Source organism: Plectropomus leopardus, chromosome 10, assembly GCF_026936395.1.
Source record: "Plectropomus leopardus strain MGB_pleo_1.0 chromosome 10, ASM2693639v1, whole genome shotgun sequence".
Classification (NCBI taxonomy): Eukaryota; Metazoa; Chordata; class Actinopteri; order Perciformes; family Serranidae; genus Plectropomus; species Plectropomus leopardus.
The window spans coordinates 24,177,858-24,294,523 of record NC_142185.1 but is presented as its reverse complement, the minus strand read 5'-3'; the positions used below and the strand labels follow the sequence as shown (position 1 = coordinate 24,294,523).

At 38.6% G+C, this 116,666-nt stretch overlaps 9 protein-coding genes and 3 long non-coding RNA genes across 15 annotated transcripts; 5 read left to right on the top strand and 7 right to left on the bottom strand.

Annotated features, from left to right (window-relative positions):
- Window positions 1–420: 420 nt before the first annotated feature.
- xk (X-linked Kx blood group antigen, Kell and VPS13A binding protein) lies at window positions 421–16,017 on the bottom strand. The gene is made up of 3 exons (XM_042495355.2): window positions 15,526–16,017; window positions 6,132–6,394; window positions 421–2,495 (listed from the first exon to the last, which is right to left on the bottom strand). The coding sequence occupies exons 1-3, from the start codon at window positions 15,768–15,770 to the stop codon at window positions 1,570–1,572; spliced, it is 1,434 nt and encodes a 477-aa protein (XP_042351289.1). The 5' UTR covers window positions 15,771–16,017; the 3' UTR covers window positions 421–1,569.
- A 3,534-nt stretch (window positions 16,018–19,551) lies between these two features.
- On the top strand, window positions 19,552–20,240 carry LOC148188526 (uncharacterized). Its single transcript, XR_015777653.1, has 2 exons — window positions 19,552–19,765; window positions 20,204–20,240. It is a non-coding gene; the product is annotated as an uncharacterized LOC148188526 (long non-coding RNA).
- Window positions 20,241–20,548: 308 nt separating this feature from the next.
- Window positions 20,549–27,083, bottom strand: LOC121949282 (lanC-like protein 3). Its single transcript, XM_042494928.2, has 7 exons — window positions 27,066–27,083; window positions 26,670–26,785; window positions 25,516–26,255; window positions 24,244–24,367; window positions 22,352–22,549; window positions 22,045–22,252; window positions 20,549–21,167 (listed from the first exon to the last, which is right to left on the bottom strand). The coding sequence occupies exons 3-7, from the start codon at window positions 26,047–26,049 to the stop codon at window positions 21,008–21,010; spliced, it is 1,224 nt and encodes a 407-aa protein (XP_042350862.1). The 5' UTR covers window positions 26,050–26,255; window positions 26,670–26,785; window positions 27,066–27,083; the 3' UTR covers window positions 20,549–21,007.
- A 406-nt stretch (window positions 27,084–27,489) lies between these two features.
- LOC148188525 (uncharacterized) lies at window positions 27,490–41,609 on the bottom strand. Its single transcript, XR_015777652.1, has 3 exons — window positions 41,317–41,609; window positions 35,301–35,512; window positions 27,490–27,791 (listed from the first exon to the last, which is right to left on the bottom strand). It is a non-coding gene; the product is annotated as an uncharacterized LOC148188525 (long non-coding RNA).
- On the top strand, window positions 35,307–39,772 carry LOC121949597 (gastrin-releasing peptide receptor-like). The gene is made up of 3 exons (XM_042495328.2): window positions 35,307–35,763; window positions 37,105–37,456; window positions 38,000–39,772. The coding sequence occupies exons 1-3, from the start codon at window positions 35,366–35,368 to the stop codon at window positions 38,312–38,314; spliced, it is 1,065 nt and encodes a 354-aa protein (XP_042351262.1). The 5' UTR covers window positions 35,307–35,365; the 3' UTR covers window positions 38,315–39,772.
- A 116-nt stretch (window positions 41,610–41,725) lies between the features above and the next one.
- asb11 (ankyrin repeat and SOCS box containing 11) lies at window positions 41,726–47,282 on the bottom strand. Its single transcript, XM_042495078.2, has 7 exons — window positions 46,735–47,282; window positions 46,244–46,323; window positions 46,049–46,156; window positions 44,869–45,019; window positions 44,478–44,612; window positions 43,585–43,773; window positions 41,726–43,501 (listed from the first exon to the last, which is right to left on the bottom strand). Exons 1-7 carry the CDS (start codon window positions 46,997–46,999, stop codon window positions 43,377–43,379), a joined length of 1,053 nt encoding a protein of 350 aa, XP_042351012.2. The 5' UTR covers window positions 47,000–47,282; the 3' UTR covers window positions 41,726–43,376.
- Window positions 47,283–48,577: 1,295 nt separating this feature from the next.
- piga (phosphatidylinositol glycan anchor biosynthesis, class A) lies at window positions 48,578–57,774 on the bottom strand. The gene is made up of 7 exons (XM_042495332.2): window positions 57,615–57,774; window positions 55,740–56,210; window positions 55,381–55,651; window positions 54,413–54,545; window positions 53,844–53,976; window positions 50,955–51,161; window positions 48,578–50,172 (listed from the first exon to the last, which is right to left on the bottom strand). The coding sequence occupies exons 2-7, from the start codon at window positions 56,172–56,174 to the stop codon at window positions 49,885–49,887; spliced, it is 1,467 nt and encodes a 488-aa protein (XP_042351266.2). The 5' UTR covers window positions 56,175–56,210; window positions 57,615–57,774; the 3' UTR covers window positions 48,578–49,884.
- On the top strand, window positions 57,143–65,448 carry LOC148188524 (uncharacterized). Its single transcript, XR_015777651.1, has 4 exons — window positions 57,143–57,359; window positions 59,835–59,981; window positions 63,557–63,671; window positions 64,311–65,448. It is a non-coding gene; the product is annotated as an uncharacterized LOC148188524 (long non-coding RNA).
- On the bottom strand, window positions 60,080–67,507 carry LOC121949602 (CD276 antigen homolog). The gene is made up of 5 exons (XM_042495336.2): window positions 67,144–67,507; window positions 62,863–63,177; window positions 62,460–62,744; window positions 61,431–61,545; window positions 60,080–61,244 (listed from the first exon to the last, which is right to left on the bottom strand). The coding sequence occupies exons 1-5, from the start codon at window positions 67,184–67,186 to the stop codon at window positions 61,205–61,207; spliced, it is 798 nt and encodes a 265-aa protein (XP_042351270.2). The 5' UTR covers window positions 67,187–67,507; the 3' UTR covers window positions 60,080–61,204.
- A 1,171-nt stretch (window positions 67,508–68,678) lies between these two features.
- Window positions 68,679–84,047, top strand: appb (amyloid beta precursor protein b). Of its 2 annotated transcripts, XM_042495330.2 has the most exons (18): window positions 68,679–68,909; window positions 72,342–72,509; window positions 72,762–72,891; window positions 73,003–73,115; window positions 73,727–73,917; window positions 74,068–74,300; window positions 74,439–74,606; window positions 76,325–76,458; window positions 76,589–76,663; window positions 76,998–77,156; window positions 77,471–77,599; window positions 77,768–77,867; window positions 79,042–79,109; window positions 79,358–79,496; window positions 79,669–79,722; window positions 80,523–80,614; window positions 80,704–80,850; window positions 80,936–84,047. In XM_042495330.2, the coding sequence occupies exons 1-18, from the start codon at window positions 68,850–68,852 to the stop codon at window positions 81,035–81,037; spliced, it is 2,262 nt and encodes a 753-aa protein (XP_042351264.1). In that variant the 5' UTR covers window positions 68,679–68,849; the 3' UTR covers window positions 81,038–84,047. The 2 variants fall into 2 exon arrangements, with proteins under 2 accessions (XP_042351264.1, XP_042351265.1); XM_042495331.2 differs by lacking the exon at window positions 74,439–74,606 and having other exon boundaries at window positions 68,680–68,909.
- Window positions 84,048–85,638: 1,591 nt separating this feature from the next.
- Window positions 85,639–92,901, bottom strand: gabpa (GA binding protein transcription factor subunit alpha). Of its 3 annotated transcripts, none has more exons than XM_042495333.2 (10): window positions 92,423–92,901; window positions 90,137–90,236; window positions 89,898–90,042; window positions 89,689–89,773; window positions 89,343–89,567; window positions 89,056–89,250; window positions 88,202–88,258; window positions 87,243–87,368; window positions 86,923–87,115; window positions 85,639–86,410 (listed from the first exon to the last, which is right to left on the bottom strand). In XM_042495333.2, exons 2-10 carry the CDS (start codon window positions 90,211–90,213, stop codon window positions 86,188–86,190), a joined length of 1,326 nt encoding a protein of 441 aa, XP_042351267.1. In that variant the 5' UTR covers window positions 90,214–90,236; window positions 92,423–92,901; the 3' UTR covers window positions 85,639–86,187. The 3 variants fall into 3 exon arrangements, with proteins under 3 accessions (XP_042351267.1, XP_042351268.1, XP_087939465.1); XM_042495334.2 differs by having other exon boundaries at window positions 92,758–92,901; XM_088083339.1 differs by lacking the exon at window positions 92,423–92,901 and adding an exon at window positions 91,948–92,154.
- A 2,666-nt stretch (window positions 92,902–95,567) lies between these two features.
- On the top strand, window positions 95,568–101,991 carry u2af1 (U2 small nuclear RNA auxiliary factor 1). The gene is made up of 8 exons (XM_042495337.2): window positions 95,568–95,722; window positions 97,170–97,257; window positions 97,814–97,880; window positions 98,324–98,373; window positions 98,975–99,073; window positions 99,194–99,327; window positions 100,904–100,996; window positions 101,090–101,991. Exons 1-8 carry the CDS (start codon window positions 95,679–95,681, stop codon window positions 101,211–101,213), a joined length of 699 nt encoding a protein of 232 aa, XP_042351271.1. The 5' UTR covers window positions 95,568–95,678; the 3' UTR covers window positions 101,214–101,991.
- The last annotated feature ends 14,675 nt before the right edge of the window (window positions 101,992–116,666 follow it).

Sequence of the window (116,666 nt, the reverse complement as noted above, 5' to 3'; positions counted from 1 at the left end):
TCTTAGTCAAATTAATAATAATTTGATAATTTATTTTGTTTTTTTCTGCCTCTGTGAATATACACCTGTTAATACCTGTTCTGACTTTCTTAAATCTTGCCCCTGGTAAAAATGTCCACATATAATACAAAAAATAAAAAACACTGACACTAATAAAAATTAAAACAAAGGTAAACACTTTTAAGAATAAAAGCTATACTGAAACAAGCAACAAGAATTCCTGAAATGTACTGAAACTAAACAACGAAATCAAAATAAGAATAAAAACGCAAAAAAAAAAAAAAGATTTTAACTCTGTGATAGCATACTGTCACCAAGGAGATAGATGTGATTTTGCAGTTTGGTTGTTTGTCCACTAGAGTTCAGCACAGGACCGTGTGTAGTAACTGTCTCTGAGCTAATAATAAAACAGCTCTGACAATTTCCACATATAAATATAAATTTATTTAGATTTTTAAGTAGGATTTTATCTTTTAAATGCCTTCATCTTGCTCTGTGTGAGAATGTTCAATGCGTACAATAGATTTTCCATATTTTTTGGCTTATCTTATTTGTACAAACATTAGGAGCATTCATTTGATACCCGAGGTTTTCATCCCTCTGCAGATACAATGCAAAAAGGAGCAGGTGCAAAAACAAACACTGACATTCTCTCTCTCTCTCTCTCTCTCTCTCTCTCACACACACACACACACACACGCACAGTTACACATTAAAGGTTGAAAATAAGCAAAATCACTTGTTACAATTCCACACATTTTTTTTTCAATTACATATTTTAGTGTGCACTCAGTTTAAATGTTCTAACTAATGAGACGCACAGACACACAGCAGACAGACGTAACAAGCGTGAGAAAAAAAAAACGCAAATACATCCAAAGCGTTTCACATCATTGCAGCTGGTTGCAGCTCAGCAGCTGAACCAAAGCCACTGAAATCCTTGTTGTAAACGTGCAAAAACATCGGAGTGCTTTACAGTTAACGTGTTTGGTGATCGAACGGGCTCTTTATTAAACAACATGTGAGATTCACATCTCGTCGTCAAGCACAAATACATCACAGAAGCAGCGCGCATCAATGATAAAGCTCTTATCAAGGAGTAAAAAAGCTGATTGCTTGCAGCCATAAAACTAGAAGGGGGGGAGGGTTCAGAAAAAAACCCTGTACAAAACAGACTCCCCACCCCCCTGCAGAAGTTCATCTGAGGCTCCACACATGCACACCTCCATGCCAAACAGATACTAAATACAATCAATTCAAATGCATGGCGCCTTGTGATCAATAATGCAGCATATAAGTGGACGCAGTCTCCAGAACTGGGAGTGATGTCTGTTTTTATCTGTATTCAAGGCTGCAGGATGAAGGATGTTTGCGGATGACTCAGGTGAGCACAACCTCTGCTTCTGCAGCCAGAATACATCTCCAGTTAAGGACACTATGTAGGAGGAACAGACAGTGGTAGAAAACAGAGATGGATATGAAAGTGTAAACTCATGTGGCACTTAAAAGGTTGCAGAGGGTGTGATAACAGTCGCTCCTCTGGATGGCACGTCAAACAGTTGTGATGCTTTAAGCGTTGCAGGGTACACTGTGGTTAACGTCTCCGTTGATTCCATCGCTTATATTATTGCCCATTTCATTAGAAGTGTCATAGATTGTATCATTGAGCATGTCGTACGTTGTTTCGTTAGGCATGTCCTCTGTGGTGTCGCTGGCCGAGTCGTGGGCTTCGTCGTCAGCCGGCTCTTTGTGCGTGGAGGGGCTGAGCGACCTCCTCATCGGCCTGTTCTGTGGCGAAGCGGAGCTGCACATGAGACAGAGCAGAGAGGAGCAGTTCCAGAGGTTGTGGGTCATGCTGGAGGAGAAGAGCCTCCGACACGGATGACAGAATTGGTAGAAGACCAGCATGAAGAAGATGGCGATGGCGTAGGCGACCAGCAGCTGCAGCACAAGCAGCGGGGCGCAGATGAACTTGTAGAAGTCAGTTTTATTGATGTACCACAGCAGGAGCAGCGAGGCGTTCTCCACAAAACGCAGCATGTAGTACACGGCCATGCGATACCAGTTCTGGGACTTATTGATGAGGTCCGGGTCGTTGAGTTTCACCTGCACGGCGGACCAGCAGAACATGTTGATGCCGGCGTACAGGAAGGTGAGCAGGCAGAGCACGATGGTGGTTCCCACCCTGGTCAGAGTTTTTTCTATATTCTCAGGGAACGGAGAGTGGCTCTGCCAGAACAGGATCCACGGGTACAAGAAGAAAACCAGGAAATTAAGCAGAACTACCGGCAGCACCCAGAGCTGCAGCACAGAGCTGAACAGAACCAGAACCACCACACGAGTCGCAATCTCAAAGCTCCTCCACAGGAAGATGCACAGATAAGCCATGGGCCGCACGTCCACTTCATAGTCATCGTATTTGATCTTAATGGCCAGGATGTTGCAGCGCAGCGCTCCGTACACGATGGACAGGAGGGAGATCACCATCAGTGTGCCTGACAGTGAAGGAGACAGAAATATGAGGACATCTTCAAGTCTATCTGGTCCATTTTGATTTTGGTTCATTTTGGTCAACTTTCTATGCATCACTTTTTGTCATTATTTATTTTTTTTTTTTATATAGTAACTTTTAAACTGCCCTTTCCACACATGCACATCAACACAAACTATGTTAAAACGTCTCATTTTTTAAATTTATTAAAGTTTAAAGTCAGTGTTGACAGATTATCGGTCTGGCTGATCCGTGGCCGATTCATCTCGCTGATTATCTGGATCAGAGTCTTATTTTTAATGATAAAATGAATAAGGCTACTTAAAAAATGCAAAGAGAGTATCAGCATGGGAGGAACTTTTTACTTTCTAAAACCCCAGGGACCTATTTTGATTTAGTATTTTTTTAGTTAAATTTTTACTTTGAAAAACCTTGCAGGGAACTTGCTATATATGCTGTTGCATGTTTCAGTTTTGATTAAATGTTAATGTTAAATTCCAAATTCTAAATATTGACAGAAAGATTTAAATTTTTATTGTGAATGCATATCGGTTCCAAGTATAAATTATTGGTCTCAATAACTACGAATAATCGGTTATCGGTATCGGCCCTGAGAAACCAATATCGGTCGACCCCTAATTTAAAGGGATAGTTGGAATTATTTGATGTGGGGTTGTATGATGGACTTATCCATAGTCAATGAATTATCTACAGTAGAGATTAACTTTGTCGTTATATGAACAAGCAGTGAAAGAAATTGCAAACTGTGTTCATGGTCTCTTCATGGCCATCAAGGGGTTGTGTACATTTCTCTCCGATGATTTTGTGTTGATTGTCGTAGTGTGTCGGTTGAATTGTTGATTTTTGTTTTGTCTTTTCATTTCCTTAAAGTCTTTGTTTTGTTTCTTGTTATTTATTTTTGTTAGTCTGTATGACAGGACCCTCCTGAAAACGAGATGGTTCATCTCAAGGGGTTTATGCTTTCCTCCCCGTGGCGTACAATATGAATAAATAAATAAAAATAAAAATTAGTCACTAAGTAAAAACAAGCACTAGAATATTAAAATAGGCACAATCATAAGTAATTCAATATGAATGGTCGCAGTGTGGTAGGGTAATGTGGCTCTGAATCAATCACATATGACAGATATTGTGTTTTTTTTTTTTTAGATGGGGCTTTTGATGTGGCTTAAACACATTTAATCGCTGCCTCGTCCACAGCAGTACATTCTGCTCCTGTGGCGGCACTCCTGTCTGCTTATCCAAACTGGAGGTGCATTTTACACAACCCCTCTCAAAAGATCCAAACTATCCCATTAAAGCAGCCAGCAGCCTAAAATACATTAATGAAAAGGGTGCATATAAAGAATTAAATTAAGAATAATTTAGTGATAATCACGCAAAATATCACAATAGAAAAGATCATTTATGTAAACGCACAAATTCAGGAGAAAATGAATGAAAAACAGTCTATTTACATGTAAAGTGATTTTTATCCTAACTTGTTTTCGTGCCCTTTATCACTGAAAGTCTATAGACGCCTGCAAATCACTAAAAATATCAATAATTCAGTTTTGTAAAGTAGTTCAAAAACATGTTTACAGTCTATAGACATAAATGAAATATTGTGTGAAAGCCCACATCACTTCCAGCTGGTTTTCTCAGCTGGTCTCTACATGATATATAAATACAGTTACTATCAATAAAACATGCTCTGTGTATTCACTAGTGAACAAACAAACTCCAGAGGGTTGAAACAACATTCAGGTGCTCGTGTGAAGATTCAGACAGGTTTCGTTTGCTGTAATTTTTCCTTCTGTTTCATATTAAATTGGAAGATTTCTCCTAACTTGCTTGAGTGATTGGGGATAAAATCTGTTCTAAATATATTCCAAAGATCATCTGAAGTCATTTTGGGGCATCAGTGTGAATTAATCAAACCAACCAATCTGTTTGGTATGAAATTACCTTGTTATGTTTCCCTGTGTTGAGCGGGAGCGGAGGGATCATAACAACAAGAATTTGGTACTAAAAAGACTAAAAACACTTAATCTGTCATATTAGCTTCAGGTAATGTTGGACTTCGGTCAAGAACGAGAGGATTTTTTTCTTCCAACACCTACACTGACAACTCATCAGGAAGAGATCTTTTAAAGGGACAGTTCACCTCAAAATAAAACGCATACCTTTTTTGTCTCACTTGTAGTGTTATTTATCAGTTTGAATTGTTTTGTTTTGAGTTGCCAAGTGTTGGAGATATCGCTGATTCTCTCCATTATAACTGAACCAGATGGCACTCAGCTTGTGGTGCTAAAAGCGCCAAAAACACATTTGCAAAACTCAGTCCCTCCAGGATTTTGCAGGCTGGATTTGAAATTGTTGTGGCTTGCAATGGCTGATATGACGGCAGCTTCTCTGAAATGTACTTTTCAAAGGCGTTTTTTGTAGGGACAAGTGAAAATGGCAAAAATAGTTGGGATACTGTCTCGGATTCAGATTGTATTGCCGTATTCTGAACATTCAGTGTTTCCCACAGAATCAGCATCTATTTGTGATGGTAGGGGCGTTGGGTTCAGCAGCAGCCGATTGCCACAGATCAGCTGTAAGGACCACCCTTGCGAGAGGCCATCCTCCTGCTCTCTCGAACTAACAACGCACGACATGATCTCATCACCCTTCATTGAATGTCACAGATTGAGAGGAAGCCCTGATGCAGCGGTTAACATCCGTTTCATGTATAAACTATTTTCTTTTTACTGAACTACATTTGCTAACTGTGCACAAGGAATGATTCAACTACTGCTAGTTCACCAAGCACCACTGAGCGAGTCGACGATAAAGCAACATGAAACTGCTTAATACACGTTTATCTTTAGTAACCACGTCATGATTTCTGGAAAGGGACTGTTGAGTTTCGCAATTTTTTAATTCTTTTTTTTTTGTTTTAAATATTTGAGCGGCAAGCAAGCCACAAGCTCAGTGCCATGTAGTTCCACCATAATGAAGAGAAGGCAGACATCTCGACGGACGATTTCTATAACACCCGGCAACTCACACCAAAACAATCTGGTTTGATAAATTACCCCACAGGTAAGAGGAAAAATGTGTATTTTTGATTTCGGGGTGACTGTCCCTTACAATGCCATAATCAACAGGAGGAACAATTAAAAACAGTTTAAATATATATGTGGGTGTTTGTGAATCTCTCCTTTAAAGGCCTTGAAGCTTTCATTCACCACATTCAGGCTGTTAAATCGGTAAGCGTGAAATAGAAGTGTCAGACTGCTGGGAGCAGAGGAAGTAAGATTTATGTATTTATAACGTCTTTTATTTTGTCCTAACTAGAAGAGCAGATGTCCTGGTTTGACTTTGTATGAACCTTTACTAAATCTATCTCAGGAACAGAAATACTGGCTCCCACAAAGAGTCGGACGGCCAGATCTCCAGATCACCGTTTTCCATCCTCGATATCAGAGAGGCGGTTACATAACACCACTTTGACTCATGAAAACACCATCCTCTTATTTCCAATACGGCACTTAGCTGATCAGCCCACGTTACGGTGGAGCTGCGGACTGGTGACCAGGATTGAGAGTACACGTGAGCGTAAATCAAAGTAAGTGTACCCCCTCCTCCTCACCTCTACCGATGGAGACCCCCTGCTGCAGGACGCAGATGTAGAGCTGCAGGGTGAGCTGGGGGGCAGATCCCAGGAAGGCCTGAATGACAGAGGTGCGGGCGAAGGCTGCTCGGTGAGTAAACAGTTTTCCCTCCGCCTGCCCCACCTGCCGCTCCACCTCCTCAGACTGACCCCCGCGAGGCATCTGCTTCTTCCTGGTGATGCTGACATACGGCTCCTCCACGCGGCCCACGCTGCCATAGATACAGAACGCTTCCAAACACCTGCAGGAACAAAACACAGCGGGGAAACATTAGGAGCTGCAGATTCAGTGAACAGTGGCAGAAAAGTTTTAAATGTTGATTTATTTGCATTTTTTTTCCATTTTCAATTCATTTAATAGATTCCCCATTACAACTCAGAACAGTCATAACAACTGTCACATCATACGTCACATCCATTTACATTTCATTAAGGGCCGAATTTACACATATTTAAGAGAGGGGCTGCCTTGAATGACAGGCTGTCTGAGGCGTCACCAAAGTCTGAGTTAGATCGACCCCTCGCTCCTCCACAGCTCCAACCTCTCCTCCAAATATGGTCACTTCTGGCTCCAAAACCCAAGATAGTGACTGCCAAAATGCCAAACTCAAGCCTTCACAAAACCAATGGGTAGGGATCGACAGGTTATTGGCCTGGCCAATTATTGGGGACGTTATTTAGCATTTTGCTGATTATCTGTATCGGTATTTTATTTTAATAACTGCCAATGAAATAAATTAAAACCTGCAAAGAAAGTGTCAGCACAGGAGGAACTTTTACTTTGTAAAACCTCAGGGAGCTACTTTTATTTATTCATTTTTTATTTAAATTTTCACTTGACTTGATTAAAAAAAGTTGCAGGTAACTTGCTGTATATGATGTTGAAAGTTTCAGTGTTGATTAAATATTTGATAAAGGCATTTAAAGAAATTTTTGTGTCAGAGTTTTTTTATATTCCAAATTCTGAATATTGAACAAAACGTCTTTGCAACAGAAATAGACGACAGTGTCCCAGGGTTCCTTCAGCTTAAGGAAAGTTAGATGTCAGACTTTTTAAAGACTTTTTATTGCTTTTCGGAATTGAATTTGAGACCAATTCTCAATTTTGCCCTAATGTTTATTATAAGGTAAAACATGACATTTTTTCCAGTGAAAAAGTTAGATTATGTTCTTCGAATGTTGTTGAATAGTTTTCTTTGTGTGTTTTTGGTGTATTTGTTTGTTTTTTTTACTCTGCATGTGAGATTCATTGCCTGGATTCTCATTATGACACCTTTAAGAAGAGGAATTTGGTAAACTACTCAACAAAAAAACAGATGTTGCCATTTTTGAGATTCATAAAATCCTTCTTCCAATGTTTTGACATTTTTTAAATCCCTTGAAGGACAAATTTAAGTTGTTTTAATAAAAATTAAGGCCTTATTTTTAGATTAATGAATTCACTGCCTTTTAAGACTTTTTAAGGATCCTTGGAAACCCTGGCTCGGTTACCAACTCAAGATCCTGGCAGGAATTCAGCTGAAAGTACATCATATATTTTGTGACTCAGAAATTAAAATTTATACAGCGGGGTTTCTTGGGGACAGGACGAAGGTCAATCGATGGCACCACTTTCATATATTTTAGAGCTGCCCTCTAATCCGCTCATACTGGCAAGAGATATTGCCAAAGAAATAAGGAACATTTTGTAAAAGAAATTGAATGGGCCTTACGTACACACCTGAGCACAAACACACTGCCTGGGATGAATATCTTTAAAAAGTCCTTTTGGCTGCGAGCAAGAGAGCCACCATCGAAGCACGACTGGATTGCAATTTTCAAGGAAATACACTGTCTGGACAAATATTACTATTTGAGTAATATATCAAATACTAGAAAAAGTGGACTACATTCTGATATAACCAACTGTAATTGGCTGCAATTATAATGATAATTGCATCCAATCAAAAAGCTGCTGAGACCTTTATTCTTGTTGTGTTTTAAGTGACTAAACGTATTAATGAAATATAAAAACAGGTGATAATCAATCACTTATTCAAAAAGTAAACTTCACAGCTTTTTTCAACATTTTAGCAAAGTGTGATGAATCTAATGTTGCTGAAGGCAATCTGAATGCGCAGATTAGCCCTTTTTTTTCCCAAAGATGGTCACCAACTGATCCCATGCTGATAATTTTTATCACATCAGAAACACTGAAACCACATTTGCAACGGCTAAGTGTTGCAAACTGCAAACTGCACAGTTGATTACAGCCCAATAACAGCAAAGAAAACTCTTTGACTTAAGCTCTTGAAAACATCTGAAAAACCTTCAGTGCATTTTCAGCCTCATGATTTGTCGTGTACCCTCCAGCATGAAAGACTCAGGTTTGCTCTGAAGGATAAATTTATATTTTGAACACTTAGTTCACTTTAATGTCTTCTTCGGAGGATGTCTAGACAACTTCTAAAAATGACAACCCTTTAGGAAAATAGGTTGTAAAATTAGATTTTCCGGGCTTTTATTTATTTATTTATGTATTTATTTCTCATCTTACTTTTGATTATGTATTCGTTTTCCAATCTCGCATATGAACAATGTGTTCTTGTGAATGATCTTGTTTTGTATTTTCTTCTACTGGCTCTTCTTAACAGAATTATTTACCTATTTAGGGCGGCAACTTAGTTATCTTCATCCTTAATTGATAAAAGTTTTATGTATATAAAATGTTTCCCAGAGTCCATAACACAACTATGTTTACAATGATACATTTTTCTTAAAATAGAAGAAAATACTTAAATTTGAGAAGCTGTAACCTAAGAAAAAATGCTATTTTTGCTTAATAAATTAATAAAATTATTATCTAATAAGTAAAACAGTTGTTTATTAATTTTTCAATCTATTAATCATTTTAGCTTTCAGTGCCTTTGAGCTGTTCACGCTTTTAACACTAACAGGGCTTGAATAAAAGGTCGATGCCTAATTGATTGTTTCAGCACTCAATGTGGCCAGAGAGGATTTTTAACATTTAACACTCATCATCAATATCTTTTGTACGTGTAAAGAGATGTTCGTCCCAGTTAATCGTCTGCCAGGAGATGAGTGTGGGTCGAGGTGAGGTCGAGGCAGCGCTGATACACGGTGCCAAACGGCGAGGCAGGAGGATTTAAGCCACAGGGGTGCTGAGGGACAGACTGTTTATCAGCTGGAGTGGCACGCACAGCGTACACATCACTGACTTGATTAAAAGATATAAATAAATAAAAGTGTCAAAGATTGAGTCTGTCAGCAGCTTTTCAGATGGTAACCCATTTGTGTCCACGACTGAATATTTTAAATTTTCTTTGGTGGAAGAACACACACAAAAGTGCTCACAAAAGCACAAATCTGAAGAAATGTTCAAAATCAGTAAGAATAAAAGTGATTCTTTTATTCTTTTTATATTCAGTCTTAGTCATAGAGGACTGCTGTTATATATATATATATATATATATATATATATATATATATTCATTATATTTAAAGGGAAAAACCAGTAGTCCCATGTGCTTTACAGCATTAAAAGGAAATGGCTCTATCTCAGAAGAAGCCCAATCAAGAATTTACTATCAGTTAAGTTGAATATTTTTTTTAAAAAAATCATATGAAAGACAATTAGCACAATGTTTGCATATTTCACATTATAAAAGTGTAATTCTTTATGCATCTTAAACATTTAAAGTTGTACTATTTTGCTCAAAGTATGTCCGTGTGACTGTAGACCAATCAGAACAAATATTCTGTTTTTTTCGTACTAAATCTAGTTTTTGAGCACAATCACAAAAAATACAAAAACCTGAAGAAGCTAAAGGCTTAACGCGTTGCTCGCTCTGAATAAAGTCACAGTAAAGTTCTTCAGTGTGCAGTTTTGTTTTTTTTACAAAAAATCCCACTGACTGATGAAGAGATAAAGATTAGTCACACGCTGTCTCTGCTGAGCGCACCATGTTGTACAGTCAAAATGTGATTGTATGTCCTTAAATGAAGGAGTAAGCAGAATTTGCAGACAACAAACAGATAATCGTAAACTACAGCCACAATAATCAATATTGATTTGCATGTGAAGGTTTCCCTCACAGTGGATTATATCCTGATTCTGCAGTTCCCCTCACCTCTACAAATCTTTAAAGAGTCTTTCAGCTCTTTGTTTGGTTTCTGGTGAGACACTTTACTGGTTTTAATTCACTGTCACAGCTCACTTAATGTTTTCAGCTGCAGCAGACAGCTCTTTTCAGCAAAGAGGCTCTATAAACTCACTGCACACTGCCTGATGCACCAAACAGCACACAAACACAGTTACAGACTTGCAGGAGAACATAACGGAGCATTTAGCAGTTAAAGTGCCAGACATTTCCTCCAGGAGGGATTGGAGACCAATAACAGTGTGAAATTAATCAGATGAGCAGATACATGACTCAAAATAAACGATGATGTTGCTGGTTTAAAGATGTTTAAAGACATAAACATGTACTCTACGTTTAAAAATATAATGTATCTTACTTGTTTTCCACTAAGAAAGTTAAATTACTTTGTTACAAAAAAGTCCTGAAATTACAACTACTCCTTCCAAATAATGTATTAGTGTACAAATATTGTTACATCTTTAAAAGGTTTAAATGGATAGGGCTATTGTAGCTACACCGGTTCAAAGCTACTGACCTATGACCTCATCACGTGACACACATTTCCCACAATGCCGTCAACTACATCAGGGTGGTGTTACTCTCTGGATTCAGTTAAGACCTTACATTAAAGGCAAGAAATTTTTTACCAACATTTCTAAAGTACTTTTGAGACACATTTTATCATACTTCTGACTATTTTAAACGCCTTATTTATCACATTTGAATGACTTTTTAATGAATTTATGAAGTTATATGGTAAAGAATTTCTAAGTGATTCATCGTCTCTGGGACAGCTACAGTTATATTTAGAATATTTTCATATTTAGATAACATGTATGACCTTTTTAGGATGCAAAAGTCACACAATAATGCAAACAAACTGATCGAAGCAGCAGTAGACGAGGTGTTCCTGCGTTCAGTGATGTTAAATTACTATTTTTATCAATGAAGTCTGGCTCTGAAGAGAGCGAAATAACGGCTCTAGTTCCTTGTTAGAAATCGCTGCTTGATGGCAAGGTGAAGCAGTGAAAACATTTTACATATAGTGTACCATTTAAGCTTTTTTTTAGGCAGCTAAAATATGTTTTCCTGCTGACAGTGTCCACAGCAGTATATAACTTGGCGTCCATGTCAGGACTCTAGCTTGCGTCTCCAAACGAGGGGCGTGCCGACGGACTTCTACTGTTTGTAACACACTGACTATTAATAGGTCCCCCACACAACCCCACTTCTAAAGATCCAAACTATCCCTTTAACTGCTGAACACAAGAAGTCTCCTTTTTCACTGAAAAGTCTGTTATCAGTGCTCATGACCTGGAGGTTCACATTTCCACATCACATGTGAGTAAGCTGCATATTGAACCACTATTGGCTTTTTAAACTACTTGTAATGTCACAAAATCAGCTCGTACACGTCTTAAGCTCAGACTTAACGTGAGCTCAGAGAAACTTCCCTCCTCCTGCAGATTTAGAAACAAGCTTCTAGTGTCAAATTCAGCTCACACGTCAATCTATGTTACTTCTGACAAGAAGGAACTATGAGTGAAATTTATTTTTGAGTTGAGGGGGAGTGCAAATTTAGAAAAGTTGCTGAAAAAAATAACGTGGACCTTGAGTTACTTTGTTAAAGGCCAACAATTTACTTTCAGGCAGACAAATTAAACTCCACCTCTGTTTAGAGGAGTGAAAGAAGAAATGAGCACTAATGCCAAAAGTACACAGAGGAGGAATTTACAATAAGACTTCTAATTAGGGGCTCAGTGGATAGAGCGGCGCCCAAGGTACAGAGGTTGTGTCCTCACCGCAGAAGCCGCGGGTTCGAATCCAGCCTCGGCCCTTTGCTGCATGCCCCCCCCCCATCTCTCTCTCCCTCTTTCACGCTCACACTGTCCTGTCAATTAAAGGCAATAAAAGCCAAAGATAATCTCTTAAAATAATCTCTTAAAGACTGCTAATTAGATAAGAGGCTGGAATGAAGAAAATAAAACTCTTAAGATGAGTGTTTTCAGCACAACAACCAGAGGTGTCACTGCTGATATGACTCTAAATGATAAGGACTTTATTATTTGAAAAGTGTTGTTCTGAGGAGGAAGAAGGAAGTGCCGCCGTGCTGTCGGCACCGGAGACAGACGCTCTTCTCTCTGGTTGTGTTTTTCAGAGATAAGGAGCCGACAGCGACGTGTGCTATTCTTAGATCCGCTCTACACTGAGGAAAGATGCAGATGTCTGAACAGTAATCATCTGAACACACTCGAGGGGAAACAGGACAGGCAGGGTCAGATCCAAAGAGGCCACCGCTGGGGAGGCAACAGGCAGAAAGTAAAACTGAAATATGGATGTCACTGGGTTGTTATAAATATAAAAAGCTGGAAAGTAGCTTAGTTTATACAAAACACTGAAGGCTTACTGAATACTGACTGTTGACACAAAATTATCTCAGAGAGACTCAAAATAATCAAAAAAGACATAAAGTTACTTCAAAGACACACAACATTATCCAAGAGGCAACAACCAAAAAGATACTTCCTCAAGACATAAACTGACCTAAACAAGACATGAAATGACCTGGAAGAGACACAAATCATCTCAAACAGACTCAAAACAACCAAAAAAAACATAAAATCACCCCAAAGAGACACAAAAAGACCACAAGAAGATGTAAAATAACCATAAAAAATTACCACAACACACTCAATGACTGAAAAAGACATCAAATTACCCCAGAGACACAAAACTATTTCAGACTCAAGACATTAAAAAAGACCTTAAATTACCTCAGAGACACAAAATGACCACAGAGACAAAATGAACTATCTCTGAAACACAAAATTTAACAGACTCAAAACACAAAACAAGCATTTAATTAGCTCAAAGAGACATAAAATAATCTCAGAGGCACAAAATGAAAACAAAATCCCAATAAAATTAAGCCTACCTCAAAGACACACAAAATGACCAAAAAATTCACAAAATTACTTCAGGGGCCCAGTCTCACAATCCGCCTCTGCTAACTGCTAAAAACTCAGTTTACTTTAATGAAAGACAAAGAAAAGCAGCAAATTCTCACATATGAGAAGCTGAATTGAGCATATGTTCTTTACTTCACTAAAATTCTTTATCAGTCACAAAAACAGCTGCAGATTAATTTTCTGTCCATATACAAATCGACTCAGCTCCAGTTTCTGTATCACAGGAAATAAATGGGGTTTTCTCTCCAGTCGTTTCTCCTGCCGGTTGTCTGTTTGATACCATGATGGTGCTGCATGTCGGACAGCGGGGAGGTTCTCTACAGGCAGGATTAGGCTCCTATAGCTGAGGCAGATGGTCTCTGTGGGTCAGATCAGGCTGGGGCTTACACAGAGAAAGACCCTGCCTATTATAGTTTAAAGGTTCCTCCATCAGTGTGTCACAGCTGCATGTATGTCAGGTTCTCCTTTCAGAGCAGTCATGCATAAATAAATCACACAGCTGAAGACGATCAAACTGTGAGGAGGAGGAGGGTCTTTTAAGGTGCACAGACAGTGGTGGCTGCCAGCTGTGTGACGATGTGGAACATATCGATTATCATATTGATCATGTCTTTATATCTAACTCTATGGCCCACACATGTATTCATTGCAGCAGCATATATGCAGCCAGCCAGAGACAAAAGGCCGGAGAAATGAAAGCAACAGCGTGTGTGCAGTGCGTTCGTTTTTCAGGAAAAGAAGTAAACACGTTTGATTATTTCAGCTTCTCAAATGTGAGAATTTGATTAAACTGAGTGTTTGGTTTGTTTTTTTTTTTAGCTGTTAGCAGAGGCGGATTATGACAATGGGCCCCTGGGAACAGATTTACAAATGGCCCCACCACTTTACAGGAGCAAAACACAGAGATCTGTGATTGTTTTACATCCCTTTGTTGTCTTTATTATGTCTTCTTTTTGTCGTTTTGAGTCTGAGATATCTTTGTGTCTCTTTGAGGTGATTTTGTGTCTTTTTGGGGGTCATTTTGTGTCTCTGAGATCATTTTGTGCCTATGAGGTAATTTTATGTCTTTTTTTGGTTGTTTTGAGTTTGAAATAGTTCTGTGTCTCTGGGGTAATTTTGTCTTTTTTGGCCTTTTTGTGTGTCTTTGAGGTAATTTTATGTCTTTTTTGTCGTTTTGTGTCTCTGAGATAATTTTATGTCTCTTTTAGTTTATTGTATGTCTTTTGTTTAGGTCGTTTTGAATTTGTCTTTCTTGAGATCATTTTCTGTCTTTGAGGTAATTGTATGCCTTTTTGGATCATTTTGTGTCTCTTTGAGGTAATTTAATGTATTTTTGGTCATTATGTGTCTCTGAGAGAATCGTATGTCTCTTTGAGTTAATTTTCTGTCCTTTTTCGGTTATTTTGAATTTAAATCAAATCTTGAGATAATTTTGTGTGTCTTTAAGGTAATCTTATGTCTTTTTTGGGTCATCTTTGATGTAATTCAATGTCTTTGTGATTATTTTGTGTCTCTTCGAGATAGTTTGTGTCCCCTTGAAGTAATGTTATGTTTTTTTGGTTGTTTCGTGTCTGTGGTTGTTTGCCTATTTTTGTAGTTATTACGGGTCTCTTTGCAGTTCCTTTGCATCTCTTTGTGGTCTTTTTGTGGTCATTTGAGTATTTTCCTGGTTAGTACCTGTTCATTTCAGTTAAATTTTGCAGGTGAAGGCCATGCTGGGGCTTACACAGAGAAAGACCAAGCCTACTATAGATTAAAATGCAGATTTTTAAAGGTTCCTCCATCAGTGTGGCACAGCTGCATGTAGGCCTATGTCAGGTTCTCCTTCCAGAGCAGTCATGCATAAATAAATCAGACAGCTGAAGACGATCAAACTGTGAGGAGGAGGAGGGGGGTCTTTTAAAGTGCACAGACAGGGTGGCTGCCAGCTGTGTGGCTACATGGCTGTATGGAACATATCGATAATCATATTGATGAGGTTTTTATGCCCTAACTCTATGGCACACATATATATCCACTGCAGCAACATGTATGCAGTCAGCCAGAGACAAAGGCCGGAGAAAATGAAAACAACAGCATGTGCGCAGTGCATTCATTAAAAACCATAAGCTGCTTATGTGCCAACAGGCCGGACGTGTTTTTAACGACAAAAACACGCGTGGACACGACACCTGTGGGTCATAATAGATCGCGTGACACGGCGATTGGGACCGCGATGGCATCCAGGGTTTGTGTGGTGGGAGATAAACAAGCAGCACTGACCTGACGATGGGTCCGAGCTGCAGGATGTGCAGCAGCAGGATGAGCGGTCTGTCTCTGCTCAGGTCCCGGTGGATGAAGGTGAGGGTCAGCTGCACGAGCACGGACGGTATGAGCGTGAAAAGGAGCGTGAGCCCTTGCCAGATTTGGTCACCAGCTGAGCGGTACGTGGAGCTGAGGTAGAGAGCTGCCGTGGTCTCGGCCGTGAACAGAGACACCGACACAAAGATGGAACTGGGGAGTCGCATCCTCACTCACTCCGCCATTTGGGGAAAGCGGCTTCGCTCAGGGTCCGCGCGGCCATACCGTTAGGCACCGGACAGTCGGTCGGTCACCCACCGGAGGGGACGGCGTCGCTTCAAGTTCCTGCCGCCGCCGCAGCTCATCTGAGGTTTAGAGGCAGGCTGGATGTTTTCACAGCCAGGTGTTGTCCCAGAGAGAGACTGTGGGGGGCGCACGAGGCGCTGCGCTGTCCAGAGCGCGCGGTGCGCTCGCGAGAGGCGCCTGCCAGTGAGAGGAGCAGAGACGCCCTGCAGACTGGCACAGTGTCGTGTAGGCTAGTTGTTTTTATTCAAACACTAGAACATTATTTCACTGATCAAAAAAAGGCTTATTAAATTAATTCATATTTACATGCTTTATTCTGTTTTTAGAAAATAATTCAGAAAGCACCCTTTAACACCAGCATCGATTAAAGGACCAGAAAAACTATTTGGTTAAATGATTTGGTAAATGTCATCCGAAGCAATTTGATCATTAATTATTGAATTAAAAAAAAAAACTAAATGAGTCTGGTAATTAAGAACTCTGTACATACAATAATTTGCCTTAGCATTTATGAAAAGGTGATAATTTTGGCCTTTGACCTTTGCATTTGTATTCATTGTCTACTGTCTTTGTTTCCATTTTTAAGTACTTTAAATTTATTCTAATCTTGTAATTGAATTGCGTATTCACGGTTATGTCTGTAAAGCAATGTATTATTATTATTATCATTATTATCATTATCATCATCATTCCTTTAATTAAAAAAAAATCACATTTGTGGGTTTTTTGTCTAATATTTAATGTAATTTAATAAAGTGAGGGTGTGTGTGTGTGTGTGTGTGTGTGTGTGTGTGTGTGTGTGTGTGTGTGTGTGTGTGTGTGTGTGCAGCCTAGTTTTTTTTATACTTAGACTGTTCTATTATCATAGTTGCTTCATATGTGTAATGTTCTTTTGCTGCTTTAAAGGGACAGTTCATCCCAAAAACACATTTTCCTCTTACTTGTGGTGTTACTTATCAATCTAAATTGTGTTTGTGTGTGTTGCCAAGTGCAAAAAAAACCCCAATACATTTGCAAAAACTCAACAGCAATGTCTCTTTGCAGAAATCGTGACCCAGTTACACAAGATAATCCACAGACCTTGTGAGCAGTTTCATGTAGGAACTATTCTGTCAGCTGAACTGAGCCCGGCAGCTGTATCACTGCACAGATGGAGGAAGCGTGCATCTAATAGGTGAGCAAGCGGTAAATGTATGCCTCCTTCTGCAGGTGTATTTTTGTAAAAAGAAAATAGTTCCAACATTAACCTGCTCACAACAAGGTCTGTGGATTATCTTGAGTAACAGGATCATGATTCCTGGAGAGAGACATTGCAAGAGAAGGCAGACATCTCTACAGTCGACATCTCCAACACAATCAAGATTGATAAATAGCACTACAAGTAAAAGGAAAGTAGCTTTGATTTGGGGTGAATTGTCCCTTTAATGTTTGGTCATCTTAATTCATTTATTATAATAGTAGGGATGTCTTGGTTCTGTTGATCATGTTCTATATATAATATGTGATAATAAAATGACGCTTTCCCTTCATTATCAGCCTTCTCCCTCCTGTCTTAGACCCAGTAATTCTGCTAGATATACTGCACATTTGTTCTTTCTTCACCAAAGACAACATGTGCTTTAAATCTGAGTTGATTGCACTGGTGGGATATTTTTGTATTTTTGCAGTGTCAACTTGGAAATTAAATACTTCTCTAGAAAAGCAATAAAACACTAAAACCACAATAGAATACAGTGATGTGAGAGCTCTGTTGGAGAAGCACTGATTTATGTTCTAAGCTGTTTTCATATAAATCTTTCTGTCATCATTTGTCATTACGTCGGGCTGTGAGGGCAGTTAAAGATGATATAACATTTTAAGAAAACAATAAGCCCTTAAATTGTTTTCATCTGGACACTTTATTACTGACAATAATCCTTTACTTTGTTGTGGACAGCTCGGATCGCAAATGCAAAAACAGCGCACACACACACACACACTCACACACACACACACACACACAGTGTATAAATGTTCACCACATGCTCAGTTAGCTTCAGGAAACTACTTTGGTTTGCTATTATTCACAGCCACTTTCACCAGCAGGAGCCATGATGATGTCGAAAAACGCTTCCCAAAGCATTTTTTTTTTCAGTTTCCAGCATTTTCAACTTTTTACTCTGAGAAATGTGAACATATCCAAATGCTAGAAATTTATTTTTAAGGCCTCATCATCACATTTATGTAAAGAAATCCTCCGTCTGCTCTAATCTACACAACTGAGGAGCATCTTGAACAGATTGCATTGGAAATAAAATTAAATCCTCACAGCAACAACTTTACAGTATCACAAAGCTGCAGTCTAACAAACTAAAAATCCCAACATACTGAACATTAGAAAGATCCCCATAACTAACACAGTTTATTGCAAGTAACTGCACAGCTCAAACAAAGTGAGACGAAAAGGACATTAATCTACAGTTGTTTCCATCATCATCGGTTGGTTGTCCCCCACTACCCAACTGATGACTTTCTAAGATCAGTATCAAAATCCCCTTCTTATATTTAGCATTAAAGGTCGTGAAAACAATAATTTGAGAATTTGCGCAGGCCTATCTTAAAGACATTAAGGTCTGTGATATGTGATGCTGAGCTGGTGATGTGATAGAAAAATGTTTAAAGGCATTATGTGACACCAGCTTTTCTCATATTATTTTTTTGGTTGTGATTTGATTTATTTTTACTGTCATGGTTGTAACTACCCCTCCAACCATAATGCCTACATAGGTCATTTGTGCCAACCCTCTAATACAACCTACAGGAGTGTTTCCTATATTAGTTCCCCTAACCGAGGGTAGGAAATCAAAACAAAAATCCTGTTGTGTCAGATGCTACCATCCCGTTTAGAGCTGGCATCAACATGCATCTCAGGTGATCTGATCACAACTGGATAGTGCTAAATTTGGGTCTAAACGGCCAACAAGATAGTTTTCCACATCACAACTTGCTGAGGTGGTCTGGGGCGCAAATAAATTAAGATTTACTGTTACATGCACTTACATTTTTCAAGGAAATCGGTTTCCAAGATTATTGTAAGATTGTACAGTGTGACACAACTGCTAACATCAGTAGCAAGCATGCTACAGAGCAGCTAGCAAATGTGTGGACGGGATAACCGTTAGTCACAAAATCTGAACATAAGTGGAGGCTGGAGACACATGATAAGCATAAATGTCTTGGCTGTCCACTTGCATTCAGATCACCAAAACACATCCTTATACCAGGTCTTCACAGGGTCTTAAGGGTGTGTTGTAGGTCTGTTTTGGATGCCGAGGGCCACTGCCCAAACAGCAGTTTTTGGTGCCCTGGGAAAGAGACCATGTAGTTTAAAAAAAATGCTTGCCTTTGCTTTATTTTTGTGACGTTTTGCAGACTTGCTTCACCTCCATTATCTATTTCAATTATGAAATACTGATGCTGAAGTCCTTGATCTTTCCATTTTCCCTCCAGTCTGCAGTCATTGTTGATGAAGACTCATTTATGAGGCTGAGAAGCTGCACATCTTACGTGATCAATTACATCCTTTTCTTTAAGGATATATCTTTAAGGAGAAACAACAAATGTAAATACTATAAGTGAGGTTCAGGAACAAGACCACGCCTCTCTTTCCCACTGACTGAAATCATCTGCACCTTGTTAGGTTAACCACCTGTGCCTCATCAATTCAATCACCTGCTGTGACGTGTGGGTCTAATGCTGCGCTCCATTCAAAGTCATTTAAGAGTCAATCTAGAAAAAGTACAATAGAACGCCACTCAAAAGTCGGACTTCCTACTTGTGAACTCGGGGCAAATCCATGTACCCCGACTTCAGCAGTCCACTTGTCACACAACAACAGCAGCATCCATGGAGGCCACCGAGGTGCACACTGTAAATGGTAAGACATCAACTAAAAGGCAAAGTAAAGTATATTTGCATTTATTTAATTACAAAAAATACATCTGCTATCAAATATTAAAACCTGAAGAGTAAAGTATTTAGTATAATTATACTAGTATTTATTAGTATGTTTTTATGTTGTATTAATGTTAGTAATGAATATTAATATATTATGAGAATATAAGGAGGCAACCCCAATTACGGTGCAATTGTCCATGGACTAGACACGGAAACACCAGTTTGTCGCCGTCTGTCATGTTTTTTCTTTACGTTTGGAGTTGTGCACCTGAACGCTTGTCGGAGGTCAAAAATTTCAACTTGGAAATTCCGATTTCTGACTCTGAATGGAACGTAGCATAACCCCTTCTCCATGTTAGTCTCAGATCTCATGACCCCTCCCCCCAAAAGCCTGTTCCTCTCCTCTTTTTTTTCTCAGTAGGGCTGCAGGTGGACCGGCCACCAACCCTGTTGCCTCACATCAGATGTTCCTGGCTGTGAACCCTGGGGGGACTACGCAGCACAGAGCTGATTGAGACGTGTCACACACTCTGAGTCTTGACCCCCAGGTTCATACATGCTCCAGCCTCTCCACGTCTCCATACGAAACATCCATCATCACAAACCCAATCCCATCCCCATCATCCCATCATTCAAGACGCTGATAATCTTCAGGTCTAATTAATTCCCTTCTCATCCTTACCCTCAACCCCCGTCATGCCATCGAACTCGACCCTGTCCCCATCATCCCTGATCCTCCATTTATCCAATTAAACAATTGTCCTACCAAACATCGAGCGTGTTCTTGTTGGTGAACAGTGCAAAAGAAAATCTCACCCTGTACTGGCGCTGCAACTTGCAACAATTTTGTGCTCCATAAACCAGAGTTTTCTCACTCCCTGTATGTTTAACGCAGTATCTTAGCTCCACAGTTTCAAAACTCCTGCTTTAGTCATAGCCTACAATGTTGAAAAGAGTAATGTTACAGTAGGTGGTGTTAATCTGTTAAAGCCTGGAAGCTGATCATCCACTTTTAGCACAGACACAAAACAAGACCATTTTTCAGCTGTTACTCAAACGTGATTTTCTAAATCCCAAACAAATACCATCCGTCCCTCCACTCCCACTCTGATCACAGTTTAAATCTAGCTTCTTAATGCTTCTGCCAACCCAGCCCTTGAGGGATCAGAGGGAAGGAGTGGTGTCTGTTCAGGTAGGTGAATAGCGGTGAGGCACGGTCCCTTCACACAAAGACACTAAACAGAGGGAACTCCGACTGGTCCGGCTGCAGGAGGTCGACCAGGAAACAAACAGTCCCCGACAGGCCTTCAAACAGACTGCAGACACTCGTCACTGAGTGAGAGCCTGACTTAAACTCCTCAGTGAAGAGGAACTCTGCAAACCTTTGGGGAGAAGGAACAGTGAAGAGACATTAATGAACAGCACAAATATTATTAGTTTTGCATCATAAAACTAAGTACTGGACGTCAAAATATGGGATAAATAAAAAATTGACCTGACGATTGCGATATTCCAACTCAACTGCAAGAAAAAATGTTGGCTTTAAACGTTTCTTTGAACCACTTTTATGTTTTATATGGGCAGGAAAAGCTGTGATGTCTTGGTAAAAACAACTGCTTTTCAAGGCACTATCTCCACCAATGGGTTGCTACAAAACACCCACTACTGGAGCCCAAATAGCCAATGGAAACAGAGCATTAACTCACTACAACACCACCAGCCATACTGTTTGTCAGTCTAAAACAGTAGTCTGCAGCTTGGCAGCTTTCTCGCCAAGGTGACATGCCATCCTTTTCCCATCCCCCTCCAAAATTGCAAATGTAACATATTCATGGTTTGAAGGAACGTGTAAAGCCAACATGTCTGTGAACTGCATATTATAAACCAGAAGCGTCAAGCTGCTGGTGGCGCAGGAGGAAAGTCAAAGGTTCACAAAAGACAAACAGATTCATCCATGAATATTTGTACAAACTTTCATGGGAATCCATCCAACAAAAGTTGAGATATTACAGTCTGGACCAAAGTGGTTGATCTGGCATGTTAAATGTTATTTATCATTTAAAAGATTACAAAAAAATCGGCCTTGTCCCTTGTAGACTGAAAGTCCCTGCTGCAATCCCTTGAGCCACGAAGCTAAAACCTAAATGTGGGTGTTACACATTTAAACTTGAGTTTCACTGTTGGAGCTTGAACTCATGACCTCAGTGCTCTAAAGTCCAGACTACAGCCCTGTGGGACACAGAAGGAGAGATTTCTTGCCTCTGAGCGCGGTACATGTACTTCGAGTTGCCCGTCAGCCGATACAGCAGGAGGAAGACGTAAGCGCTGCCTGCAACTCCATGACAAATCCCAGGCCCCTTCTTCAGCAGACCCTTCTGCCACACAAGCTCTGCGCTGCGGATACACGTGTCCAGATACTGAGGCTTCTTATGGATCAGGTACGCTTTAGCAAAAAGATACGCCACACCTGCGTGAGAGGATGGAGACATGAATTTAACAGTAGAAACAACAACTAAGAAGCCATGTATGGACACCTGTGCAGTCATGTGTGCAGCACTGAGTGTACCTGGGGCTCCATGGCACCAGTGCACCAGCTCGTTCTCTCTCTGGATGATGGCGCCCAGCTCGGCAGGCCAGTTACAGTTCTGCTCCTGGTTCATGAGGAAATCGACGCTCTGCCACACCAGGTCCCTCTCTGCCGCGCTGAGCACGTCCTGGTAGCTCAGCAGCATCTGCAGCACTGACGAGAGGCCGTGGGCTGCGCCTGACAGGATGGACGAGGGACACACATGCACCCACGCATGCAGGGAGGCACCATGCCAGGCACACAGACAGACACAAAGGACTACTGGAGAATGTGTTTTTGGTGCTTTTTGCTTCTCATCATCTGATCTAAAGCCCACTGTACATACTTGACAGTTGTGTTTGACAGGAAATGGTTTTTTTGCAGCATTAAAGAGGTCAAAATCCTAATGATTCCCAGAAGAATTGAGCTCCTGTCAAGTACATAAGCAGCTGCACAATTGCTGTCCCATTTAAGAACCCTTTAAGACCAGAGATCTCTGTCTGCTCGACCAGAAGATACATGCTGAACCAGGAGTATATGCTGTATATTAAATGGTTGAAATAAGACTCAAACTATTAGGAAATGTAGAGTAATTAAGCTTCACGGTTTTTAGAAATAGTTCAATTTAAAAAAAAAAACATGCTTTGGTGCAGTAATCTGGAGGTTTCAAAGACTACTTATGGATCTAATCCCAGAGAGTGATCAAGTCACGTACACGAGTAAAGTCAAGAAAATAAAGTCAATCTTTTAGTCTTGCAATCCTCCGAACAAAAAAGTCGATATTAGACAATTCTGCAAACCCACAAATTTTGTTCAAGATGAATATTTATTACGTCCAATCCCAATGTTTTTAAGATTCTTGTTATCTAAAGTTTCATCACACAGCATGCTAGGCTGACGATGGTGATAACTGTATACTCACTGTACACAGCCAACTAGCACCAACGTTCTGCCTCTGTGAGAGGAAATAACTCTCCATACCAGCAGGTATCATTCAAAATGAGGGTCGACCGTTATTGGTTTTCCAAGTCCGATCAGACTGAAGAAGGGTTATGAATTGGAGTAAAGGGGGCAACATTTAACAATGGCAAAACTATATTAAAACATCCGCTTACAAACTCTTTCACAATTTCTGTATTATACTGCAAGTCTGGCTTTTCTGCATGACAGTTAAATGTGCCAGACCCATCCACCACCCCAACACCAACACCTTCACAATCCTCCTCACTACAGGAACACTTCTTCCTGCACTGAACGCTGGGATTGGACGTAAACCGTGAGGTGCAGAATCCTCAAATATGGACAAAAATCACTTGGATGCTTCTCCGTGTCTTCCTAAAAATGCTGCACACATGCAGGCAAAACACATCTCTGTTAATTCTCTTTTTTATCTGCAGCAAATCAAAAAAGGAACCCCTCTCTGAGTAAATCTTTCAGAACAAGCAACACATGCAGCACCTTTAACAGGTGCGTTCACGACACATCCAGATACTTGTAGTTTAAAATTGTTATTTATTTTCTCCTCCTCATCACCCTCAAAGTTCTGGTTGTATCCATGCAGAAGTGGCCAGCGAGGCTATGCTTACTATGAACTCTGTGTTGATGTGAAAGTTACTGAGGATCTCCGACCCTGATGGCCGTCTTCATCCGATGCAGTCAAGAAAAGGAAAGTTAGCTGGACACACATTAACACATCTAAAGCCTGTGCCTGCATATCGGCACTGTGTAACAGACAGAAAGTCATCCTTCAGTCAGACGACAGCAGACTAAAATCTGAATTTCTAAAAGGTAATTCACACTTACAAAAGAAGATAAAGAAGATTTTAAAAAGGGCAGACACTGAAAACATTTGTATAGGTGAATTAACTTTAACTCAAAGCTGTTTTTCTTACCAAGATACTCTGTTCCATAGTACGAGTACATGAGGGGGAACGGCTTTCTCTTCCTCCTGGCATATTGTTTTCCTGACTCAATGATGGCCTGACAGATCGATTTGATTTGATCCTTGCTGAGAATCTGCAAAATAAAAGAGAATTGTTCGTCAAGTTCTTCATGACTGGAAATACAGACATAAGACATAAACAAAAAGACTCACTCATCCATTTATAGTTATGAAAATGACTGAAAAATTACAAGTAAACCCATTATATCATCATGTTTGTTTGTTTTACAACTCATCTCAGAGGTACAGTCCTGATTATGAAGACACAAATTGTTCATCAACAATATGATAAGCAATTAACTGTTCAAGTTATTTATCAAGAATAAACATTAAATATTGGCTGGGAATGAGTTTCACTGTTTTATATAATTAAAAGTTCAATACCTTTGAGTTTTTCAATCATTGCCTGACTAGTATTGGATTTTTTGTACTGATATTTGACCGTTAAAAAACATTGGACAACATGTAATTTATCAGTTGACATATACCGACCCATTTGCCAGAAAAAAAATTTGGCAAATTGGCATTTTCCAATCATTATGTAGCAGCCATACTGAAACTTTACATTTCTATATATATACTGTATATATATCACTGAATAGAATAATAATAGTTGTTACATTAAAAAATTACATGAAAATATGTATGCATTAAAAAAAACAACAAAAAAAGCAAAACAATTAATAAAAAAAACCCATACAAAATAAATCCATATTCCCACATGGATATGTACCCAAATCTATGACTCAGATTAACTTTCTGTCCTTAATATATTTCCCTTGATGCTTTTTGATTTTGTTCATTCATGATGAGTCTGGCTCTATTTTGGACTGCTGGGCTCAGGGGAACAGTGATTTCATTGGAAAAACAATGAAGTGATTAGAGAAAACAGTCAGAAAATAGAAATTATTGCACCTTTACACATTTTGTTTTTCCTTCTATCATCTTGTGACTATTAGCAGTTAACAACAGAGGATGTGATGACCCAGTGACATCATTTTCTGACAATCACAATGAATAATGTAGGCTATAAAATAATCAAAGCATTATAGATTGAAAAGCATAATCAGGAGTTGCAGCCCTTTTACATCAGTGTTTTACAAACATTAGGACTCTCTACATCACCAATAGACATTAATAAGAGCTGCTTGTTGTCTCGTGTTTGTATGACAGGTTACAGTCCTGTGCCCTGAAGGTGAAACAGCCCTCTTGTGTCTCTCACCTCTATTCCCAGCTTCTGTTTGAGGACCAGGGCGGCGCACAGGTACCCAGCCCTCCCCACGAACAGCTCATCCGAGCCGCACTCCAGAAAATTGATGGGCGCGCACACCTCCCACAGGTTACGAAATTTGGTCAGCGGCTTAACGAAATCAGCCAAACCCAGGGATTTATAGATCATTGCGGCCACCGCGTAGATGCCCGCCCCGCCGAGCAGGAAGGCGGCGCGCATGTTTGTGTCCGGCTCCGCATCCACATATCTGACCGACACGTCGATGATCTGCTTGGCCGTCTTCAGGTAGCCGTCCCGCTGCTCGGAGAACAGCGGACACTCGCTCACATGATACAGCATGTACGCCACACCGGCCGGCCCGTCGTACAGCCCTCCATCGCAGTCGCTGATGTCGATGGGAACCTTTTTTAGGATTTTGTCCACGGTGGCGATGACGGCTGGCACCACGGCCTGCGCGCTCTGGCCCGGCAGCAGCGCGCCGCTGTAGTCGGAGAAGCGGTTTGCAAAGCAACGGAAGTTTTCCATCACCGGCTCACGGGAACAGCTGCAGGCCCGCAGTGATAACGCAGATCTGGGTTAGCTTCAGGTATCCAGGGGTGCGAGAGGAAAAACACTGTTCATCCAATCCCATCAGCCCGCCGCTGATTGGATGTCAACAGTGATGGTTCAGCCTCATGTTGGCGGATGGCGCATGCAGCCTGTCACTGTAATGATACCTGACAGGAGCAGAACTGGACAAATGTCCACATCCTTTTAAAGTAGCAATACCACAATATTAAAGTGCTCCATACAAGTGAAAGTACTTCATCCAAATGTTAAAGTACAAAAAACAGCAGTATAAACAGCTGGGAGATCATCACTTGATTTGCCTTAATGCAGGATTTGATGTCTTGAGTAGCAAGACATCAAGGGGTTTGTAGTCCTTAGGAAAGTGACGGATACACTAAACTAACTTAACTGCACAATGACCATCCCATCTCCCAACAACATTTTGGTCACAGACTGACATTGTAATAGTATCCCTAAACATTTAAAACTGGTACAGACATGGACCTGTTCTCAGTTTGGAACTATCAGAGAAGGTACATGATAGTACTTTATGGTTGAACTATGACCTTTTGACGGTACATCAACAGCAGTTGTACCTTAAAGAACATGTATGTGTAGCGGTCCTTGTACTCCTCTTGCGTTGTGTATTTAGTGACAAGGCAGACTTTTTCACCGTTGGCACGCTCGCCGTTTATTTCTCATCTGGACTGACCTGGCATGGAGATTTAACACACAGTCAGTCCAGTTCGCCGTTTATACACACACATACACGGCTGCAAGAAGTAAAATGAAAAAAAAGTGCAAGTTAGCTAACATGTGTAACTTTAGCCATTTGTAAACAGAAATAAAAGACAAATATCGTCAACTTTTTTAAAAAAAGGCTCGACCGTACGGGAGCTTTATGATTCAAAATACAACTTAAACCACTCCTTAATATTAAAATGAAAGAAACTAATATAAAACAAAGACAGAGCTCATACTCATGCACCTACCCCGGAGGCAGCGAGGTCCGACTGCTGCTACCCCCCGGGGTGCACGACCCGAAACCACAGGGGTGCTGCCTTTACTTACAATAGGAGACCCCAGTTCCCGTGTTTTGTAGTGTGTTTTATATGGCAAGTGGGATCACATTATCTCTTAACTCCGTTACATATGCACCCAAACCGTACCCTTTTTTCTGACAGTGTACAAAATGAACAGTGTAATTAGAGACAGTCAAACACCAAGCACAACATATTTACAAAATTCACCATATTTACAATTGAACAAATGACAATAGAAATAGATGCTATGCTGAAGGCTCTCTAAAACTTTTTAGAAAACAAACAAAGAAAACATTTAAATTACCTTCAGAAAATGTTTAGGGAACCTTTTCTGACAGTTATTTGGGAACATGCTCTGATGGGTTTTGAAAAACTTAAACTAAGCCCAAGAAGACTTTGAGGAAAGTTCACTGGTTAAAAAACACTTTAATTTACATTCAGAAAACATTTAGGCATCACGCTTTGGACGTTATAAAGGATCGTTCTCCAAAGTGATTTTTGTTTTATTTTTCCTTTTTGGTGCTGTTTGTCTGTTTACCTCTGGCTGAAGGCTTACTGTGTCACCACAAGCATGACTCGTCTCTTTTGGGAATCAAAGCGTCCCCTTCAGTTCAGCATGTTCAGCAGCAGGTGGTGACAGAAGGCTGTGGGCTCAGCCGGCTGCTGTCCGTGGTGCTGAAGGACAAGCCAAAACATTGTCATTATGTTCATATTTGTTAACAAATACACACAGCAATATCTTTTAACTATTGAGAATTAATTAATTGGAACCCTATAACTTATCAGCGTTCTAGTACATTTGCTGAAGTACTCTTAATATAAATGTGTGGTATAGTTGTACTTAACCCTTTTAAAACTGAGCAAACTTGTTTGATTTCTTTCAAAAACATGGGGAGGCAAAAAGCAACATACCTGGACATGATCCAAAAATTTGCAAAAAGAAATTATAAAAGAGTTACAATAAAATAAGAACAAAAAATAAGCTTAAATATAATAAAATGATAATAATAAATAATAATACATTTCTCCTTTTTTATATGTTATAATATTTTTTCTGTAAATAGTTTTAAACATAAATTATTGACATTATAAATATAGCTTTTGGAATTATTTTGGGATAATTTTCCAATGATCCTCCCCTCTTTTTAAAAACTATTTTTAGTTTTTTTTTTCTAAAGAAATTACAACAATCTGCTCAGGTTTTAGAGGTTTAAATGCTTGTAAAAGGCATCTGAATGCAGCACAAGAAAAGTGACATCGATCCAGATTTCAAAGGGTTAAAGGGTTAGTATTTCCTTTCTCTGCCACTTTATACTCTTAATTTCAGATGGAAATATTATGCTTTTGACTCCACTTCATTTATATGCCAGCTGTAGTTACTTTGCAGCTTAAGATTTTAAATTCAAAAACTCACATGATACAATTTTGAAATACAACACATAGTTAATGAATAGAAATAAATTTCTGCTCTGAACTTCTCACATGGTTTCAGTAAAGAAACTGCTCAAGGCCCAAGAAGCTCAAATGATCCAATATTTATTCTTAAAGCAAATATTGGTGTAATTCATGGTACAGAACCTATTTTTTCATCACTACAAGCAGTCTAAAAATGTCATTAATGACAATAAATTAGGCACAGGGGAAACTTTTCTGCAGAACAAGCACTTTTATTTTGATACTTCACACTTATTTATGTGATAATACTTTTGTATCTATCCACTAGGCCTGACTGTTTTTCTCTCTGAGAGTCTACTTCTGGGGAAGATTTTAGATTTTTACAACCAAAACACACAATAATCTCATATATAAAACACAATACATTGCTCTGTTTTGAAAGCACCAAACACATGAAATATTCAGATGTATCACAGGCTACAATCAGCTGTGTGAACTGCAGCTTTATTAACCCTGGGTGTCATTTTTAAGTGTTTTCTGAATCAAGGTTGTGTCAGAGAAGCTTTGAATCTCATTTTAATTAATTCATTCATTTTACCCAATTCATGAAGAAACAGCTTTTTGACAAAGACCGTGAATGCCATCAACACATGAATATGGAGCAAATGCCATCTTCTGAGAAACTAATTTAAATCCTGACCACAAAAGAAGCTAAACAAATGCAAATTACTTGCAAACGGGAAGACACCGAGGGCGGAGGGAGAGATGGTGAGGATGTCGCCTGACATCAAGGGAGAACAGAAGTGGATGCAATCAGAGAGCTGAAAAACATAATTTGGATCAACAGAGGCGTGACCATCAGCCTTTAGAGTGTATCTGTGTCTGTTTGTGAGTTCAGATAAAAGCCTGGTTTAAATCTAAGAAGCCATTTTACTTTGATGGCAGTTTCACTCTCAAATTATAAACATTTAGGGTAGAAAATACTTTTGAGAATAACCAACACTGCAACCATTTTATTCTTTGAAAACATATTTGGCAACAGAAGAGTCTTGAAAATTAAAATGAGTCATGCTCAGAGAGAAACTCATTTTCATGAGTGTTTTCCACTGCCTCAATACAGGGAAAATCAATTTGCGTTTATATTAGGAAACGATTTTGAGCCCAGTTGGCACCATCTGATATACCATAAAAGTAATGCTGCTATATGTGTCCAGTATATGATGCAGAAACAAGAAGTTACATGCAGGTCTGAAAAGTGAAGCTGAGGTGCCTTAAACCTGCATTCTTTATAATGGCCATCAGGACAACTTCACTGTTTGCAAAAAGAAGTCTGATTGTATGGAGCTGATTGTATGAGAAAATGAATATTTTCCCGATGAGTTTACTGTCTCAATTGTTAGCTTCAGGTCTTCAGTGCAGCATGATGTTTATTTTGTAAGTTATGGTCCCATTTTGAGTAAAAAGATGATAAAGCAGGGTATACTTTGGGGTGTTGCTACCTTGAGAATGACAAGTCGATATCACAGTGGTGTCCTTGGGTACTCAGCTATGCTGTGGTTCATACTAAGCCTGAAGCTGATAATTGCGTGTTGGTTTTTCCAACTTCTGATCTAAATGTGTTCCAGTGCATCTGCTTGGGAAAACATCGATGCCTGCAGGAAACTCGTGGTTGTTTGGCTAGCCTCTGAACATCAGAAGCATGCACTGAGGACCTGCGTGAGCTACCACAGCACCAGACGCCCAACCTCCCATAGAAAACTTTTTGGCGATTGTTAGTAGGCTACATGCAGATTCATTGATGTAGGTAACTAACAGAGAAGGGAGGAGCAGGCCAAACTATGATGTTGTTTTCAAAACCTAACCACATGCTTTTGTCGCATAAATCCAATGAAGGAAACCTAGAAACAAAGGTTTTAATCTACGTGGGTGATGTCACAGTGTTTACACCCACTTCTTAATGCAACGTCAGGAGAGGCAAACCAATGAAATCTTTGGGTCCCCAGAGAAACATTTGGTAAAAAGGGGCCCTTGATGTTCCCTCATATTTACAATTTTTGCAGTGACAATTACAGTGACAACCCTTAAACCTCCTTAAAGGCACTACATAGTGCTCTGCCGCTGCCCCAAAGGCCCCCCTAAGTGGAGCCCCTTTCATCTACCTTATGACAGCTGGATACAGTTAGTAAGGACAGACAGCTATCTAACTGTAACTGACACATATTATGTTAAGAGAAACCATCAGGGCCTCGATAAGCCCTTTGCCTGACTGTTATATGGTTTTAGTTAGCACTTTTATTTCTTAGAGTGTACACAGCATTTGTGTTTTCACTCTGGACAAAACAGAATAAAGCTATGGTCCACTGGGTCCCAAACTGGGGGCCCTAACCAAGGGTTACCAAAGCTTCATGGGCAGCTGCGGGGCCTTTTTGATTTTAAGGGGCGAAAGAAAACTTAATGAATAAATAAACATACAGCAGGGATAAATCTCAGTAATTCAAATATTTCTGTAGAGTATATTAAAGTAATTGTTAAAGGCTGGATTATTATTCAAGAAATGAATTTAAAAAATAAAATAAAAAAAACATTGAAAGATAAAGGTAAAGTAAAGACCTGAATACAACACAGAGCCTTCATGCTCTGCTAAACAGCCTCATCCTGCAGAAAAGTACACAGATTAAACAACCAAAGAGCAAATAGATCAATGGCCAGGCAGGCGTCAGGGAGAAGAAAACACTGACATTGTTGGAAAAAAAAGAAACCTATTAATATACACTGTAAATAATTTTCCTGTAAAATAACAGTAAAGAGCTGGCAGCAGAGACGCCAGCTCTTTACTGTTATTTTTACGGTATTCATCCGTAAATTGATTTTACAGTAGTAGACCGTAAAACAAAAAAACGGTATATTTCTGTATTTCTATGATTTACAGTAAAGAGCTGGCAGCAGAGATGCCAGCAATATACCGTTATTTTTACAGTATTCATCCATGAATTGACTTTACAGTAGTAGTCTGTAAACCAGATATGCAGTGTATTTCTGTATTCACACTGTTAAATGATTTTACAGTCTAATACACCAAAAATAAATGCAACATATTTCTTAGTTTCTTATTTAGAAATTACAATAATATTGTGTTTAAGTTTACTTTAGACAGGCATAGTAGATAATACAACAATTTAGCTTAGCAGTTTCCTAAAATATCAATCTTGAATGCATGCAATCAATATTAGAACTTCAATATTCTACAGACAGTTGCTTAAGCATTATTGTGAATATTGTGCAAAATAAGCAATAAAAACTTAGAGAGATTCAAAATGATTTATTTCAAAAGGAAATATAATACTGAATACTGCTAGTTTCAACAAATTGAGGGGGAAAAAAAGAGAAAATAAACTCGAGTAGCAGTAGATTTCGAGTAGCAAATAGAGTTTCACACTATGGTGATAAACTTAAATTTTTAAATTGCTTGTCAGAGCATAACCTGCTTGTCAGGACATAACCTATAGCTGACTTTTTGAGTCAATGCCAATATTATTCAACATTGTCTTTAACACATAAGTTTGAACATTTGTTCAATAACACACTGGGTCTAAGAAAAAGACCAACGCAACAAATACAGAGGAAATAAGTGTTTAAACATTATTAAGACTATTTTCAAGGTAGGAACATTAAGACCTTTTTGATTATATGAGTAAAAACATTCAGCAAACCAGCATGTGTTTTTCCTCTTAAAATAGTCCTGTGAGATAGATTAAAATTTCCTCTAAACTCCACTTAAAAGATTTACATTATGTACTGTACTCTGCAATGTATTTTATGCTGTCTGTGAAAATGCAGAACTGTATGCAGAACTGACAACATTTGGAAAACAAAGGTAAGAACATTTTGAAAAAGTACCTCAAGGCAATTCCAAAACTTTTACAGTACAGTTTGAACATTTTGACATTATGCATCATTACAGTAATGTGGATAAAGAGAACATTTAGGGAAGAAACTGTAATAGACTCCTCTGCCAGTGCAAGCTTGCGACTTGCAGCTTACTTATTAAAATAGTCCTGTGAGGTAGGTTTGGGTTTTTCCGTCTTACTGTAGTTCCGGGAGTCTGGGTGGGTGTGAACTGCCCTGATTCAAATCCTGAGAGATGAACATCAGTTTGTACTGCACTGTTCCCCTGCAGCATTATTCCGGTGGAGCCACTGTGAAACAATAAAAAACATATATTATACAATCTGGAATGAACAATATAATCTACAAGTTAATGTTTATAAAGCTAATAATACCACTCCTTTGTCTTAATGGCAATGCCAGACTGTCAAAACAACACATGGACAGCAAGATTAAGAACTCACTGAGCTACACGAAGTCCCATTCAAAGTCAAGGAGTTTCTTCAGGAGCATGGAGACGTGTGTGTTGACTGTAGGAGACTTCTTCTGGACAATCACACCTTTCTTCTTGGAGACAACCTTGCCCCTTTTGGCCTTTGTCCCTCTCTCTGGATTTATACCAATGAAGCGCCTAAAATCAAAATAGATCAAAGTGAAGTAAAGTGACATCAAATGCAATTATAATAAAGCCTTAGTCCAATATCCTGTGTGTGTGTGTGTGTGTGTGTGTGTGTGTGAGTGAGTGAGTGAGTGAGTGAGTGAGTGAGTGAGTGAGTGAGTGAGTGAGTGTGTCTGTGTGTGTGTGTGTGTGTGTCTGTGTGTGTGTGTCTGTGTGTGTGTGATGTGGTTTCAAAATACTTTTAATGGTGACAAGGAAATGAAGGGGTTTTTACCTCTGAATGAATTCCAGCGTGCAGGCTGCCTCCTCTTGATACTGAAGGTTCAATATGTAGTAGATTGCAAACACAGCAGCAAGTCCTGTTGCAAATGTTGGTGTGATGCTCTCAGAGATTACACGGCCCTCAAGGGTGATCTTCCATCCTCAAATCACAGTGCTGGGAGAACTTATGTTAGAATATGTAAAGCACACAGTGACAAAGAAATAAAAAAAATGTATAAAGAGTCTAGAGAGTCACTATTTTCACAACAATTTTTTAAATGGAAAATCAACCCTACAAGCCAAGAGGATTCAAGTTTCTTTTTTAAACTGAACTATCTTCCATTAACTCATTGTAAAATACACTTCATTAAGAGTTGACACAAACAAAATAAAATTCACCAAAACTATACCTCTAGGTGATCCTGACTTGGACAAAGTAAATCCTTAACAGGACAACATATAATTATTCCATTGACTTCATGTAATGCTATTTTCCTGCTTGCTCCACCGGCCGATGGGGACCTCTCGTTAAGAAGTGCTGCTCCTAGGATGAAGATTCAGCTTTGTATATTATTGTTAACCAAGATTAAACAACAACAACTACAACAAGACAAAGAAATATCCCATAGTAGAATATTGTTCCGGCTACCCTATTCAAATAGATAGAAAGCACTGATAGCTTACATACAGCTAGACAAACTCCTGAGTGTTATATCAAACTTTCTTGGCAGTAGGCCTATAAATAAGATAGCTCCCCCAGAGGCAAAGAAAAAAGATTTTGACTTACCATTTAATTTTGTAGATGCAAGATCAGAATTGTTGTGATGAAGACAGATGATATGTAGCACATGAATTGCGTTCTGCAGTCCTCTTCGGAAAATTTCCCCAAAATACTGTAGTATACCGTTATTTAAAACAGCAGCATACCGTTTACGGCCTCTGTCCTGTTGCTCCATATTAAGAAGCCCACAATGCATTGCATATTACAGTACTAAACTGTTAAACATCAAAACAGTATTTTACTGTTGAAAATTGGCTGTAAATTTACAGCAATTGCTTACAGTGTAGGCTTATGTATGACTGCTTTGTTAAAACAATAACAAAAACATAGGCTGACACGGACACAATTCTATAAAAAGTTCCTTAAAAATATCAGGAAAACTAATCTCTAATGTAATATTTAGAGTGGAAAGAATCTAGCCGACTTAACTTCATCCAAACTACTAATTTTACATAAACGTCCTTCAGTTCTTGTGTTTACTTTTTGGGTCAGTTGCGCAGTTTATTAATTGTTCTGTATTCACTGTAACAAAATGATGTAAAAATACAGAAAACTTCTCACAGTAATGTACAAGTTCTTGAAAAATACAGTAAAACACTTTAAATCTTGATGCTTTTTGGAGGCAATGTTACAGAGTAAATCTCACATTCTACTGTAGGATACTGTAATAAATGTAATGGTATTGTTAAAGTAATTTACACTGTAAAATGATGGTAAATGACTGGCAACAGCTGTCAGAAGTTTACTATAATTTTAGGGGAGAACCTGTTACAATGAATGGCTATTGCTGTAAAAATACTGCCAAATCCAAACAGTAATGTACAGTTTTCCCAAAATACCAAAAATCTTGAGGCTTTTTGGAGCAAGTATTACACAATAAACCTCAAATCCTACTGTAGTAGAATAATGTAATAAATTTACAGGTAATATACTGTTGAAGTAGACCTACTTTAGGGTAGTAACCCTGTAAAAAAACAACAGGATGCAGCAGTAGTTAACCATAATTTTATGGGAAATTTTGTTAAGGTTTGGGTACTTTTATGTGTTTGAATAATAATATAATATTAACTACATTGAGAAGAGTTAAGCCGTTTGCCTCTCAACAAAGAATAAAGTTAAAACATATCAGCCTATAAGGTCACTGTTGACATTTTTTCACCCCCATCTTGACACATTTGAGCCTGTAGCGCGTGAAATGACGCACGCGGCAGCAGGAGGTCATATAGTTTATAAAGTCACTCACCAAAAGCATCAGGAGACACTGGACTCCCCCGCTGAAGACCTCCGTCCTCTCCTGCACAGACCGCTATGTCTCTGGAGGAGTCAATCGTTATAACCCCAGAGGACAGCAGGGATCCGGTCCTCAATGTGTCCACGTGGGAACAGCTCCAGTTCAACATCTGGCTCCCCGGGATCGGGATCGCAGCCGTGTACGGGGTCATCATCATCGTGGGTCTGGTGGGAAATGTCACGTTAATGAGGACGTGTCTGACAGTGAGGTCCATGAGGACTGTGCCTAACTTGTTCCTGTCTAGTCTGGCTCTGGGGGACGTGCTGCTGCTGGTGACCTGCGCCCCGGTGGACGCGAGCCGCTACCTGGTGGACGAGTGGCTATTCGGCCGCGTGGGATGCAAACTGATCCCGTTCATCCAGCTCAGCTCGGTGGGAGTCTCCGTGTTCACCCTCACTGCTCTCTCCGCTGACCGGTAACTCACACTGTGTGAGCATGCTTTAAAAAGTGTCACTCATCGACTGCTTAAATGTAATGTTTCATTATTTAAAAAATGACATTATGACAACTTAAATGATGGTTCAATAATCCGCTGATGCGTACAATGAGTGAAAATTCATGTTTTTAAAGCATGACTGCATCAAAAACACACATTTTACAGATTTTGAATCATATTTTTTTTTTTGCAAACTTCCCCCCAAAAGAAAGTCTCCTTAAAATGTTTTAATTAGATTTTTTAAAAATGTGTTAAATTATATTTTCTGCACAAAATGTATCAAATCAATGACTGCATAGCCTATACTCAATTGACTAAAGCCTAACCAGATTATATTTTTGTTCTTCCTTTATTTAGTATCAGATTATCAGTAGGTATATCAGAATATTATTAGGAAATATCAGGCCTGTATAATAAAGCTCAGCAATTTTATTCTCCATAAGGTCCAATTGCTTTTTCCAGCAACATAAAATTAAAAAATGTAACAAATCTGCTACAGTACATATGAAACATAAAAAAATCAATATATGAAATGTACAAAGGCAACAAATACATGATTTGCAGAAACGCGCAGCTCAAACATTTATTATGCTCATATGCAACCAGTGATGAGAGGTCACAAGTGTTCCTTCATTTTCAGGAGTCACAAGCCAAAACGGTTGGAAATCCCTGACATAAGATAGAAAGAGATTGAAGTGCCAAGCTAAATTGATTATATGTGTCCTGCATGGTGCTGATAAAACAACCTAAAATAGATTAAATATTAAGTCCATGACAGAGGGTCCAGATTTAGATTTTTATCATCTGAAAATGTGTCAGGAGCTGCCAACAGCTCTTCATTTTTTGTTGATGATTTGTTGTTGTTTTTTTTTTTTTTTGTCTGTTTGTGGGGTTTTTTGGGGGTTTTTTTTGTTTTGCTTTTTTTTGTTTGTTTTAGCAAATTTGACCTTTGGAAGTTTCTCAGCTTCTGGGAGAAAATAAAAAACATTTAACACCAGTTATGAAAAACCTTCCTCCTTGAACTGCACCCTGTGAGCTAATATTAGCCACTGTGGTTCCTGTTTCCTTTCACTCAAAGCCTAATTTAATTTTCTCTGCTGTATAATCTAAGTCAGATCAGCAATCAAGGCTAATATTTCTTTGATTAAAAGGCCAAATTGAATCTTCCTCAGTAGTAGGTGTTATAATCTGATGAGACAATAACACATTTTTCTGCAGATGTTTTTGATTACATGCACATTGAAGAACGTTATGAAAAGTCTGCACAATAAGACAAAAAAAGTTTCAGTCAGGCCCCACGTGTGTCTCGTCTCTGTTCAGGTACAGAGCGATAGTGAGACCTCTGGACAGCCACAGGTCCAGCTCTATGCTCAGTATCTGTCTCCGAGTGGGGGCAATCTGGCTGCTGTCTGTGACTCTGGCCGTTCCTGAGGCCGTCTTCTCGGACCTGCACACCTTCACCACCAGCCACACAAATGAGACGTTTGTGACCTGCGCACCCTACCCCCACGCTGGGGAGCTGCACCCAAAAATCCACTCCACCGCCTCCTTCCTCATCTTCTACATCGTGCCTCTCTTCATCATATCTGTTTACTACTGCTTCATCGCTCGCTGTCTGATCAGGAGCTCTGTGGACATCCCTGCTGAGGGACACCTGCACCTCCAGAAACAGGTCTGAGTGTCCTCTGATTTATCTCATTTACAAAGTGCTCTTCATTAACTACTTTCTAAACTCTCTATTTACATGATTTAAAGAAACAGTGTGAGGCATTTAGTGTCATCTAACGGCCAGGATTGCAGATTGCAACCAGCTGAAAAACCAAACAAAAAAATAGCACTTTCTTGAGTTTTTTTTTTTTTTTAACATTTCTTTCTTTTTCTTTTATCTTGCCTTTTTTCCAAGTGATTTTCTGAGAACATTTTTTTTTTTAACTAATTTCTTGGTCATTTTGGGGCAATTTCTTTTTTATGTTGCTGGTCACCTTCTTCCCAAATATCAAACCACTTTGCTCAAGTTTCAAAGGGTTGCATAAACAGCATTTTGGTCCCCAGACCTTCATGAGGTTAAAGGCAAAATTGGTGATGGTGGTAGAGAAAGTCAGGAAATCTCCAAAAATATTAAGATTCTTCGTCTGGGAACCATGAATGATGGTTGTGCAATGATATTTCAGTCTGGACAAAGTGGTGAACTGATTTCTTTTTTCTCTGCTCTCAGATCAAGTCCAGAAAGCGTCTGGCTAAAACTGTGCTGGTGTTTGTCGGCTTGTTTGCTGTCTGCTGGCTGCCCAGTCATGTGATCTACCTGTACCGCTCCTACCATTACGACCAGGTTGACACCTCGCTGGGCCACTTCATCGCCAGCGTGTGCGCTCGCATTTTGGCCTTCACCAACTCCTGCATGAACCCGTTCGCCCTGTACGTGATGAGCAAAAGCTTCAGGAAACACTTCAACGAGCAGCTCATGTGCTGCTATTCTCCCAAACGCATGCACAGTCAGAACAGCAGGAGCACAAATATAACTTCCGTCTGAATGCATCTTCATAAACTTCATAACAACATGAGCTTCAGCAGCACTGGAGGATTGTTGTGTTCACACAAGTTTACCTCTGATTTACAACTGTCAACCTTAATGTGATGAATGGACAATGCTACAATCATCTGTCCTGGATGTCAAGTCACTGGTTTTTGCTGCCAAATACTCAGTTGAAGCTGCATGAATTAAGAGATGCCTGTGGGGTTTAGTCCAAACCATTTCATCTCTGCTTTAAAACAAAATACATTTCTCTTTGGTGGAGATTGATATTTGATGTTCCCTGGTTTAATAAAAAAAAATGTAATCAAAGAAAAAACTCTTTAATACTTTGCAAGTTTTCTGCTTTTATCTCTAAAATGAATGTGAAAAATAGATATGATCAGCTGCCATTTGCAGTGGAAGCCATGCATGAAAGGCCAGACTGCAGCTTTATTGTGCGTGTTTCTATCTGCACTTTGCCATTATAACAGGAAGATGACGCACGCTGGAGATAGAGCAGAAGGTCTCTTTGACATTTGAGGTTTTCATCAGCTCTTCTATAGAGTAGAAACACTTTATTGGCCAAGTAAGAACATTTGTCAAATGTTAAGTTACTAGAAAAGTCAAAGGTCACACATTGTAGGTGTTTCTGTTAGTTAACGTTGGTTGGTAGTACTGTAAAGTGTGTGTTGTAATTTCAGCAGCCGTTTGTTAATTTTTAAATTTTGCGTAATGTTGAGGCGTCCTCCCACTGTACAAAGACATGCAGGTCAGGTTAACTGGTGACTCTAAATTGATTGTAGGTGTGAATGTCATCTTGAATGGTTGTCTGTCTCTATGTGTCAGCCCTGTGATAGTCTGGCGACCTATCCAGGGTGAACTCCGCCTCTCGCCCAATGTCAGCTGGGATAGACTCCAGGATCAATGAACGAATAATGAATGAATCAATCAATTTTCTAGTCTCCCAAAGTCCAACATGACAGCTTTAAATGCCTTGTGTTGTGGCACCAACAGTACAAAACTCAAAATGAATCTACTCAGTGACATAAAACATCTTAAAGCAGAATATTCTGACATTTTTAAAGCAGAAAACTGGATATTTAATCTTTTAGCCACGTTCACACTGTCAGTCAGTCCGTCACTCACATCAGCTGCAACTGTTCTTTGTGTTTAGTGCTAATTAGCAAATGTTAGCATGCTAAATGTGCTAAATTAAGATGGTGAACACTACGTCTGCTAAATGTCACCACAGTCACTGTGAGTGTGACACTATTTATGATTCATTTTCTGTCGACCAACTCATTGTTTAAGATCTAGAAATATACTGGTGATAGCAGTTTAACAGTGTTGTCAGAATGTTTGATAGAAAATTTAATAATGAATGTGCAATTGACAGAGCTGTGGTGTAAATTTGCTGTTTTGTTTTGTCTTCACATTAAATACCTTTATATTTATGCTCAATTAAACTGTATTTAAGCTGTATGAGCTCCTCTGGTCGTTTTCTTTATGAGCAGGGTTTTTGTGATTGTCAGCTTTTGGTTTGTATCACAGGGGAGAGTCTGTCGCTCTGCTGCATATCTGACCTTCTCCCACAGAGCAACACAAGTGAATGAAAGTGAATATTCTTTGATTTTGGATTTTATTGCCTCTCTGTGAATGTAAGTACAAAGAGACCCTCAGTATGAACTCAGTGTGAACTGTGGCTTTACAGAAAATGTCATTATTGTTATTTTGTTCTAAGTGGTTTTAGTATCTCACAGGAGCAGAATGTGAACACTGAATTTGGACACGAGCAGCAGGAAATCCATCAACACACACAAATAAGCCGACAAAGTCACAACACATATCGCTCTTTGAGAACTTCTGCTGAAGGCCGAAGCTTTTCTTTGCCGTTTGGAGAAAGACACGTCAACTTAAATCAGCTCAAAAAAGATTTTTCTGGTCTCTGCAGAGGTGACCTTTAAGGATGGCATTTGAATACAGGGAATCAATTCCCCCCTCAGCGACAACAGCTGCAAAAACTCAGTCTACCCCTCAGTTCTTCAGATCCTTTTCTCTTCCTGCTGTTTTCAACATTTTATGTACATTTTATGTACTTAACTTTGCCTTTAATCTTTGAGGGGAGACACCCCGAATGAGGTAAAACTTTTAAAAAATAAACTAAACAGTTGATTACTTAGGCTACAGTAAGACAATTATTCTTTATATTACAAGTTATTTTATATATTGAGTTTAAATATGCAAATAATACATTCATTATATATGAACTAATTTGCATACATTTCCAGAACAGATATCTGAATATTGGATAAATCTCATTTAAAAATTCATTGTCATTCTTTTTTCACTTTGTTGACAAAGCCGAGTCAAAGGTTTTTTCAGAGGCACTTTTGGATTCTTTCTTTCCATCAAAAAATTCTGTCAACAATCATTTAAAAAAAATTCAATCTTTGCAATGTTTTTAGGAATAAAATGTTCTATAGTCAGATGATACATGATATATAAACACACCCCTCTTTAAAAACCTTCAGAATAGAATAAAACGTTGACAAAATAACTAAACTAAACACCTTTATGTGATTTTTAAAAGATTTTCTTTCCACTTGCCTAAAAGAAAGCATGCTATGAAAGTAAAGAAGGCCAAAATTTAAAAATTCAAAAATATATTTTCACCTGCGGTGTCTCACCTTAAAGCTGCAGTTGGTAAATTTTATCCAAAAAGAAAGAAAGAAAAAAAAGCTTTGGTGGACTGTTCCCACATTAACGCAGTACTAAATGAGACGGATAATCTGTGAAAAAAATGTGTCTTACTCCTCTGTCTAACTCTCTTGCCTTGTAGTGCTTCTTTTGGTCGAAACCCAAAACAGAGCCGAGGAATCTCTGACGCAGCTGTCAATCACATCAATCACTGCTCATGGATTGCAGTCAAACTGTCAAACTAGGCAGCGCTGAGCAAATATTAATCAAAAATCTGTAACTTCATTGCCTATACTTTTCAGATATCTTAGTACACCGTTTACCTGTAAAATGAGATGGTTGGCCCGGCTGGAGAGCAGGTTTTGGTACTTTGGTATTTGTTTTCACACTGTCATTTTATTATTAAGACAGTTTTCCTGTGTTTCTGTCCTGCCTTTCCCTCGTTTGTGCCCATCCACACACACACACCTGTCCTGCATCAGCCTCGTTAGTCCTTCCCTGCTCCTCTAAAATACACTTGTGTAAACAAAATTGTTACATCCATGTTGTTCAGTGTAAAAATGTGCCATAGAAACCCATTCAAAATCCAATTCTTGATCCCATCGACATCAAAGCATATAACATGCATTGTATTATTTCCAGGTATCATTATCATTTTTATTATGATAATAATAAAAATCTACTTTGCATGTAGTTTGTTGAAACTAATTATTTTCTGTGTTTTTTTCCCCATTTAAAAACATAGTGGCATCATGACAAAAACCCTGGCATTTTAAGTGTTAAAATTCTGAAAATTATGAATATTTGATATTTATGATTAGGACTGATGTTACTATAACATTTTTTATAGCCTGATTTTGAAAAGTGCATCTTGTGTGCAGGACAGTACGAGTGTGTGTAGTATTAAAGTGGGCCCTGAGGGTGAAGGCTAAGGCCTTTAGAAAAACCTTTAACTTGTTTGGATCAGCAGATACACTGGTCAGAGAATAAGGGCAGCAGAGAGGATCTTCGGGTCAGTGGATTTTATCATAGTAACAGCAGTAGATGGACATTGTATGAGCCGATAGCAAGATGAGGTCACCCTCATCTTCATAGAAATTTTGAAGAAACTCCACTTGCAAGAACTCACAACCCACAATACAAATACTTAAAGCTGCAATACAATACAATACAAATGTGGAATCCAGAGCCAATTAAGGCTAATACAGTATAATACCCACTACTGGATGAAAACACTATAGAAATACAAACATAAATTATGTTGATTTACACACAAACAATGATAAACTGTGATGCCAACAGACGAGGCCAAATGTAGATCAACAAAGATAATAAGTATATAAAACATCATCTTTTTAAAATACTTTACAAAATACAGTTTTTGTGAAAACAGAAATTTACACTTTATGCCTTTTTGTGTAGGATCCTGCACAACAATATCAGTCTTAAGCCAGTAGGTACTCCAACTATTTTTTTCATTGTCAAACATTACGTCTTCAATAGACAATGACTCCTCAAGTGACATCACCTGAGGCAATTTATCAAACTTCCTGCAGCTCCCTCTGGAGACATAAAAGGCTTTATACAACTTTTTTCCACATATGCTGGTGTAGACTGCTATCCAACATCTGTAGCAGACTTTAGTCTGTAAAATCAGCTCCCCTTTAAGAACATTTTGGAATAACATGGTCACAAAATGGGAAGCATGCAATTAAAGTTTAAAAAAATACAAAACTTTAAGCATTACATTTACTGCAATGTGAATTTTGGTTACAACACGTTCTACTTTTTCAAGTTAAGGCAACAAAAGCCTGTGGGCAGTGTTAGAAAAAAACATGGTTTGGCTTAAGATAAGTACGCTTGTTACACACATATTGTAAGGCCACGTGACCTACATCACGTGGCATGCAATTCAAATATTAAAATAACTAAACTGACTTTTGACTTCACAATAAATCCAAACTGCCTCCCGGGTGAAAGTCCAGTGTTTGTTTGACCCATCCACAAGCCTTATACAGACTTTCTTGCTTTTTATAACACAGTAATTTTCCACTGAATTAAAAACAGCTGCCACCTGATGCTTATCATACTGTCACAGGTGCCCCTGTGCGTCTGTGTCTGCTGCTATTTGACGACTTGGGAGTGACAACCATCTGCAATGCCGGTACCCAAAGTACTCCATTTGAGTAATAGGTAAACAACAATTATTATAATTTAAAAGCTACCGTATTATAAAATACAGAATATTGACTAAGTCCCATTCTCTGAATGTGGATAACTTTCTTCCACTTTCCTATCCTGTCAGTGACAGAAGGCACAAATGTGAAGGACGTCTCAAGTGTATGTGGCACACAGAGAGTCACAGTAGCAGGATGGAGACATCTCATTGGTAAAGGAGGAAGTCCTTGATACTGTGAGGGAGGAAGAGGCCGGAGGCTCTGTGGAGACGACTCCTTCCCAGACTTCGACGAATGCAGAAGCGACAGAGCCGAGACAGAGAGCAGGGACCTTCAGAGACAGAGGGCAGAGTTGTTATACCCTCCAATACAAACATTGGGTTTATGTTCCTTGCATGAGTGTCTGGAGCATACCTTTTTTCTGAAATACTAGTCTCACTGCACTGTTTGGTGATGACAGATCTTGAGGAGTCTTTCCCTCTGCGTTCCGATAACACATATCGGCCCCAAAGTCCAGCAGAAGATCCACAACATCGACTGCTCCACCTCGAACTGCAGCATGTAGAGGACTGTCCTGACCACACCCGATTTGAACATCCGCTCCTGCACATGCAAACAAACAGAAAAGGTCAAAGCAATCGTCTCGAAACAGCCAAATTATGTAATTTAGACCTTTAACATCCAAAACCAGACCCAGACTGTTTTTCCAGCACTGTGTGGTTACAGTTATTAGGAAGCAGAGAGAAAACTGATGGCTATTCAAAGAAATAAATAAATAAAACAATGGGAAGTTAGGGCTGAACCACAGAACCATAAATAATATCAATTGCAAATTATAACAACAGATACAAACCTGCCATAAAAAATATGTGCTGCTCTGAACTGTGAAACTAGTTTCCTGTTTCATTGACAACGAGAGTGAAGACAAACAGTAAACTGCTAAAAAAAAAAACCCTGGGAGCAACATAAACTAAAGCAGCAACTTCATCTGTATTTATCTTCATTATAAATTAATCTGATGATTATTTTCTCAATTAATTGTCTAGAAGAAAATTGTTAAAATGTTCATTATAATTTTCCACAGACCATGGTCACATCTGTAAAAATCAACACTCCAAAACCTGAATATACTCAGTTTATTACAATGTGAGAAAAATAAATATCATTGTATTGTCACATTTGACAAGCTGGAATCAGAAAATAAACTGTGTTTTTGTCAGGAATCAGAAATAAGATTTTTTTTTTTTAAAAAAAGCAATACTTCAAGATGTTTTCTGAGACGCTGCAGAGTTTGCTGCTTACATTACCTGAGTGTAGCAGCATCCTGACTGACTCTGCAGCCCCGGCCATGCAGGCAGAAAACAGCGGCGTCCCCACAACCGGCAACTCCAAGTCGATATGAGTTCCATGCGACAGAAGCAGCTCCAGACACTCTCTGTGACCTGATGGAGGAACAGCATCAGAATGTGATGATGTCTTTTATACATCGAGATGGTCTCTGAATGTTTGGTGGTCCCTTGTGTGAGCAAGTTTGTTTGTTTGTTTGCTTGTTTCTTTTATTTTCCTTTCCCACGTTTTGTTTTGTAAATGCAATGAATGGAGGATGGTTGTAAAAAAAGATGGCCTTGATAAATAAAAATGAATAAATGAATATAAATTTGTTTGCACACACAAACATACATACACACACACACACACCTTTCTTGGCGGCCTCATGGATGGGTGATGCCAGCTGGTAGGGGGTGTGTGTGGAGGCACTGTGCTGCAAAAGGAGCCTAACACAAGCAGCACTCCCGCTGCTGCAAGAGTTGAAGAGAGGTGTGGCGCCATCTGTTGATACTGCCTCCACCTGAGGGGGAAGATATAAAAGGGAAGATGACGATACTACGGCCAAAAGATTCATGCAGATTCTGCAGATTCATAGGTCTGCAAGCACATATGCACACAAAAATCAAATATGGCCTGTCGACAATTTTGTAGACAAGATTGTTAAAAGTCAGTCCCCCAGTTTTGGCATTTCGAACTCATAACCGTCACATTTTTTATTGTCATCAAACTTGTAGTTTTTATCCTCCAGACATCACTTGAGGCAGTTCATCAGTTTTTGTGTGTAGTCTGGATTCGTCATTCAAAAGTGACACCGGAGGTCCAACAGGACAGATTCAAGACGCTAGTTACCCAATTAGCACATTAACAACACACCTAATGTTGAACAAATTATAATAATACTGAGCACTAGCAAATAATAACACATTTCCTGTTTCTGCCAAAGAGCTAATAAGCTATAAAAAGTAATCTTTCAGAATATAACAAGTTTGTGTTGATCTCACTCCCTCCTGGCTTTGGTTGTTAGTTTAGTTTCCTCACTTTTGTTTCTCCTCTTCTGTCTGAGCTGAACTGCTTATCAGAGTGATTTCATCCACAAACTTACTGCTCAGGCGTCAATTCAACATGCTGAATTGTCTGGAAAAAGAGGTAAAGAGGGCCGACTGACACCAATGATGCCGGACACACCGCAAAAACTAGGGCGACAGACATTCATCAGTGGCCTGACATTGAAAATCGCAGTGGTGTGTCAGGGCCTTGAAATCCCCTTTAAGGCTCTCAAACCAGTTTAAAGCGTGTGACAGCCACGTGATAAATAAAGACATTTAAAAACTAGCATCATCTGCATTTATTACCTAATTAAAAGGTTTCTCATTGATATTTTGATATTGATACTTCAACTTTCTGTTGAAGCTGTACCTATCTATATCTATGATTCCCAAATATTTAAACTCATACAAACTTAAGTTTATCTCCAAGCTACCTCAAGTGTGACACACAAATCAAAAACACACAAAAAACAAGCCTGCCCTTAAACTGCAAATGTTCTTACATTTGCACCGTTGTCAATCAGAAACTTGGCACAAGCATAATGGCCACCGAGGCACGCTTCATGGAGAGGAGACACTCTGTCCATGGAGAGGGTGTCTACATGGAAGCCCTGCAGAGGAGACCAGAGGATAAAAAAAACAGTCAGATACAACAATGTGTGCGCTGTGCATCACTTGCACATATTCAGAAAGTTTACCTGAGCGATGAGGCCTCTCAGGGTTAGCAGTCTGCCTTGGTAGGCGGCTTCATGGAGAGGAGTTCTGTCAGACCAGAAATCTGAGACACAGAGAATTAGGTTAGGATGGTCCCTACATTTGGAAAACACACCAATAAGTGCGTGATCCTGCTCTGTGTCCTTTGTGATGTTAAGATGACCTCATTTGAACCTGTTCATCTGGTTTTTCAGGGTCACACCGAACTCCAAACTTACTGAACAATACACAGAGGTTACATGCAAAGTTTTCAGGTCTCAACCAATCTGTGATCCTGAGTTCAAAAAGTTTTACCTTCAAGAGCCAAAAAATATACAGATACTCAGATTTGTTGCTTAAGTCAAAGATGTGCAAAGCTAAACCACACGCTGTCTACGCTCAAGATGTAACAAAAGTAATCCGATACACGATAATTTGTCTCATGGTACAACAAAAATTAGCTGAAAATACCAAAAAGGCAAAGAAAAAAACTTACCAGCCATCAACGAGTTGCATGCCAACCCCCCGTAGATGAACAAAGGCCTCTGCCAAGGTTGTGAGCACAGGGAAAGCTCTGTTTGAACGGCAGCCATGGTGAAAACTAAACAACAGAAGACTCCTCCAACACTGTCCAGGCGGATACACAAACCTGGAATCGGCCTTCCTCCCTCTCTTATCTGGGTCCTTGGCCACCGCCCCCACATTACCGCCTCACGCCCACTCTCGTCCCAGCCCATGCATGAAGTCCACAATATGTGCATAACAATAGTTCTTCAGAAGGGCCTGTACTCATGATGGGCCTTGAATAAAGGGCTAAAAAATGTGCACGCAAACAGCTACAAGCACATAAACCTGCTCAAGATTCACACTGCAGATACTGGGATCATACAAGAGGAGTTCTGTTATAACACGTTTTTAGTTAAAGGCTCATTAGATTTTATATGATTAAAATATTCTGCCATTGCAGGATTTATATGTTTAATTAATTCCAATTAAACACAACCTGTTCTTAAAAGTATATTCTCAAGAAGTGCCCAAAGCTATTTAAAAAAAGGTGAGAAATCGAGTCAGACTCAAGTCACAAATTTGATGACTTTGGATTCAACTTGACAGAATTTAAAAAAACAAAAGATTTGCAACTTACTTTTACACCAGTGGCTCCTGACTTCGCTTGAATCTTTTTTGAGAATTTGATGCTTTCCCCCAAACTCAAAGATCTAAAAGTGTGTTATTAAAAAGTTTGCCAAGAATCACTTAAGTTCTCTTCATTTCCTGAATCAACTAACATTAACACTATTCATTTCACAGTAAGACGACACCTAACTCCACAGATCCACTTTGTCTGAACCAGTCTGACAGCATCCATCAAGTTGCAGGGGAGAACCATGTAGAAGCAGTGCTGTGCTTAGGACGGATGCAAAATTTTGGTCAAATGACAGTTGGGGTGGCGATATTGTAAATGTCTAACAATGTTGAATTTCATGTTACCATTATGATGTTTTGCAAACGTTGGGTTTTGGTCTCCATACCTCAGGATAAATGTAGTTATTCTACATAACAACAACTGAAAACCAACAAAACATTAAGGTCGTTAGTATTCTGCGACAAATTGACATTAACATTTAACTGTTTTGTCCTTACATTAAATTTTGGTCACCTGACATCAAAACCTAAATTCAACTAAATATCAACATCAGCCGATATTATTATTATTATTATTATTATTATTATTATTATTATTATTATTATTATTATTCATGGTCAGCAGGGACAGTGAGACAGCTAACACTTTGCTAACATTAGCTAAACAGCAAAGTAAATTTTAACAAACTTGTTTCCTCACAAATTTCATAAACATTGGACTTGGCAGTTGTTAAATGGAATTTGACTTTGCATTTGCATGCAAAGACTTGAGACTTAAATGTCACCTTGAACAGTTACTTTAAAGCAACCTCTGCTCTATATCTCTAAAAAATAAGCTCATCCACTGATCTGTTGCACATTAAATATATTACAGTCGTCTAACTTCAGCTGTAGCGTTCTGTACAGGAACTCAAGTGTTTATTTTAAACAGGCATGCTTAAATGTTCAACCTCCAAACACCACAGTATGCAAATCCCCATTGTTGTCCTTGAAAAGCCTTGCCAGCCATCTCTTTCACCTCCTCTTTCACAGCTAATCTGTGTTTTGTCTGGCACTCTTCATTCCACAGAGTCGTCTCTTTTGTAAAACTAATTCAGAGAGAGCAGTCGTCTAATGTGTTCGTAGGCGAACTGTCTGTAGTGGTCTACAGAGAGATGCAACTGCTGCGATGCTGTAGACAAAGTTAAAAGATGAAGTGATGACACTTTAAAAAGTAAGCTTTATTTTCCTTACTGGGAGTCACACCATCATTTAAAACTCCCTGGTGTCAAATGAGTGACATATGAAAATATATGATATAATATGTGGATATGAAAATCAGAGGAAAAAAAAGGAATTTGCACACACAGCTTTGCACAAATAGCGAATTTTACCAACATAAACATTGATCTAAATGCAGCAGGCAGCTAACAGAAAAAAAGCTCATTGCTGTTTTGTTTCCCATTAAGCGTTCAGTTAACCAGTCCTTTTAATTCCTCTGTTCAGTGCAGTCCATACTGAGTAAAGAAAGTGCTTATCAAAGCGCTGAGGAGTGCCACAGGTTTCCATTTTTATCATTAAATATATGTATATAAAAATGCTGCATCATAGTCGTAGATTAAATGCTTTCACACAAGGTCCCTTTTGATAAGTTCATGTAAACAATGTCTGCGGTACCATGAGCACATTCATCATTCAGTAGTAGATTCACAACAATTAACCGATTAGTTGACAACTGTTAAATTCATTGCCACCTAGTTTGATTACAAATTCATCTGTGTGTGATTTTTTTTAAGGAAAAAGAAAATAAATTCCCTGATTCCAACATCTTCAATGTAAATACTTAATGTTTTCTTTTCTCCTCTATGACAGTAAATTAAATATCTTTAGGTAGTGGTCAAAACAACAAATTTGGGCATCATATAACAGATTAATCAACTGTGAAAGTTATCGTTAGTTGCAGCCCTTTTCAGTAGCCATGTTTCAAATGTGAGTCGGCATCACAAAGGCGTTTTACACCTGGTATTAACATGTGTCTTGGGTGTTCGGATCAAAAAGAGGACAGCTCTAGGTGTGAATACACCCAATGTGTCTGCCTTTTCGTGGCGGGAATATGGCGCCGTTATGCCGCCTTGCCATTCTTTATATAACATCATATCGTGGAAAGGGGGGACAGTGGTTTCACCTCTCATCTCATGATAAACAGAGAGAGCGGGTTAACGAGGACCTGCAAATCAATATCAATAAATAAGATTTCACTGGTAAATCTCAAACCACATAAAACAAAGCATTTGGTCTTTGCAAATGGAAATGATTTAGGTCTTTATTTCCATTTAGAGCTGTGAAGTGAGAGTCGATCACAAGCACTCAGACGAGAAGTATTTGGAGACGCACTCTATTGCTATCTGTGAACAGACAGACTTAGAGCTGTCCACTTGTGATCACCCGAGACACGTTAATACCAGAGTAGCACATATCACACAACGTAAGCACCTGGAGGCAAGGCAGAGACATGGACTGACTGCTATGTCGACATTTCTGGTTCTATCACTTTTTGCTTCACATCACCTTTCGAATGAGCTCCGACTTCACTGCTCGGTCCCTGCCTCCATAGTCCGTGAGGACCTGAGGCGTCCACCGCAACATCCATGACCCGATCTGGCACCAACCACTGCAGGAGCAGCAGAAAGAGGAAGTCTAAAACAGCAACAAATGCAAAGATGGAGCCAGCCACGGGGCCACAGTGAGCCCTCAGCCTCCGTAACCGTCTGTCCAGGGGGAGCACCTCCTCTCGGGCCACTCGGTCGTACACCTGAGAGAAAAACACAGTGATCAGAGTCTGTCGTTCAGTGTGAGGTCCTAGGCTGTGTGAACAATCAGGAGATTTACACGTACAGAAGAAAATCAGATTACAAAGGAAATCAGTAAACATGTTTATATGCACTGCAGTGACCTGATTCCTATATCTGTGTGTACATCCATCAGGTCAGTACTCACATTGCTCCCTTACCCCATGTCTTATTTTGAAAGCATTTTTTATTGTAACTGTATTAGTGATAAAAGATGCTGCAGCCTGGTGTCTTTCTTTTGTGTGTGTGTGTGTGTGTGTGTGTGTGTGTGTTATCTTAAGGTGTTTGAATTTTACAAATAGTCAACTGTTCATCTGTGGAAATTGATGAAGACTTTTAGAAGCCACATATACTTTTACTATTACTTGCTAAATGTTCCTTTTTTTACACTGCCTTCTCCACCCTGTAATGACTGCAAACATATTTTAAACTTGATTTTTTTAATTTTAAATAATCTTTTTATCCTTGCATAACATGTCTGCATTTTTGCTATATTTAATGGGGGTATTTGTTTTGCCTTTTATATCTTATCTCCTTACTCTTTTATTGTAAATCTGTATCCTTTATTATGTTTTTATTTGTTATTGCTCTGTAAAGCACTTTGAATTGCCATGTTGTATGAAATGTGCAATAAAAATAAAGCCCACTAGCCCACTTATTAAAAGCTGAAACAAGAAGGTCCATGCACATGTACTAACAGAACACGGTTGAATGAAACTGGAGGTTTTGGTGTTGATGAAACTACCTTTTCAGTCCTCTCAGCAACGTTTCTCCAGGTGTAGAGGTTTTGCACACGTGCGTGGATAGACGCAGGGGAGGGGACAGATCCTGACCGCTGACGGGCGATAACCGTCTCCAGACCAGCACACAACGCCCGCACAGTAGGCTCACACATGGTAATCAGGTCCTCAGGCAACACCTCGGGAATGCCCCCGACACGAGTGCTAACCACCTGAGAAACAAAACAAACACCGGATATACACGTTGTAAACAAAAACAGAAGTGAAAATAAATCCCACTTAGCACAAGACTTTAACATCAGCTCTAGCATCACTTTCAAGATTTTAATGTGATTTTTTTCTGCTGTGTAAAAAAGCACATGCTTCATCTTGACTTCAGAGTGAATTAACAACTTTGTGGACCTCTTCCGGTCAAATGTTTCAAGCCTGTCTCACCTCCCACCACACCCTGCATCACACCCAACCACACCCAGAGTACACTGCAGGTCAGCAAAAACAAAACTTTCATCCTGTTGTTAGTGACTCTTAAATAAGCCACCAGCCTCTAAATGTTGTTCCATATGCTTGAAAAAAAATCTGAATAGTTTTTCAGCCTTGGTCTGAAACTCCAAGGCCAATTTCTGACATGAAATGCTTATTATTTCTGACTTCATCAGACTGTAAAGGCTTTTTAATCATTCAAACATAGGTGGCATTTAAACATAAGAGTATTACAGGGTCCCTACAGCTTAAGACAAGATACATTTAAGACTTTTTAAGACTTTTTTAATGCCACTCTGGATTAAATTTAAGACCAATTTTCACAATAACAAAAATGTAAGGAAAAAAAAGAACCTACATCAATTACTTAAATTTAGGACCAATTTTGCCCAAGAGTTTATGGTAACATCTTTTGGTCAAGTTAAAAAGTTGGATAATCTACTTAAAATGTCAACAAAAAAAAAACAAAAAAAAAAAACACATGGAAAACATATATTATTATAAAACTATCCATTTCGTTTGCCTTGAAAAGATAAACAACTTTTTATTCATTATCTGATTGGATGTACATGTGTTGTTGTTTGGTAATTACTGAAAAGTTAAACAATAATAATTTTGAAATTTTACAACACAATACCAGAAAAAAAAAGATAAAATCTGTTTTGTTTTTTCAAAACTTTTGACAGGTCAATTTAAGACATTTTAATACTAATAAAGGCCATATTTTTAGATTAATAAATTCATTGCCTTTTAAGACTTTTTAAGTACCTGCGGGAGCCCTGGTATCAGGCTGCATTCACTTCATTTAAATCTGTCATGTCTCCTATAAATGGCCTATTTGTCGGCGAGTGGAGAGTGTAAAGAAAGCCAATCTTCACATCTAAGCACCTGAGTAGCCTAGAAGTGTTCGTTTATGTTGGCTTAAAAGAGTTGTAAAATTCCTTTTTATTATCATTACTGCAGTATCTTTTCTGCCACAAATGACAAACAAAGTGAGTGCTTTCTGTTATAGGATAGTACACACAAGCTGTTAATACATACTTTATTTCTTATACTAATTATCATATTTAACGATAGAAAGAGACTGTATTACTTTTTCCCCATAAACTACGGGCCTTTGTGATTGGCCGCTGCAGTGTGACGTTGGGTTGTGTTTTTGCAAAAGTTTAATCCGTTTCAGCTTTTAGCCGCAGGCCGCTGCGTTCCACAAGACACAATTTGATGGATCAGAGGAGATGAATACTCTCCACATTTCAACTGTATTCTCAAAATGCAAATAAATAAATAAATCATCCCTCTCTAAATTATTTTTCATTAAGCCTGGCAATAATACTGAAAGTTTAGTTTATTTTCCACATATCAACTTTATTCTTGTCATTCAAAATAAAATAAAATAAATAGAAAAAAAAACAACCCTTACACTTCTCATTTTCCGCTTAATGCCAGGCTCTAACAATCTTCAATATTGTTTACATTAATGTTTTTTATGGCTTCAGACATGACAGGACCAGTGAGGGTACGCTTACCATTACATGGCATTAATCTGTTATTGTGATTCTTCATAGTTTTTGATGACACTGTTTTCTCTTCCTCCTGAGAAACCACCAGTCTCCTGTCACATGTCTGCTGCTGCCACAACTACCACCGTTAACAATTTCTTTTTTCTATCCGTGACTCCTTTTATAAGCCATAACAGCCTGTTCTTTTCCCTTATGAGATTTTTAAGCAGCGCTTTGAGATGAGCAGCCATCTACAAGAACCGCACGCACACACGCACGCACGCGCGCACACACACACACACACACACACACGCACACACGCACGCACGCGCGCACACACACACACACACACACACACACACACACACACAGGAAATCTGTGACAAGAACTCTTCAACATCTTCAGCTGTGTCAAACCAATTATAGTCAGCTGAATGGGCTGGGTTTTTTGTAAAGCTGGTTGGTTTGAGATTAGGAAATGCTTTAAGCCTTTAGCAATAAAGTTAATTTGTACTATACAAAGATTCTTCATTCACTTGAAACATTGTATAAATCTGTGGTTTACTTTGCTGTGTGTCACAACGTGAATTAAGCTGACTTTCCAGGACAGAATAATTTAGGCAAATTTCTCTGTAACAGGAAGTGAGAGACACAGCGACAAAGGGTTAGCAAAAGGAATGAAGATATGGAAATAGATAGGAGAAATATTTCACCATCTATGGCCAAAAGTGTTTAGGTTTTCACTTTGAACATTACATGAGGTGAGTTCAAGGATTAATTTACTCCTCTCCAGCAGTAGGAGTGTTATCAGTAAAATCAACTGCTTGCCTGGTTATTGTATCTTTGAACTGAAAGCTGACGGACTCTCTCCTGTGACGTTCCTGTGCTTTGATTATTGAATGAGTTGCAACACACCTGTAGTCCACAGCTGGCTCCTTCCACGATAGCCATACAGAACGCTTCAGTCAGAGACGTGTTGAGGAAAATGTGACCCTGCACCAGAACTCCACGAACATCTTTATGCTCCAAAGCCCCCAGCAGACGCACCCTGCAGTGACACAAGTCAAAAATCAAAGATGTATCAATAATAATTATTATTAAAGTACTTTTCATACAAGATGTAGCAAAAAGAATAGAGCTAAAATAAAAATGGAACACATTAAAACGAGGGCAAATAATAACAATAAAATTACATGATAAAAAGACAGATTACAATATATAAGTGAGAAAGAAAAACAGAGACCATAAAGAAAAATACAAATAAGAGAATTAGTAAAAAAAAAAAAAATTAATAAATAATGACTGAATTCACAGAGGCTACATCTCTTAACACTCTTGGTATGTTATTCCACCAATTTGGAGCGTAATTTAAAAAAATAAAAGCTGCTGCTGAAGATTAATGGATTAATGGAACAATTTTGTTAATGCATTTTTCCAGCTTTTCCATGACCATGGAAACCCTGAATATGAGCATTCAGTAATACCTGTCATGTAGTTGGTATTTCTCTCTCACTTCCTCCAGTACGAGCCTCTTCGGTCCCTCTCCACCGATTAGGAAGTGCAAATCTGGATGTTTGAGGCAAAGCTCTGGGATTATTCCACCAAGAAGATCAATTCCTGAAAAGATAAAGCAATTGTGAACTCTTTCTTTGACAATAAAAGTAATGCAATACTTAATTCATGCTTATTATAGCCTGACCAATGATGATGACCAATGATTTGTAGCTAATTCCAATATCCAAAATTTGAGTGTTTTAAAAATCTGATGTTGCAGTTACAATAGAGCTGACAAATAGCCAATAAAACATGTTACGCTTTGCAACATTGTTGGCAGGGAGAGTGATTTTGCTGAGCTGGAAACAGAAAAACCCACCAACCCACCTACATTTATTGGACGATGTGATTAAGCATTTACATTTAGAAAAAAATAAAATTTTCATTGAGGGTAAATGTGAATTTGTTCTACCTGACATGGCAATCCTTTATAAAACATTTCAATAGAATAAACCCATGACTGATTCTTGATAACACTATAATGACATCCTTTTTTAAATTTCAATTATATATTTTTCTATTATTTTTAATGTGTTATAACAATCTTTAATTGTTATTATTTTTTTATTTTTGCTTGTTTGCCTTTAAGTTTGTGTACTAAGTACGTGTATATGTAATTGTACATGATCTTTACGCTTAAGAATGTACAGGCATATTTGTTCTGAAGGAAATTTAGTATGTATATTTTAAAAAAACAAAACAAAAAAAACAATAAACAGAAGTTGAAAATGATCAGATGTTTATATTTTAAAGCTGTTTCATTTTTAGGTGTGAACGACTCAACATGAGAGCTTGAACAAAAACCAAGCAGTGTCCTACTCACCAAGACAATCTACCACCTACACTGATCTGCAGAAATATGAACCAAAAATAGCTAAAATGTTCAGCATTTCTGTACCTTTTCGGTAGACAAGACGGCTGATGACAACTATAGTGATCCTGTCGTCTTGGCGCTGGGAGGGGTCGGGGGTGAAGTCTGCAGGGTCGACAGCGTTTGGAATAACAGACACTATCTCTGGGTTGAGAGCTGCACGGAGCACCGTGTTCTCCTTACTGGTGTACGACACACACACAGTGTGGTTGGTGTCACACAGCGACACCGTCAGAAGCTTGTTGGTCAAAACTGAGCTCACATCAGCGAAGCCGAAGAGTGAGTGGTCAGTGAACACCTGTAAGTGATGATATGTTTTAGGTTCATGTCAGCAGATTATGTGCAGCAAAATGATTCTGAGACCTGGCTCATAATAAGTCTTATACCGTGTTAAGGCCCATAGTCTTGGCGTGGAACAGTGCGTCATGAGCCATGGCAGAGAACGAGCTGTGTGCATGCACCACAGTGATGCGTTCCCTTACAAACACGCAGCGCATCAGTGGGAGACTGTGAAAGCAGGTGGTGGCTGTGGACTGGTTGTACATCACCTGCAGGGGGAGGTAGTAGACCTTCAGTCCGTTGGTCAGGTACCTGACACCCTTCCTCCTGCCATAGGCGTGGGTGACAATTACCACCTTGTGTCCCTTTTCAATCAAACACTGGGAGAGCTGGTAAATGTGACTCTCTACTCCGCCCATGTTTGGATAGAAGAAGTCCGACACCATGCAGATTTTGTGCTTCCTGCTTGGTGCCCCAGCGACCTCTGCAGGAGCCCCAAAGACTCTGTGAGATGAAGCTGCCACTCTCCTTCGTTGGCCCATCGTAGATGCGTTGCGTGGCTGTGCACCTCACGAGTGCTGAAACAGTTAAGTCATTGATCTATTAGTTAATCTACAGCAAAGTTATTGATGTCAAATGTATATTTGTGTTAAATAAGATAAACCATTTTTTCCAAGCAAAAATATCATACATTTAGTGCTGAAACAATTACATTATTCTGCAGCAATTTGGATGTAGTTTAATTGTTTAAGTAATTTAAACACAAAAAAATGCCACACACCCCCAGTTTCTAAATTCTTGGGTGTGGGAATGTGCTTTCTCCTCAGTTTATTAGTAAATTGTATGTATTTGGGTTTCAGACATCATGGGTTGATTATTTTTTTATTATCCACTTTACTTATTAGTTTATTTAATCTCAGAAAGCTGTGAAAAATGTAGGGATGTCCTGATCTGGTCTCAAAAAACAGTAATGGGCCAATCAAGACATTTTTTAACTGATGGGGATCAGCTATATTGAGCTATATTAATGCCCCAAATTGGACTTGGGGGCAAAAAAAAAAACAAAAAAAACAAACAAACATTGGGACATCCCTGAAAAATTATTCAATTTCTTCCTTTCTTCAGAATATTTTATTATATTTGTTTTTTGTATTTTTAAAATATAAAATTATTCTAATTTCAAATTTAGTTTTTCTGGGCATTTTTCCAGAGATTTTCTTGTCACCTTTTATTCATTTCTTGCAATTTTGGGGGGCAGGTCTTGTTAAGCTGCTTGTTACATTCTCCTCGTGTTTTTGAAAGAAGTCAAATCAATTTGCTCAGGAAGTACTTAGTCCAAATTAACAATTAAATAAAATTAGTCCAAAATTCTGATGATGACATTCCAGCTATATAGTTCACATGACACCTCCCATACAACATCCAGGCTGTTATCATATGTAAACATCCTCCAGCACTAACTACTCAGCTGTGATATGATACTCATTATCATTTTTGCGGATTACTGCAAACAATCAAGCTGAACAAACTGCTGTAATAATGTTTCTTAATGAACTCAAGCGTTTTTCAGTCAACCATAAACGTGTTCTTTCTTATCTAAGTTGACCAACATGTACACCTGTGATAGTGTACCTGTGATAAACCAGCCTTGGTGCTGCAGTGAAGCACCTGTTTCATTTCACTCCTGGGTGTAGCAGCTTCTCTGTAAGCATTACACATATTTGAGGGTAAATTGTTCCTTTAACTTACATTTGATATCTGTTAAACTACGGAATAATCCGGCTTCTTTCTCAGCACAAGCATAGTATAAACAAAACCTCTGAGACTGGCTGGTATAATGTAAGGTGACAACTCTTCTAAGCTACATCAACATTGTTTATGTTCGTTATACATTAGCATCAAGCTAACAAACTGTTTTTCATATTTAACCACTTGGTTCACATTGAATCATATAGTTTTCCTCTCTGTCCGAACTGCCTTACCGTGGACAAAATTTCAATTCTCTTGCAGCCTGTGAAAAAGCACAGATCTCTATTTCGGATATATATTCATTTCTACTCGCTAGCCCCTGAGCTAGCCAGTTAGCCGCCCGCATCACTTCCTGGTGCGTCGCTGCGTCATACGCAACGACGCACCATGGAGCCGTTGCCATATATCCCCTATCTCTTGTTGCCATAGACATATTTCTGCCATCTGCTGTAGAGACGTTTATGACATTATTATCGAAAATTTTGCCAAATTTTTGTTTTATCGTAGTCTCATGCGGTCTCATACTCTTACAAGGTAAGTTTCACACACACACACACACACACACACACACACACACACACACACACACACACACACACTATTTTATAAGTCTCACTGTAATATAAATGACTTTACTGCTGATTTTAATCATGGGATTTTAATCAACTGACCCTTCAACTCCAAAGATAAAGCAGGATCAAAGACAAATGTAATTTCGTTTTTTGAACTTTTTTTTAGAAAAATGACAAAATGAATGAAAAAAAATGAAAAAATCTACCTTCTACTGTCTTCTTCTACCTTTGGGATATTTTTTTAAGGTACATTAGGCTACCACTATACATGACTAGCTTAAAGCTAACCTTTTTAACCTTTTTAACCTTTTTTTGGGACAATAATAGCATTTTTAAAATATATATATAGACCACTTCATACAAATTGTAAAATAGAAAGAAAATATCAAAATTACGAATCATATACTGTTACAATGCTTGTAATATGTTAGTATGCCAACACATACCAGTTTGTTACCGAAGAACAAGTAGTCATACCAGTACTAGTAATATTTTCACATATGTATACCAGATATTTACCACTGCAGTACTTAAAATAAGCATATAAGAAATGGTGAAAAATCATCTTGATATAATTGTTTCATTATTGTTGTTTCATATAATGGAACAAATATTAATTATATGATATTTTTGTGTATATATATATAATATTAAGTGTATGTTCATCTTTTTTAATAAAAAAATGTACATTTATTATTTTAGCATCACTGCCTTTACCATTAAAAGACGGTTGAACCATTTTGTTGACCATGGTTTTAGACCGTAAAAAAAATCATACATGAAGAGTGATTATTCACAAAGAAGTGTATCATGTAGGCCTATCTGGCTGCTAAAAGATTTCCGTATTTGTGTTGATATGGTTCAAGTAAGAAAAATGAAAATAAATGTCTTAAAGGAATACAAAAAAAAATGCATTAAAAAAACATACTGAGTTATACGTTTCTGCTACTAAGGTTTTGGTGAAAATGCGTGTGTTTGCGTACGTATACTTAGCAAATGATTTGATAAATGAGATTTGGATTACAAAGCAAAAATATTGTGATAGCTGATAAAGTGTTGTTGTTGAAGATGGTCCCCAATCGATCAGTGCGTTTGGATTTTTTTTTGTGGAGGCATATGAGAAAATAAAGTTGTTTTTTTTTACCAATCCATTGTAACACAGCATGACTGATTGATTAGAAATGGTTGTTCTGTTGATGATGTTTTCCTTTAAAGACAATTGAGGACAGAGTTTGCCACTCAGGTTTTGTCATTTTGCTGTTCTGCTGAATTTGAGGTCATGAACTTCTCTTGAAAATGTTGCAACAACGGAAATGTACTGAAATCGAACCGATTTCAGTTAGATAAGGTGGAAAACAAGATTGAACAAATTTATTTGACATGGTGTATTGTTTTTAATTGCGCCTGTAATCTCTCCCACATGCACATACACATGTTACCACATTTCCTCCAGCTAAGCAAAAATAAGGCTGAATTCATTTTCTGCCTAAGCTCAACTAACCTGCCCCAGCATGCTGTAAAGCCTAAAGTAACACTAGAACCCTGTGACCAAGAATTTAACGTGATAACTAAGCTTTTACAGTGGCTTGGTGTTCAGCATAAAGAAAAAATATTTACATAAACAAAGGTCACAATGATGACAGGATATAAAACAACATACGAAACTAGCAATTCAAGAAAATATATATATATACACAAAGGCTAAAATGGATTATGTGGGGAACAGGTTTGTACAGTTTCTTTCCCAGTAAAAACAAAATCAGTTTCATTTTACCATGTGTTGATCTTGAAAAAGTCATTTTCACATGTTCACATATCATTGCAATTCCCTGTCATCCAGCTTGTGTCAGATTTAGTTTTTTCTTCTGTTTGCATCCACAGAAGCAAGACTGCTGACCCAACCTAGACTATGGGACCAGAAGTGGACTGGCCATCTGGACCAGCAATATATTTCCCAGTTCCCAGAGTTCAGCAACATCCTTTAAAACTGGAAATGATGAGAATGTCTTTGGCTGTTTGGTTTTCAAGGTAGGGATTATTCACTCTTTGGTGTCATACCTCTTCAATGTCACAAACCTGTCAAGGGGGTTTCTTCCAAAGTATCCAAACTATGATGTGACATACAATGACTGTAACATGTTTATTTAAAAAAGTAAAGCAAATCTGACAACACAACAACTTTCAGTTTAACCATCATATCACAAAGGCAGTTACAAAAGAACAGGTTATATTTAAGCACACATTATAAGGAGAGAAGAGCTTTGAACAAGGAAACGTTACAAGAAAATCACAGTAGATAGTCAGCCATAGGCACATACATTTTTGATACCTTCCGTAAATATCTGCATTGAATTAATTATGTTTTATTCAAATTTAAATTAACAATGCTGGTATTGTGTTAAATATCATCTTTATTGTAATAAACGGTCAAGATAACGACTTATAAAACTGTTGCATATCTACCCAAAATTCAGATTTTCCATAATTGTTGCAAAGTATTACAATATCAAATGAAGTTACCTAAAATGTCTGCAGTCAATGAAACGTTAATTTCTCACATTTGAGGTATGACATTTACAGTATATACAAAGTTTAATCATTAACTGGCTCAGTTTTGTGCTGTATTTCTGTAATGAAGTTCTAAGGAGTATATATCTGAATCAGCTGAGCTTTTTTGTGCATTCAGAAAATTTTGTGAGGTCTTAAGCCACAAACATTTGATGTTACCTTATCTTTAAACCTACCACTGATCCTAACGAAGTCTTTTTAGTTCATACCTGAACCTACCAGATTGACCTAACTCACTTTAATAACTAAGTTCTTACATAAACCTGCCTCTGCTCAGGACCACAGATATATCTACATACTTGAATACCAAAAAGATGATTCTGAAAGATGAAATCTGTCTTTAATTTTGTTTATAGAACAACTTGAAAAGATCTAAAAAGCACTGAATTTAAGATACCTGTAGATACTGTGTCACTTTATCTTCACATCACAGAGGGTTTTCTCTTTTTTACAGTCCTTAACTTTGAAGAATAGAACTTTAACACCTCCCTGTAAACATCCATGGAGGCTTACAAAATGGGCATATTTTTCTGAAACACCACATTCCTTGAGTGGCATGAATGCAGGATGTAACATGCTTGTATAGTCTCTGTGTGGGCATGATGCCACATTTGTGACTAACAGTTTCGGTGGAGAGTTCTTTTATATTGTCACATTTCAGTTGATCATGTGTGTTTCGCAGTTTATATCATCGTCTCCACCTCTCCTGTCCTCCGTGAACTCCTTTACCAAAGACAAAAGACATGGACAGATTAATTACACTGAGAGATTCCAGTAACAATGACTGATCAACACAGAGGAGCAAAAGTGGCAGTGGCTTCATTTAAATAACTGCAAGAAGTGTTGCGCAATTCTGGATTTGAATGAAATACAAATTTCTTGCATTTGATAAATACTTGAAAAACTTACCGGGAGAAGTTTGAACACGACAAGAGCAGAAAAAATCCAAGCACCAACATAATGGGTATGATTGTTAAGTACCGGAATCTAAGGTTTAAGGGTTCTCTCACCAACTTGTAAAATTCTGTGGAAAAAAACATTGTAACTTTGCTTTTAATGTGAAATGCCAACAGTGGTGGAAAGCAGAAGTGCAATTTAAGAAATTAATAATACTTCCTAACTGTACTTATGTATGTTTGTGGGTATCTGTACTTCACTTGAGCTTTGATATTTATGTCAACTTTCTCTTTTACTCCTCTATATTTAGGGAAAAAAAATGTATAATTTTACTCCATTAGAATTTCCCTAAGCATTTTAGTTACTTACTTGAAAATAGGGAAGGAACTAGCTACATGAGAAAGGGACAAATCTTGGCAATAAGCAGTTTGGTAAGAAATGTTCCACAAATAGCATAAAATGTCTAGTGGGAAAAAAAAGAAAGAGCGAGGCAAATAGCTATATTTTTAATTATCATAATTACATACCTAATAAAAATGTACATATTTAAGATATTTTTAAGCACTTTGTCAAGCCATTTACTTATTTGTTTGTTTGTGTTTTACTTTATTTTTTAAAACTAATTTTAAGGTTATTTTTTCCATTTTTGGGTCATTTCTTCTTTAGTTGCTCATTGCCTCATTCCCATGTTTTTGAAGAAACTAAGCCAATTTGTTCAGGTTTCAAAGGGTTAAAGTAATAAACACCGATTACAATCCATTTATATAAAAAGTGTTATTGTGAAACTGCCCATTATGCATAGGGAGCACTTCTACTTTTAGTACAAGTATATTTTGAGAGTAATACTTTTGTACTTTTACTTCAGTTAAGTTTTGAATGCAGGACTTTTACTTAACAAAAGTCAAAGTAAAGAATTTCTACACAGTGGTATTGCTACATTTAATAAAGTAAACGGTTTGAGTATTTCTCCCCCACTGAGTAATGATGGTCATCTGTAAGTCCCATACTCTGAAATAAAGTAAAAAGAAACAAAACAGTTACCAGGACTGCAGTCAGAGCTGGTTGATATTCCTTTAGCCTTGACGTTACATGTAGGTTTTGAGGTCCAGTTGAGTTTAGTGCTGAGTGTGCTGTTGAAATGGTAAAAGCCAGAGGCAGCATCCAGGACGTGGTGTGTGTGGGTTATGTAGGTTGTTGTTGAATTATGAAGGAGCTCTCCATTCAAATTCCACTGAATCTCAGCCTCTCTGTAGCGTCCTTTTACGTAACACTTGAAAACTTTTCCACTTCCACTTAGGTTTTCATGCTGACAGACATTGTACTTTGCTGTTGAGAGAAGACTCAAGTTAAAATTGCACAAGACTTTATTGCCTCTATTGTAAATTCATGGATGAATGAATGAGTGAATAAATGCCTCAGGAATGCAGAATGATTGTTGACTTACCAGAAACGCTTAGATTTACATGTGATTGCTGGTATGTGTCTTGAACGTGAAAAATGCATATGTAACGCCCCTGGTCATCTGCGGTGATGTTGGTGAGCAGAAAGGAGCAATTATTGCTGTTCTCAGACAGAAATGTCGTGCCCCTTCCCTTATATGTGCCATAAAAGTTTGAGGAGTTCTCATTGTGTTTGAACACCAGCGTCATGTGTGCTTTTTCCACCTGCCACCTCAACTCCTTGTTCAAATTTCTCATTGAACAGTTGCATGGCAGAAGGACACTCTCTTCTAAGGTGCCATTAATAGTCTCGTTATCACCTAGAGAAAAGGTAAATTAATATGAATGCAGTTGTTGGATTCTCCTCGAAATTTTAAATATTTCATTTTCTAAAAGACATTTCTCAACACATACACAAAAGATTTAACTTAGAAATATCTGCAATGAACAGGACTCCCCGTGCACAGCCAGTGTGATCATCAGGTGCTGGTTGGTAGCAGGAATATTTAAAATGAAAAACAAAATTGACCACTGCACACTGAAGGACTTAACTGTGACTTTATCCAGAGTGAGCAATGCATTTCGCCTGTAGCTTCTACAGGTTCACTCAGTTAAATTACATGGGTGTTCCCAAGTGTGATAAATACATGAATCACATGATTATTTATCGACATCTTTTTCATTTCTTTTTTTTTCCAGTGAAAAAAGACAAGTCCAGTGCCATCTAGTCCATTATATTGGAGAGAAGACAATCATCTGGCTGATATCTCCAACACATGGCAACTTACACCAAAACAACCCAGACTGATGAAAGGTAAGAGTGAAAATAGGTATTTTTGATTTTGATTGTGGGGTGAAGTGTCCCTTTATCTAAGATTTTATATTCCAGACTTTTATTATAATAGGGTATTTCACATTGTGTTACTGGCTGATCCTGTTTGTGTAGAAACTTAATTTGATGATTTGAATGAAATCTCAATAGTGAATTCAGTTAATTCATAAATTTGAGTTAAAATACTTTAAGTCAGACAGACTCTATTCTATTGTTTGTTTTTTTAAAATGAAATTTTTAAGTTTAATACCTTGCAATTGATAAAATATTTAGGGGGATATACTGAAAGAAATGGAATATGATATAATGAGTATGTTTTCTTTAGTGTATAATTGCCTGAAAAAAGGGAATCGTGTCTTTGTTAAATTAGATGCAGCCATTTATATCATGGATGTCTTAGTTTATAGTTTATATCTACACAGGGAGGGGGTAGTTGTTTACAGAGAATGCCATGTCGCACCGCCATGTTTCTACAGTAGCCCGGAATGGACAAACCAAACACATGCTCTAAACAGAGCCATTTGACTTTTGTTACAGCCACTGTAGTGGCAGTAACCAGTTTTGGAAAAGAGATTTTTTTAACATCAAACTGCTTTATTTAGTAATGGCTTTAATCACCAGGTCCCTTTGTTTTGGAGAGGAAGAGACTTCTGCCAATATTCAGCTACCAGTACAAACCAGTACCAGTACAAACCTCCTGAACATCTGCATTTTAAGTTATCAGAGAAAAGAGGTGAGCACACGTTAGTAGGTGCTAGACTTGCGACCCACCTCTGACGATGGAAACACAGATTTTTAATGTGAAACTCTTTTATTCAGTGTTTTTATTTCACCTGATCTGTTTGTTTCAAAAAGAAAGAGACCTCTGCAGACAATTCAGCTCATGTTAAAAACCTCCTGAACAATGAAAACTGAGGGATTTGTAACCGGGAGAGGTTTCAGCTGGTTGCAATCTACAGTCCTTGCTGCTAGATGCCAACACTGCTCCTTTGGGTTAATGATAAGAAATAAGTTCATTCCACTTAATTCTCACAGCCTACTCAACTTTCTCTATTAAAATAACAATTATAAAATAACAACCATGACAGTGTAAATCAATGTCATGTAGCCCTGGGCCATCACTAACAGTGTGCACATATGTATGTGTAAACTACTTTTATGTCTCTCATTTTTAATTTTTAATGAATTTGTTAGCATCTGTTTGTGTTGTTTTAATTAAGTTGCTTCCGCAGTAACATCTTCATTGTGTTTAGAAGGAATGTCCCTTGTTTGTGTCCAAGATTTTAGATAATCCTCTAATTTCGAGAGGTCTCGGCTGTAAATCACTCTCTCCTTGTTGTACATGTGCTTACTGTAAGAGTGCCTCAAATTTACACTTCCACATATGAAATCAGTTTAGAAACTCTACAAACTCCATCTGGTTAATTAACTGCGCAGATTTTACAGATGTTACTTAATTTGTAAACTCTGACCTTTCTGTGCTTTGCTGTTCAAACACGACTGCACAGCCACTCCTTGAGATATGTAGGCAGACTCTAACTTTGTGTTTCTCTCCAAGTGCACAAAGACAGAAGCCAAATGTAGAGAGTCTCTGTTGTCTCAGATCACGTAATCTAAACAATATGAAAACCTTGACCTACATAGTTCTCTAGTCTGACTGATATCCAACAAGTAAAGTAGTTTGGTTCTAAAGAAGAGGAAAGGTCAAGTTTTGGTGTCATTAAACAAAGTAATGGACAAACCTTTGCAATGATTCTGAAGATTTTTTCACTGAAGCCCAAAATCTGGAAACTCTGATGAGTGTAAGTGAAGTTCAATAACGTTAAAATAACCAATATAAATGTGTTTGTTTCTGTATGTTTTAATACATTTCCTTCAAATAAGATTGAGCTCATAAACAAAGCATTCGAAGAACATGTCACCTAACGACACATTCATATTTGTATCTCGTGTGAATTGGTTTGATTTATGGCTCTATAAAACTAAAAATAAGTGAGAACACGTTTACTTTCAACTCAGTCCAAAGATGATAAAAGACACCAAGAATTACATCCGCGCAGTCTTCACCAAATACAAATATCCATATCTCTACCACAAATACTGACTCATGCCTCAAGTTAAGTTTCATAAATAACTTGACACCTTACTTCACAGATAAGCCCTGACTTGACATTGACAAATCCCTCTTTTTGTTGTAATCAAAACCAAAAATACCTCCTTGATCCCTGGGGGGAAATTGTGATATGTTAAAGTCGCTTTGATGTAAAGTATAGAGCAATATAAGAAAGTAGAAATAAGAAGTATGTAAAATGTAAAATATTATTTTTTATATTTAATTTTTTATTATGCTACAATGTTTGACATTTGTATGTAAAATATTCAATATAAAATTATGTGCATTATGCTACAGTACAATGTATAGAACATTGTAACCCCATTTAACCCAATTTTTTTTATACTAAATTAGAATGATTAGCTGGATTTATGCCTACATATGACTATGACATGGCATAGTGGCAAAACTCTCTTGATTTTACAAAAGCAGTTGTTGTTTCTTTAAAACATACCACCTACAGTTAAATATTAAGTGTTAAATAAAAAAAGTTTTGTGTTACAATATTAGACTTTCTCTTAGCTTATCTCTGAACCCCTGTAAACACATTGCACTTATTGTCAATTGATTATTTGTTTAGGTTTAAATTGGTGTTAATGTGATGTTTGTTTTAAGGGGACAGCTTTTGTCAGGCAAAGCTATGCTTATATTAGGCAATCCATAAATGGGAATTGAAACACAAAATGCATGACCATCACGTTATTAAGTACCAACTATTCCAGTATTGGAATATGGCCTATAGGGTCTGCAGTAGTCTACACGGGTGGTATATTCTACTGCTGATACTAATAATAATGTAATAATAAACTTCATTTGTATAGCATGTGTCAAAACACAGTTACAAAGTGCTTTACAGGACAAGATAGAGTAGTATAAGATAAAAAACAGCAATAAAATAATTAAAAACATTTTTTAAAAAACAGCAAAAAGCAAACACTGAACATAAGACCAGAATAAACTCACTGTGTAATTTAAAATAGAATTTGAAAAAAAAGATAAAAGAGGAATAGAAACTAGATAAACAACGGATTATTGTTTAAAAAAAAAAAAACAAAAAAAACTTCCTGTTATAGCTTTTGAGGGGTGATTTTAAAGTAAATATTGAATTTACTAAATTTGACACTCAAATATTCCATATAGGCTCATTTAATATAAGATTACAAAACGTCTCTTTGTACCGTAATTATTCTGCATCATGTGAGCTTTAATGATTTATTCTCTACATTACATTAGAGATTAGATATTCTCTACATCCCAATTTCTCAGTTTTGAGATCAATAAAGTATATCTATCTATCTATCTATCTATCTATTACTGTCGAGCGTCTGACTGAAGGCTTACCTGAGACAATGAACACCATTAACACTCCCAGGAGAGTCTTCATGTTGCGCTCTGCGGGTAGAAAAGACTTCAGTGTCTCGAGGATTTGCTGCTAACTTTATCCAACAGTCTCTAAAAGTTTTATCTTTCTAATCCGCCCCGCGACTTGTTATTGTCTTGGCTATATTTCCAAGATCCACCAAATGAAGGTGGTTAAACCCCCAGCTCGTGAACATGTCAGCGATCCATACGCGTCCGTCTTCAGCGAGACTGAAACCAAGTTAAAGTTCAAGAGCCGTTGGTGCGAGTTTACGCAATAGCGTCATAAATATATAAAGGAAATTAGTAACCGCTTAGTGATTGACTACCCGCCTCCTATTCAGGACGACAGACACCACGTTGAACTAAGGGACTGTTCATTATATATGAGAGGGCAGGGGGTGGTGCAAAAGGGGGGAGGGATGTCAAATATTTTTTGAAGCACTGGGGAGGGACTCTTTTTAATTTTTTAATTTTGGCTCATGGAATGGGCATGCAACTTTAAATGGCTGTATTTTGTATTTATTCCATCTTTTCTACATAAACCATGTCTTTCAAAGGACATGTTATGTTGTCTTTAAATATTGCCAAAATCACGTCATGTAAGGTGAATACTGGTAAAGTGGGACACTTTATGATAATTTACTTAATGTGTCATTTTTATTTGTGATCCAAATGTCTTAGCAGAATATATATTATTGTAAAGCTCTTCTGTACTATACAGACAGAAAAAAAAACATGAATAATCATTATTAATCTAAGAATGCTATGCCATTTCGCTTTCAACTGCAATTCAATGCAAGGTTGCCACTGGAAGAGATGTCCTAGCAATAGAATCTATTTTTTTTTTATCACATACTTGGTTATGTTAACCTCAGTGTTGATTTTAAGTGATTGAAATATATACACATAAAAATAAAAATGATAAATCTTAAATTTCCCACTATACCAGTATTCACCCTAGCCAGGAACTAAAAAAAAAGAATGAAACCATTGTTGAATTTTTATGAAGGTCCTCAAACACATTATGAGGGTCAAACGTGTTAAAAAAAACAAAAATCTATGCATAAAACAGTGATATTTCATCAAAATCACTTTACTTTGCCAAAAAATAACTGTTGGCACTAACTAACCTGCATGTGTGACAAGAGTTAAAAATCAAAGTTATATTTAACTTCAGTAATTCATCTTCAATTTCTGACTTTGAAATATCAAAGGGTACGTTTTTAAAATCTAACAACTGATTTACCATGGAGGGAGGGCCACTTCCTCTGATAAATAAAGAACAGTCCCTAAATTGTCCCTGTCAAAAACATACAGCCCTATGAATACTTCAGGCAGACTATAATACATCACGTAAAGCCTATGCAATTACAGTATAGCTCAGTATGGCTTTACTTCAGGCATTTTATAAGGATTTTCATTATTCTAGGAAAATATACAGTCGCACACGTGCACGCGCGCACGCCAATACACGTGCGCGCTCCCCCAGCCCCCACCCTCACCAAACACATCCAGCCTCACACCGTCACCGTCGGGAGCTAAACAGGGAGGGATCACCGGGATTGGGATCGGAACCCTTCAGCTGCCGCTTTTGACGACACGAATCACCGCTAGCTTTGACTTTATTTTCATTTCTAACGATAAAATCGCGAACTAACAGGGGTGCTGGATACCGGGAGGACGGCATGGGAGAGCTCACGGCGTTTCTGCTGTTACTGGTGGCGACCTTGACGCTTTCATCCGAGGTGAGTAACAACGGAGAAATCTCGGGCTGTGGGGGAGTCGGTGAGCCGTTCCCTGGCTCCGCTCATCTGCGGGGCCTGTAGCCACAGCGGCTACCACACTGACCACAGTGCCAACCGCCGTGTCTAACATGAGGGACTACGTACTGAAATAACGGTTGACATTTACATGTAACCGTTAAAAACTGCCGATTTTAGCACGTTTCACTGATGACATGGACGCTATGTAACAGTTAACAACCGAGCTGCCACTAAAGATAACAGTATGACTGGCCTTTTCCCGAGGCCCACTCCTTGTTTAAATCCATTATAATGTTTTTCCTGGCAGCTTTTAACATTTTGTTGTATGTATTTATCAATATGACGGGTTTAAAGTGATACACAGATTTACTGCGTAGAATTAGCAAACCAAATTCTGTCAGCGATGCTACCAAGGCCTACCGTTAGATGTCAGTGATTGACAGTTTGGCCCTGCCATGTTGGACATGTTTTGATTAGACTGGTGTTGTTTTTGTACGCAGTTATTTAACATTATAACAATATTACTTTTAGTCAGTGCCTGCTATCTTTTATTATTGCTAGTTTGCTACGTTACAGCACCTAACTATATCGTGTATAACATAACAGTGAATATAGTTTAGAGAGCTAACGCTAGCTTTTCCCCCCCAGAAAATGACACGGATTGGCAACCGCTAATGGCTAACATACCGTCGCATGTCGTCAGTTTGTGCTGTGTATACTTCAAAGAAACCCGCAAACACACCAGCTAACATGACTAACACGAAACATTCACCCTTTGTGTGAATACGCTCTGCCCCTTCACACTGACACGGTTTTTATTCAATTAGCAATGCTACTGTCCAGTGTTATTTGCTGCTGCTGCGTCGACCTGGCCCACTCGGTCCAGTCCAGCAGCGTTGCAGCTGCAGGGTGGTGATATTGCTGAGGAGAATGGAAAAAGGATGCAGCCTTTTTAGTTTGACACAAGCAAGATGGCGCCTGCAGCTTGCTGCTGCTGTGCAGGAGCCAGAGAGAAATACAAAGCTCAGGACCAGCTGGAAACATGATGAACAGGGCCTACGTTGCATAATGCAAATCATTACATGCATACAGATGTTTTCTCAGTAATGCAGCATCCACGGGTGAAAGCGATTTAAAGAGAGTGCTATTGTAATGCAGATTCAATATCATAACACACCTTCTCTAACCAAACCCCTGCGTGCTGCAGTGAAACATAAAGCATTCAAGAACTTTCCTCAACCAGTATCCCCATACCTGTGACTCTTTGGGTGGGTCTTGATACACTCGATACACAAATCTTATCATGTTCTGTTGTGTTTTTGTTCGCTATTGTGTCCCAATACTGCTCTTAGTTTTTATCTTTGCCGTAATATTTCTTTACTATTTTTTTTCCCTTGGGTCATATGATCTGTCTGAGGAGATTCACTTTATAGCCTTCTCGTTTAATTTAGGTAAATCCACCCATTGTGTTGCAATGTATTATATTTTTTGTGCTGCATGTTCTTCACCTTACAGGCTGAGTCATGACTGACAGTCAAACATGCCCTGCAGCAGCTATACCCAAATGTGATAACCTTTTGTCATGGCCTGCTGCAACACTCCCCAACTGTCACACAGGAGGGTTTCTGAGCCTTTGCTCGATATAAGACCAGGTCTGAATGGCTGTCTCAGTGTAATCTTGTACTAAAACGCACGTGCAATTGACTGGTGGCACATGGCTTGATATCACTGTACCTTGTGGCTTAAATGTGTTTACAGGGGATGCGATTTGAAGAACATTAGCCGGTGACCTGGGGTGAACAACTACACATGGAGTTGTATGCTCAGCTTTGTGGGATTTGAAGCATATGCTGTAGGTGTTATGACTGTTATTCCGAGATGACGTCTCATTCCACCCATCACATATTCTACAGTTTCGTTTCACATGCCGAACACACATTCCCATAACTAATACAAGGTGAGGATGGGGTCATTTCTGCAGAAAAGAACAATGGACTTCCCATAGTGTTGCTGGAGGCTGATGTCAAGGAGGTCTTCACAGGAAAACATTTCACCAAGCAGTAATTAGTCGTTTGAAGATTGGCAACAGATGGCCTGTTGGATAGCGTATTGTCAGCTTGTATTATCAGCCTTTTCTGATGTCTGCCATAAAAATACTGGGCACAGAAGGCGAAACACATTGATACTTCCTCTAATTGTTTTCCAAACACAAAGGAAGGAAAATAGAGCCGAAAGCTATGTCCTGTTGGAAAGTACAAGACCAAAACATGCTCAGTTGAAAGTGGATTTTTGCATCTCATATTTGCAACAGCTTGATATTTTTATTCTGTAGTTCAAGAAGTTTCCCTTCTTTCTTTCAGGCATGTCCGAATCAGTTTGGAAGTACTGGTTTCCAGCCCTCTCAATGCATTTTTTAATTAAATAGGACTGGTTATTTTGAGCATGCGCCACGCCCAAACCCTTGTTTATGCATATGTATTGCATATGTATTTGTTGTGACTGAAGCTATTCACAACTTTGAAGTGGAATAACATTCATAGTATTCTTTACTTTTATTACAATGTGACAAGTGGATTTGCAAGCAATTTCAGAGTATACATTTTACCTTGTTTACTTTGTTATATGGTGATGAAACAAATGCTGCACTAAGTGGTATGACGATAAGAGCCATATAGACATAGTTTTATTTTGTTTACTATTTTGTAAAGAAATTAAATAAATCCTTAAGGAACTGTTTGGATGTAGACTTTTTTTCTTGTATTGCATTGCGGAGTTAATCAGCTGTCAAGTATATACGCTGTATAGATTTTAATAACTTTAAAGTACTTTTAGTGTGCACTGTGCAGCTGTATTATCCAGGCCAATACAAGTATCGGATCAGGACTTGGTATCGGCAGATACTTCTATCAAATTACTTGAATCAGGATTGGGGGCAAACAGACTCGATCGGGCCATCCCTTCTTTCTTTTCTGTGATAGGACATGATCTTCTCCACAGTCTCATTCCACTTTCTTTAATATCGGAAATGAGGTAATCTTCAGAAGACAGTGAAAAAGGGCACATGTGCTGCCCCGTGGCTGTGATGCTAAGCTCTCCGGCTTATGGGCTCAAAGGGATGAAACAAAATATCATGCCTTGCTTAGGCTTAAACCAGTAGTAAATTTCTTTATTTATTTATATAATACCTTAAAAGTGCAGTGATGTTGTAGTGTAATTTATCCATATGATTCTCTAATCCCAGTACTGTATAGAGAGACGTATGTGCAGGATTTTATGTGAAAGGGTGTAAAATAAACTAAGAGGAGCTAAATATATATCAGCTGCATCAGGAGATATTTATGGTTGAGCTATTCTTCAGCCAGTTTGGTATCATCATTCTTCATCGTTGTCCTTTCTTTCTCCTTGTCTTTCCAGGTGCCCGCTGATGACTCTGTGGGTTTGCTAACTGAGCCCCAGGTGGCCATGTTCTGCGGGAAGCTTAACATGCACATCAATGTGCAGAGTGGGAAATGGGAGTCTGACCCCTCTGGCACCAAGAGCTGCATCGGCACCAAGGAGGGTATCCTACAGTACTGCCAAGAGGTATTTAAAGGGATTCTCCCATTTTTGATCAGCTTTTTATCAAAACACTGTTGGTAGTATGACACGTTATGTTACGTCAGGTGCATAGCAGTCTGGTTTCCCATCTTTCTATTGCACTGACAGCCTAGTTTTATACAAGGACTCTCTGTGAATTACTCCTTTAAGAGTGAGACCATGTAGAGACAGAGAAACTCACAAAAAGACAGCTAATGTAGCAAGAAAACAACCTAAACATCTCTCAACTTTCTCCAGGTGTACCCCGAGTTGCAGATCACAAATGTTGTGGAGGTCAACCAGCCCGTCAGCATTCAGAACTGGTGCAAGAAAGGCCGCAAGCAATGCCGCAGTCACACCCACATTGTGGTGCCATACCGCTGCCTGGGTAACCATTTTTAATGATAGTTGTCTTTTACTGAGCCTGTTTGTGTGTGTGTGTGGTTGTGAATGGATATACTAACTACGTGTAATGAGCAAAGGCGTGTCTCTGTCGCAGTTGGGGAGTTTGTGAGCGATGCCCTGCTAGTTCCTGACAAATGTAAGTTCCTGCACCAGGAGCGCATGGACCAGTGTGAGAGCCACCTGCACTGGCACACTGTCGCCAAAGAGGTGAGACAAATAATACAGCATTCAGTGTCAGCGTGTTGTCTGATTTCAAATCAGTAGGGGGCAAAAGTATACCAAGTCATTTGTTTTGGGGTTAACTGTAATATTATCACTGACATTATATATGTAATTTGTTACACTGCTTGTTACTGGTAAAATTAATATCACTGTAATACGTGACTGCCCAACACTACTGCACTGTTCATATCTTCTCATGGCTTTTTCTTTCTTTTTCTTCCTTTTCTATCTGGTCTTCTGTTGGCTCCCTCTGAATGACTCAGCACTCCTTAACTTTGTCCTTCGTCCGTTCTGCCGTCAGCCATCCGCACCACTTTGTTCCGATTAGTGTTTCTTTTATTGTCGTTCCTCTCTGAGTGTTCACTCATGTTCAGTCACCCACAAAGACAACTGTCTGTCAAACATTGATTTTTTTTTTAACCTCTATTATAATAATAACTTGTGCATCAGAGCTGAATTATGAGTGTGGGGCTCTTTATCTAGACTCACAGAGGTTTAACTCAATAAGCTTATGAAATGATTGAATGTTGTGTTTAGTCATGGTGACTGTTTATAGCCTGTATGAAGTCGTTATTTATGCTTGTTATTACATTTAGTCCTGTGGAGACCGCTCCATGAATCTCCATGACTACGGGATGCTGTTGCCATGCGGTATTGATCGTTTCCGTGGGGTGGAGTTTGTGTGCTGTCCAGCGGAGGCGGACCAAGAGACCGACAGCACAGAGCTGGAAGGGGAGGAGTCAGACGTCTGGTGGGGAGGAGCCGAGACTGAATACTCTGACAACAGGTATCATCATTCGCAAACATTCATCACACATTCATCACACATTCATCACACATTCATCACACATTCATCACATGCTCATCACATGTTTATCCGGTCTGATGGACACACACACTTGTTGATACATGAACTGAACCAACTGCTCGTCAGCAGCATGTCGCGCCCGGCAGACACTGAGCCAGCCACCGCTGAGGATGATGAGGATGAGGATGAAGAGGCTGAGACTTTTGAAAGGGATGAAAACGGAGATGGCGACGACGATGAGGAGGAGGACGAGGAAGACGATGACGTGACCGATGAACGGGATAGCTATGAGCGCAATGCTAACATCGCCATGACAACCACGACCACTACCACCACTGAGTCTGTTGAAGAAGTCGTCCGAGGTGAGAAATGGCGCAGCTACACACCTCTTGTTTACATGTATTCATTTCTTGTTTCTCTTTCATTGTGTGTTGTTTTGTTGATTATTTTGTATTCATTTTTATTTTGATATTTAATTTGCCTGTGTGTGCACATCTCAGCTGTTTGTTGGGCTCGTGCTGAGTCCGGCCCGTGTCACGCCATGCTGGAGCGTTGGTACTTCGTGCCTGAGAAGGGCCGCTGTGCTCCCTTCTTGTTTGGGGGCTGTGGGGGCAACAGGAATAACTTTGACTCGGAGGAGTACTGCCTAGCTGTCTGCAGCAGCTCGTGTAAGTCCCAGGGCCGGAGCCATCTGAAGTGTCCGCACCACGAGCCTGATTCCTGTCCTCAGGCTGCTGCAGATTGTCTCTGTCTCCTTTACTTTATCTTTCTCTCCCTGTCCTGAGTGTCTGATGGCTCTTAACCACTCGGAGCGCTGAGAAGTGGATTTGGTTGCTTGTGCGGAGTATTATAGGATTATTTTCTCAAGACAGAAGATATAAAAAATCTATCTGTCTGTTGGAAAGGAAAGGCCATGAAATCAGACATCACTAAGGAATAACATATTTTTGTAGTACCACAGAGTGCAAAGAAAATATTTTCAGTTTGTGGTAAAAATGAAGGAAACTGATAGCCCTCAGCTTTTATGATAAGGCTGATGATTTTCTCTATTTGCCTTCAACAAATCCAACTAAGACTAAAACCAACGATTTATTGGTCCGTCTTTCAACACTTTCAAACACTGCGGTATCTGTGGCTCTCAGCCCTGAGCCCATTACTTCCTACAGAGGATGTAAATATTTAAAAATGTATTGTGTAATTTCCTACAACATCTAGAGATAGTAGTTGTTCAAACATAAGTAGATATAGCGCCTGTTGGGGACCATTTTCAGTCACGGACTAATACACCGCTCTCTGGTTAGTATTTAGAGAAGCAACATGACGAATTTGTGATTCACCTAGAAACTAAGCCACTGTGCCCATGAAACACCAGCCAATGCAACACATTTGCTTATTAATGTATAATGTACAATTATGGAGCCAATTACTTCTTTGAGAATATGGTGACAGTTTCAGCACATATTATACAAAGTTATTTTTGTAAGTTACCAACTGTAGCTTTAAAGGAGCTTTGAGACCAGCCATTTCACCTCAGCAGAGTCAGTGGTTTAACTGATGGTGTTTGAACATCACAGTCAAAGGAGAATTAAAGGGAAAAATGGAAAGCCAAGCTGACCAAGTGAGTGTCCCTATTGGAAAGCAGCCATGATGCTCTTGTAGTCATTCACCTCCAAATCATTTTATTACTCATTTCATCATTTTCTAACTAACTGATACTTCTTGCAGCATGTGGACCAGGCAGCGTGAATACTGAACCTTGAGTGTCGGCGTGCATCTGCATGCATTTCTATACATGTGTGTTTGCATGCCTTGCAGCTGCAAGGTGTCTGCTGCTGCAGCTCTGTAGTAGTCTGCCCTGATAGCTGTGGGTCTCTAACAATAAACACGTCTGTTATGTTACCATTGTGTGCGTGTGTGCGTGGGCATATATATGTGTGAGAATAGGGGAGGGTGTTGTTTAGGGTTAATGGGTGCATTTGCTCTTTCCAACCAACTCATCAGTGGCACAGTGTCAGCCCTGATCCTGACTCGGCACTTTTCATCTTATCTCCAGGCTCCCACATTAAATAAAGACATAGACACAACACTTGTACTGGGAAACTACTCACCCTTTGTCCCTTGATAACCTGTGTGTCTTTATGTATCTAATTATTTTTGTTTGTATTAAAATTATCTGTATGTACCTAACATAGAGTCTGTTTTTAACACACTTAAATCTCATTGATGACTGTCTATGTGTCTTGAGCTGAAATACTGAAACTCTGATGTGTTTCAGACACACTGAGATCAGTGTTTCTCCTGCATCCTCGTTACTTGTTGTCTTATCAACGTTTTTACTTGTTTTCTCCCCTGCCCTGTATTTGATTACTGCCTTGTCCTCCTGCAGTGCCCACCATGGCTCCCAGCCCTCCAGACGCTGTGGATCGGTACCTCGAATCTCCCGGGGACGACAATGAACACTCTGACTTCCAGAAAGCCAAGGAAAGCCTGGAGGCCAAACACCGTGATAAGATGTCTCAGGTATGATTATGTGTCACATTTCGGTCTGAGGAATTGACCTGACAAAGTGTCCAAATGTCTGATCTGATGAGACAAAGCCAGTCAGTTTGTGATGTTTTCGTCTCTGACGTGACACTCTCTTAATGTCCAGGTAATGAGGGAGTGGGAAGAAGCTGAGAGACAGGCCAAGAACCTTCCTCGTGCTGACAAGAAGGCTGTCATCCAGGTAGGACACTCATCACAACTTCTCCTGTCATTCTGTATTTTTTATACCATCAGTTGTAAATATCAAAGATGTTTGTGATGAAAATATTTTAGTTCTCTTATCGTTGCCAAAATGAGTGAAAAGCCGCCTGTGTTATTCGGTCAGAAGTTTTGTTTTTCAAAACACACAACTACAGACTGCAGTGGTGAACTTGTGCAATTTATTTTATCTTATTTCAGTAGTTGACATTTAGACATTGATTCTATGTATTCTTATCACACTTCTTAAGAATGTTGGCTCTGAGAATCAGATGTTCATTAAAAACATTTTATCGTAAAATTTACTGTATCTGCAGCACTTCCAGGAGAAGGTGGAGGCTCTGGAGCGGGAGGCAGCAGGAGAGAGGCAGCAGTTGGTGGAGACCCACATGGCTCGGGTGGAAGCTCTGCTCAACAGCCGCCGACGCCTGGCTCTGGAAAATTACCTCAGTTCCCTACAAGCCAACCCTCCACGGGTAAACGCACACACACACACACACACACACACACACACACACGTGCGCCTCTGGACTTTCCAACAAAAGCCGAGCTGTTACATGTAGTCATGGGTGTGTTCACTGTCAAAGGAGTCGTTTAATGGGAGGGTTTAGAGACAAGTAACAATAGCTGTCTCAGTACATTTCCCCAATGTGTTAAATTATTCTGCAGTCGTACCTGGCAGAAAATTTAACGAAGTGTAACTATAATAAAAACACCATCATATGTGTTTTAATAAGGCACGCATAAGTGTTATAACCAAACTAATGCCACACAACACTGCTACCACCAGGCCCGTCAGGTGCTGAGCCTGCTGAAGAAGTACGTCCGTGCAGAGCAGAAGGACAGGCAGCACACGCTGAAACATTATGAGCATGTCCGTACGGTTGATCCCAAGAAGGCTGCACAGATCCGACCTCAGGTACTCACCTACAAATACAGTCAAAACCCTTCAGCTGTACCAAACCTGTAATGTGATTAGAGGGTTGAAAGGTGTGTGTTGGTGAATACTTTGCCTACATTAATTGATATATTCATGTAAGCTTTAAAAAATTCCAATTTCAGAATTAAAGTTGCTTTTGACTTTTAGGTTTTGACCCACCTTCGTGTGATTGATGAGAGGATGAATCAGTCCGTCGGTCTGCTCTACAAAGTGCCCAGTGTGGCGAATGAGATCCAAAACCAAGTCTGTAAGTGTCTGCTTTTATACTTCTTACTGATGTATTTATTCATCATTTCATTGTTTAATAGGGGACAGAGCACGTTAATGAACATATTATATAATATATGATTTGATACACAAGTACAAAAAGACAAAATACATTGCACAACAAAGTTGAGTTAAAAGTGATCACAATTCTGGTTTGCCTTCAACTGTATGAAAGACTGCTTTTTTATATGACAATTCACTGTTTTGTATCTAAATGCTGTATAACATTACATTACCATGAATATGAGTTTTTAAAAGCATGTCCTCTCGTAAGGGAACAGTCAAAGTAAATAATTAAATCCCATTCAGTGCATACATATGTAGAGATCAATATATCTGAGACATGGGAAATTACAGGAATGATTTAATTGATGACTGTTTTCCAAAGCTTAGTGCTTTTGTTTATTTATTTATTTACTTACTTACCCATTTATTTATGTGTATGTTCTTGTTATTCCCTTAAATTCCAGATAACCCCAGTTTTCAGTTAATGTTGGTGTTAGGGCTGAAACAGTCAGTTGATTAATTGATTAGTAGATCAACAGAAAACTAATCAGCAATCTAGATGATGGATGTTGTTTTTAAAAAACTAATACCAAAAATGTATGTTTCTCTATTTTGGACTGTTATTGGACAAATTAAGACATTTGAAGACTCTGGGAAATGGTAATGTAATCAGTGTCTGACATTTTATGGACTAAATGAGGAATTGATTTTGAATTGATTGTGAAAATAACCAGCAAAATAAACAATGGTAAATATGAAAATGACAAATAAATAATGAAATTTATGGTTTGTAGCAGCCCTCGTCAGTATGTTTAACATTTCTTTTATATTTGCCATATTGTGTTGTGTTTAATTTCATTTCATTAAAAAAAAAAAAAGATGAGGTCATATTGTTTAATTAAACCAGCCTGTATATTACCACCAGACTTAATTAATTAGCCCCGCAGTCTGTTGTAGTGCTGAGTGAGGATGAAAACCACTGAAACAGCTTAACTTAAGTCCAGTGATGGATGTCTGCTGTTAACACAGCATCTCTCCTGTCAGTTTGTCTTCAGTTATCAGGACACTAGACACACCGTTCCTCCCTCCCATCTATCACACTTCTGTGTCTCCGTCTCTTACGCACTCTTTCTGCTTTTTCTTCACAGCTGTTATAATGCAGAGAGTTCAGTCGGAGCTGTCTCAGCAAGTCTCCTCCCTGCAGAGCGACGGGCGGGTGAGTCAAGTTGCACCCACGTCACATTTTTCCTTTATTTTTGTGGTTGGAGTATCAGATCACAGGCATAAAGATAATGAATTTTCTGTTTTGTGTATTGTGCACATGATGACATCAGTGACTTCAGGTCCTGTGGATGGTGTCAGACTTTTCACCTTTTAGCAGATAATTAGATTCCATTTTAATGGAAAGCCTCTCTTTCAGTCCAGTACCGTCACGTCCTCATCAATGCTCCTCTGTGTTCACAGGTGGATGGTCGAGTGAGTTACGGTAACGATGCTCTGATGCCCGATCAGGCCTACAGCTCTGCTCCCATGGACCCTGGCCTGGACGGACTGGGCTTCATCCACCCCGAGAGCTTCAACCAGCCGAATACTGAGAACCACGGTACAGATACTTGTTTGAATATCATAAAATGAGAAACTCTCCACGCAAGTACAACAGTAGCTCTATGAAATTAAAACCATTAGTATTACATTAAATAATACACGTAAATTTGACTTTGCAAATTTGACATTTTATCGCCTTTTTAAAATTTTCTTTATTAATTTTTCTGCAGTTGAGCCTGTTGATGCTCGTCCAATTCCAGACAGAGGACTCCCCACGCGACCTGGTGAGTGTGTGTTTGTATGTATTTCTGAGTCCAGTATCGCTGCCTGTGGGGAGGTACTTCACACATGGCAATCAATCAGTATTACTTTTAATGATACCCCCATTTTATTGTTTAATGGCATAACTTCAATTAATAGCCCGGGCTATGAATTTCTTAAATCAATAAACTCAGCAGGCTGGGACAGGCTTTTATCTCCTTTCCTTGTTACTCAGTTGGATGGGAAATAGAATCAAATTGTTTATTTGAACCTCCTTTTAGCATCTCTCGTTTACTTTGCCAGTATTATTGTCTTCTTTGGTGCTCATGCTTTCAGGAAAATAAATTGCACTTGCGCTTGCTAATGATGTGTGTAGTATATCCATACTGAAAAGGGTTTAAACATATTAAAATATATTCTGGTATTTGTGTGATCAAACAGCTAACTAACATTATCTCTAGCAGGTAGCCAATAACCCAGTTTTGTACATCTAAAGAACCTTTTTAAAAATGAACTGTATGGTAACTGGCCCTCCAGTTTAGACAGGCCTTTATTTGTCAAAATGTGTAGCCACATCGGGCTAGTCAAAGGGACTGGGCATTTAATTGGGACTAGGCTTTTTACTAAAGTTTTACTGTAATCATCATACAAATATAACAAGTTATGATTAACCAAACGCTATGATAGCCTGAGATCATAAAGATATACTATGCAGGTTATTCCTTAAAAATATATTGTATGAACTCACTAGAAGTGTGTGGATGTGTATTTATCTGCAGAGACTCTACTTTTTGACATGCCCTGTCCATGTGATTCATTTTAGTATCTGCCCTGAAGCCAGAGGAGATGCCAGAGGTGCGGATGGAGACTGAAGAGAGGCAAAGTGCTGGTTATGAAGTTTACCATCAAAAACTGGTAGGAAAACACATCATGTTATTTATTTTCTGTCCTGCAGTGGTATCTGTTCTCTGTGTGCAAACTTTTCTTTTTTTTTTCAATGGCAGGTGTTTTTCGCTGAAGATGTGGGGTCCAATAAAGGTGCCATCATTGGACTCATGGTTGGTGGGGTTGTCATTGCAACTGTCATCGTCATCACCTTGGTGATGCTGAGAAAGAAACAATATACATCTATTCATCACGGTGTGATTGAGGTAAGGAAAAGCCTTTGCAAACACGTTTTATTTTTCAGTGGGATAATTTATTTCTTTCACTAACCTCCTCTCTCCGTGTCGGCAGGTGGATGCTGCAGTGACACCAGAGGAGCGTCATCTGGCTAAGATGCAGCAAAACGGTTATGAGAATCCCACCTACAAATTCTTCGAGCAGATGCAGAACTAAAGAACTGCTCATCGTAATGTTCTCCCCACCACACTCTCACTCGTAAGGTCTGTTTCATTCTGGTCCCTTGCCCTCAGCCCTTCAGTTTCTCACCTTGTTAAAGGCAAAGGAAAGGTGTGAAGATGCTACAAAGGCTCAATTTGATCTTGTTTGAAAGTTAGAAACAGATAACTGAAATCTTTGCACCAGTTTATGTCTCAGTCTGGGGTTTGGGCCAAAGGAAAACAACATGGAACAAAGCCTTCTTAATCCCTGATCCCTGGATTGTAAAGAGCTTACGTTCACCTGCACCTGATCAGACAAGGGTACCCTGTTTCACCCGCACACGTCTGCCTATCACAACAAAAACTTCACAGAGCCTGTTTGCACATGCGTCTTGGGTGATCCAATCACAGGTGGCCAGCTTTAAGTCTGTCTGTTCACGGCATTAGAATGCAACTCTGTGTACGCCTCGTGACCGCTTGTGATCAGATCTCACGACCTCGCTTTATATGCAATTAAACACAACATTTCCACGTGCAAGGACCGAACGCGTTGTTTTTATCCAGCTGGAGGTTTGTCTTGCTATAGCCACCCTTACATCCTTTACTATTTAAAATCAGTAAAACACAGAAATAGCATGTGTGATGGCTGCTGATGACGAGGGGGGCGTGGTACCTTTTTATCACTCTGTGTCCTCTAAAATCAGACATTTTTGCTGATCCGTCCCTACATTCTGCTGCTTGGTGTCTGCCCAGAGTACGCTCTGCAGCCTGGGAGTGTGGTGAATGAATAACTGAACAACATATTCCAACAACACTCCTAAACAGTCCGCCCCAAAAAATGTAAATCAGTGTGGCAGCAGATGTTTTAATTGTGGCAGGCCGCCACAAATAAATAAATGTGCGTTGGAAACCTTGGGTAAAATCTTAATTGTAAGACTTCTTGCCGTGTAATGATTCACAGCCTCTCCTTGCCCCACTCTCATCATGAGACAAGTGCCGCTACGAGACTTCTGCTGTGTGAGTCCGCCTGGCCAAACACACAGTACCACGACTAAATGTTAGCATCCCGCAGCTAACATTCCTCAACAGTTATCAACGGGTTGAACGTCAGAGCCTAGCCGTTTTGGTGTCAGTGTGGATTTGTTGGGACCGTATAACAGCTGCTGCTGCTGCTGTGTTAGCTTGTGCTAACCAGGCAGATGTTGAACAGACCGTTCACTGGGGGTAGAGGGGCTCCAGAGACCCATCCAATGGGTCAGATAAGGATGTTGGGTGATGATGTCTGAGCGATCGGATCTCTGGACACAGTGAGGACGCACTGGGTGCATTCACACCTGTACTTAGAGCTGTTCATTTGTTGCCACTCACCCAGGACGCATGTCAACACCAGGTGTAACCAGGGCCATGATGTTTGTACTGAAAAACCCTGTTGACGATTTATATGAAGTCTCAGAAACATATAAATCCAGGCAGTTTAATTCCCAGTCACTCCCTCATCGCTCCAACTCTTTGTTACATTTTCCCCCAAACTGCTCCCCCCACCTCCACTCTCTGATGACAGCTGTGCTGTGTTTGATGACATAACAGCTCTTAGAGCTGGCAACAGAAGGGGGGGGGCTCTCAGAGCGCCTCTCCGCACGATTAAAGCCCAACTGTTTCAGGTTTGTTTTTCAAAAAAGGAAAAAAAAAAAAAACGCAGAAAAATTCTACATAATCAAAATATGTAAAAGTTGAAAAATATTGAATGTTTTTGTTTTCTGATTTTTTTTTTAATGTGTAATATATTAAGACAGAGATTAGCTGTAAGTATATGTAGTGCATGGCAATATTGATGACAGATACAGTATACTGTATGTTGAGGTCCTCGGGAGCGGTCCTCGTACTAGATATTTTAGCAGGATTGTACATTTCTAGTGTCTTCTTTGTGACCTTGTGATATGAAGAAGAAAAAGAGTATTCAGAACCTGGTCTGCTTTGTCGTCACACAGACTTGCTTTAACTGAATCTTGGCTCGTTAACGCTCATCTCCATGCTTCACTGTTGTGTTAGCTGCATGGGCATAATGCTCTATATGTAATATATGAAGTGAAATAGTATCCGAAAGGAAGACGATTTTGTTACTGTTTGCGTTCTATGCACTCTGTCATTTTGGAAGTCTTGATTATTATTATCACCAAATATTATTGCTGTTAAGTCCTGGATGAAGATTCACGCTGTCGCTGCACATTTTGGGTTTAAATTAGAATGAGGAGGTCAAACTTTAGGAAGGTTTTCTGAAAGTATCATTCCAGAGTTATCATTCCACTCTCTCTTGATTGTAAATATTTGGAAGATGGAGGCTCTCAACAGCCCAGTTTCTTTATCAACCTCTCAGTCTTTCTTTCTGACCCTGGTTTGTCCTGTTTATCCTCTTTTTCTGGCTGCGTCAGCAATCTTGTACAGCGCAGCACTTGGGGAGTGTTTGCTGAAAAGACGGGACTCGTTGGGCTGACAAACTCCTCTTCACACACATTCCTTCACCAAATCTCACAGTCTATTTTTCTACATTTCCTGTGTATACATGTACAGTGCTTCTGTTCGTCCTGTGGTGGATATTTCTTCGTCTGCATTATCTGTTGTCGAGTCCTCGTGAAGACGCTGAGAGGACGAGCACAACTCACATCAGCATGGAGACACGTTCCCCTCTCCCTCAATTAAGTTATTAACGCCACCTCCGGTAAACATGAATGTGACATGCATATTATTGTGCTTTTATACCATAGAAATACAACACATATCACCTCTCTACATATTGTATCCACTCGTGTACAGACACACTAACTGAAGCTCTTAATCAGGTGAATGTTTGAAATTTGTATCAATGCTCACTCTGGAGGCTTGTGTTGAGAAAAAAAAAAAGATGCTTTTTGTTTCTCTCATTGATTCAGTGACCTTCCTCTGTGTGTAGTTAAATGAACCATTTGCTTAGAGTAAGAAAAAGCTTTCTACACTCACTATACCATGAATAAAATTTTGAATGTACAGAACTTTCTGGCTGATTTGTTATGTTGAATCTCTTGCTGTATAAACAGGATTATAAACAGGGTGGCCGCAAGTCCTTAAAGATACACTGCAGGATTGTTCAGGTACTGTTTATTTATTGATTTACTCTTGTCATACATTATTAAACCCTTATTTCCCCAGGTATTTGTAAATGGCTCTTGCTAACTTTCCTTACTCTCAGAAATTCCAGCTGGCACACCCCTTTTTGGGAGAGAGAAAACCTAATATCCTGGGTCAAGTTATTAAAAAATTCTAAACTTGATCATAATGATTCAGTCTTTATCCAGACATTTTTGTGCCAGTTTTCAAAGCAACGTTGGATTGGATCCTCTTGATGTAGATCCAAACTTTTCATGATTACCAAATTCGACTAACCGGTGCTCTGAATGAGACTACATACAGGTAAGAAAACACATCGAATCACTGATTTTTCATCCTGAAGTGGTGTAAGTTCTCTGTGTACATCATGTTTTTTTTTTCCAATGACAGGTGTTTTTCACTGAGGATGTGGGGTCCAGTAAATGTGACATCACTGGACTCATGGTTGGTGGGTTGTCATAGCAACTGTCACCTTGGTGATGCTGAGGAAGAAACAATACACTTCTACTCATCACGGTGTAACTGAGGTAAAGAATATAGTATAATGTGTATGTATATATATTAGAATTTAATGTAGGTTACCAGCGATGTAAATAAGAACAGGTAGAATAGCCAGCATGAGGTCATTTAAAGTGCATTTCTTTGAAGAAACAGAAAACTGTGGGCAATGCAATTGTTAGAAATTACTGACTGCCATTGTAGTTAATATAATTTGTTTTATGTAGACAGCTATTGCTGTCAGGGTTCCCAAAGTCATTGAAAACCTGGAAAAGTCATGGAATTTCACAATTACATTTTTGAGGACTGGTAAAGTCTACTAACTAGTAAATATGGAAAGTTTCGGGAATAATCATGGAATTTTGTTGTGCAAAGAAATTGTTACAGTAATCTTTGGTTGGTAACCTTACACGCAATGTTACAGAATATTTATTTTCTCTAGCTGTCAATTAATCATTATCTGGTGCTCTAATCTGTATCCATGTGGGACGTTTAGTTTTACCACATTTGTTTCTTCATTTTCTCCCCAGCTACATCTCTCCTTTCATGTATGCCAGCTAGCTGAAACTGAAATGTTAAAAAATGACTGGCAAGTCTGGCAAGGGAAAAAAATCCTGATGGTTCCTGTCATGGAAAAGTTTTGAAATTTTGTCCATGAAAATGTGTGGAAACCTTGTACTTAGAGGTAGCTTATTATCTGAATTCAATACTTCACTGCAAGAATTTCCAGTGTTGGTGCCGTGGGAAACATTTTAACAGGAGGGGAACACTATTTCAAAGGGCACCAGACTTTGATACAACACCTGTAAGCGCGCAGTGTCCGTATTATTGTGTCCTGAATGCATTTAAATCATTCTGCTCAGAGCAGTAAACAGAGTATCATCAGTGTCACTTACTGTTCATTTTGAACTGACATCAGTGTGATTACTTGGAAATCACTCTGCTGGGCTGAGAGATGAAAAGACTGAATCGCAGACATTAAGAAAAATGCTTGCCACTTTATTCCCTCTAGTGGACAAAAAAGGGTCCAACAATTTAGGGAACAAACACTAAATAAAATACAAAACAGGTCCTCTATAAATGGAAAATATGAAAATACACTTGTCCTTGTGGCTATCAAAAACATGAAGTACCGGTATATACAGTGGAAATGATCCTAAACTACAGACAAGGAACGCAGTACACAAAGCTCATCACTCAGTCACACACTCATACATTCAGTCTCTCTCACTCTCACTCACACACACACACACACACAGAGCACTTCTTAGTCATCACACACATCCATCTCCTCATCCTGAACACACTTCTCTTGGTTAGAGTTAAAGAAAAGATAAAACTTCTTCCTGCCTCAGTATAACTTCAAACTGTAAAGACAATAACAAAGTTGTTAATCCGCACTGATCAGGGATCAGCTTTGCATTTCTGTGCCTGATAAACACAGCCGTGTCGAAGAAGAGAGTTGATTTCCAATCAGCGGTGGAGAACAAACTTTGGCAGCTGGAGTGCGCTCTGATGCGTCCTCCTTCAACTGTCTTTGTCTAGTGTCGTGGTGGCCAGCGTCACTGTGGTGATGGGCTGACCGATCCCGTGCATCTGCATGCGGGCCAGTTTCTTCTGTTCACACTCGGTCACCAGGTTGTTGAGCTCAGCGGCGCTGTAGCCGATCAGAGTTCTCAGGTCGCACACAAACTTGTAGACGAAACGCTTGCCCTGCACCTTGCTAATCATGTCCCCGTCGTAGTAATACCTGCAGGAGAACGTAAAAGTCAGAATCTCGCTGCACAAATAAAGTCAGACGAGAATATTTTTTTAAATAAATTTGAAACAAAAAAGGACGTCTTGTTTTCACCATTACACATCTTCAACAAGCTACTATGACACTAAGGGTGGGCGGTATGGCCTTAAAATAATATCAAGATATTTCAGGGCATGTTTGCAGTAATGAGATTTCTGTAGATATGACAAAACCACTGAGAATGTTTTATTGTTCAATAACATAAATCTGCAACTACATAATTAGTTTTATATGTTAACAAAAATATAATTGTTAAAGTAATGATATGGTAAATACATACTACTGTTTATTTAAACGAAAGCATGTTGAATGATACACATATTGCGTTATCCTTAGTTTGCAATTTCGTTGTGAGTGGGTGTGTGTTCTGGGGGTCTTCTGCACAGATTTTGACCATTTTTTAATCAGTTTTATGAAGCTGACTTTATAAAGTTTGATGCAAAGCTTTAAAAACAGATGCAAACCTGAGGGCTCTGCTGAGTTTCTCATAGTTCATCGTTGGCTTGTTCTTGCGTTGGCCCCATTTCTGTGCTACAAGCTCTGGCTGGTTGAGTTTGAACTCTCCATCCTCGCCCACCCAGGAGATGCAGTCACGTGCGTCCTTGTCTGTCAGCAGCTCCAGCAGGAACTGCCACAACTGGATCTGACCGTTGTTACCTGGAAACAAGGTATTTCGTGTGAAATGTAGTTGCAGCTAATCTGTGCTTTCAAGCTGTCTGAAGACAGAGGCTGTGTGTGTGTGTGTGTGTGTGTGTGTGTGTGTGTGTGTATATACACACACTACCTGTGCGGTTGCCAGGCGAGCTGCGTTCCTCTCCTCCTGAAATTCGGGGAGCTCTAGGGCCACGGCTCTGTTTCAATACCTTTATGGCAGTGGGTGTGCTCACTTGAGCGGGAATTATCTGCACAGCTGGAGACACGGACGGAAAACTTAGAGATAGACAGAGTATCACTGATCACAACAACTGCTAGTGTTTAGTTTCCACTGTGTTGTAAGGAGAACTGTTAAATCTGCACGAAAAGATCAGTATCCTCTCTTAAAGCTGGAGTAGCAGTTTAATTTGGGCATCATTTGGGCATAAATCTCATAATAAACTGAGCATATTGTAATTCAAGTGGCTGAATTCAAGCTCCGGCTCTCGTCCCGAGGAAGCAGTGTCAGAGAGCGAGGCGGACGGACGGTGGAGTGGCTAGCGAGCTAATTCTTGTCCCATTTGTGGTCTGATTAGCAGAGACAGAGTGCTGGGCCAGGAGGGGCTGAGAGAAAGCGCTACAATGAAACAGAATTAAATAATGCAAAGTTTGGGGAAAACTGGGTTACTGTGGGGATTCTAAAGGCTAAATCGTTGGCAACTGGACTTTCTAGAATTTCTGAAAGTCGTTCAGTTACTGTGTGAAGCTCGTGCATTTGCCTGTGGTCACCTGGTGGGAGGGGCTTAGGACAGAGAGGGGAGAGCTGCAGGAGTGGGGTGTATTCTTAGTCGCTTTCTTCCTACCCCAGCTTTAAATTTTCTAGGTCTGTTCCAACTCTTTTTTTTAAAAAAAAAAAAAAAAAAGATTTTACTACCCTGTAGGCTAGTAAAAGGGTTCTCTGTGTCATGTCTCATCGGATCAGATAAAGATCTTGAGCAACTCATGACTGGCAAAATCTAGTCCATAGTTGAGTGTCTTCAGGAACATTTCCATGTTTTATGGAGACCTTTAATTGCCCCTTTTTAGTTTACTTTGCAATACAAGACTTACGTTGGTCGATGGTGACAGTAGCGTCGCCTCCAGACTGGTCCTGGCTCGCCAACACGTCTGAAATTAACAGGATAGGACAGTTAAGGAATTAGGACAAATTCTGTATCAAAGGCTGCCGATTTCTGTCCCACGAACAAATGGGATGCAACTGTTGCCTTTATTTGACTGTCAACCATCAACACTTTTACGTTTACATGCACAGTTCAGTCGCGCTACAGTCAAAGCTCTATTAGGCCGTTTAATTGGACTACTGGTCTTGTCCCAGTATACAAGCACTGGGGGAGAATCGATTTAGTGATGGAAGTATGTTTGACTCTGCCACGGTAGATGCAGTATGCCTTCTTTCAGCTAGTTGCTGTTGGACTGTCTTCAGGTTGACAGATTACGTCACGCACCAAAACACGTTAGCAAACAGATTTCATGTCGAACAGAGAGAACATGGATAACTGTTTCAGTGCTGTACCTTTCGTATGTGCTCTATGCTTTACTTGATACCTTCATATTGCTTTGTTTTCTTCCCCATCTGTTGTTTTTCCTGGCTTTCTTCCACAAATGTATGCTTCCAGGTCAAAGTCTGGCACGGCGACTATGAAGCATGTGCGGACTGCCAAAGCCAGTTCTGGTCCATTTGAGGCGTATACATCAACGAGTAAATCATCCCCAAACCGAATTATCTTGGTATGTTATTTAAATGTGACTGAGTCTGATTTCAATTGGACTAACATTTTTACACGTATTTTAAAAGTCCAGTTTAGTAGGACTGACACAATAATTAGACTTTTTCTAACATCACGTAAACGTACTCAGTGTGTGGACACACACTCTCCTCAAACCTTTAACTCTATCTCACTCACATTTGCGCAGGAGCTCCAGGTGACTCCAGAGTATCTCTCCATTGGGAACTTTCTGAAGAAACTCCTCCTGGCTGAATCCACAGAGATCTCGGCCTGGGATGTGAATGCTGCCAATTTCCATCTCATCGATGTTAAACTCCTTCATCACCCACACGGCCCAGTGGATCACCTGGTCAGCTGACCAGAGCACCGGATCTGAGGAGAGAGAGAGACACACCGTGTTTATTTGTCACCACATTAAGGATTGTTTTTCCTACAGTAGTGTATCTGTTTAAAGTGTTTCTCACCGTAAGGTATACCCAGGCGAACCTGCTCTTTGCGGTAGCCTTCGAGTGCTGCTGCCCAGCGTGTGACCTGCTCCGAGGTCTCATCAGAGAGGCCAGATCGCTCCACAGCGATGAGCTGACCCTCCTCCACCAGAGCTCCTTCCTCTCCGGCTGCATCTGGATCAATCACCACCTCGACTGTTTCTACCGGCTTCACAATTTCCAAAATGTTCAACTTCTCCTCACCTGGACGAAGGGAAACAACAGAGATGCTCGACCTTCATGTGTGAATGTGCAAACTTAATTTTGGACACAGACAACTATTTATGGCTGTTTATTCCTGGTCTCTGAGGTGTGTTATCAATACCTGGTTTGGTAATAATCTGCAGGCTGAGCTGCACGGTGCCGTCTGTCTTCACTCCCTGATCGAAGAGGCTGTGGTCAGGGTGAAGCTAAGAAGAAAAACAACAGGTAAGCTGAATCAGACACATGCTTTGCTCCAAGAGATTGCTATCAGACTGTTTCATGGACAACAGCAACAAGAGATCATGAGATTATCTATTTATGTATACCTACCTGAATGTCCTGCAAGCAGATCTCATATGGATCCAGTGAAATTTGGATACGAGGCTCCAAGAGCTTCTTCAAATTGCCAATAGGCTCGTTGATGTCAATATCTTGTTGAATCAAATCTGATGCCGTGATGGTCTGCTCCTCAACTCTACACGAATAAAAGGAGAGGCTCAAATACTTGTAAATGTGTTTTTATTGCATGTGCAAGAGTATGCAGTTTAAGTCACCATCATCTCGCTTACCCTTCCTCCAGGCACGCCTGTTTCTCCCGTTCATCGATCTCGATCTCTATCATCTCTTCTGTTTCACTTTTAGACATTCTGTTCTCTGCAGAGAGCCAAGCTGAAGGGAAATAATGAAAGAGTGTTTAATTCATACATATTACTATCACTTAACAGGACCAAAAATGTACGACAAAGGACCAATTAAATTGATTGATTATCGGTGATAACCTAGTCCACATGGTATTTGCGCCTGCAAAATAACAACTCCACCTCTGCTTTATTTCTCACTGATTAAAAAACGATCTCAAATGAATGTTTATCTCACTATATGCAAAAAACTCACTGCTGAAAACTGTAAAATAGATAAATAAATAAATAAAAATAAAATTAATATTTCAGCATATTCAGTTTGGTTTTTGGAAAACAATCGAAGTCCACCATGAAAGTTAGCTTGGAAAAATATGACCAAAAGATTTGACAATGTATTCACAAAGGCTGTCTTAATTTAAGCGGTACAGAAACGACCATTAAAATCAATCAATAATTTGGTCAATCAGCTGATGATTTAAGTCATACCTTACTCTTTCTTATTCCTTCCTCTGAAATGTGAAAACATGCTGCCCTTTCTTTTTTATATTAATGTTGATATTTGGGTTTCAGACTGTTAGTCATATAAAAAAAACGTATTTGAAGACATCCTCGTAGGATCTGGAAATTAGTGATGGGCAATATCACTATTTTTTAAAAATATTTCAGGGCCCAAGCGATTCACATATATAAAGAAAAAAGTTAGCTGATAGAAACTTTCTAACCAATAAATGTTGTAGTTGAGGCCCCAAACTGTAGAGCTATTCATTGATCCTGCACTAAATAAATTATATTCAACATGCATGTAGTTATTAATAGTTTATATAATATATGGGGAAATTAATGTACGGATTAAAGTCACTGAAATTCACCAAAAATGTTTTAATACAAATATTTAAATTAAATACCCTTCTGACTGTTTTGCAATGGTTGTTTTCTTAATTTTAGATTAGTCGACTTTCTAATATAAACACAAACACAAACTTTTCAAAGGCCAAAAGTGACATCATCATAAATTGTTACATTTGAAATAGCATAAATGACAACATGGAAATATAAATTAAAAACATTGATCTTCACACAATATGACTAAATATCACAGATTTTGCTCGCCCTACACAAAACTGTGCAGTTTATTCTAAAACAGCTATATTGTGTACACATCTGTTGTTATAGTACTTTAAAGGTATCTTTGCATTTTTAATTTAAACTTAAATATTGCCTCTTATTTAATCCTCCTAATGTTTATTGTATGTTTAATGTTTTCACCAAAACAAATTGAAATCCTACTTAGCAATAAATCCTATTCTGATTCAGATTCACCGCAGCTCACTGCAGGAAAGGAAATTCAGATTTTTATTTCTTTCATGTAGTATTTATTTGAAAAGTCTAGTAGTATAAACAATTAAAATACACTTTAAAAAGTTGAAAAATGTATGTTTTGATAATGGAGAATATCTGGTGAGTGGTGTGTGATTTGTGGCAGTGGGTTAAGGGTCCATGATGTGAATATGAAGCAGCAGTTTGGGGGTTTTGGTCTAAAGGCCTCTGAGCCTCGACTCCTCGTTGTCCGCCCGGAACAGTTCAGTCTGCTCCAGCTGCTAACGTTAGCCAACTCGAGGGCGAGGCTCCGCCGACTAAAGGCCAACCGCTAGGCCACCAGTTATCAAAAATAGTGCCCAAACATATTCACACATCACGAGCACATGCTGTAAAAACGCATAAAAGTGAGATTTAAACACCTGGCTGCACGTGTGGATTCACTGAAGCTGGTCCGCAGTGAACCAAGTTAGCTCGTGTTTTAGCTCCGCGGGGCGAGGCTGCCCGTTACACAACCGTCGGTCCCCGCGTGCCAAACAACCGTTAAAATATCCTAAAAACGCACTGCGCTGCATGGCCGAAACAAATCTTTGTTAAATCACACTTAAACTCTGCACGTAGAAAACTTTTAAAACGGAAATAGAATAAACGGAAACAAAACAGCATAGGGCAAATGGAAAGGAGCCGGAAATCCTGGCTAAGGTTTACAGCGTTACAAGACTTCCGAGAGCAGCTGCGATAAATACGACACAAGCTTCAGGGGGAAAATGACAACAAAGACCTGCTGCGGTGTCGAGAATATACCGAAACGAGGCTCGGTTAAACACAAACTGCGACTATACGGGGAAGTAAGGACTAAAAAAGCGGGTTTTTAATCGTCTCTGGATGTATACGCACTGTGTGTTTGAGGCGGCGATCAGCAGGCTCCTCTTCACTGCTGTTAGCAACCAAGCTAACAGAACTGGTATATCTGGGTTTGTCGTAAAATAGGAATAATTAATAATAATAATAACGTTATTTAAGTTTTCCAGATGGCGAGAAAGCACCGGGAGAAGCTGCGTTAGCCTAGCTTCAGTGGAAGTTGGCTCTGCGAAGGTAGGCGTCCTCTTCCCACTAATCAACAACAGCTAGCTAACGTTAGCTAGCCACAAAATAGCGGGAAGACTGCGAGCACGACATTCACCCTACATGACACTTTGTTTATAACAAGCTTTTCTCTGATAGATCCATACCTGCTCAAATTCAGGCCGTGAAAGATGCTGATTGTATTCAACTGTGGTGGAGAAAGGAGCCAAAATTCACACACAGTCGAGTCGTATCATGCAAGTTTTTGGTCAACTACACACACACACTCAGAGGGCGGAGACTAACTGGCAACACAGTTACCCAAAAACTAGTGTGGGAAAACACAAAATGTGACTTCTCTTTATTCTAGCGTGGACTTTCTTGGTGTTATTGTAAGTTTGGATCGTGATCTGTACACATTTGTTTCCATCTTGTGCAGTTTGTTGTTTTAACAATGGAGTTATGTTGGTGTTTTTGCCATCAGATTTAATGTCGTGGATAATCATGCTTTTAAAATGATCCGCTCTATAGTGCTTTAACAAAAATATTCCCATCAAATTCCATCAAGTAACTAACAAAATGTGTAACCCATACAATCATTTTTTAATCCTTAAGTCACTAGTGTCTTCTGCAAGCTGTTTAACCCTTTGAAACTTGAACGAATTGGTTTGATGTCTTTCAGAAACACAGGGGGGAGGCAACAAGCTACTTAATACGTGGCCCAAAATTTAGCAAAACATTAAAAAAAAAAAGTTAGAAGCAAATTTCCTGAAAATAAGCACACACAAAAAGGCAAAACAAGTTTTTATTTTATTTTTTTTTTAATTTTGTAACATAATTTTAAATACAAAATTATTATCATATTCCCTAAAACTATTTTGGGAAACACAAAATGTGATTTGTCTTTAGCAGCTCTATCAGCTACATGTTTATTAGGGATGTGTGATCTTGTTTGATAAACCGTTTAAAACCTGAGCGACATCTGTTTTCTTGTGTGGCACTCAGGCACTTTTCAAAAGAATTTAAGCCTTTGAAACAAAAGCAAAAATACTCAAATACTTGGGAAACATGGCAAGAGATACCCCACTAATTGAAAGAAATTGGGGAAAAAGTGACAAGAATATAACCTGAAAATTAATTTAAATATTTGCTTCTTTTTTGTTTGTTTGTTAAAGAAGAGAGAAAAAATGTAGAAAAATGTTTTATTTATTTTAAGGTGAAATATCCAGAGAACTATAATTTTTCAATGTATAGTTATTATGATTATGTATTTATTATTTTCAGTTTTTTTTTCTTTGTAGTACTTTTTCAAGTCATTTCCCTTTTCTTTTTTTGTCATTGTTTTTTTACTCCAATATTCATAATGAATAAACCAATGTATGCAGATGTGACGATGTTTGGTGAATGATTTGCAGTAATGTTTCTAACTCTTGATGGCATTTTCTCACATTAAATGTTTAAGTGTGGAAATAATAATAAAGTCCTTGATCAAATCTAATTGCTTTTGTTTGTGGCCTTAATATTCTGACAAAGGTTTTGGCTTGTTTTTACATTCATTGTACACTCATTTTCTTGCATGTCATAATGTTTCTGCCTGGCAATCTCTAAATGTTTCTATAATAAAACGGCACGTAAAAAGCAAAAATATTGTAAACAGGATATAGAAAGCGCATTTAGATCCTATAGCACCGTGTGTATAATTCATGCTTTTAAAGTTTCCTACTAATGCACACTCACTTGCACTGTAGCTCCTGAAACACTAGGATAAAATAAGCTTTTTATTCAAGTTCACATGCAGTCACACTGCAAGGCCCTCTGAAAAGATATCACTGATACATTTTTTAAAGCAGACCTCCACTGTCAAGGAATAGTAAAAAAAATGCAACTAAAAATGCAGAATTGTGCTACTAAAAGCACTGCGTGATTCAACCAACTGATTCAGAGGCATTTAAGGATGCTACATAATATGTAACACATAATCACTGCACGTAATGTACATACAATATAAAAGCAGCTCTTGTTTCGAAAATCTCAGTAGAAACGGAAATAAACGATATTGACGAAATCCGGTCTGTGTGTCTCACCTTCAAAATAAAGGCGTCAGGGGTTTTTAAGGCGGTCAAATTACATTTGATACTTAAGTACAGTAAATATCCATTACTTTAAGACTTTTATTCTAGTAATATTCTAGTAGGTGACTTTTACCAAAGTCATGTCAAGATACACAGTACAAAGTACTGTATTTCTTCTTGATCCTGCTGCATCTCTGGAATTTAAAGATGAAATTATCAAAATCACCAGCTTCTATTAAAATTCCATCGGGCTCGGGCATGTTTGCTCATGATTAACTGTTGTACGCTAATAAAATTAATAATTAGAATAATTGTTAGGACTTTTTGACACTGGACACTTTTGTAAGAACTCCAAGGTGTTTTACATGAAATACAAAAATACAAATACAAAATAAAGGACCTAAAATACTCTTAAAAACAAAAGAACAAATGCCTAGAACAAAAATACAAAATATACAAGTTGTGACAGTTCAGATTTGGGGAGGAAGGTAGCTTATTAAAGCCTGGGTTTAAATGAGTGGACTGAGTCTGAGTTACGGATGTTAACTTAATATGTGCGGGGTGTTTGCAAAAAGAAGAGTTTTTGACAATAGCCCTTTTTTGAGATTACCTGTTTTCTACAGTCTAGATGCACATTTATTATATGCATTTATTATAGCACATTATAGACTCGTACTTTTTTTATATTAGACTCGTACTTTTTATATTTAGACTCGTACTTTTTATATTTTATATTTGTATCGTCTATTTTATCTGTTTTTTTGTTTTTTTTTCTATATTTATGTTGCACCAACCCACTAGAACAAATTCCTCGTATTGTGTTAACTATACCTGGCAATAAATCTTTTTCTGATTCTGATTCTGATCCTATCAAAAGTGGATCAACTTTTTTTTGTAGAAAATGCATTTTTAATCATTACTAAATAAAAACCAAGATTCAATGTTTCCGATTATTGTGGAGGAGTTGGCCGGAAGTGTTGTCGTTGTTGCGGCTGCTTGAACTCAGGCGAGCCAAGATGGCAGAATACCTGGCGTCCATTTTTGGGACAGAGAAAGATAAGTAAGTAGTTATCGTTGATTTATTAAATTGTTGAACGGTTTTTTATAAGCTTGACTCGTTAAACTCTCCTTTGACTACCAACTTTATACAAAGCGGTGTTTGCAGTCTGTGGCTGCTAACCCGGTTTAGCAACTGAAAGCTAAGCTAATGCTAACAGGCTAGCTAACGTTTGTAAAATACCGCGCCGTTACTGTATCTGTGTGCTGTGCAGAGCTTGGATGGTCGGGAAAAATAATCGCAACAAGTCACCTTCTTTCAGAAATAGAACAAAATATTTTCACCCAATAACCTGTATTGAAATAGCACACTAACTACCACCTACCCTCGTGTTAGTTAGCAATAGTTAGCTTCTTTCCGAAGCCCACAGAAGTCTTTGTTTCATTTGGAGATACACGGATAGTCTCCAATCATGCCTCCTAATCACTTAATTAAAGTTCAATATCTGCTCACTGATCAGTACACCGCACAGTGTTAATATTTCTTATCATTTTGGACAGTTAATGTTGAGTAAGGTAAATGAATGGGAGCAAGTAAACGCGTCCTGCCCTTTAGTGAACTCTACATTCAGTAAACACCCAGACACTAAGCTTTTACAAATAACGTTAGTTAAAAAGTTTTTTAGCCATAGTATACTTGTTTATGTACTGTTGGTCTACCTCATATAGAAGTGATTTAAGCATGTTTTCAAGACATTCTTTTGTTTAGTTCACTTTGTTTCACTGTATCTCTGTGTGACAGAAAATAAAAATTGACTCTGGTTCAACCAAGCTGAAAATAAACAAAATGTCAAAGACAGAAAGACCTGAAACAGTGAATTGATAGATTCTATTGTGATATCTGAGGGTCGACAGATTATCAGCGTGGTCGATTATTGGGACTGATATTTGACATTTTGCCAATTATCTGTATCTGCATTTTAATGATTGTAGATATAATTAATTAATTTAAAAGAAAGTGTCAGCATGAAAGACTTTTACTTTGTAAAACCCCAGGGAACTTTTTTATTTATGCATTATTTATTGAAATTTCCACGACTCTATATATAAAAAAGTGCCTGGGAACTTGCTGTATGTGATGTTGAAAGTTTCAATTTTTATTAATCATTTACTAAATGCATTTAAACAGAGTTTTGTCTTAGAGTTTGTTATATTCTTAATTCTACTTTTTTACAGATATTTTCATTTTAAATGCATATTAGTTATTGGTCTCATTAATACTAATAAATGCTATTGGTATTGACCCTAAAAAAACAGTATCGGTCGACCCCTATTGACACCTCTTTTGTATTTGATTCTTTTTAGTCCTCTTTAAAGTAAAAATTAGAAAACTCCCTGTGTGATATTGCATTTCTGGAGTCAGATGGCTTCTTTCAAAAATACTGACAAAGTCTGGAGATTTTTTTAATGATAACTTTAACTTATTTTTATTATTGCCTCTTTTCCCCCAGGGTCAACTGCTCTTTTTATTTTAAAATTGGTGCCTGCCGACATGGAGATCGCTGCTCCAGATTACACAACAAGCCGACATTCAGCCAGGTAACATCATACCTTTTTTCTGTTGTTCTTCCAAAATGTTATAATATAAATAACCTGACAGGGGGAAACAATATTTCCCCATGTCAAATGGAAAATATAGAAAGATTTAGGTCTGAAAGGGGCAGAGCATATCTGCCCTTTAACGGTTGGCGTTCGGGATAAAATTGACTTGACATCGCTTGAACTTACTGGTTTTAGGTTTTATCTGTGATCTACAAATCCTAGCTATGTGTCATATGTTTCTTTGAGTCCTAATAATATCAGACAGTCAATAAGGCAGGGTGTCACTCAGATAATGCATCCTAGTATTATTTGCAAAATGAAGCAAACCTTAAGGCTTTTTCTTGTTATTTGTGTGTACTCAGTCAGCAAAAGATGGCAAAGAAAAACGTCTTCTTGCATTTAAAATCTGACTTTTACTTTTTTTTGCAACTTGCTATTTGGCAGTTTTCTGTGCTGTTGACACATTTTAGGTGGTAGCAAAAAAGTACAGTGGTTCAACATCCAACCTTAATCAAAACAAATCACTCCAATAACTAACTTTTTTTGGTTTCAGACAATTGCCCTCCTGAACATTTACAGGAACCCTCAGAACAGTGCCCAGTCTGCTGATGGTCTGACCTGTAAGTACTTCTTTACGTTTCGACTGCTTGTCTGTTTGTATTTACAGAGTTAATAGAGATGTGCAGAGTATTCCTTAGGTTTCAAAGGGAGACCACATCCATTTATTTCATATATTTTACTATATGTAATAATTAGAAGAATTTATTATATTTTATTGATTTTTATTTTTAAATATATTATTTGTATATTTATTTTAATAATTAATATGATGTCTAAAGCCCTCGCCATTTAGAGGTTGACTTACTAATAGGATTTTTTTTTGTCAAACCAATTCTGCAAAAGGAAGTACTTGTTTGTATCAATATTGTTCCAATGAATATTTGTGGGGGAGAAGTTGTGTTTATAAACACAGCCCCCAGGATGCCGGGGCCGAAATAATCCATTTTATCTATGATTTGTTGTTTTGTTTTTCCTGCTATCTCTTCTCTCTTATGACCATTAGGTGCCATCAGTGACATGGAGATGCAGGAGCACTATGATGAGTTTTTTGAGGTAAGTCATGCCATTCGGAGGATTTAGTGCATATATAAATATATATATATATACACAGATGTTACATGTAGCTGTTAATTACATAAAAATAATCAAATAATTTAGCCATTTAACACATTCTTAGTTTTGTTTTGTTTTTTAAATATCAGGGTAGTGGGGTTATTTTGCATGTGTGAATGCACCAAATTTTATCTTGCCTCTTCCTTTAAGGGATTGTAAAAATAATAATTATAAAAATAACTATTTATATAGCATCATCAAAACAGATGTTTACAAAGTGCATTAACAGACAAAACAAAGGCAGGAACGTAGGGGTTAATGAAATAAACATCAACAAACATGCCAAAAAGAGAGAGGTCTAGAAAGACAAAGAGTCAAACAAGAAAAGCAAGAACAAAATGCAAACACAAGAGGTCAACAAGAATAAAGCAAATAAAAAGAATAAAAGTGATAAAACAGGCAGATCTCGAAAGGCAGTTAAAGATGAATGAAGTTTTAGAAGAATAAACGTAACAGATGGCAGTTATAATAATAATAATGTAATTCAACATCGCAACAAACACTCAAACACATAAATTGACGCTGAATTTTCCCCTTGCAGGAGGTCTTTACAGAGATGGAAGAAAAGTACGGAGAGGTGGAGGAGATGAACGTATGTGACAACCTCGGGGACCACCTAGTAGGAAATGTGTACGTGAAGGTGGGTGTCAGGTCCAAAATATCTTACCACTACTGTAATGCCTTGTTTTTAAGCTTGATCCAGAGCCACTTATTTTTCTAATCAACGCCACTCTGTCTGTCTTTTGATGTCCTTCTGCAGTTTCGTTATGAAGAGGACGCTGAGAAGGCGGTGATAGATCTGAATAATCGGTGGTTTAACGGACAGCCCATCCATGCCGAGCTCTCCCCCGTCACAGACTTCAGAGAAGCCTGCTGTCGCCAGTATGAGATGGGGTGAGTGCGACGTTTTCGTATAGAGCTTAAGCTTCAATAATAAACATATAAAAGATTGTGGGAGGGAATATCTCAAATCAAGACCTCTGCTGTCTGTCAGCTTCTGTAAAGCCTGCGATTTCTCATCATAAAAAAAGCAATTCCTCTTGATCGGTGAGTCAAACTGTACCCAGTTCGGCCCGAAACCTTTAAAACGTGTGGTCGCTACCACCTCCCTGCTTCCAGTTGTTTCCCATGAAATAAAAACGGGGATCTGTGCCGTTTATAAGTTCCTCATTTTTAAACTGAAACTGAAACAGAATCTGAATACCTAAAGTAATAATAATCGTGGTCTCTGGACACTTGGAGCCGAGCCGCAGCTTTGTTGAAACAATTTCACACAGCTAACGTGAGGCAGCTTTATACTGCTCACTTATGTTGAAATGATCATGTTGTAATATAACATTAGCTCAGCTGCCAAATGGGGGATGAAGAGCTGCCAACAGTTTGCAGCTTTGTTGGCGGCGACTTTACAATCTCTAAAAATCTTCTTTGTAATCAACACAACATTACATCAGTTGTTTCTAATATGACACACTGGTTCTTGTATTTGTTTTTTTTAAATGATTTTGTAGCGGTCTCTGGGTGTGTTGTTTATTGTCCTCCTTGAATGGAGCGGTGACTCTTCCTCCGGCTCAAACGCTGCCTGCTTTCATATCCTCTGTGATCTGTAAGTGGGAACCTAAAGCTTCGGTTCAGTGTCTCTGTTACGAGTTACTTCCTGCCTGTCAAACCTGTGGCCGTCAAACATTTCTCCTCCTCTGTGTGTCAGACACTCGGTCATTAGACCGACCCTGGGACTTATTTCAACCATCAGCAGCTATAACCCCATAATTTATTTATTATATATTAAATATATATTTTTATTTTCTACTGTGCATCGCTGCCTTACCTGTATAATAAATTGCGCAATAATTCAACTGCTGCAGTATTCTCTGCTGTAATTTCATAATGCAATATTTTGCATTGCATTTATATACACACTAATAATGCACAGTTGCACATATTTTCCTATTTTTACTTATTTTCTAACAGTTATCAGTGCTTATAAAAATGAGTAGCTGTAATATGTCCCAGCTTCCTTCCTGAATATGAGTTATTTCTGATTTCAAAAACCTCTGTTCCTGCTGCTGTTTACCTGTTACCTGTTCTCCTGCCTGTCCGTGATGTCACACAGACACACCAACAAAACAACACACACCAAAAAAAGCTGACAGACAGGCCGACTCGTATGATGCAGCGTTTCGCTGGCAGTAGAAATGCAGGATTAAGCGGGTTTACCCATGTTTGAAAAACCGGCGTGCATGCAGCTATTTTAGTGGGAAAGCGGTATAACATTACCGTAGTCCAAAAGAGAGAAGAAAACGACCTCAACCGTTCTTTTCCTCGTATATAATGGAACGCTGGATTTTTTTCCGAAAAAGAAAACCTAACCTTGCCCTCAACTTTGACTGCAGCATGTCAACGTTAGTAAGTTTTTCATCAATTAAAATGTTGTGTGCTGTCTTTTCCGCTCCACGCTGCCCTCTCTGCACAGGGAGTGCACTCGAGGTGGCTTCTGTAACTTCATGCATCTGAAGCCGATCTCGCGTGAGCTGAGGAGAGAGCTCTATGGACGTCGCAGGAAGAGGTAAACACATCCGTCATCTTTTCACATTCAGGCACTTCAGTAAACCTGTTGTTTTTGTAGAAATTCATAATTGCTCCTCCTTCACTTCCACAGCCGCCACAGGTCCAGGTCTCGATCGAGAGAGAGGCGATCTCGCTCGAGGGACAGAGGTCGAGGAGGCGGCCGCGACCACGAGAGACGTCGCTCCAGAGACAGAGAGCGTTCAGGACGGTTCTGAACCACAAGCCATGACTACTTGTCCCCCCCTCCCTGTATCCATCCCCAGTCTTTTTTTTTTTTTTTTTTAAGTTTGTGCCCTTCCAGGTCCCTTTGAGGACGAACTGAGAGGTACCTGATTCTGAAGCTGTGACAGCATTGACGAACTTGTCTTTTCTTTATTTCTGAAAATGACTTTCACCTCATTAAATTTAACATTTTTACTCAACGTGACTGATGAATCGTACTTGTTACACAGCGTAAATAGTTTTCTTATGTGCCGACTGCTCCTGATGGAATACAGTAAAAACTAAATGTGCACACTGACGATTATTAAACCGAATGTGCAGTTTAACTCATTTCATTGCCCTGAGGTCACAGTTTCACATTTAAATCCTGTTAACTTTATCAGATACAGACAGTTAACGTTCCTGCAATTCAACCCAATTTTTTTATTCATTTAAAACAGAAGGCAGCAAAAAGATCACGTTTTTTATCGGTCTTTACTTTTCTGAGAAGCTTTTTAAGTGAGAACGGTACTGCTGTATTGTCTTGTTAACTTAAATTGAGGAAGCATTTTTTGTTTGACTTCTTTTTTTTACTTAACACGTTTCCTGAAGGCACAGTGTTTGTTTAACTTTTGGGTCTTTTACTGTGTTACGGAGATGTACGACGGAAATGAGATCATTCTGCTCTGGCTACGGTCATTAGTTTTTGTGCCGTGCATCTGGATGTTTGGTGCCATTGAAAGATAGCTCTGGTGATTTCAACTGATGAAATACATTTACTTAAGTACTTTATCTGAGTATCTTGTAATTTGTTCAAGTGTTCAAACTGTAATTTTAACTATTTACCATCTGATGTTGTTGTTTTTACCATACTTAGCATACGGAGAAAATACATGTTATTTCCACGAGGTGCACTGTCACAAATGAAATATCGCAGACTGTGATAATCAAAAAAAAAACTGCTTTGTATGAAGTATATTGAAAACAATTCTTTTTTTTCTTTTTTTTGTAATCATCAAATTTGTTTGAGAGGGTTAAATCAGAGTTTAAGTGTTTTGACAGTGATTTTCTGACAAAACTAGTTCTAAAGTCAATCACAATTCAGTATGCAAATGTGGAAACTTTAAACGTCTAACACACGCTCGCTGAGAGCTGGCTTTTTATGTGAAGCAAGAGGCACCTCGTGTCAAGTTGTTAAACATTTCAAATGCACAATATTTGCATATTCATAGATTGGGATTTTTCATGGAGGCAGAAGGAGTAAATGTCATCTTAAAAATGTCTGAAAAAAGTAATTGAACTCTTCTTTTTTCTGGGGAAAAAAACACACCAGACACAAATAATTATTCAAATCAGAGCATTTTTATGGCCTATGTCTCACGAAGAATATTCAGTATGACAGAAGGGTAACCTTTCTTAAATTAAATGTCCTTATTTGGCTTGTTGTCACCAGCTGTTGTGTCTCTACTGACCAGAGGGAGGCAGTACTGACTCGCTGCAGGAGAACAGACATCAAACTGGATCTACACTGATCACTCTCCACTAAAACACACTGTACTGTTGCTCAGTTCCTTAATGAGAACATCGTGTTCAGTGGAACTTAAAGGGCCACGCTGTCCTCAATAATTACGCATCTATTCTTCATTCAAGTACAAGATTTGGACTGAGCACTTTATCTCACAGCAGATCTCTTTCTTTATTTTTTCCAAACAGAAGAGATGGACAGCACAATATTTGTTCAGTAAAATAATGATAAAGCAAATGAGCAAGTAGTGAGTAAACAGAAAAAATACAAATAATAACTAAAAAAAACCTACCAAAACCAATACAAACCATAAACAGTCCCCAGACCAAGAATTTAAAATCAATTAATGGTAAAACAAAAATATAAAAATATGTCTATGATAGAAATAGCACAAAATATGAAAACAAAAAAAATATAATTGCTGTTGGAGGTACAGCTCCCTGTCACATGATTTTTTTAAGAAATTATGGATTATTAAAAGTTTAATGAGAAAACAGATGGAAAAGACAAAATTTAACATCCCCTCATGAAAGACACATTTTAATGAATGGAAATGTAATTTAAGTAAATCATCTTTTCTTAAATTAAGAAGATAATCTTTAGAAGAATCACCCAAGCACAGCGTGTCCTCATAGCATGACTGGAATCATATCAATTTTATTTGATTACGACTATTATTAGAGGATTAGTTGAACCACATGTGGCTGATCCTTTTTTTGCTAATCTTTTTGCATATGATACTGATTTTACACCAAATGGTAGTTTTTGACGAGTTTTTTTCTTTCTTTTTCTTAAAAAAAAAAAAAACTCAATCAGGGACCTGACTGTCCAAAATCTCTGTAATTTTGTTTCCTTTACACTATAAAGATCCCTTCTTGTGGCAATATTTTTCACTTTTTCCTTTTCTTAAATATGCTGTTTTCACATTAAAGCTGTAGAATGTTAATCTCCTAAAAATTTGCACGACATGTATAAGCGGTGTTTCTACACTTTGAAGAGAAAAACACAGTATTCCTCGTTCGAAAGAGAAAGTCACAAACAATGAGATGGTTCAATTCAATAAACTGCCGCAGTTACAATCTTAGTGTGACCTGTAGATAATGTTAGCTAATGCTAACTTTAGTTGACAAAATGTAGATCAATATTGCTGACGTATAACCGTCATTAATAAGATGAATTTTCCATGTCATTACTTAAAATTGTGTTTTGTGTATACTATAACAAAAAGTACAGCAAATATCATCATAACAAAATATTATGTCGTCGCCTCCATCAGATCACAACTTTTTCTCTTTTTCACTGAGAGTGCATTGGTTTACTCCACGGTTGTCCAAACCTTTTTTTGAATGGAGGTCGCTCCTAAAATCTGATTGGACACCTGATTGGCTCTCTACCCGCTCTGTGTCTAACCTGACTAATTTTACTAATAAATTCATACAACTGTTAAAAAGTTTGTTCTCACAGGCTTCTTCATTTTAATTTTTTAAATTTTATTGTCTCTTTATACTTATTAATGTACTATTTGCTACTTAGTCTTTACTTTTGGAGAAACAATGTCTTTAACAAAGTATGGAAGCTTTATTTTACGTATGTGTGGTGCCACTCTGTTGTGTTGTGTGGTAGGTCTGTTTATCTGTTAACCCTTTAACAGTCACACTAAGAAATGCCTTTGCAAAAAATTAGCGATTTAGATGGATAGATTATAGAAATAGACATTTTACATTGTATAGTATAATGCATTGTAAAAAAATAAAGTGCAGATGACGATGTAATATAATAGAAATATGAAAATAAAAGTGACCTCATACAATAAAAATAAATGAACAAAAATAAATAGATGCAAATAAAAATGAATCTAGTTCAAAATTTATGGTAAAAAAATTGTCAATGTTATATCATAAAAATCTGAAAATAAAAGTATCCTACTTTAATAAGCATATAAACAAACAAAATATAACAAATAAGCAAATAAAAGTAAATACAAATAATAATGAATCTATTGACAAAGTCTTTTTAAATGTATGGTGGAAAAAAAAGTCAACTTAATAAAATGAAATAGAACTGAATAGATTTAAAGTATAATTGGAATACTAAAATGCACAATATAAAAACATCTGTATAAAATTAAACTGAGGTTTTACCAAGTTTTTAGTGAAGCAATTTGATCGCAAAAAATGTCAGCAGTGGGTTAAATAGGGATGTAAGACACTGCAATGTGAGTAATTAATGTGGGTTTGGGTGGTGGAGGCAAAAATGGCAAATTAAAGCCACACCGACGCGTGCTCACAGCAGCGCTTGTACTTTATACTACCTCTGCATAAGTCTGTGCCCGCTTGGGCCACCCAGTAAAAAACGTCTGGACACGCCACTGAACGTTGACTTCACACGGCGGCGATGGCGTGTGCTAAGCGAGAAACTGTAACCATCAACTTCATTATTTAGCAGGGCTGCTGAACAGGAGCAAACTAGTCATATAGCACAACCAATATAACGGATGATGGTAAACCACAGACAACACATCATACTGTCCTTGACTGTCCTCTGCACGAGGTCACCTGATCAGTCAACATCAGCGCAGACGACACCACAGGATGACACTGGTCTCCGTCAGTCATCAACACAAGGCTGCACGCACAAAAGTGCCTAAATGTAGATAATGTAATTATTTTATCAGGCATGTTTGGATGGTATTATGATTATATAAATTGAATATTTATGTGTATTTTCAATTATTACTCTTGTACTTATGTGTGTGTGGTTTGCTTTTTATCTTGTGTGTAGCTTATAGCTGTTTTATTTATTGCTGCTGCAGCAAAATCTGTTGCCCCTCAGGGACAAATAAAGGTCTTGAAACTTGAATCTATTAAGTTGCCTCCTGAGAGCAATATTCAGTGGTGGAAAAGGGCCTTAAATCCTTCACTTAAAGCAGCTATAATCAATATTTGTAGGTGAACAGTGGATCAAATGATCACTTTTGTAGGAGAGGGTTTGCCCAGAAATCTCTCTCCTCCCTTTGATATTCAGTGTTAAACTGACGTCTTATTGCAGCGGATTCTCGCTGATCTCCTGCTTCTTGGTGGTGTTCATGTCAACCAGTGACGGTGAATGCAAGAGCTGTGTGCTCAGCTCAGGAGCTATACAGACGGTTTTGGTCGTTTTGTATCATATATACATATATGGTAGCGTGTTGGAGATATGTAGGTGGGGTTTTCCCAGCATTCCTATGGGGATTGTGTTTCGGAGTGTGTTTGGATGTGTTCAGGGTCATTCAGGCGTTGCCTATCATGTTCTGTTTTGTGTTAGTGTTCCTTGTGTGTGTTCCTGTTGAATTATTGTTGTTTAGTCATGTGACACTTTTTGTTGCACCATGAGTTGGGTTGGTCTCACAGTGGAGACTTTTGTCTTGTATATGGTTTAGCATTGACTGGGAAGTCTGTGAGCTAACAGTGCTAACTTAATAAACAGTACTCAACAATTAGAAACAGTGCTGACAGAGTGAGCAGGTTTAATCAGTGAGTAACCTAAGGATGGACGCTATGCTTCCATGATGCTGCCAACCAGTTATTTACAATAAGATTCATGCATTCACTGACATGCAAGAGCAGCAGGACCGGCTACAACAAACAACAGAGAAGCTCGGAGCACAGAGGTAGCATAACTTTACGCCCTGCTCAGACATTACTCCACTATATCTTTACATAGCAAATAGTCTTTTTCTGCTATGATAACATCCTTAATGTCACATACAGAAGCTTTTATGTGAAAGTTACGGAGCCCCTCTGGTGACATTAGATGAAAAAAAATAATGCGTGGCCACAAGATAGTTAATGCGTGGCCACGAGATAATAACGCACGGCCACCAGATAGTAATTGTAGTCATCCCATGCAGACTGTTGCTTTTATCATGGACAAGTTTGATTTAATTTCATTTTATTTTAATATAGGAATGAATTACAATGACATACTTAAGTCACTTGCGGCAAGGCATGGAGTAATTCTTAGCAAGAGACACTTAATTCGGCTGCTCAAAATGCATGGGCTTAAACGCAAGGAATCTCGTGGCCACAAGTTATTATCTCGTGGCGACGAGATAGTAATACATGGCCACGCATTATTTTTTTGTCATCCAATGTCACCAGAGGGGCTCCGTAGAAAGTACAAGATGGCAACTGCCAAAATGTCAAACTCAAGAACTCAAAATCAGAGTCCAAAAAATGTACATTATTTTTATAGTCTGTGCTGCTAGCAAACCTGCCCCTCATTTCCCTTAATCAACCGCTTGGGGTATACTGACATATGTTTTCACGTAAATGAATCACATTAACAAAATTGTTTGATACTGATGTAATGCAATGTTGCATTTTAAAAACAATAACACAATAAACAACACACATAGGCACATGCATATAAGTCTCACATTTTTCTGCAGGTTATAGGTCAAAACTGCTGCCTCATGCTCTCCTCTCAGTGACTGGGTCTCTTTTCTGCTTTGTCTGGACGCAGCTTGTTTGTTTATCTGTGTCACCTTTCTGTCAATCAGTCAGTCTGTCTGTCACCTCCTCAGCCTGCAGGGGACACATGAAGCCATCAGCCTGCACTGACGTCAGCTTCTCCAGCTCCACAATACAGCCAACAGTCTGCAAGATGTTTACAAGTCTGTCTTTCATTCCTCAGAACTGTTGGTTATACAAGATTGCAGAGGGCTTGTGTGTGTGTGTGTGTGTGTGTGTGTGTGTGTGTGTGTGTGTGTGTGTGTGTGTGTGAGCCTTTCTAAGTGGGTCATGTGTGTTTGCACAGCGGCACGGAGGGCAGAGAAATGGGTTGAGTACGAGGGCAGGGGTTGGCATTAGTAGAGCAGATTGTTTGAGACAAGAGGCAATATTTTGTTCCAGCTCAGCAGTCATGTGGCTCTGTTGAATTTGTCGAGGTAATTAACAGTCTCGTCCAAGAGATTTGCCTCTTTTGCTCCTCTTTTGCTCTTTTTGTTTCATTCCCGTTAATCCACAGCTGTTATATTCTGGGTCACGTACTCAGATCCTCTGTCACTTTGTGAATCCTCTGCTTGGTCGCATCTCTGTTCATTTACGAGAGTCAAGCCACGCTTTGAAACCGCTATATCAGTTATTTCCCGTCTGTTTTACACAAAGTCATTGCATGACCTCAAGTCAAATGACAGGAACATAGCACTTTGCTCAAAGGAAGTGAGCGCACGTCCTGTTGACGTCATGATCTCGTGTTCACTTTTGCCGTTTCACTGAGGGGAAAAAATTACAAAAAAGTTTACTATATCACTGGACAAACACCTGTTTGGAAAAATGCGGCCATAACAAAGGAGACAAAGAAGTCGGGGGGGTTAGTCAGGAAGGTGAGTCAGTATTTCCTCTGAAGTTTTCTCTGCAGCTCACTCTGTAAAAGTGCCTACAGTAATAAAGTAGGGCTGGCAGCAGCTCTCAGGGGACATTGAGCGGGAAAACCCTTTCACTCAGTGACAGTTAGGAGGCATTGACGTAGGAGATGATAAAAACAGATGGGAGGACGGGGGCTCCCAAAATGGAAAAGCTCCTGAGTCAGAACAACAATGTGCATCTCTCCTATCATCTGGCACAAACACCTTTGCACATCCACTCAAACATAAACAACCATAGTGATGTAGGATAAGTAAAAGTACAAAAAACAAACCATGAAAAAGCCATACTCTCATAATAAAAGTCCTGCATCCAAATCCTTATTTAAGTAAAAATACGTCTATATTATCATCATATTTTAAAGTATCAAAATTAAAAGAAGTCATTGTGCATTAAAATGTTTCCTGTCAGTGTTTTACTACAATATATGATGTTTTTGGATTAATATTACTGCTGATTTAATGTGTATCTTGCACTGTATTGGTATAGATGTTTTAAGTTGAGAAAATGCCCTTTAAATCCTTTTGAGATAACATTCCCAGCCATATTGTGCACCCACAATGACAACAACAATATACGCTAAAAATGCAGAGCTAAGATTAAGTTAGCTTGTTTGCAACAGCATGCTACGTCTGCGGGTTTTCCCACAAAAAACGAGTGGTCGTGCCGTATTTATAAGCTGTGGCCTAGAATTTATTCACTTTGAGGAAAGTAGAATCAGTGACAGCTCCAGATTATGTACAAGGCATTTTACAATAGACTATTTTAGCAACTAATTTACACGGATCATTTGATGGAGTTTGTCAACTTGACGGACATTACTATCCCAACAGCACTACATCTACAGGGCCTCACGGCTATGCTCAAACTGCTGTTCATCTGAACCGTAAAGTTGTGCTAATTTCTATCTTTTATAGCCTATATTAGAAAAAATAATAATAATACATTTTATTTATAAGTGCATGTCTCAGCACTCAAGGACACTTTACAGAGATAATACTGTGGGGTCGTTTGGGGTGCAATATATCTCCAATTTGAATAAATCTAATGTAGGCCCAGAAGAGTAGAAGCATCAAAGTTGCATAAAATGGGACTCCTCAAGTAAAATACTAACTAACTAACTATTTATTTATTTATTCTACTTTTTTATTTTATCTTATTCCACTGTTTTAGTCTCCCATTTATTTATTTATTTATTTATTTATTTATTTATTTATTTATTTATTTATTTATTTATTTATTTATTTATTAGCGGTTATAACCTTTAAACTATTTTACTGTGCACTTGTATTCTTTGTCTTATTTTACTGTTTTAGTCCCTTATGTTCTTAGCTTTTATGTTCTTTACCTTATTTTATTGTGTTAGTTTTTAGCTCCAGTGTTTCCTCATCGGGGCCTACTGGACTGGGAGTGGTCTCTGGTCCACCATTGGGGGTGCTGTACCGTGGACTGTTTCGGCCCGGGTGGCTAGAGGGCTCGGCATCTTGGTGCAGGCACTCCTGTCCGCCCGGGTTGGGATGGTCTCTGTGGCGGCGCCCCGGCAGTGCTGGACCATGACCTCTCTCAGTGAGGTTGGCCCCCAAAGGTAGCTTCTCCCTCGCCTCAGGTCTCAGTGCCTAGCCATGTCTCTCTAGCCATGTCTCTTTAGTAACAGCTGGTGTGTGTTGGTGTATGTGTGCGTGTGTGGGGGTGGTAAGGGGGGGTGTTCGGGTGCCTTTTGCGAATATGTGTGGGAATATCTACATGAATGTGTGTGTTTTGTTGCGTACGTATATGTGGGGGTGGGAGGGTCAGGCTGTCTGTATTTTTCTTGATTTTCTTTGATGTTTTTCATTTCTGTTATTGTTTTTAATCTCTGTTAGGCACTTTGTGTTACTCTTTGTATGAAAAATGCCATACAAATAAAGATTTGATTGAATACTAGTACCTCAAATTTGTCCTTATGAAGACTACATGAGGAAATGTACTTACATCCACTGCACTAGCACACTCTTAATGGAGCTATTTCTCTTAAATTTCTCTCCAATATTTAAAAAATGTCTCAATTAAATCAGCACCACACAATGTGCCACCTAGCTGCTACAAACTGATAGAAATGTGTGTTTAATAGCATCTGTGTGAGAGGCTGCACAAGCTGCAGACTGATCTCACTCACACACCACATGGAGCTTATAGACGTCTGTGCCGGAGCTCGTGTTACACGTCTATGAAAACAGAGACCGTTACAGTTACATAAGCCTGTGGTATGCAAGGTCACGGATAGCAGAGACACTGCTCATAATGAGTTCATAATGTGGCACAGAACAGAGGAACAGTGGAGCCACTGACAACGCTGCTGATACCGTAGATGTCAGTCGCCAGTACATGTTACAAAATCCACTGCAGACAACTTTAATAAAGAGCCAAAGTAGCTGCTAGCTTCAGGATGCAAGGATTTTTTCCCTGGTCTTTGTCACTATTACTGTCACTAAGCAAACAATGATTTTTTCCTACCAGCAACCAGCAAGGCTAACTACCAGTATTCAACCCTTTAAAACATGAGCAAATTGGTTTGATTTCTTTCAAAAACATCGGGAGAAGGCAACAAGCAACTTAACAAGAAATAGCCTAAAAATAAACAAAAAATTTGTTAAAAAAAAAAAGTTACAAGAAAATTGCCTGAAAATAGAAGAATGACTATGCTGATTTTGTTTTTTGTTTTTTTATTACATTTTGTCCATAACATGATTTAAAATATTAATTATAATTTGGAATATATTTTTTTGGACATTTTACTCTTTCTTTCCATTTTGGGAACATTTCTTGCCACGTAGGTAATTTCCTTTTTCTCCATGTTGTTTAAAGAAATCAAACCAATCTGCTCAGTCTTTAAAGGATCAAAAAGCTTGAGAGAGGCGTCTGAATGCAGCAAAAAAAAAAAAAAACAGACGTCGATCCAGGTTTTAAAGTGTTAGAGTAGCTGTATGTGACATTCAGAGCGTAGGCTATCTGTGATTCAGTGTTTGTCTGCACGCAGCTCATGACAATGGCTGCTTTGGTAGTGTTTATTTAATGCCAATCCATTATGTTTTTTCTAAACCAAACCACGTATTTTTTTTTTTACCTATACCTTATCAGGTAGTTTTGGAGCTGAACAGCAAACACTTCATTCTCTGGGGCTGAGAAATGAAGCCAATACTGAGTGCCAAAAACTGCAGTTCCTTGAATAGCCACTTGAGGCTGGCTCCGAAACAGAGTCAATCCCCATAGACCCCAGATTAAAATGTCCAATTTTACAGCAGAAATAAAAATGTTTACAGCCTGGTACAAAATATGGATGAATTTTTATATAACTCACACATTTATATTTTATTAAGGCCGTTAAGTTACGCCTAATTAAGGGTGTTGGTTGCCGATAGTGTCCTCGACTTCTCTGTCAGATCCAACCTCTTGTCAAAGCTGATCATTTCTACCTCAAAAAAACAAGATGGTGCCAGCTGAAATGCCAAATTTGAGACCACAAACCAATGGGTGAAGTCATGGGAGCTGCATCCATTATTTTTACAGTTTAAACCTTTGAAGCTAACAAATGATAATATCTATCATGAACACTTTATCTCTCAAAAAATGCATTAAGTTCTTAAATTTACAAAAATAATCTTAACAGCAAGGGAAATTAGTCTGCTTCTGTCCTCATGTGTGCTTTATAATATAAACACACACACATACATTAAAAAAAGAAAGAATTGGGTTTAAAAAAAACAGAAATAAATGTTATTTGAGAAAATATTGCCAGTAACATATCTTCAAAAAGTGATGAATTAAAAAACATATCTTGCTGAGGATAGCTAGATTACATTAAACATTTATTTTTAAACATTTATTTTTTTATTTTTTTTCAAGTTATTTCACATGCGCTCTCCTCGTGAATGCAAATTTTGAATATCAATAAGTATCACTAAGTGACATTAAGTGACATTATTTCCTTGATAAATAAACAAATTAGGTAAATATCACATTTTGCTGAATTTTGATGGTGGCTGCTTTGACATCAGTTCACTCATCCTATTTCATGGAAAGCCAGGAAATACAAATTAAAGCAGACTTAGTTCAGTCACTGCTGACTATTGTTAACTATAAGGTCTGCCAAATTTAATTTAATGTTGTGAGGAGGCTGTGAAAAAAAGCTCCCTGATGGATGCATATTAATACATTTTGTTCCAGCAGAAAAATCCAATAATCTATGCACAAATATTTTTTTATTCTAGGGAGCAAACATCAGTAAGTTGTCTTTGAGCAAAGACCTTCATGACTGTAATTGAAACACAGACTGAAATGCTTATTGTGATCATGTAACAAGCTTTTCAAAAACAGTGAGGTCCACAGATAATCTGTTAATGGATGTCTGATTTAAAAACATTTTATTCTTCAGTCGCTGTGACCCTCAGATGAAGTGCTCTGCTGTGTTACCAGGCAGGCGGCCCCTTGCATGTCATGAAGTATTGAAAAGCTGCAGCGGCTGCTCGGCCTGGACTCCTAGTTTCGTAACAGAAAAGCCCGACTGTCCCCTGAGAGACACCTACACAGAGCCTGGAGAGCAGCGTCTGTCTGGACGAGCTGACACGGCAGCACAGTCTGACTCACAGTAGCTCTACACTCCATCTAATGCACCACCTCTGCCTTTCTCTGCACATCAGCATCAAGCTCCTCTCACAGGCACCACTGGGTTTGTGTGCTTGTGTGTGTGTGGGTCTGTGTGCCAGTGATTGAGGGCACTCCTCACACTGTTACATTATTACCACAAAGACGATGCCTGTAAAGGATTCTTTTAAACCACGTTTAAGAAAAATGACAAATAAATCTACCTCGTACCTTGTGTGAAGGTTTGGATGTGTTTGGCTGCTGTTAATACCATTAGCTTCCAGAGCAGAGCAGGTTAAAGATGGAGTGCATCAATGTGTAGTGTTTGTCATTACCTGTGTGCACATTTGATCAAAACTGGAAATAACAAAAAAGTTGTGTTTCATTGCATGTGGATGCAAAAAGTTGCTTTTGGCGTTGTGATCTTACGTCAAAAGCAAAGTGGCGCTATTTACTTGTTCAAAATAAGAACAGGCCGCTTCTCCTACGTGTTGTATATTGAAAAGGGACGGATAGCTTAAATCGTGCATGGGACATAGCGTTTGGAAAAAGAAGATCTTGTATCAATGTTTGTTTGGCCCTGAAATGTTTACGGTATGTACAAAAGAGAATTCAAATTCCAGTTTGGCTTGAAAAAACATGAACAATGAAGGTCTTATTGAAAACTCCTCAATAGGTCAAAACAGCCCCGCATGTCTTCTGGAATAGTTAAACACTTGGCGGACATCTAGAGCTCAGAGAGAAACAGAAACAGACGTGCGTCCTCGACATTACAAAGGGTCACAGTAAGAAAATATGGGGAACAATAAACACATTTTGGCAACCGACACATCTCCAAACTGTATCCCCCTGCCCCTCACACTAAAGAGCAGGGGTTAGTTTGAAACTGCTGTGTTCCCCCTGAGGGGCCTGAGTGTGACGCAAGAGAGAAATCGGAGCAAACAGCTGCTTTGCCCTCCATTCATTTGACTTTTCTTCTCTGTAACTCAGTAATTTAATCACATACCCTCCTTGTATGTATGTCTGTCAATTTGGGTTCATTCCTGCTATCTCTGTCTGCTGCTATTACTGTTCTTTTATCTGTCTGCTTTTGTAACTGCAGGGGAACAGTATGATAAAAACCGGAGAGGACATGGAGCAGAGAGGAGATGAGAGCCGGCAGGGGTCTCTACCGTTTCACAAGATGACACGCTTTGTGATTTATACATTTTGACGGCGCAATGACGCAAAATGAGAAAATTAAAACCAGGACATGTTCTTCCTCTCTGCTGCCTCCTGCTCCCACTTCACGGACTCATAATAACCCTGTGATTCCTCACAATGTTCTCCATTGTGCTCCATTCCTGTTGGTTAAAGAGGCATTTCCTATCAGGAGTCACCCCAGGATTCCCTGGACTCCTTTTCTGAGAGAAAACTGCATGTTCTGAAGGGGGAATTCATCCGAATTGCTCTGGGATTGTTTTGACCTTCCCCAGGTGCAGTTACACAGAAAAGTGACTCAATCCATTTAAGAGGGAAACACTCAAACCTAATGAAAAGGTCAAGATTATAACAGAGCAGTTGTTTCACTTTCACTCTCAACTGAAATTACTTACATATGTCTTTGAGGAATAACACGGCTGTGCATGTGTTAGCTGTGGTCATAGAGGAGCCCACCAAGAAGAGAAAGACAGGAGAAGTCAGAAAGAAGAAGATGCGACAGGATCTCCCCTACTCATTTTGTGCATTACATATATATGAAAGCAAAGACAGTCCGTGCGGATTTTAATCTTATGAGCAGCATGAAGTCTAACTGTGAAATTGAATCATTACTGAATATTTAATATGACACTGAATATTTAACACTGAAAACTATATTCATATATATGAATAAAGCAGCACCCTCCAAGGCTGAAAAATGAAGCCAGTGCAGAAGTGCCAAAAACTGCAGTTCCTCTAACGGCCACTTGAGGCTGGCTCCAAAACAGTCCCAATAGACTCCTATGTTAAAATGCACAATTTTACAACAAAAATAAACATGTTTCCAGCCTAGTACACACAAAAAAAAGTTTTTGGTCTCTAAGGATAGGATAAGACAGGATACAATAGGATATTATCAACATACAACAACAAGAGTACAGACAAGTACAGTACAACATACAACAATAAATGTAGCACCAGGCATAGTCACCGAGGGAGCGCAGTAGTCCACCACAACAACAAGTAGTAGTAGTAAAATGCTAAAAAGTATCCATACATGCCACCAAAAATGAAAGAAAATGATTAAAAAAAATACTATTAAGGATTTGCAATCATGCAATGTGCAAAATTAGCTATGCTACCCTCGAAAATATGCCATATAGTTACAACAGTATCAATAGTAAAATGCTAAAAAAGTATCCACACAACCGCCTCTGAAAATGAAAGAAAAACCCATTATTAAGAGTAAACAAAAGGCTGATTTATTTTGTTATCACGAGAAAACAAACCTTGTTATCTCGAGACAACAAGATAATTACAAAAAGGCTGTTTCCACTCATTAGGCTACTTAAAATGTTAATCAGATCTGGAGTGCTGTGCCAGCATGCATAGATGACAGATGAAAACATCAGATCAAAGAGTACTTTGATATTGATATTATTGATCACATAATGGTGGTGAAGTGCTAATGCGGCATCCACAGAGCTCTTGTGCGCACAAGAGCAGTCAGATCGTAGTCAGGTGCACCCTACCAAGTGCACTGAGTGTTTGCCAAACACACTTTTAGTCATTTCTTGATCAGGCCCCCTTGACGCTTCTGTGGTGCACTTTGGCACAGGATCGCATCTGAATCATTCATGCATTGTTCACTGCTTTCACACCTTTTGTTATCAGGGCTCCTGTCACGATGACACTAACAGTTTAGGAATCCTGTGACGAGTCTACTCAGTGGGAACTTATTGTTGTCTGGGAATTGGGACAGAAATTATTTCTAAACATGAATTTGGAACAATATTAACACTATGCCACTCAGCACAGCCACACAGTTATACTTTGGTATTTGTCAAAATTATTTTTTTTCCTCCTCATGGCACAAGAGGAGAAACACAGTGAGCACCATGAATTTCTTTAGGCTACTTAAATACACAGACATTGCCATCCTTAGGGACACAGTGCTAGCTTGGCTAAAAAAAACTTTTTTCAAGTTACTCAAATTTAACTGTAAAAAAAAAAATAGTAAAAAAAAAAATATTAAAACACGTAAAACTCGACCAAAAAATGTCCTGAAAGGTGGAATTTAAGCAACATAACTTGGGTTTTTTTATGAAAATTTTTCAAATGCTGCAAACTCAATGATATTTTAACACGATCATATTGTAAGTGTGCGGTAGAAGTCTTCAGTTGCTTATAAATCAAAATTATTATGCCCTTTTTGCTTTGAGTAGATTATTATCTTGCTTTGAGGTGCTTAATGACGGCTGTTTGTGTGTGTGGGTGGATGTGAGTGTGTGCTTTGAATCACTTCTTTGTGATGGGTCAAATACAGAGAAAAAATTTTTCCTGTTGTGAGCTCTAAATTGGATGACTCCTCGAGATTAAAAGGTGAAAACTTAATAGTTCCTTAGAGAAGCTTCAATAAAAAGCTTCTCTCAACTATTTAAGACCTCTTTTATCTTCATAACCTTTAATATTTCCTAAAGGTACAGCCTTACTATTCTTCGAGGAACATGTTCAGCAGGCTATATTAACATCCGGCACAAATATAACATCACCATCTGGAACATAATTCTCTTCATCATAACATGTTTACACTCTGCAGCTTTGAACTTGTTTAATTTTGCTCGCAGCTTTTAATGTGCAGCATGAACAAACTGCGAGGACGTCAGCAAAGAACACACAGTTTATTGTTTGGCAGTCGCTCACTGGACATGCTGTATTCTTCATCGTTAAACTCTGAG

What these genes read in the sequence shown, in the direction of transcription:
- xk (XM_042495355.2), bottom strand. Translation starts at nt 15,770, where the DNA reads ATGCGACTCCCCAGTTCCATCTTTGTGTCGGTGTCTCTGTTCACGGCC. An exon ending in CAGCTCGGACCCATCGTCAG is followed by an intron (nt 6,395 to 15,525) that starts GTCAGTGCTGCT and finishes TTGTTCCTGCAG; the next exon opens with GTGTTTGGAAGCGTTCTGTA. An exon ending in GGGGGTCTCCATCGGTAGAG is followed by an intron (nt 2,496 to 6,131) that starts GTGAGGAGGAGG and finishes CTTCACTGTCAG; the next exon opens with GCACACTGATGGTGATCTCC.
- LOC121949282 (XM_042494928.2), bottom strand. Translation starts at nt 26,049, where the DNA reads ATGGAAAACTTCCGTTGCTTTGCAAACCGCTTCTCCGACTACAGCGGC. An exon ending in CTATGGAACAGAGTATCTTG is followed by an intron (nt 22,550 to 24,243) that starts GTAAGAAAAACA and finishes CCATCCTGTCAG; the next exon opens with GCGCAGCCCACGGCCTCTCG. An exon ending in CTGGTGCCATGGAGCCCCAG is followed by an intron (nt 22,253 to 22,351) that starts GTACACTCAGTG and finishes CCTCTCACGCAG; the next exon opens with GTGTGGCGTATCTTTTTGCT.
- LOC121949597 (XM_042495328.2), top strand. Translation starts at nt 35,366, where the DNA reads ATGTCTCTGGAGGAGTCAATCGTTATAACCCCAGAGGACAGCAGGGAT. An exon ending in ACTGCTCTCTCCGCTGACCG is followed by an intron (nt 35,764 to 37,104) that starts GTAACTCACACT and finishes GTCTCTGTTCAG; the next exon opens with GTACAGAGCGATAGTGAGAC. An exon ending in ACCTGCACCTCCAGAAACAG is followed by an intron (nt 37,457 to 37,999) that starts GTCTGAGTGTCC and finishes CTCTGCTCTCAG; the next exon opens with ATCAAGTCCAGAAAGCGTCT.
- asb11 (XM_042495078.2), bottom strand. Translation starts at nt 46,999, where the DNA reads ATGCACATATTGTGGACTTCATGCATGGGCTGGGACGAGAGTGGGCGT. An exon ending in TGATTGACAACGGTGCAAAT is followed by an intron (nt 45,020 to 46,048) that starts GTAAGAACATTT and finishes CTTCCCCCTCAG; the next exon opens with GTGGAGGCAGTATCAACAGA. An exon ending in CAGGATGCTGCTACACTCAG is followed by an intron (nt 43,774 to 44,477) that starts GTAATGTAAGCA and finishes TTGCATGTGCAG; the next exon opens with GAGCGGATGTTCAAATCGGG.
- piga (XM_042495332.2), bottom strand. Translation starts at nt 56,174, where the DNA reads ATGGGCCAACGAAGGAGAGTGGCAGCTTCATCTCACAGAGTCTTTGGG. An exon ending in AAATACCAACTACATGACAG is followed by an intron (nt 53,977 to 54,412) that starts GTATTACTGAAT and finishes GTGTCACTGCAG; the next exon opens with GGTGCGTCTGCTGGGGGCTT. An exon ending in TTGCTGAGAGGACTGAAAAG is followed by an intron (nt 50,173 to 50,954) that starts GTAGTTTCATCA and finishes TTTTTCTCTCAG; the next exon opens with GTGTACGACCGAGTGGCCCG.
- LOC121949602 (XM_042495336.2), bottom strand. Translation starts at nt 67,186, where the DNA reads ATGAAGACTCTCCTGGGAGTGTTAATGGTGTTCATTGTCTCAG. An exon ending in TGTAAATCTAAGCGTTTCTG is followed by an intron (nt 62,745 to 62,862) that starts GTAAGTCAACAA and finishes TTCTCTCAACAG; the next exon opens with CAAAGTACAATGTCTGTCAG. An exon ending in CAGCTCTGACTGCAGTCCTG is followed by an intron (nt 61,546 to 62,459) that starts GTAACTGTTTTG and finishes TTTTTTCCACAG; the next exon opens with AATTTTACAAGTTGGTGAGA.
- appb (XM_042495330.2), top strand. Translation starts at nt 68,850, where the DNA reads ATGGGAGAGCTCACGGCGTTTCTGCTGTTACTGGTGGCGACCTTGACG. An exon ending in TCCTACAGTACTGCCAAGAG is followed by an intron (nt 72,510 to 72,761) that starts GTATTTAAAGGG and finishes AACTTTCTCCAG; the next exon opens with GTGTACCCCGAGTTGCAGAT. An exon ending in TACAAGCCAACCCTCCACGG is followed by an intron (nt 77,157 to 77,470) that starts GTAAACGCACAC and finishes TGCTACCACCAG; the next exon opens with GCCCGTCAGGTGCTGAGCCT.
- gabpa (XM_042495333.2), bottom strand. Translation starts at nt 90,213, where the DNA reads ATGTCTAAAAGTGAAACAGAAGAGATGATAGAGATCGAGATCGATGAA. An exon ending in TACTGTCACCATCGACCAAC is followed by an intron (nt 87,369 to 88,201) that starts GTAAGTCTTGTA and finishes CCGTGTCTCCAG; the next exon opens with CTGTGCAGATAATTCCCGCT. An exon ending in CTCGCCTGGCAACCGCACAG is followed by an intron (nt 87,116 to 87,242) that starts GTAGTGTGTGTA and finishes CCTTGTTTCCAG; the next exon opens with GTAACAACGGTCAGATCCAG.
- u2af1 (XM_042495337.2), top strand. Translation starts at nt 95,679, where the DNA reads ATGGCAGAATACCTGGCGTCCATTTTTGGGACAGAGAAAGATAA. An exon ending in GTCTGCTGATGGTCTGACCT is followed by an intron (nt 97,881 to 98,323) that starts GTAAGTACTTCT and finishes TATGACCATTAG; the next exon opens with GTGCCATCAGTGACATGGAG. An exon ending in ACTATGATGAGTTTTTTGAG is followed by an intron (nt 98,374 to 98,974) that starts GTAAGTCATGCC and finishes TTCCCCTTGCAG; the next exon opens with GAGGTCTTTACAGAGATGGA.